We start from the raw sequence: 144,179 nt of genomic DNA, 5'->3' as shown, positions 1-144,179 counted from the left end.
GAGGCATCTAATTCTAAACCTAAGAGCTCATTTCTACATGTATAACACTATAGTTTATACATGCCTAGTCATGGTGGCCAATGCATTTATGCAGTGCAGTATGTACTGTACATTGTATAGGGCCTACTGTATAGCACCTATGGATAATCAACATTTTCTTTTATTTAAGATATATTTCACAAATATTCGTAAAACCCATAGTAGAGGAATAAAAGCGATATAGCTCTATGAAGCTGCTTGCTATTGTTGACCTCGTACCATCTAATATCCAAGAACCCCAGGACGATAAAATCTACTTTTTGGCTGAAAAAAGGCTATAAAAATTGAAAAATTTAGGAATAATTACCTTTTAACTCTACAAATAATGGTTTAAAAGTACTAATTACAGGAAAAACAAATTGCCTGCCCCCAAATACATATGAATAGACACCAAAACCAAAGAAAAGGACCACCAAATAAAGAAGTTGTGGCCAAAACTGTGATTTTGGCGGCCATTTTGGATTTTGGCCCGGCACACTTTTCTCGGACCCAAGACAAAAAATATTGTCATTTCATGTTGAGATACATTACAAGGAATAAAAAAAAACTGTTCCCATATTGAAATAACAAAAAAAGTATTTTTGACCCATGTATAGCCCACTCCTATTTTTATTATTACGATCCATAGGAGAAGGGGCATGCTATCATTTAGATTATTATTATTGTAATTAAAAAATTTCCTTCGTTTTTTATTTTCTTCTACTTCCTCCTCCTCTTCTTCCTCGAAATTATTCTTCTTTTTCTTCTTCTCCTCTTCTTCTTCCTCTTATTATTATTCTTAATCTTCCGCTTCTACTTTTTCCTCCTCTTATTCTCCTTCTCCTCCTTCTTCTTCTGCTTCTTTTTTTCTTATTGTTATTGTAATTATTATTATAATCATTATTAATATTACCATTATTATTATCATTATTATTATTATTATCATTATTATTGTTATTATTATTATTATTATTATTGTTAGTATTATTATTATTAAAAACAAAATAAAACGCACCCTTTCGGCACTTCCGGGGGGGGGGGGGGGGGTTGGACGAATCTTCGCGTTAATGTCAACACACCCTAACGCGACATCGCCCACCCTTTCGGCATAAGCCCCTCTATGATGCTGTTGGTAGGTCTTTACTGCGTCATTACTACGCTCGGTTTAGACGGCGCTTCCGCTACGCGGACTTTGGACTAGTATGTTGAAAGTCCACGTAGCGGAAAATTTGTTCTCGGAGATCATGTAGACTTTGCCACGTCAATAACAGTTCTCTCTACGCTCTCAGTACGCTGCAGCAGTTCCCACTGCGTCATGGCAAGCGAGAACTGCATGGACGTAGCGTTGGTGTAATGGGGGTATTAGAGAGGTTTACCAATCGCTCTTAAAGTTACTTTTAACTTACCAACAGCTTTATGAAACGGCCCCCTGGACTCTGGACTTGTAAAGGGCATATTTGCAATTTTTTTGTCAGCCCAAATTCTTAGGACTATCTCTCAGTCCTGATCCACCAATTTTCGACAAAGACCTCTCAGCTGTACATTGTGATTTTAATGGCATTTTAATAGATTTACTATGTTGTAGAATCTGTCTCTGTTGTAATTGCAAAAACTCGCATAAATGAAAAAGGAAAAAACAAGTTCATGAAGCTACGATCACCTTTTATGTAAAAAAAAAAAAAACATTGAGCTAAGGCCACCTCAAGTACAAGACCAAGACATTTTTTGACAATGATAATGTCCTTATAAATTGCAGAATGTGCATTCATTCCACATGGCGGATTTATTTCATTATCATTTTCAGCACGTTTCTAGGGGCCTGTCTCATTAAACTATAGCAACAAATTTGCAATTACTGATACTAAACTTGACATAGGAATAATGCGTTTGTTATTACGATCTACATGAAACATGATCGACCAAGTTATGGCTGTACTCATTCTGACATTGCCAATGGATGTGACAATTGCTTTATTTCAACTGAGTCGATAAGAATTCACTTTTACTCTACTCGTTTCAGACATTTCATAATTATTGATCATCAGCCTTTCATCAAATTGGCAATTACAGTTTTATCATTAATATCATTTTCATCTATTTTTGTGCTAATGAATTTTACCTTTCATTTTTGTACTAAAAACATAAATCCATAAGGAATACATCAAGGGGGTTGATAAAGCTAATCATCATTATTAAAGAGAAATTCCAGTAGTTGCAGTAAACACCGATTTCATGAGAAAGTCTGTTAAACAAGGCTTGATAATAATAATAGACAGTTCTTGTATAGCGCATAACACATTATAAATAACGTCTCTATGCGCTTCCAAAGGACTTGGATATTATTACCCTGGCTTTAGCCCCGCAGCCTTTTACAGCGCGGTGGCATTTCAAGGAATAAATTCCTGCCAGGTACCCATTCACCTCACCTGGGTTGAGTGCAGCACAATGTGGATAAATTTCTTGCTGAAGGAAACTACGCCATGGCTGGGATTTGAACCCACGACCCTCTGTTTCAAAGTCCGGAGACTAATCCACTGGGCCACAACGCTCCATTGATTGTCAGTATATCATCGAGGATCTAGATCTGGTACAGTTACATAAACTGAACTTTGTGAAATCTTGAAATCTACGCTGAAAAACGTTCACACTGAAGTTCACCAACACAGATAGGCACACGTGGGACAGTGTATAATTATCGCTGGAATAAAGACCCGACGGAAGTGACCGAATCCGTGCTTATTTTGCTTATTTCTCAGCAATTACACAATTTCTTCCAGAATCCTTTGGCACATATTTTTTATTCATGCAAACAGACACTTGGGTGGTCATTATATTAGAATCTGTAAAAAGTCATTTTGAGATCGTTACCAAAACTGGAATTTATCTTTAAGTTGCCGATTTACATATTTTAGTAATTAGATTACTTGATACAGATAGATAATCCTTGTTATGGTGGCAATTCAAATATGATCTACACAATACATAATTTCAGCTGAAATAACATTGTCACTAAAGAGCTGTATCAAAAAATACATTATTCTTTTTACCTGAACTCAATCTTCAATAGAAATTAATTCTCATGCTTGCTACTTTTCAACCTCTTTGCAATAACCCTAAAAAAACCTGGGATTTTTGAGATGTAGTGTGGACTGATCTCTTGAGAACCCTTCTGATCTCGGCTGCTATTGGCGCGACTGCATCAAAATTTGGCGCGTACATTTTTCGCATACATTCGTAATTCGGAAGCTTCGTCATTCCAAAGGTTCATATTTCCAAAGGTTCGTAATTCTGAAGGTTCGTTAGTCCGAAAACGAAATGATTAACGAACCTTATTTCGTTTTCGAACTAATGAACCTTCGGAACATCTAACCTTAATTTGTTTTCGCATTATCGAACCTTCGGAGTAATGAACTGTCGGAATAACACCACAATTGTTTGGATTGTACTTGTTTAGGTGTTCATTTCAGGGAACATTTGCCAAGAGTATTGTTTTGTTACCAATACTTGTTAAGGGTAGGGTTTCACTCGCCAATACTTGTTAAGGGGTGCATTTTCAGAATATGGAAATTACGTGTTTAGGGTGCTTTTCGAGACCCCATGGTCGCATGGTATCCACTCGTGAATGGAAGTGGCCCCCCCCCCCGGGGTTCGACCGACTCCACTCTTTACCAGATGTTGACTGTTCATTCAGCAAGGTCCAGTTTGATTAGAACACTTTTTATAAGCATGGCAAGAATAGCTAATATGGAAGCAAGTTTATATTGGTAGCTTTCATTTTCTCAAATTCCCATTTCTTTCGTGTTAAGTTCATATGTCTCCTTCTGTGTCATCTTCATCATATCCATGTTCAGATTTCTGCTAAATACTGAGTCATAGTTTGTATACAATAGTGCGAAAATATTTTCTTTATTTCCCTGGGTAAACATCTAAAAGCTATACAAGGCTAACAGGTTATTTGCAAATGGGGAAGGGATTGGGACTGGAGGGTACTGGGGTTCAACATTTTTATCCTAACTCTCAAATGAATGGTTGAAGTTTACCAGATTTGGTAGGATCTCTACCAGGATGGTTTCAGAGGTTGAATGATTATGCATGGAGCACATTATCCTCAAGATCATAAAGAAAATCATATTCCATTTTTTTTCACTGTTGAACATTTCTTTGCTTAAAGTTGAAAGTTTATTTTCCTTATACTTGCATTCTATCATTTAACAGTTGCAAGTCAAGTATTGTCCACCTCCTCCCCCTTCCTCTATGAGCTCTTTGGGATCATGTTCTCTTTCTTCTCCATCCTGTGCACAATCCTTTGATTTGTCTTGTGAACATTCCCTTCCTTCTGTCAGGCATTCAGTTTCTACGCAATCACTCTCCTATGCATGCATGTCTAATTCTCACTCATATTCCCCTTCTCTTTCACTTTCATCGACTCCTCAGGATCTGCCTCCCATAGCTCTTTCATCCAGCAATCCTTCCAGTGTCTTTCTACCTTCCTTTCATCAAGTAATTCCAGTCCCCCCTTCATTTTGCTGCTTGTAACTGTTTGTGTGGTTCTCTTAGTTTTTTTTTATTAGTTCTCCTCATTGTTCTTAGTTTCCACTTTCATTGTTAATCTTTCTCAGGGGCTTTGGGAGGGGGTGGGAAGACCAGGGAAAGTAATTAGCATGTGAGTACGTCTTCATCCCCCACCCCCTTGTAGGTTTCTGCATTAATTCCTTCATGTAGAGTGTTAATCTTTGATAGATATGGGTTTATCTTGGCATAATGTATTTTGAACCTTCCTTGAAGTCACTCTAACACTGGTTCAAAAGTAGGAAGTGCTAGAGGTACATGTGTTTATTAATGATTCACCCAGAGTGGTACCAGTTGGATTCAAGCAGGAAATTTATCTATATGATTGTTATTTTTCATGGTAAGAAATAAATTATGAAAATTTATGAGTCCCTGGCATTGTAAAACTTCCATGGGTGTTAGTTTGTGCTCACAGTTTGCAGGGATGACTGATGGTGAATATCCTCAGTCACAGAACATAGCAACTGAGTGGGGAAAGGGAGTACATGGAGGTTTAAACATGATAAGAGGGCTTTTTGTGTGTGTTTACTACATTAATTATTGATCTACCACTACTATTCATCAAATGAACTGCTTTCTTTTTCAAAAAATATCCAGGGTTTGTACATCCCCTTTATTTCAATTAATCTTTATGGAACTTGAACCTATTTAGAGTATAAACAATCCATTTTTATTTTGAGCAAGCAAACCAAAAAACTCTGACTTTTAGCTGTAAAAGAAACATTTTTTATGTCAAAGTGCACTCAAGCAATTTTAGATGTTTGACAGCTTCCTGGTCCCATTGTTAACTGTTGCAAGCCTCCCTATTTCAGATATTACAATCCAGGCAGGTAAGATAAGGGAATACACACTCAGTGATAAAGTTTTTGGTATTTATCTTCTCATCCCAATATTTTTGTTTTGTTTTGGTATGGTGGACGTCCCCTTCAAATATGTTATTAATTTACTCTCCTTTCCCTCTTAGAACCGTTTTCAATTTGAGCGGTTGAATAGACGTACATATGCTGAAACGTCATCTGATGAAAGTATCAAATCTGATTCATCACATCAATTACATCCAGACTACTATCCAAGTAACCACTATGCTGAAGACACCAATGAATCAGGGGTATATAATATTCATATCCAAAATGCCCTCTACTGTATACACACTTGGGTCAAACCTCGATAATGCTATGCTTGTGGCTAATCCACATCTGCATCCTGTTCATTAAGAGATCATATACACCCCCAAGGGTTCGGAGTTTAGATATCAAATTGTCATGCCATGTGCATATCTTTGGTTAAAGAGGAAACGCTTTGAATGAGTAAAACATGGAGTTCTTATAGTCCAGTAATGGTGCATAAATAGAACATGCTCTAATTGTTCAAGTAAATAGACCCCTAAATCTATATAATTAGGGAATATTTGACAGCCCCACTTCAAACTTGGTTTTTGTACGAACATAGGAGTAACAATGATCTGGTGGATTTGGGGTCATAAGGTCAAAGATCATGAGATACATGAATCATGTTCTTATAATTTCAGCAAGTATCTTAAGTTTTGGAAGTCGTCACATATTTTGTATAAATTGGCATAGCGTTCACCTGTAATATGGTAGGGACTACATATACACAGGGATAACTTTAGTCAGTGCTGTCCAACAAAATCACACAGTTAATCCTAAACATTACTGTCCAACAAAAGATACATAGGTAATTCATCAGTGCTGTCGAACGAAACTCACACATGTAAACCCCTCAAAAAAAGTTCTGCAACTCAAGTTTGAGTGCTAATAAATTTCTTAGTGTGCCATCATCATATGTAAAAGTGGTATCATTGGAAAGTATGATTATTCCTCTTTATGATCATGTGTCATTTGTAATGCTAGTGTTATCATGAAATACACAGACATGATAAATATGCAGCAATGTAAAAAATGAAATGTTGCAAATTCGTTGCCATGTCATGTTTGAGTTCTGCAACTCAAACTGCAAGTTTGAGTGCTAATAAATTTCTTAATGTGCCATCATCATGTGTAAAAATGATATCTTTAGAAAGCATGATTATTCTTCTTTACAATCGTGTGTCATTTGTAATGCTAGTGTTATCATAAAATACACAGACATGATAATACGCAGCAATGTTGGACATGAAATGTTGCAAAATGCGTCGTTTGCAATAGCAAATTTCCAATTGTTTCGAGGATGGATCGAGTGCATTCACTGTCACCTGCATGGTGGAAATTCTATAGAAATGGAGACTCTTGTTAGAAATCAATGCATTTTGCAACATTTCATTTCTGACTTTTCTCGATGTTCAGGGTGATTGCATATTCCGTGATTACATAATCACAGCAAATGGCATGTAATTGTAAAGAAGAATAATTCAGCTTTCCAATGATACCAGTTTCATCTTTTATACTTCATTAACCAAAAAGATTTCATCCCCAAAAATGAGTTGCAAAACTTTTTTTGAGGGGTTTATATATTTCATCAGTGCTGTCCTGTAATGTTGTGATTCGAAGACACCATAGCCTATGCTATGTGATTATGCTGAAAGTGGTCAGCTAGATTCACTGTACGTTTTAGACACGAATAAAGGAACGATGTGACTCGGTAATCATGGACTAAACTATCATTTATTAAGATGTCTTGCATCTTTACACTGGCGACGAGTGAGTTTTGAACTCATGCCTACATTAACTGTTAGTTTGTTCCCGAATTTCGATGGGTAAGCGCCTACAATGAACATTTTCGTCATCTCAAACTTTCGTTTTTCTGCACTGTCTCAGTTCCTGTGTGACACGTGTACGCGTGTGTGATGGAGTGCGAGCTTTACAACAGAGAAGTTTTATGAACGCTTTCCAGTACTCTGTTGATCTTCCTCGCCATTGCTTATCAGTCTTTACACGTTTGCTGTTGGGACTCTTTATCACTTCACAATCATGGCGACATCAATGCCCACGCTGGCCAATTTTGATGTCCACTCCGACCCTTCCTCGCTATTTTCTCGCTGGCAGAAATGGATTAGGAGGTTTGAAGGTGCTATGACAGGGTTTGGCATCACAGATGATGGCAGGAAGAAGGCGTTACTTCTACACTACGGGGGAGAAGACCTGGACGATGTCTTCCAGACTCTCAAACCCACTGACAACACATATACCAAGGCCAAAGAGGTGTTGGAAACGTACTTCCAACCAAAGCAGAACACCCTGTATGAAACAATAATTTTCAGAAGGGAACGTCAGCAGCAGGGAGAGAGCATTGATCAATACTGCACTCGGTTGAGAAAACTAGCAGAGCGATGCAATTTCACGGATGCCGAGCGGGAACTCAAAACCCAAATCATCGAGGGTTGCCTGTCCAGTCAGCTTCGGAGGAAGGCGCTGGAGAAAGATCGCGGGCTGGAAGAGATACTCGAACTAGCACGATCCATCTCACTATCGGAAACCCGCACAAAGGAGGTTGAGCATGTAGGACGTGCAGAAGCTAATCACCTCCGTACAGCTGCAGGAAAGCAGAAGCAGAGTCGCTCATGGGGCAAGGCCAAGCCCAAACCTACTCCTGATCATAAGCAACAATGCTATCACTGTGGCGGGAGCTATCCGCATGCCGAGAAGTGTCCTGCAAAAGGAATGACCTGCAACGCCTGCGGAAAACCCAATCATTTTGCAAAAGTCTGCAAATCTGCCGAGAAATCTACAAAAGACCAGAAAAAGAGGGTGAAAGGCGGAGGCAAGGCTAATGCGCTAACATCTGTAGAGGATGCAGAGGAGACCAGTGATAGTGACTATGTCTTCCAACTCTCTTCATCGGATACTGACCAGCCTCGAGCTACAGTTTGCGTAAACAACACTCCAGTTCAAGCTCTCATCGACTCGGGCGCAACTGTCAACGTCATGAGCAGAAAAACATACAATCTGCTATCTGACTGCCCGAAACTTAACAGGAATCGACACAAGGTGAAAATATTTTCCTATGGAAGCAATGAACCGCTGCCAACAATTGGCACATTCAAGTGCACGATCAGCTTCAAAGATAACACGACCACTGCTATTTTCCATGTCGTTGAAGGGGACAGCGACACCCTTCTGAGCTGCAATACGGGAATTGCACTTCGCATGATTGCACTTACATATGCGATTCCATCTGCCACTGATCTGGAGGACCAGTATGCCGATCTCTTCAAAGGACTCGGTAAGCTGAAAGGAACCACATGTACGCTGCATGTAGACCCAGATGTCCCTCCAGTTACTCACCAACATCGCCGCGTACCTTTTCATGTAAGGAAGCAGACAGAGAAAGAGCTTGATCGTCTCAAGAAGCTTGACATCATCGAGCCAGTACAAGGTGAGCCCACTCCCTGGGTATCACCCATCCAGGTTGTGAAAAAGCCTAACAGTGAGAATGGTATTCGGATCTGCGTTGACATGCGTGCCCCTAATCGTGCAATTAAGCGGGAAAGGCATGTCACACCTACCATTGATGACATTATCCAGAAGGTGAATGGCGCAAATATCTTCAGCAAACTGGATTTGAACGCAGGCTATCACCAGATAGAACTATCGGAGGAATCAAGACACCTGACAGTGTTTTCTACGCACGTCGGTCTTTTCCGATACAAAAGACTGAACTTTGGAGTAAACTCAGCTGCTGAGGTGTTTCAGCACATGATCCAGACTGCCCTGCAAGGACTTGATGGATGCCTGAATATCAGTGATGATATTCTGATCTACGCTAACACGCCAGAAGAGCATCATACGCGCCTACATGCCTGCCTACAACGACTGAGAGAATGCAACCTGACACTAGGCAGAAAGAAGTGTCAGTTTGGCAAGCGTGAGATCGAGTTCTTCGGACATGTTTTCTCCAGTGATGGTGTCTCACCTGATCCGCTGAAAGTCCAGGCCATCGCTTCTGCGCAAGACCCCACTAATGTGCAGGAAGTGCGGAGTCTTCTCGGACTTGTAACCTATTGTAGCAGATTTATCCCAAATCTGGCTACACTCTCCGCTCCACTTCGTGATCTCACAAAGGACAAGGTGAAGTGGGAATGGACTTCGCAACACAAGCGAGCAATGCAGGAGATTAGAAATAGCCTTTCGGAGGAATCCACAAATGCGTTCTTTGATCCCGAAAAGTCGACGCAGCTGATCGTCGACGCGAGTCCAGTAGGTCTTGGTGCGCTACTTGCACAGACAACCAAGGATGGAAAAACATCGGTGATCGCATTCGCGAGCAGATCCCTGACACCCGTTGAGCAACGCTATTCGCAGACGGAAAGAGAAGCTCTTTCCATCACATGGGCGATTCTTCACTTTCATCTCTACGTGTATGGCAGTAATTTCACGGTGATTACTGACCATCGTCCGCTCGTTAGTCTCTTCAATAACGCGAATAGTAAGCCACCAACGCGTATTGAGCGCTGGATCTTGAAGTTGCAGGAATATGAATTCTGTGTCACCTACGAGCCGGGCAAGACAAATCCGGCCGATTATCTCTCGCGACACCCGCTACCGTCCACGCGAACCACTAGCCGCGAGGAGAAGGCTGCTGAGCAGCATATCAATTTCATCAGTGCGCATGCGGTGCCAAAAATGATGTCTCTGCAAGACATCAAGGATGCAACCAAAGCTGATGAAAGTCTCAATCTATGCATGGAAGCGATCAAATCAGGCTCATGGGAAAAGGTTGTGAAAGAATCGCGTAATGATGAAATCGCTAGCCTGAAATCTGTAAAAGATGATCTCACAGTAAACGCGACCTCTGATCTCGTTCTACGCAATAATCGCATTGTGGTTCCAATGGTGCTAAGAGAGCGTATTGTTGATATCGCGCATGAAGGTCACCAGGGAGTTGTTAAGACGAAACAGCTCCTTCGAGAAAAGGTTTGGTTTCCTGGAATCGACCGCATAGTTGAAAGGAAAATCAAGCAGTGTATTCCTTGTCAAGCCACATCCGCGTCCAATCTTCGTGACCCAATTAATATGTCTGAGTTACCTTCCGGTCCATGGGTCAATGTGAGCATAGATTTCGCAGATCTGCCCAGCGGAGAGCATTTACTCGTCATCGTGGATGACCACAGCAGATATCCCGTTGTAGAAATCGTAACTTCCACGTCGGCGAAAGCGGTTATCCCGAAGCTAGATCGCGTGTTTGCCATGTTTGGAGTCCCAGAAGTTGTCAGAAGCGATAATGGACCTCCATACAATAGCATAGAATTTGCAAAATTCGCACATTATCTCGGATTCTCTCACAGGAAAATTACACCCCGCTGGCCGAGAGCCAATGGCGAAGTTGAACGCCTGATGCGTACCCTGAAGAAGGTCGTCCGCACAGCTGTCGCTGAGAGCAAATCGTGGAAACAGGAGTTATACCGGTTTCTTCGAAACTACAGAGCTACCCCGCATGCAACCACTAGCGAAGCACCAGCGACACTGATGTTTGGCCGTCCACTGCGTACGCGTCTCCCCGAAGTTCCGCGTCAAGTTGAAAATTCACGCGTTCGTGATCGCGACAGTCAGAATAAATCGCGAATGAAGCGAAACGCGGAGCGACACATGAAGATGCGCCAGACGCCACTCAAATGTGGTGACAAAGTCCTTGTCAAGCGTGATGGCTACGTTGACAAGTTCACCACCCCTTTTGACCCTAAGCCTTTTGTCGTTGTCAGCACCAAATGATCCATGATCACTGCACGTCGTGGAAAGCAAACAATAACTCGAAATGCTTCTTTCTTTAAGGTGCTAGATATGTCTCTAGTTGTGGATAACACTGACTCTGACTTTGACTGCTCTGACAATGAACAAGACAATGAGCAAATGCCTGACATTCCACGGAGAAATCCAATCCGTGAACGCAGACGCCCTAGGCGTTACGATGATTTTTTCTAGCCAAGAACAGGCCAAATGACAAAACAATAATCATTTGAACGGACAAGACAGTGATAATATCTTGCTTGATATTGTGTCATTTTATTTTCTTTATGTACATCATGATTTTTTTTTTGTTTTGAATGCTTTCAAACGATCACATGTATGTTTGATTCATGTAGTTTTTTTTTACACAGGATTTTGCTTTTGTTTTTAAAATTTGCATAACAAGAAAATTACAAACCACAAGGCTTACAGAATAATTATGCGAAATTTGATTATTGCCATATCTGTGTATTTTTTCTTTCTCAAAGGAATTCACTTATCATGGTGCATGTTACATTGGAAAAAAAAAATTCATAAGGCAGAATTTTCTTTCTCACAGTTTATTGTTTCTATCCTTCAGATTTTCCTCTTGATTCACACATAAGAAAGAGAAGGCAATGCATGTGCACCACGATATTTTTTGATTATGCAAAGAAAATCTTGAATTTGTTCCGTATACTGGTATCTTATTACAGGTTTATTCCTAATTGTTTAGGCAACATTGCTTTCCTTGTAAATAAGTTTTCAATGTGTCAACTATGATGTGTTTTTTTTCAAATGTATTCATGTATCCCACATATATTCGAGTCTGAAGGTTGGTACTGTCAAGATTGTGTTTGTTTACAAAATGCACTTCTTCACCCTTAAGAGGAGGAGGTGGATGTATGGAAATTATACAGCCAATTTTGTGAGATGACATTATGTATGAAGCCTGCTAATTTACAAATGTACAGTATGCATAATGTATCAGTAGTTGTAGTCAACTTGTTGATGTTTTGTTTTCTCTAGCTATAGGTCTTTATTGTTTTGAATTTGATATACATACCAGCCAAACGTGTAGTCAAACAAAACCTGAAACAAATATTTGTCTATTGATCAGTCAATAGCTCACAATTTTAATAATTAGAATACCAGACAGTATTTTAGATACCAGAGCTTGAAATCTCGAAGTAAACAATGTTTAGCCAATATCCATGACAACACTTGCCCAATGCAATTAAAATGTTATGTCTCATATTGTACCAGACAAAAGGTTAAGCTTTTATCTCTGAAAAAAGGGAGAGATGTAATGTTGTGATTCGAAGACACCATAGCCTATGCTATGTGATTATGCTGAAAGTGGTCAGCTAGATTCACTGTACGTTTTAGACACGAATAAAGGAACGATGTGACTCGGTAATCATGGACTAAACTATCATTTATTAAGATGTCTTGCATCTTTACATGTCCAACAAAAGTTACACAAGTAATTATGATCTAATCACTGCTGTCCAATAAAAGTCACACAATTAATCCTAAAGATTGCTCTCCTACAAAAGTCACACAGGTAATTCTATGGTGCTGTCCAACAAAAGTCACACAGATATTCAAATCAGTGCTGTCCAACAAAAGTCACACAAATAATTTTGTGGTGCTGTCCAACAAAAGTCACACGGGTAATCCTAATCAGTGGTGCCTTATGTCACTCCATGTCGGTAATTCTTATAAATACTAACAAAAATTACATGGGTACATCCAATCATGTGAAATTCTTATCAAAACTGTCCTATATAAGGAATGGATGAAAAACCAATACAAACTGTCCAACAAGAGTTGTACAGTAAATACCATTGGAAATCCCACAAAATGCAATTATTGTAAACACTTTTATTACTAGTTCTGTGACTTAAAACGAGTCCTATATTGACTTCACTCTTTACCAGAAGATGACTGTTCATTCACCAAGTTCCAGGGTTGAACACTTTCCATAAGTACATTACACCTTTTTGGGGATCTACAATTAGAAGCCATCATTATCAAAGTGAACTGTATCAGGTAATTAATTTTCTCTATTCTGTTACAGCCTATGGATACTGTTAGAGAAACATGCTGCTCTATCGATCAGAAGGCACCTGATGAGACTTCAGTCACGGTAAGCAATCAGTATTCCTTTTGGAAGACACATATGTAATTAGCCCATTCATGACATGAATTGTTTAAGGGTCAATTCTATAAATATCATTAAAACTATCCCATGAAAATAACACATGAAATACCAATCAGGTTTAATTAATGAATTTTAATTCCATGCATGTATTGTGCATGGTCTACCATGCACTGTACTGGATTATGTGCACAACAAATACTAAATTATCCCGAGTACTGTTTTATTTCATCGAGGCTGCAGGCCGTGGTGAAATAGACCTGCATGAGGGATAATTTAGTAATTGGAGTTCATATAGTCCAGTAATGGTGCATAAATAGAACATGCTCTAATTGTTCAAGTAAATAGACCCCCAGATCTATATAACTAGCAACCTCAGTCCATAAAGTTCAAACTCATAAATTCATTGTAATGTCACAAAGGCTGTCCAAATTGATGCGCAATGCACCACATCAAATGATCGCTGATGTGATTTGCTTCTTGCGCACTTAAGCATTATGGGATTTTGTACACAAATACATTTAGGCATGCAGAAATTGAAATTATGGTGCACGACTGTGCACTATCACAAATTTTTGTCTATCACGTGATGAGACTCTTACCAATCAGCACGTGTATTATACATGTTTACTATAATGATACAATCAATTCATACGCAGCTTTGTACATTATTGTCATTCTCTAACATACAATTTTTCTTGTGACCTGCTGCCAAGATCTGGAGGAGACCACACCCCCTCCCAGTTAGATACCCAATTAATTACATTTACATAAAATACTAATTTACAATGAGTTATTTAGAATCATTGCTTCGATATATCAAAACAATTAATAATAATAATAATAGCGGCATATTTACCGAGGGTAGCCACTTCAGTTCCGAAAACTGTTCTCCCAGCGGGCCCTGCTATTATTACCCCGGCTTTAGCACGGCTACCTTGATCGGGCGCTCGAGCATTCGAGGAATTTCTTCCTACCGGGTACCCATTCACCTCACCTGGGTCGAGTGCAGCAATTCTATGCTTGTATAATACATATTTTTTGTGTCGCCTGAATGTATGTTCATGCGGACACATACCGATTCAAATACTGTATGTCTGTCCGTCCGTCCATCCTTTAAAGTTTCAGTTAACCTTTTTATTAGCTCACCTGAGCCGAAGGCTCATGTGAGCTATTGCCGTCCATTTTTGTCCGTCGTGCGTTGTCCGTCGTCCGTAAACTTTTACATTTTCATCTTCTCCAGAACGGGTTATAGGATTACAACCAAACTTGGTAGGAATCAACTTTATGGGTGGGGGACCCAAAGTTATACAAATGGTACCCGTGGTCCCAAGGGGTCCCAGGAGCGGGGCCCCAAGGGGCAAAACACTGTAAATATCCAACATCTTCTCCAGATCTAGAAGCAGAGCAGTCAAGCTTTAGTGTGTGTAGATACCTTAATAAGCAAAGCATAAAAGTTGTTCATGGCAGATCCTGGGGTGGCCCCCTTGCTGGGTGTAAAAAGGGGGGGTGGGGAACTTCAAGAAAAGAGGGTATTTTTGTCTTCTGCTCCAGAATGGGTAATCAGATTTCAACCAATCTCGGTAGGAATCAACCTTACAGTTGAGGATCCAAAGTTGTTCAAATGGTACCCATGGCTCTGAGGTGGGCCAAAACATAGATTTTCAACATCTTCTTCTCCAGCTCTAGAAGCAGAAAAGTTGAGCTTTTGGGCTTTTTTTCTAATCAGACTTCAGAGAGCTTGCATTAAATGTGAATTTACCTTATGCTCAGGTGAGCGTAAAGCCCCCTGGGGCTCTTGTTGCAAATTGCTCCTGTTCAAAGAGGTTCACTTCAGTTATAACCAAACTTGGATAATAGGTTAATTAGAAACAACCAAGTTATGACACACTTTGAGGTCATATGACACTTTCAAAGGTCACAGGAAGGGGTCAAATGTCATGTGACAAGGTCAGTTAAGGTCAAATTATTAGTTATTTCGGTTAACCTTTATTTAAATTGCTGCTATTTGAAGAGGTTTGCTTCACTTGTAAGCAAACTTATATCATAGTTGTACTATGGGAACCTTGACACTATGACACATTTTGAGGTCACATGACAGAGTCAAAGGTCACATAACAATGTAATTTTAAATGTATATTACGAGATTAGGTGGCACACATGGTTTGAGAACCGTCTTGCTATTTGTTCTTACGTCACTAAATGTAAACCATGAAACAATATTGTGTTATTTGTTTCTGTTGGAAAGAAATTAACATAAATTTGAATTTAAATAATGTCTCTTCGGGAATAGCCACTTGTGTAAAATAAATGAAAATATATAAATGAACACAAGGTTTCTTCTTTTTTTTTCACAGGATTGTACCCAAACCTCTGGTTCAATTTCAATTCAATTCTTTTATTTCATTTCCATTCAAAACATAATACAAAGTAATATAAAACAATACAAATCAAATACAGTTTTACAGAAGGGCATTCTTACTTCGTAAAAAAAACAGTATAATATAGAGCATAAATGGATATGGTGGTATTGTCATCACAGAATCTTCTTCTCAACCTAACAAAAGGAAATGGGACAGAAGGCACTGTTGTCTGTATTGTAAAAAAATGGACCCAAAACTGCCGAGACATCTGGAAACACATCATTCCAATGAAGAAAAGGTAAAGGAAGCTCTAATGCATCCAAAATCTTCTAAAGAGAGGAGAAAAGCATTTGAAGAAATAAGGAAAGAAGGAGACTATGAGTACAACACCCAAGTATTAAAAGATGGGCAGGGCAGACTTTTGGTCTACAAACGACCAAAGTCTGATGCCAACGAAGATGCAGTGCAGTATCTTCCGTGCATTACCTGTAAGGGTTATTTCAAGAAGTCTAACCTGTGGAGGCATAAGAAAACCTGTATGAAATCCCAACCTCAATCACAGTCTTTTCACCATAGCCATCAAAAATCATCAACATCTCTTTTACCAGCAGTTGATCATGTTTCTGAACAACTGAAAACAGCCCTTGATGGTATGATCCCGGATAGTGTCACCCGACTGGTAAGGACAGATGACTTCATATGTAAATACGGTGATCATATTTTCGAACAAGCTGGATACCTACACAAATCCGCAAATTATGTTTCACAAAAAAATGCGGGAACTTGGGAGATTGTTGCAGGAGTGCAAGCTACATGATGTGAACAGTGAAAAGTTCAATGCATCAGTATATCTTATTGATCCAGGAAACTTTGATGATGTCATTAAAGGTGTGAAGAGACTTGCTGGATTCAATGTCAAAACAATGGAGTTTACTACGCCAACTCTAGCAAAGAAGGTTGGACACAGCCTGAGAGGCATGTCTGAGGTGTTGCATGCCATAGGAATAAAGAAAAGTGATCATACCATGCAGGGAACAGCAAAAGGTTTCCAGAACCTCTATGATGATCATGAGTGGTCGAAGAAAATTACTCGCCATGTTCTTCGCCAAATGAAGAAGACAAAGTGGCAGAAAGGAAAGAACATCCCATTCACTGAGGACACGGTAAAGCTTAATGAGACACTTGCAACAGATATGGAGGAAGCCAAGACCAATTTGCAGCAAGAGGTTAACATAGAAAATTGGAGGGGGCTTTGTGAAGTAACTTTTGCGCAAGCAATTGTATTCAATCGCAGGATGCCTGGAGACACTCAGCATCTAGAAGTACAGGATTTCAAGTCACAAATGAAGGAAGGAATCATGCAACATGATGAGATCTTCGCGAGTCTATCCCCAGCTGAGAAAATAGCAGCAAGTCGTCTGAATCTTGTTATGGTGCGCGGGAAAAGAGACAGGGGAGTTCCAATTCTACTGACAAAAGAAATGACAGAGTGTGTTAACATTCTGATTGAACAACGAGACAGAGTTGGTATCAATGAAGACAATCCATTTGTCTTCGCTTGCCTAGGCAATTCACTGAACCCCTTAAGGGGTCATGATTGTATCAGAAGATTTGCTTCAAGTTGTGGGGCAAAACATGAACTTTATTGGTCACAACATCCACGTCCATCGAGAGTATTATCGCTTGCCACAGGAAACAATTTTCCTAGCAAAAGTAAGCAAATTACTTCTTGCTGCCGAGAAGGGAAATCTTAGCACTGAACTCAGTGTGGACATGTCAGTGAAGGAGGACAACTTAGGGATTGGGAGTGACTGTGAAGCTGAGGTCAGTCATGAAGCCGAGGCTGACCTAGATGCTGAGGACAACCTACAAAGTGCAGATGACAGCATGAATGAAGATAATGATGATAAGAATAAAGAATGCTTGAATGAGAACCAAGGGGCATGTCCCAAGCCTGGTGGCGTCAAGCCTTTTGATAGAAAGAGAAAAAAATCTGTAGGAAAAAGTTCTAATAAGAGAGACATGTCTGTACTTTCTAAGCGTAAGAAATCAAACGGGAGAAAACCATGGTCTAAAGAGGAAGAAAAAGCAGTCTTCAGTCATCCAGATTGTTCCTCTGCAATTGCAAATATGTGTCCACCTTCGTTTGCGACTTGTGGTAGAATCAAAGATAAAAGCAATTGCTTGAAAGACAGATCAATTCAAATAAAATCAAAGATCTGGAATGCAATTTTGAAAGAAAAAAACAGAGACAAATGATGAGCAATGTGAGTAATTATAGTTGCTTAAAGTGATAAAATGTGAAAACTCCCTAATATGACAATTGTCATACCGGTTTTATATCTGTAACCCTAGTGAAGCCAGAACTTAACCATGAAATAGGGTAAAGAGGTATGTTTGGATAACCATCATCCTCATGGGGGCACAGATTTCTGCAAAAAGATAAGCCATATTACTGGCTTTTTGTGTAGAGCTGGTGTTGCTGTGTATTGATATATATACTTATATATTTATATATGTACGTAGTAATCAACCGAATGTGAATCTTTAACAGTACTTCAAGGGTGGCAGCTGTAGACAATGTATGTATCAGGGTTGAATAAAAACTAAAGTTCGTGATTTTTTATCGATAAATATTATATGCATTTAAATGACATTGTACATGTTAGACATTTTAGCTACATGTTTATTAAAGGGGAACTCTGGACCAAAAATTCTATGATTTGAATAAAGAGAGAAAAGTCAAACAAGCAAAATGCTAAATATTTCATCAAAATCGAATGAAAAATAAGGCAGTTATTGACTTTGTAAGTTTTTCATTTTTTCGATGAAACAGTTATATGCACATGATCATGAATATGCAATAAGTTCGCTGATGATGTCGCATCCCCACCTTTCCTTTTGTATTTTATTTTATGAAATCTTAATTTTTTCATTTTTTTCATACATGTATATGAAAAATATGTCCCTTGTAACAAAATAATTTACAGTAGTAATGATTGTACATGTTAAATGAGGTTTCATTCCCTTTATCATCTTCTGGAAGCAGAAAAATTGAATAGTTATATTTTCATATAATAAAATACAAAAGAAGAAGTGGAGATATGACATCATCAGCTCACTCATTACATATTCATGATGATGTGCATACAACTGTTTCCCAGGAATAATGCATAACTTTAAAATTCTATAACTTCCTTATTTTCCATCCGATTTAGATTGAATTTTTAGTGTTATGCTTGCTTAATTTTACTCTGTTTATTCAAATCATATTTTTTTTGGGCAGGAGTTCCCCTATAATGGTTCTTTCTTTCAAGATGAAAGTTTATTCTTTCTATCAAGATAATTTTTTTTCCTTAATGTGATATTTTGTGAAAAAATGTGAAATCATTGCATGCAAAGCCTCCTATTTTCTTGGATTAAGGATTACGCAGCTTTGCTTATCAATTCTCTTTAAAAGGTACAATATGCTGATAGTAGATGGAGTGCATGATTATTGTTTGTGTGGGAGTGAAATTCAAACAACAATTATTCAGTTTTATACCAAATATACATACTAAAAAATCATCTTCTTATAGCCTTCTTTCCACTAATGTGATTTACTACTAGTATATTTTGCTCTGTAAAGGCTGCCTTTATAATAAGCACTATTGAGACAGAAGTATCAAGCACTCCATGAATATAACAATTTTTCTTAGAATTTTTCTTAGAATAACAATATAATTGTTATTTCATTATTATCATCATCATCATCTTTGTTATTTTTATCAATTCTGTTTACTATTTACTACTACTTCTATTATAATTATATGTGCAAGATTGCGACTTCATATTTGCTTTACAAACACATGTAAAGATATATATAACCTGCATTCTAAAAGCATGGTAATGGTCTGTGGGAATACATGAATCATGCTGCGATGTAAGATGCCAATTACTCTGGCGGAAAAAGATGCGTACTTGGCATTATTAGGTCATGAAGTATTGACTTTGTTGATTTTAAATTAGCACATAAAAGATTATCAGGGATTTGTTAGTTTTAGTTATAGAATGTGTTTCAAAATATCTATTGCTCATTCAGTTAGATGCATTATTTGTGTTATCACCATTAATCATAAGTGGTCATTGTTTTAATTGCATCTTCTTTAATATTTGCTTCTGGGCCACATTAAAGTAATACAAATAATGATATGCATGCAAAATTATATACTGCTATCATTCTGACTATATACTGGATTCATACATCCTTATTCATTGATTGCTTTATTGTCACATGATAAGAAATGAATATCATAGTTCTCAGTATGGAACCCTTAATAGTACCTGAAGACTATTTCAGGATTCGTAATAGCATTTTCACGAAAAATGCATATTTGACTGATAATGTCAGTATGCCCATATAAGGTTATTGCATGATGATGTCATATTTTGCCCTTATACAGGCATTCCTACCCACTGCAGTCATATGTCTACATAAACTGTGTTGTGCACAAATTTAGTGCATTTTGCTTTGTACCGCTTAAGCGAGAGATGGACTAGGGTCTACCCTTTCATCAATTTTGATTTAAATTTGGATTATTCTAGGATATTATGTATTCATTTGGATGTTAACTCAATGAATCCATTATATAAAACAAATATATTATTTTCATTCAAAGCTCTGCAGTATAACTATGGTACTATGGTGACTGCAAAAGTAATATTTTCTTTGGGGCTGCGTCTCTTGGCAAGTCAGCCCATGGAGCCTATAGTTTTAACAAGAGCCTGTCATAAAAGTATATACCAGTATTTGTATGATAAGTTTATATTCCATTTTTTTTTTTTTTTTTATAAGTATCAGTGTAGACTTGTTGAGTTACATATACAGAGTTCATTATCACCACTATTAATTCATTGTTTATTATACGGGATGGCCCGAAAAGTACAGAACCAATACAAAGTTCTTGCAATAATACGACACCAATATCATGATGTGTTTGAAAGATATGGCTTATTTTATTTTCAAAATCTGCTACTTTAACGGTCGAATTCAAGAACCATAGAGAAAAATATTCAGCAAAAATAGTTTTCCACAACAATAGCTTTGTAGCGCATGCCTAATATTCGTTTGAATGAATTTGTGTCATTATTTAGAATAAGGCCGTGTGTATTGATTGATGAAATTCTTATAATACACCGACTTAAGAAGCACATTTGAAAATGGCATTGCCCTGTGAGCCATAACTTTGGAAGACATAGGCTAAAATGGATGATCTTGGTGTCATATAATTGGAAAAAGTGTTTTATTTTAAATGAATTCAGTGATTTTCTCTTATTATCATTTATCATCCAAATATTATGGATTATATTGGTTCCTTTCTTTCTGGGCCACCCAGTATATTAAGTCACTGCTGTTATAATTTAGAGCAGGTTTATTTAATAACATGTTTACTTGGTCCCGGGCTACCTAATTACAGTATACATTGTTTGTTGATCATTGTTTACATTACATGGGCTTAACGAGTGTTAAATCCCAAGATGATTTTTTTTCCGGGGGGGGGGGGGTTAGTAAGCAACTTTGCCTCTAGATCAATGTAAGGCTGAATGTCATTTCAAAGGGAATTTTTAATATTGTTATCTATGTTTAGTGTTTACATAAAGGCAGATTTGATGCCTCAAAGGAATTAATGTTGTTGTTATTGGATTTCTTGAGTTATATATGTATTTTTTTTCATTACATGGTCTCAATGTTTGTTTTCAAGATACTTTCTTGAACTAGTTGTGTTATAATTGTAAAGGTCTTGATGGTGTTCCATATAAGCTCTTTGTAAATTATGAGCAGCTTCACAGTGCATACCAGAAAAACAAACAAACAGAACTCTAAAGGTATTGTGCAGAAGCAATGGATCATATGATTTAAATAATGTTTTAAAAAGTAACATTTATCTTTTTTCAAATGATACGATAGGCTCACTTATTTATTCATGTATCTCTAAGCACTGAGCACTAAGATTTTGAAGAAAAAAAACAAAATCATTTGCTAAACTATCAGCTTTCCTACAAAATATTTTGTGAAAAAAAAATAAATCTATAACAAAAAACTTGTACTGAATCACTCAGTGCTAAAGCTAATATTTGAAAAATTATCTTTCGAATGGTATACAAATGACAACTGACACCTATTCATTGATTAGTATAGGGGTCTGGAAAAGGGTAACATCAAAGTCAATTGTGGGGTAAGACTTCCACACATAATCTTCATAGCTGTGTTAAAGCACCAAAGAGTGACGAATGTATCTTCCTTTTATTTATTTATTTTTTCACAAATACATTTTCAAAGCCATGGTACTTGGAGATGCATGCACCAATCTGTTTGCTTGATGTATCATTTAAAAAAGGATAAATCAAAATATATCTTGACAAAAATACATAGATTAGCCCATTGCTTCCAAAGAAGCCTTCTTTTTGGTGATCTAGCTGTTTTATTCTGGAACAGCAAATGAGCAGTATAGATGTATCTGGTTGCATATAAATACATAATAAAAAATAAACAAAGCCATATGATAGACCTACATGTGGTGCATGCTGTTCAGTTTAATATAACAAAATAGAACGCATTCTGTTATTGTTAATTATAGTGAACTGTTGAAAGTTTGCAGAGGATTAAAGAAAAGAAATATAATTTGTACATCACAGTACTCCCTGGTCGCATTTTGTGAAATTACAGTGACTGTTAATGATGATGATGATGGTGGTGGTGGTGTTGGTGATGATGATGATGATGATGTTTCAATTTGGATAACAATGATGACATTGATAATGGGTTTAATCAGGGAGGCGGGAGAGAATGCACAAAGTACTTCAGTTCAATTCAAAACAAATCAATTGAATTTTATGCAAAGGATGAACATTGTATTACAGCCCATTTTCACATAAAATACACAATGAATCATTGCACGTAATACATAAAACAAAATATGGAAAAAATGCATACATTGATTTTTTGAAATTGTTTAAAAGGCTTGAAAATATAATACAATTGTATTTGATGATAAAAGCTGCATACATAGTGTACAAAATGAAGGAGAGTGTGAATAGTAGAAAGGTAGATAATGATTCTTCTGCTTCTTTTTTCTTCTCTTTTTTTTCTTCCACTTCTTCGTTTTCTTTTTCTTCTGCTACTTCTTTCCGTTCTTCTTTTCTCCTCCTCCTCTTCCATTCCTCTGTCTTCATCCTTATTGCGGGGGGGATGCATTTTGCCCCCCCACATTCTTCATTGGGGGCAGTGCTTCTTCCCTCCTCCTTCCTTGTATATGGCTACAACTGTCAAATTACTACTCTGATATTTGACATAATCTTTTGCTCACGGAGTGCGACAAAAAAAAATGTTTAATGATCTTTTGAAAACCCTTCATCTTTTTCTTTCTTCGCACTTTTTTATAAAATATTTTTATTGTATCTTTTTAAGGGGGCACTTTTCAGTTGGGGAGGTTGTACTCTGCCCCCCCCCCCTTCCAGCGCCTATGTTAGCAAAGATTTCTTTAATCAAGTTTTATTTTTTGCAAACATAAAGTATGCACTGCCGCTAGTTGGCGCTCTTTGAAATAACATAAACACACACGTAAGGACAATCTGCGTGACCTGACTTTTTTAACCGACCCTTGTCGGACAGGACTGAAAATAGGTTAGTGTCCAACAAGGGTAGGCAAAAGACACGGTGTCCCACATTGGTATTCCATACGCGTAAGTGTGTGAGGGTGGGTGTGTGTGTGGGGGGAGTGTGTGTGTATAGTAACTTAAGTGAACCCGATCCCCCAAAATGATGATAATAATAATAACAATCAAACAATTTAAAAAAGAAGTGCGCATAGTTTTCTTTTACTATTTTCCCCAAACCATATCAATAAAGCATAAACCATACTGACGACTGAACTTTGTACCTCCTTCTCTGGCGAAAAGTTTGATAATGAATATTGGTATAATCCATGGTTGGATAAGTAATAAAAGACCGCCAAATTCTATTTATTATACCAAATTGTTAAAGAATTGGTACGGTCTGCAAATTTACAAAAGATAATCACCGTTTTCATGTTTTTATAGACAAAATCTGATGGTGCACTGCGAATAGTGCAATGATCAGTGTATTAACCACGATCAGTGGATGAGTTTATAACAAGCTGAATAGAATCAGACATCAAGTTGTCAACTCCACAGAGAAATAACACAACTATCTCCTTTATACACAAAAACCCACCACAAAGACACACTCTGAAACACATTACGGTGCGGTATAGGATAAACTTCCAGTAGTGTTGCCCCCGGAATTTCATGTATATACGGCTGTGCCACGTCTTTACCCTTAAGATAGGATGAAGCCCCCTCCCCCTCCAAAAAAAGGAGAGGCTTTCAGGAGTAACAGTCAGAGTATTCTCAACTTCCAATAGATACAAGAATAGAACAATTATGATAGAAAGGGGCATTAAAACCCGTGATTTAAAAATGATGAAATATCTACAAAGGAGTCAGTTGACATCCCTATCCATGGAACCAACGTGTGAATACTTACGAGACTTATGAAAATAAAAGGCACAACCATTAAAAAAGTGAAAGAACGTGAAGTGAATTACATTAAATCAATTTGGAATTCTACAGCATGCTACCCCATCCCCGCCCCTTTTCCTCGCGTCTCTTTCGTAGCCTCGTCAAGCGACTGTGACGTCACGATATGCGTTTATGGGATAGCGCGTCCATTCTTGATCATCTGCACTTCGCGTCCCAGCTGGCAGGTGACGCAATAGCCACAGAAGGTCATACAAACACAATCGTTCATCAGGTTGCCCTGTATATAGGGAGATATAACCCGGTGAATAGTCGTTTTTATCGCACTCTTCTTGCGCGCATAAAATCAATAGAGGAATTCAATATAAAATTATTTCTGATTTTCTCCCTTCAACGGGTTTTTTTACTTTGAAAACCAATTCCAATTATAATCATACAATATAAAATACACTCATTTGCATACAAATTGGAGAGAAACGAATATGAACAACATATAATTCATCACAATCGTTAGCACAATGCTCATATATAGCTTTAGGTTATTGAAGTCATTGTATGAGGAATGCACATTTAGTACTATCTCATAAATTTGAAGAGTTAAACATTAAAGGACTCTTAATACTATTTCAAGACGAAGAGAAAAAAGGAAGAAAAAAAGAGAAGAACATGTTATAAAATCGTCCTGAATTTCCGTATTACTTTATGGAAGTTTCAACTTCCATAAATATATATATACTGAAACCTCGTATGAACATTTGATGTCATTTCTAGTCTTAAATGGTATTCATCATTGCAGGGAATCTTACGTTATGGAATTCCAAAGCCACAAACAATACCTACCGATTTTTGAAGCCTTTTGAAAGTTTAATTCAATATCAAATCAAAGATTAACACACCACGATAGTATTAATACGTAGTCATTGTATTGGATCATGATTCCCTTTAAAACCTCCCGGAAAATAAAAGAAAGCGAAACCAAAAACAAATGAAAGAAGACTAACATACACAACCACCGAAGAAAACACCGACAAAAATAAATACACAAAAACCTACAAACCAAACAGAGACACTGATATCATAAACATCAAAGCCACAGGTGTATTGATTTTTTTTTGAGAAGGCACCCCCAAATAAAAGTAAATTCACATAGATTGTGGTTATTGATAGTAAGGGGCGGGAGGAATTCTATTGCATAAATAAATATTTTTAATTATTCTCTTTGGATTTCTGCGTGTAAATTCTAAGAAAACAATTTTTAGAATAAGCTTGTAGTCAGACAGGTGAAACTATATTTTCACTTACCTACTTGTCCTCGCTCACACCCGAATTTCTTCATGCTCCTGTTGTAAATGCCCCCCCCCCGTAGGTTAGTCTTTTTTTTGTCTCGGGGCTACCAGTTTTCTTTTAAATGTAATTTGTTATATGTTTATGTTTCTTGATTTGTGTTTTCAATCCTGTAGAAACTTTGTACTTTGTGATTTTGGATGATTTATTTCAATAAAAACATTCATGATTTATTTTTTGTAATTTCACACGGGAAGTTAGCAAAGAGCTTGAATTCGAAGATAACTTACAGTGATGTTGTGGCGTGAACGTACAACTGCACGCATAGAGATGAGAGCGGACGGGATGCACATAGGCACGCAGCAGGACTCATCCATATCAGCGGCCAGCATGCATGGATAACAGGGCACAAATGTCGCACACAGACCTACACAATATAACAGAGATCTCAAAGTCGTTAATCTTTTATCATCATGATTATTGATAAATCATATACTAGTGGGGTTTTTTTTCTCACCGTAGATAGCCTTAGCTGTGACGATATTACTACTTATTAATGAGATATTGACCTGTCCTTTTTACCATGCTAATTGTCCTTAGTAAGATGACCTTTGTTACAATTTTTATCGTCATTGTCATCATTATGGTAGGCCTAATTACAGACTACACGTCATGTATATTCACAAAAACGAATCGTAAAGCTAAAATAATTTGCGACAATCATTCAGTTCGTCAAATTGCTGATTGTGATCATTCTTGCGCTTATAATCAATGACAAGGTTTCTGGTGGGTGCTTCATAAAGCTGTTCGTAAGTTAAAAGCGACATTAAGAACGACTACTGATCCTTGTTGTGAATGGTATATTCATTGGCGATGGATCAACGCGTATAAGAAAGGTTTACGGGTCGTTCCTAAAGTCGCTCTTAACAGCTTTTATGAAAGAGGTGAGAAAAAAAACCCATGTAAAGAAATGTTACCTTATTCAAAGACTTCAAAATATGTGCTATTAAACGAAACTTTGGGGACTACAAAAATAACAAGTGGAACGCCTCTGGCAGTCTTGTCTGCATTACGCGATTCGGTATAGCAGCATTGCTTCCTCTGAAAAACACCTAATGAATAATTATTCACAGAAGAAACATTAATAAGATATTAAAATATTATGTCCATTGACGCAATATGACCTTTGACCATGATCATGTGACATAATAATTGTGCAAAACTATCATTCATACTTGATTACCCTTCAGACAAGTACCATAAACTTCCTAAGATGTGATGCCAATTCAACACATACTCCAAACACAGGCAGAGTTCATTGACCTTTATATCACCTTTGACCTTGGTGTGTTCCTGAAACACTAACAGGGTATTCAGGGATACACTGCTGCTCTTATGTCCAAGTTTTATGAAATAAATCCATAGACTTTTAAAGTTATGATGACAATGCCACAAATATCCCCAAGATTACCAAAATTTGTTGACCTTAAATGGCCTTTGACCTTGGTCATGTGACCAGAAACTCGCACATTATATTCAGGGATACATGGTTGATCTTATGCCCAAGTTTCATGAACTAGATTCATAAACTTTTAAAGTTACGATAACAATTCCTCAAATGACCCCAACATGGCCAAAGTCTGTTAACCTAAGTGACCTTTGTCCTTAGTCATGTGATGCAAAACTCAGGCAGGATATTTAGTCATACACCATTACCCTTATGTCTAAGTTTTAGGAACTAGGTTCATACACTTTTGAAGGTATGACAACATTTCAAAAACTCAACCTTGGTTAAGATTTTGATATTGATTCAATGACTACAAATGACCTTTGACCTTGATCATTTGACCTGAAACTCGGCAAGGATATCCAGTAATACGTCATGACCCCTATGTTCCAGTTTCATGAACTAGGTTTATATACTTTCTAAGTTATGATGACATTTCAAAAACTTTGAACCTTTGGAAAAAGCGGCGCCTATAATCTCGCTCTGCTATGCAGGCGAGACAAAAATCGTAGGAAGAGATTTTTTTTTTTTTTTTGGGGGGGGATGAGATTGACTTTCACCAACGACTTACAAATGGTCATATCATCACAGCATCTGCACATATCCGTAGTCCAGTCACGTGGTGGCCCGCGAGGCATCATGGGATTGCCAGTCACTTGAGTCACCTAGTTTGACGTAACAATAAATTCATGATTGATAATTATTCATTTGTTATTGTTTATTCTATCATTCATGGTAGGCAAATTCAAATTCAAGTATTGATATTGATTTATTTACTTCCATTGGTGGTTTTAAAGAAGCAAATATTATTCCGTCCTTTTTTTGGAGGGGAAAAAGGGGGAGGGGAGGAATCATTAAAAAAAATGATTGAAAAACAAGGCCGAATTGAGTAACTTAATGAAGCTCTATGCTTCATGCTCAGGAAATAATAATAATAAATAATAATAATGAGACTTGTAAAGCGCCAAATCCACTCTGTAGAGTGCTCAAGGCGCATAAAGAGCTAAGAGTTAAATAGCAAAGTTTTTAGAAGATTTTTGAAAGTTTCGACAGAGGTACATTTTTTTATGTCTTCAGGAAGGCTATTCCACAAAGTGGGGCATGCAAAAGCAAATGATCTTTCCCCCTAAGTTTTTGAAACTTTCGGAATGACAAGTAAGCCAGAGGTGGATGAGCGCAAAGATCTGCCTGTTCTGTAGTGATTGGTAAATGAAAGACTGTATTGTGGTGCTGATCCACGAATACTATGAAAGGCAAGTAACAAAATCTTAAAGATAATCCGGTTTTTTATAGGGAGCCAGTGCAGCGAATATAAGATAGGGGTGATATGTGAGCGTTTACTTGACAAAGTGACAATGCGAGCGGCTGCATTCTGGAGCTTCTGAAGCTTATGTAACTGAGCCTGCGGTAAATTAAACAAAAGGGCTTTACAAAAATCAAGGCGGGAGGAAATCAAGGCATGTACAGTCTTTTCGGTCGCGGACTTAGATAAATATTTAAATCCTAGATTACGAAGATGATACCGAACCGATTTGCAGATATGTGAAATTTGGGAAGACATCGTCATGTGTGAATCAAAATTTACTCCAAGATTACGGCAAGTTTGAGACAAATGAATTGTGTGGCCAGAAAAAGAAAAGGAATTGACATCAATTTTGTTGAGCTGCACTATAGAGCCAAACAAAAGAAATTCACACTTATCTAAGTTTAGTTTCAAGGAATGGGTTTGCATCCAGTCGTGAACATCAATCATACATAATTGAAGACGACGAATAGCAGTATCAGCTGATTTTGATTGATTGATTGAATGGTTTATTTATTTCAACACTCACTGAAAATCGCAGCCAAAGGCTGAATTACATTCAGTTGACATATGGTTTATATACAGACATTTTAAAAATATACAAATTGGAACAAAATAGCCAAATTTTAAAATTGTTCTACAAAATAATTATACATATATGAAATAAATTGAAATACTCAGCATATGAGAAGAAAGCCTCAGAGAAAGAATAAAGTACATAGGAAAACATGTTAGAACGAAAGACGGAATGAAAAAGAGGAAGACAGGGAGACAGGAACAAAGTTAATAAGTTTGGGTATTTAACAAACATGGAAAAAAAACCCCATCGGTAATAGTATTTATAATGCAACAAATGGAAAACAGAGGAAGAAACAAATTATATTGGAATACGTGTTTTAAGCCAGTGCAACTAACGTAATTCGGAAAATTTCAACGATAACGAAAAATAACATCTTGAAGTATGAAATTATCCAGGTAGGTATGATTTGTCATAAAGAAATTATTTTTTTTTCCAAAAAGGGCTATTTGGATTTAAAAAAGAGGTGCCTGAGTTGTTTACTTAATAAAGCATATAGAGAACAGAGTTCTTGAGTTCTTTAAAATAAGTGTTTGTATTTACCTATGTATAAATCAAAATAAACAAAATATGACTATCAAATGTACGTTACAATAGACAAAATCGGGAACATCCAGTTGACATAGTGGAAACATTAAGTTGGGTGTGGAAAATGATTAAAGATTATTCAATAGTTTAACAAGATATGGGATTGCACTGTCTCTTAATCTGTTTGTCCTGAATTTGGGTAGTGTGTATGGTCTAGAATGCCTTGTTGATCGAATATTCGAGTCTCTGGTTGGCAAGAGATGGCAGAAATGGGATGTTGGCTTCACCAGGTCCTTCGCGAATGAGAGAGACAATGCCTTACGTCGATCAGCAAGCGAAGGCAGTTTGAGAACAAAAAGTGCCTGCTCGTAAGATATATAGCTTTCACCTAATACAACTCGCAGGGCTCGCTTTTGTATCGACTCCAGTTTTCTTGCTTCCTCCTTGGTAATCCCGGCATTCCAAACGGGGGCCGCGTACTCTGTGACTGGTCTGACATAGCAGGTGTATATGGTGAGAAGATCAGAGGGTGGGAGGGCAAACTTCTTCAGGAGACGTAGCATGTAGAGTTTGCGGTTGGCACTTTTGAGAATTTCAGATATGTGTGTACTCCATTTTAGGTTACTTTGAATGTGCACACCCAAGAGCTTGACACATTCAGCCTGATGGAGTAATTCGTTTCCGACTCTGACTAATGGGGAAGGTGTTGGATTCCTTGTAAAACAAAACTCAACGGTTTGACATTTCTTTGGATTAAGGTTCATTTTGTTTGTGTGAGACCATTCACAGAGACGGTCGACTGCCGCTTGGATAGCAGGTTCTTGCTTTTTACCACGACACTCTATCAGTGACAGATCATCAACATACTTGTATACACAGACATTGGGAGAAATAGGCTCAAGATTATTACATGCATCGTTAATCATGGCCAGGAAAATAATCGGGCCTAGTTTGGTCCCCTGGGGGACACCTCCATTTGTTGAAGTCCAGTCAGAGAGTTGACGTCTATAGCGAACACGTTGTTGTCTGTTGCTGAGAAAATCACCAATCAGCTCCACTATACAAGGGCGAACATTCAGTTCAAGCAATTTACGAATTGCAAGACCATGATCCACGTGGTCGAAGGCCTTTGCAAAATCTGTCAGGACAAGAGTGGATGACGACTTCGGCTTATCTGCATTAGTGTAGATTTCATGCAAGAGACTGATGAGGCAGTGCGAAGTTGACATGCCACGTCGATTTCCAAACTGATGTCGATCAATGAAAGGCTTCATATCCTCAAGTGTCCACTTAGCTAGAAAACTCTCAGCCACTTTTGCAAAATGATCAGTGAGAGAAATTGGCCTGATGCTGTCTAATGTAGTAGGTGACGATTTCGGCACCGGTGTGATTGTGGCTTTCTTCCATACATCAGGGAATGTTCCACAAGAAAACGAACTGTTGATGATTGAGCAAATAGGCATGCTAAGTTCATAAGCGAATTTCTTGATGATGCGGGCATTTACTCCATCGGGTCCACCAGCTCGTGATTGATTTATCGCTTTTAGTTGCCTATAAACCTCCCATGGCTGTACAAGTGGTAGAGGGTGACGAGATGGTAAGTAGGAGGGTAGCAGTCGACGATCAAGAGGTTGCGGGTCAGCAGAATAGGAGGCAAAACATCCATTGATGCGCTGAGCAATCTCAAACTCATTGTCAGGTTCAACATCAGGTACAGTTATTGTTATTGGCTGGGGGTCATTTGACGTCATTTTACGGATCCCACGGTACCAGCAAGCCGGATCCTCCCTTTTCAAGTTCTGAATTCTATTTGAATAGAAAGACCGTTTTGCATCTTTAATTGCTCGTGAAAGCTGGTTTTTGTAGCGAGCAAAAGCGACCTTGTCCCCCTTCTTAAATGCTTTTTGTCTAGCATTTATTAGTGTTTTGATGTATGGTGTCATCCAGCATTTATCTGTGGGGTGGAGCTTAACTTTACGAAGAGGAAAGTATTTTTCCATGGCCGAATGCAGTGTAGCGTAGAATTGGGTGCACTGTTCAGAAACACAATCTTGGTTATAAACCTCGTCCCAATTATGATTAAGGATCCATTGTCCAAATGCCCTCACATCGCTATCTTTCATTGGGCGTGATGTTCTTAAGGATAGCTTATTTGTGTTGGGAACAAATTCATTGAAAGTCCAGTAAACGCTTGAGTGATCGCTTCGACCAAGAGGTGCGAGGATGTTCGGTTCATTGTATCTGCTATGTAAATTGGTAATGATCTTGTCCAGCGTCCGTTCACCTCTGGTTGGCTTGTTAACGACTTGGCGAAATTTGGCGTCACAAAGAAAGGGATTCAAGTCAAGCAAGTTAAAATCCCCCAAGAAAACGATACCTGCTTCTGGATGCTTTGTCATAATCTGATCTACTGCGAATTGCATATGTTCAATCAATTGAGTAGCAACTTCATTGTGTGGTTGTGGATAGTAGATCACTGCCACAAAGAGAGACGAAATACCTCGAGGTAAACGACGAGGTCGGCATTGAGTCCATATGACCTCAAGATGATCAGGGGGTTGAAATAAAGAGACAGGCTTAGGTTTGAGCTCTGGTTTCATATAACAGACCACCCCTCCTCCCGACCTATTACATCTAGGTTTTGGAAATGTCATAAAGCCTGGCAATGAAATGTACTCCAAGGGTGTATCTATCTTAAACCATGTCTCAGTGACGGCAATTATGTCGACATCAAGAATAGAAACAGTAGCATGCAATTCATCAAGTTTATGTTGTAAGGACTGGGCATTGCAAAGATAAAATGATGGTAAATGTGTTCCTAATGTACTGGTCCTATTAATATTAGCTAGATACCTTGGTCGTAGTTCGTAGCGTTTAGGGAATGGACGATTTCCAATAACAGTGCATATAGGACGTCGAACTCGACGACCTCCACGACATCCACGCTTACGTTTTCTTATCCTTGATATTCCTAATTCTTGGATTGTCGTTAGAATATCTTCATGAATAGGAACATTATTTGAGCGTAAGTGATATAATTCATCAGTACTATACATGTATACTGGCCTCCTGGGTACGTTATAGTCATGTTCAGTAAATAACAGCGGGGGTCGTTGGCCTTCCGAGCCGGCTACACTGGCGGGAGAGTTCAAAGGTACTATACAGTGAGCGATATGAGCAAGGTGAAAAATTAGACACAAACGAACTTGCATCGAAAGATCCATGTTTGCCCAAAGTAATACAAGACGTTAACAAAATATCACTCAAAACGTTAGAAAATTGTATAGTCACACAATTGCAGCTCAGTAAAAGACACAGTCATGATCCAAAACTATGAAATTAAAGGATGAAAACAGAACTCGAAGTGAGGTAAATGTCGCTGTTGAAGCGCCACCAACGCTGCTTGCTGAGTTGAGTCAAAAGAAATAATAAGTTGAATGTCGTCAGCGTAAATATGGTAGTCAATTCCGTGATGGAGCATCACTTGCCCCAATCCAATCATGTAAATTGAGAAAAGCGTCGGTCCGCCCACAGAGCCCTGCGGTACGCCATGGGTCAGAGGTGAAGCAGCTGATTGACAGCCATTTATAGATACAATCTGCGAATGGGAAGAACGATAGGATTCAAACCACTTGAATGCTTCACCTCTGACACCAAACGAACTTAAAATATTCAGCATAATAGTATGGTTTACTGTGTCGAAGGCGGAGGATAGATCGAGTAAGAGTAAAGCAGTCACACGCCCTCGGTCCATCTCTTGGAGGATATGATTTGAGGTGCTCACAAGAAGGGTTTCCACACTGTGGTGGGGTCTGTAAGCAGATTGAAATGGGTCGAACAGATTATTATCGAGAAAGTATTCAGCAAGACGAGAGAAAGCAACCCTTTCAAGGACTTTGAAGAGGAAGGGTAAGTTAGAAACCGGCCGGTAATTTTGGAGAGAATCGGGACCAAGAGAGGGTTTCTTTAACAGTGGTGTAACATGAGCGCATTTCAGAGAGGACGGGACATGCGACTGCTCTAAACTTAAGTTAACAAGGTAAGATAGAATAGGAGCGAACGTGGATGAACAATCCTTTAGTAACTTAGCAGGTATAGGATCCAATTGACATGACAAGTGATGTCAGAGCTGTACCACGGACAGTCCACATGGCTCTTTACCTTTCTAGTCCTTGGTGGGGCGTGAATGTTGAGAAGCTTCTCAAGCTCACTGTTGTAGCGAAGAACAGCGGTATCAACGTTGTCTGTAGAAGAAAGAGTGATGCTGCTATCAGCCACACTCTGGGCAAAAGTTGCTCTATCTATGTCTCGGATGTTGCGGGAGATAAATGTTGATCGAGTCCGACTGGGCTTGCTGAAACCAATCCTCCAAACAACTGCAGAGTGATCTGAGATGCCCGGAAGAACATTCGGTTTAGAACATAGAGATCGGTCATTTGAATCCCGCACTATTACAACATCAAGTAGGTGGCCTTTATCGTGGGTTGGAGAACTGACAAGCTGAGACATGGTGTGGCTACTGAGAAGTGTGTCAAACTTTTGCGTGTAAGATGAAGAGGCATTGTCGAGATGTATGTTCAAATCGCCGGTGATAATCAGTGGAGTAGGTCTGTACATGCTGCCGTCGAGAAAGTCTGAAAATTCTTCCAAAAATCTGGAAAAGCTCTGACCACTCGGTGGCCTGTAGATTACAGCGACGTCGATGCAACCGGAGTCACTGGAGAAGGTGCCACACATACATTCAAAACTGTCGTACTTATACGTAGGTTTAATGGTAACTTTTAGATTATCCTTATAGAGGAAGGCCACTCCGCCACCGCGCCCGGAGGCTCTAGGACAATGTTCGAATCTATAAGAACTTGGGCGAAGATCAGCTATTACTGCATCATCATCAGACGCTATCGTCATGTGATAAAACATTTCTATTCTTATCAAGGAAGTTGTAATGTAGGTGATTTTCTTCGTGTCTGCCCGAGTGCATGTTTGTGTGTGTAAAATATGCAGGTGTTTGTTACATTTATACCTTGGTCACATTTGCTCTACGGCGGCCGTAAGGCGAGTCGAAAACAGCCGTTTCAACATTTCTGTACCAGCTACACATAGGTGATTTGAATTAAAATCAATAAAACGACTGCTTTCGACTCGCCGTACGGCCGCCCTAGAGCAATTGTGACCAAGGTATTAATGAGGTGTGTGTGTTTACGCGGAGGTGCCGTGGTCGAGTGGTCTAAGGCGTGTGCCTACATTGTGACACAGAGTGGGGTTCGATCCCCTGCCAAGGGACCTATGCCCTTGAACAAGACATTGTGCTCTTTAACCCTAAATTTGAAATAAATGGACATATTCGAAGTATATAGCAGTGTGTGTTAGGGTGTGTGTGCGTGCGTGTGTGTGTGTGTAGTTATTGGGAAAGAAAATGACCATGTATTATGTTTGTGTGGGTGTGGATGTGGGTTTGTGTGGCTCTGTGAATTCATGAAGGTACTTAAATGAGTTCCATGATATTAGCTCCGGCGACGATCGCTCCACTCACTGATTGAATAACCAACTTCAACACTTGGTTTTACACCTACATGTATCCTAAAACTAAACCTAGCATAAAACGCTATTGCAACCCTAACTCTAACACTACAGCCCGGAGCAATTATTGCAGGAGCAAATGTCGTTTGATGTAGGTAGGTGTGTGTGCATTCTCGTTCGGAGGAAATGTTTCGAAGATAGGGAGCACATTATGCCTGTGTTAGGTTGATAATGAAGAATCAGGGCCCGGTCTTACAGAGTGTTACGATCGATCCGATCAACCGCAATTATGGAAATCCACCAGCGTCATAATTTTTTCTCCAGCAAATGTTCACAATGTCCTTCGTAAACAATGGGAAGCACACAGAATTTTCAAGAAAATAATGATCGTATGAATATACATCACATCACAACTAGAAAACATTTTGAACTTTTGTCCATATGGTTGATGGGATCAATCGCAACTCATTCTAAGACGCAGCCCTGGGCCCCGTCTTACAAAGAGTTATGATTGATCCAATCAATCGTAATCTATGGAAATCCATCAGTGCTATAATTTTTTTCTACAGAAAATTTCCAAAATGTCCTTTGTAAACAAAGGAGAACGCACCAAATTGTCAAGAAATCAATGAATTCATGGATGTACATTCATATCTGTTTCTGTTTGTGGCAACTCCCGTAGGAACTCGGCAGGACAGCATTTTTTGCTGGTAAATGCCAAGCTGGTATATAACCAATTACCTTGGAAACATTTTACGTCTAGGTTAATCAGCCATAGTGGCTGACATTATAGACGACAGATATCACTCTTGGGCCTTTTTATCAAAGAAAATCTAGAAAATATTTTGAACATGCATTTTATATGATCACCTTGCTGGCTTTTCATAGTTGCAATTGATCGGATCAATCGTAACTCATTCTAAGACGCGGCCCTGCGTGTTTAGGTATAAATTTGTAACAATACGCAATCTTTGAAGAAGTTGTTAAAAAAACATCTTGGGAGGCATTTGTGCAGATTAGTGAGGGAAAACGGATGTCTAGGTGTGTGTGGGTGAGTATGTGTTTAACCTTGTAGGTGACACGACGTTTGCTCCGCTCCGGCCTTTACTTCGTCTACGGGGGTTAGGGTTGCAATATGGTTTTATGTCAGGTTTAGGATAGGGTATACACTAAGAAATGTTTGAACCCTAATGAAGCACTTGTACCAACCTTCAGTGGCAAAAGGTGAAAAATGCACCTTTTATCATTAAATGCACCAAGAAATGCTTGCTCGAACCCTAGTAGGTGCAAATAAGAACCTGTTAAGGTGCATAGTACTTGAAATTAAAAAGGGTTCAAATTTGAACCTTTATTAAATTGTTCAATTTCGCACCCTATATCGGGTATAAATCCACCCTCAAATGAGCATAATCACACTCATTAGTATATAGTCCAGGATAGAAGAGGCGTAACCTTGTTTTTTTTTAAATATACAATATTTTTTTAAGGTTTCTTGTCAATTCGAGGGTGCTGATTCCGAATCTGAATGATGCCACTCGTGAAACCTTGAGCATTTTCCGCAACTTGGCAAAATCCAATATGGCCGCCAAAATATGCAAATTACCCATAAAAATCCTAAAATTGTCCGCACATTTGCTGCAAAATGCATGAAATTGTGTGGCAGGAGTAAGATACCCTCTGAAAAATTAATTTTTGACAAAATATTTATTTTCCTCATATTCAAAATGGCCGCCAAAGTCCATTGTATACTCTATTATGTACAATATAAAGAGGGAAAACTAGCTTTCGCAAAAGTGAGCACTAAACTGCAAAAAATCGCGATGTATGAACGAAATGATATATGAAAATCATTATTACTAACGAGATGTATCATTTATTATATCATAAATGGGAAGATTTCTGTATTTTGATATCTAAAATGGCCGCCACTGGCCCAAACAGTATTGCGTACAATGGCAATGGGGGCAAAAAAATTCACAAGAGTGATCACTAAAATGCATATTATTAAGATTACACGAGTGGAATACTGACTAAAAACATAAATGTTAACGAAATATATCATTAATATGCCATGTATTGTGATGAATGTTGTATTTTGATTTTCAAAATGGCTGCCAAAGGGCCTAAAAGTATTATGCACACAATGAGAAAGAGGGGCAAAGAAATCACAAGAGTGATCACTAAAATGCATATATATATGTGATAAATTGATAGGATACTGTTTAAAAACATATTTTTTAACGAAATATATCATTCAGGTTTAAAGTTTGTGTTAAATACTGTAGTTTTACTTTCAAAACGGCCGCCATAGACATTAACAGTATTATGCACAATGCAAAGTGAGTAGAATGAGTAGAATATTGTCCGAAAGCGTAATTTATATTAAGAGATATAATTTATTCTGCCAGTTAGGTGATGAATACTGTTATTGGAAAGTCAAAATGGCCGATACAGGCCCTTATGATATTATGCACAATGTTAATGGGAAAAAATTATTTCAACAGAATCTGGCTTTGCTTGGCCAAATGGTATGTATGAGTGAAATATCGTCTGAAAACACGATTTGTAACGAAATATATCATCTCTTATGTAATTTAGGTGATAAATACTGTATTTCAACATTCAAAATGGCTGCCATATGGCCTTTTTGTGAACATTATTTGTCTACACTCAAATTGTGTATTATACGATAAGGGCCTATGGTGGCCATTTTCAATTTAAAAATGCAGTGTTTATCACCTTAAATACACGACATTATGATATATATTGTTAGAAACCATGGTTTTAGACAACATTTTACTCTTGCATCAGAATTCATAATTATTGGCAATATTTAGAGTCAAACAAAGCCAAATTATGTCAAAAATATATGTCCAATGTTACAATGTACATAATACTTTCAGGACCTATGGCAGCCATTTTGGATTTCAAAGTACAGCATTTATTACCTCCACAACCATTACAACCAATATGTGATGTATTTAGTTAGTAATCATGTTTAAGACAATATTTCCACTTTTAATATCACAGTCATATGCATTTTATGATTCTCACTCTTGTGAAAATTAGTTTCTCCATTCGCATTGTACATAATAAATATAGGGATTATGGCGGCAATTTTGAATGTCAAAATACAGCATTTATCACATAAATGGCATATCAACAATGATGTTTTTAGTCAGTATTCCACTAGTTTATCTTAATTATATGCATTTTAGTGCTCACTCTTGTCACTTTTTTTGCCCCGGCCATTGCCCTTGTACATAATACACTTTATGCCACTGGTCGCCATTTTGAATGTTGAAATACAGTATTTATCACCTAAATTACATAACATTATGATATATTTTGTTATAAATCATGTTTTCACACGATATTTTACTCATACATCACCATCTAGCCGGCTCAGTGTAAAAATGGCAGAGGTAATAATGGAAGAGGTAAAAATGGCAGAGGTAATAATGGCTGAGGTAAAAATGGCAGAGGTAATAATGGCAGAGGTAAAATTGGCAGAGGTAATAATGGCAGATGTAAAAATGGCAGAGGTAATAATGGCAGGGGTAAAAGTAGCAGAGGTAAAAATGGCAGAGGTAATAATGGCAGAGGTAAAAAGGCAGAGGTCATAATGGGAAAGGTAAAAATGACAGCTCTAGGTAAAATATGGCCAGCCTCAAACCCCGATGCAATGAATTGTCAAAAAGCCCCCGCATGTACTTAGATTAAATTAGAAATGCATGTCACGGTTAGGCATTTCATCATATCATTATGTCTTTATTGGCCTAACAATGCTATTTACGAATTCGTTTGAGGTGTACCGTGAAGGCTTTTAAAAAAAATCAAACGACAAATATTTTTTCATTCAATTCATCAGGAGCAAAATGAAACTGCACTATTCTCATTCATCATTTTATAACATTACTTTTTGTCTAGCTGTTTTTTTATGTCTAAAGTTTTGCCAGGTTTACCGTTACAAAAAGGAGGAAGAGTAGACATAAGACAGGTGGAGAGACAGAGAGGGTTAGGGGTGGGAAAAGAACATAGCGGGAAAAGCTTAGACCTTGAAATTGTCACGAATGATTGTGGTTGAATATTATTAATATGATTTTTTTTCTTCTGTAAAACCTGTTTTTTAAATTATTTTTCTTCTGTAGAATCTACTGTTTTTTTCTAATAGTGTACCTCGGCCACTTTTACCTCTGATATTGTCATGTCTTCCATTTTTACCTCCTGTCATTTATGCCTCTGCTCTTTTATATCTGCTGTTCTTACCTCTGCCATTTTTACCTCTGCCATTATTACCTCTGCCATTTTTACCTCTGCCATTTTTACCTCTGCCATTATTACCTCTGCCATTATTACCTCTGCCATTTTTACCTCTGCCATTTTTACCTCTGCCATTTTTTACCTCTGCCATTATTACCTCTGCCATTTTTACTTCTGCCATTTACCTCAGTATCTACCATTTTTACCTCTGCCATCTTTACCTCTGCCATTATTACCTCTGCCATTTTTACCTGGCACCATCTGGCCAAGCAAAGCCAAATTCTGCTGAAATAATTTGTTCCCATTTACATTGTGCATAATATCGTAATGCCCTGTAGCCCCTGTAGCGGCCATTTTCACTTTCCAATAACAGTATTTATCACCTAACTGGCAGAATAAATGATATCTCTTAACTGCTTAATAGAAATTATACTTTCAGACAATATTTTACTCATAGATCACTAATACCTGCATTTATGGTGCTCACTCCTGTGAATATTGGTTTCCCACTTTGCATTGTGCATAATACTGTTAATGTCTCTGGCGGTCATTTTGAAAGTAAAAATACAATATTTAACACACACTTTAAACCTGAATGATTTTTAAACAGTATCTCATTAATTTATCACATATATGCATTTTAGTGATTACACTTGTGATTTCTTTGCCCCACTTTTTCATTGTGGATAAATACTTTTAGGGCCTTTGGCAGCCATTTTGAATATCAAAATACAGCATTCATCACATACATGACATATTAATAATATATTTCGTTAACAATTATGTTTTTAGTCAATATTCCACTCGTTTAATCTTAATAATAAGCATTTCTGTGATCACTCTTGTGAATTTTTTCGGCCCCCATTACCATTGTACGCAATACTGTTTGGGCCAGTGGCTGCCATTTTAGATAAAAAATACAGAAATGTTCCCATTTATGACATAATACATGATATATCTCGTTAGTAATGATGATTTGCATATATTACTCTGTTCATACATCGCAATTTTTTGCGGTTTAGTGCTCATTTTTGTGAAAATTGGTTTTCCCTATTTATATAGGCCTATATTGAACATAATAGAGTATACAATGGACTATGGCGGCCATTTTGAATATCAGGAAAATAAATATTTTGTCAACAATTATTTTTTTAAGAGTGTATATTACTCCTGCCACACGCTTTCATGCATTCCATAGCCAATGTGCGGACAATTTTAGGATTTTCATGGGTAATTTGCATATTTTGGCGGCCATATTGGATTTTGCCAATTTGCAGAAAATGCTCAAGGTTACACGAGTGGCATCATCCAGATTCGTAATCAGCACCCTCGAATTGACAAGAAACCATTAAAAAATAATGTATATATAAAAAAACAAGGTTTGGTCAAGTTTCTATCATGTCTATGGGGCCTAGTATCCTTCAGGTGCAGCTATTGTACCAACCCGGAGGGTTCAAATTTGATCCCCCGATTTCTTAGTGTGTATATAGCGTTAGATCCAGGGTTGAAGTGTGTGGAATTTACAGCGGAGCAATCGTCGCCGGAGCAAATGTCATGAACTAATTCGTAAAGATATATCAAGGTTATTGAAGTATATTACAGTGTGTCATTTTATTTAGTTTTGTGTTGTTCTGTGTGTCATCTTGTTCATTTTAATCTGTTCAGTAAGTCTCCGTAGGCAAATAGCAATCATTACGTCTCTCCCCACTCTCTCTTTCTCATCTTTTCTCTTACTTTAGCCTCAGGGAGGTTCACATAATACAAGCTATGCTTTTGAGTGAATCTCCTATTTTCAAAGATACTTTTTTCGACTTAGATTATATGTTATAATTTGTCTCCAAAATGTAACACATTTTGTAGATATCTTTATATGTTAATTATCGTTGATGTTGTTGAATATAATTATAATTACAATAATTTGTATCTTAACTATTAATGATTTGTATCATTATTCATGTTTTTTCTGTTGGAAATAAATCTGAATCTGAATTCCTATGCTCCCTTGATTTCCCCTATCAGGGGTTCGTTGCAGAAAGAGTTGCGCTTAAAAGGCGATCCCCAAAATCAATCGCAGGTCCCAAATGCACGCTGTTGATTGGTTGAAAATCAAGTTAGCCCTGATTTTTAGAGTTGCGATTGATTGTTACTCTTTCTGCAACGGGCACCAGGGGAGTGTTTCGTGAAAGGACTTGTCGGGCGTTTCATCCGACAAATCCTGTTAGTCGATTTGACATTTTCCGAACCTAGAAATGTTCTTTCCGATGAAGTTTTTTTCTTGATTCGTGTTCCTATGGGGTCCTAGAACAAATTCAGCTTGGTTGCCAAAAGTTGCCGTTTGGGCAATTTTGCTAATTTGCATAAATCCAAAATGGCCGCCAGATGCCATCTTGAAAACCTAACTTTTGAACCCCTGTTAACAAAATGATGAGTAATGACTCGTTTTAGGGGTTTAGAGATGTGTAGAACTGATTTCTGTAATCATTTTTGCAATATAAGGTCATCTTTAGGTCAAATCCAAGATGGCCGCCATATGCAATCTTGAAAAATTGACTTGTGTTCCCCTTGCCCCAGAATGACGAGTAATACCTCTATTTAGGGGTTTTGGGGTGTGCAGAATCCATTTCTGCTTTCTATTTTGCAATATAATGTCATCTTTAGGTCAAATCCAAGATGGCCGCCATATGACGCCATCTTGAAATATCAATTGTTGAACCCTTTGCCCCAGAATCATGAATAATAACTCTATTCATGAGTCATTAGGTATGTTGATTCAATTCATGTAGTTATTTTGCACAAAAGATAATCTTCAGATCAAATCCAAGATGGCCGCCAACCGCCATCTTGAAAAATTACTGTCTGAGGCTTATACGTGTTAGAACTAATGTAAAGGGATTTCAGTAAGAATACTCATTTCTTTTATTAATTCTCAAGTTCATTTCAACATTAATTGCTCAACTTAGAATGAATCCTCTTTAGGTTTGGGCTATCCATTTCGAGTGTATTTTTTTAAGGTCCATTCATACCTTTGTACTGAAGAGGCTTTTAGGGTCTTATTTCAATTTGAAAGTGTTTTATCAATATTATTTTTCTAAATCAATGTGTCCAATGATTGGTAGGCATCAGTTCGCCTTAAAAGACGATGGTGTAGCAGTAGGCCTTACATTTTCGAGAGTGACTATAGAGCTCCACTCTAGAGTGGCAGTCTCTAGAGCAAATTTTTACAGATGAAGGAGGATGGCGCTGAGACACGTTTATATAGAGATGCTGCCCTAGCCTTCCTCCTAGGCCTTTGGTCTGCCAATTTAGCATTCCGATTATTTTCTGACGTCTTGACCCCTGTACTTAGTAGCTCTCCATAGAATGGATGGCGACTATCTTCTACACCTTCATAAGTGTTAGTGTCTATGCCGGCAAGTTTTATGTCATATTTGCATGTGTCTTTAAAACGGAGGTGTGATCTATCGATGGGGTGAGACCAATCACACAGCTTACCTTACCTTGGCGAATCCAAGAAGGGATTCGCCAAGGTTTCACGGTGCAAACATGCCCCAACCACCTGAGGTGCCTTTGACTAAGGAGCGAGAATATAAGCTTTTGATGCCAGCACGTACGCTGAAGGGCCTCTGTATTTTTCACTTTGTCCTGCCATTTAACGTGCATGATACGTCCGATGCAGCTAACATGGAAGGTGTTTAGCCACTTTTCTTGGTCGGCGTACGTTTTCCAGGACATACTTCAGTGCAGGAGCTTGGTCATGACTGTGACAGATTTTACAACCCTGATGCTTATATGCTTGTCCTGTGAAAGGGGACAAGAGACATATAGTCGGTCCAAGGTAGGTGAGGAGTCCACCATAACCAGACGAGTGTGTGCTGTTGATATACATATCTGGAGGACAGTCGGTGTCTTGAGTCTATCAGGATTTCTGACTGTCTCAAAGTCTGATGGATGGTCCAAACCCCTTACATGCACAAGACAGGCAGCTGTTATGTATGACTAGGTCTTGTACTCCCACTTCTTGAGAGGCAGGGGCGACATCTTTTCCGTAAAACATTTCACGAATGAGAACAATCCTGACCGTGGAACAGTCTTGGGGAGCCTATCTTCTGCAGGAGGCTAAAGAGTGAACTCCTGCTGACCAAGTCAATGGCTCTTGTCAGGAGGAAAAGTCCAATAATAATTTTAAAGGAAGTTAATAATTAAATCAATTTTTTGAAAAAAAATACGGAGAAATCACTTTTTAATTCAAATAATACTTTAAAGTCATTTCACAGAATGTTTTTTACATTGTACAATTTGAATTTGAATATGGAAATAAATGAATTGAATTAAAAAAAAAAAAAAAAGGGATAAAAACTCCCGAAATCATAGCCCAAACCTTGAATGGTTTAATTCTAAAGTAAGCGGTTAATGACGAAATCTATCAACCATCTGACCATCTTAGACATGATTTGACCTCGAACTAAAAATGGAGTGATTAAAGGAAATGAATCATTCTCACTGAAATCCCCTTACATGAGCTCCAATACGTAACAACAACCTTATTAGGGACAGCACTTCTTCAAGGTTCAATAGTCTCGGAAGTATTTTTTTTTCTTAATATGGCGTTTAGTGGTCATGTTGGATTATTTTGACCTGGAGATGATCCTACATTGCAAAATTATGAACAGAAATTGAATAAACATACCAAATAACTCACGAAAAGAGGGATATTATTCATGATTCTGGGACAAAAACTTGAGAATTAATAAAAGAAATGAGTATCTTACTGAAATCCCTTTACATTAGTTCTAACACGTATAAGCCTCAGACAGTAATTTTTCAAGATGGCGGTTGGCGGCCATCTTGGATTTTATCTGAAGATTATCCTTTGTGCAAAATAACTACATGAATTGAATCAACATACCTAATGACTCATGAATAGAGTTATTATGCATGATTCTGGGGCAAAGGGTTCAAAAATTGATATTTCAAGATGGTGTCATATGGCGGCCATCTTGGATTTGACCTGAAGATGACATTATATTGCAAAATAGAAAGCAGAAATGGATTCTGCACACCCCAAAACCCCTAAGTAGAGGTATTACTCGTCATTCTGGGGCAAGGGGAACACAAGTCAATTTTTCAAGATTGCATATGGCGGCCATCTTGGATTTGACCTGAAGATGACCTTATAGGGCACACGAGTGTAATTCATCGGCGCGCAATGCATGCCGGACAGGCGTAAGTAAAGATCACATGACTTTGTTGATTAAAATAATTCATTAAAAATAGATCAAATGTTTGTATATCAAAAGAAAAACGATAGACATAATGCTATGTTCATAATCTTTCATAATCAAGGCGTTTGGGAAGGCTAGACTGCATTTTTGTATTTCATTTTAATCATTATTACCCACAATGCAGTTCTGGTTTTTCTGGCGATGAACTGGCCGAAATTATGGTTAGTCTTATTTCAGGCCATTTAACTTTTGATTGAGCTGGTCAAGTACCTGATTAACATATCAAGTCTTAATGCACTGTTAATTGTGACTAATGTCAGTGAATTAAAGCAAAATCTATCGAGGGATTGATTTTTAATGATTTTTTGATGAGCTATGATATAACACGTGAGTGAATGGGGGTCTGTATTACTCATGTGTGCCCTATATTGCAAAAATGATTACAGAAATCAGTTCTACACATCTCTAAACCCCTAAAACGAGTCATTACTCATCATTTTGTTAACAGGGGTTCAAAAGTTAGGTTTTCAAGATGGCATCTGGCGGCCATTTTGGATTTATGCAAATTAGCAAAATTGCCCAAACGGCAACTTTTGGCAACCAAGCTGAATTCGTTCTAGGACCCCTTAGGAACACGAATCAAGAAAAAAACTTCATCGGAAAGAACATTTCTAGGTTGGTGTATTGAGCCTATGAGACTGTCAAATCGACTATGTTCTATCCGACAGTTACCATTAGTAACAATGCCCTTCAGCCAATAGGGATCTAGGAAAGCTGTCAGACCTGACAATTTGTCGGACAAAAATGTAGATGAACGCTTCCGCAACCTCGCAATAACCAATCCTGACGTTGTCACAGGCCACTTTATTTTGGAGCGAATTCCCCTTGTTGTTTTTTCTGACCAATGTCCCCTTAATTTTTCAGTGAAAACCTTCCTTTTAAATTTATCAATTTTTTTTTGCCATTCCCTCTTTAAAAATCGCTCTTAGGCCCCTGTATCTCATCGAGATTTTAGAAATTACGACAAAGCACATAATTACCTCTGGTAACGATTACTTACATCAATGGAAATGAAAGTTCGACACATGCACATTCTCTTTTCATTGCTCTTTTCATACTCTTAATTGCTCCATGTATTGGCCCATTATTAAATGGCTATCGTGTACCGCGCTGCTTTGCAAATTAAATCTTAAAGGGAAAGTCTACCCTGGCAAAAAAAATTCATTGCCAAAGTAACAGTAGAATTGCGACGTCATCGTGCAGGAAACAAAATAATGAAATGTAATTTTCTCAAGCAATTGACAATAGTTTTTTATTCAACTTTATTTCAACAGACATATAATTTCACAATGGAATTATCACGACATGAACAATTATGAAATCAAAATTTATTCATTACATAACAAATGGGATAGCTGCTCATATTTGACGTCACAAATCATAAACTCAAAACTATGATAATTGTGTGTTAGTTTTTTATTGATTTTCGTCACAACCTTCACCAATATTTTATTCCCTTTTTTCTGGTACTTGTACAACAGACCTTTTTTCGGGTTATCTTCCCCTTTTATTACTTCTTTTGATAGAATTGGAACTAACTGTCAACATATCACGTTTGCCGTACAGCATAGGGTTCTTGCCATAAGCCCATGTGCATCCTTCATTGTCTCGATTCATATAACTTTCCTTTAAAACAATTCAAGATATAAAAAAGAAATCGCGTATAATGAATCACATGGGTATTTCATGTTCATTGAAGAAGTGAACTTGAATTTTTCCTGAAAAAAATGTTGTTGTACGGATGCCGCAAGACTCGTGAATATTATGAGTTACCATTCTAGTGAGCATCCCTCTTGATACCAGGGGCCCGTCTTACATAGCGTTACGATTAATCCGATCAATCGCAACTATGGACGGCCAGCAACGTCAAAATCTGTTATGCACGTTTGTTCAAAATATTTTCTAGCTGTGATGCATATTCACGCGTTCACTGTTCTCTTGAATATTTTTACTGCACCCTTCTTTGCATACAAAGGACATTGTGCAAAGTTTTCGTAGAAAAATTTATGACACTGATGGATTGATTTGATCAATCGTAATTCTTTGTAAGAGGGGGCCCTAGACGCACAATAGCTCAGTTGGTAGGGCGAGGGTTCAATACCCACTTTGTGCTAGTACCCTTTGGTTAGGCATTAATCCTAATTACCGGGTCCCCCAGAGAGTATGTAGGCTGTCGGTCCTGTAGTTGCTTACGTACATGTACAAGCATCCACGCCTTCTTAGCAATCAGGTAAAAACTACCACCACCACACAAAAAAAATATCACCACCACTAGAACTTTGAAAAAGTTTAGGACTTAAAGTACAAGTAATCAGCACCCTCGAATTGACAAGAAACCATTAAAAAATAATGTATATATAAAAAACAAGGTTTGGTCAAGTTTATATCATGTCTATGGGGCCTAGTATCCTTCAGGTGCAGCTATTGTACCAACCCGGAGGGTTCAAATTTGATCCCCCGATTTCTTAGTGTGTATATAGCGTTAGATCCAGGGTTGAAGTGTGTGGAATTTACAGCGGAGCAATCGTCGCCGGAGCAAATGTCATGAACTAATTCGTAAAGATATATCAAGGTTATTGAAGTATATTACAGTGTGTCATTTTTTGTTGTTCTGTGTGTCATCTTGTTCATTTTAATCTGTTCAGTAAGTCTCCGTAGGCAAATAGCAATCATTACGTCTCTCCCCACTCTCTCTTTCTCATCTTTTCTCTTACTTTAGCCTCAGGGAGGTTCACATAATACAAGCTATGCTTTTGAGTGAATCTCCTATTTTCAAAGATACTTTTTTTCGACTTAGATTATATGTTATAATTTGTCTCCAAAATGTAACACATTTTGTAGATATCTTTATATGTTAATTATCGTTGATGTTGTTGAATATAATTATAATTACAATGATTTGTATCTTAACTATTAATGATTTGTATCATTATTCATGTTTTTTCTGTTGGAAATAAATCTGAATCTGAATTCCTATGCTCCCTTGATTTCCCCTATCAGGGGTCCGTTGCAGAAAGAGTTGCGTTTAAAAGGCGATCCCCAAAATCAATCGCAGGTCCCAAATGCACGCTGTTGATTGGTTGAAAATCAAGTTAGCCCTGATTTTTAGAGTTGCGATTGATTGTAACTCTTTCTGCAACGGGCACCAGGGGAGTGTTTCGTGAAAGGACTTGTCGGGCGTTTCATCCGACAAATCCTGTTCTATCCGACAGTTACCATTAGTAACAGTGCCCTTCAGCCAATAGGGATCTAGGAAAGCTGTCAGACCTGACAATTTGTCGGACAAAAATGTAGATGAACGCTTCCGCAACCTCGCAATAACCAATCCTGACGTTGTCAAAGGCCACTTTATTTTGGAGCGAATTCCCCTTGTTGTTTTTTCTGACCAATGTCCCCTTAATTTTTCAGTGAAAACCTTCCTTTTAAATTTATCAATTTTTTTTTTTGCCATTCCCTCTTTAAAAATCGCTCTTAGGCCCCTGTATCTCATCGAGATTTTAGAAATTACGACAAAGCACATAATTACTCTGGTAACGATTACTTACATCAATGGAAATGAAAGTTCGACACATGCACATTCTCTTTTCATTGCTCTTTTCATACTCTTAATTGCTCCATGTATTGGCCCATTATTAAATGGCTATCGTGTACCGCGCTGCTTTGCAAATTAAATCTTAAAGGGAAAGTCTACCCTGGCAAAAAAAAATTCATTGCCAAAGTAACAGTAGAATTGCGACGTCATCGTGCAGGAAACAAAATAATGAAATGTAATTTTCTCAAGCAATTGACAATAGTTTTTTATTCAACTTTATTTCAACAGACATATAATTTCACAATGGAATTATCACGACATGAACAATTATGAAATCAAAATTTATTCATTACATAACAAATGGGATAGCTGCTCATATTTGACGTCACAAATCATAAACTTAAAACTATGATAATTGTGTGTTAGTTTTTTATTGATTTTCGTCACAACCTTCACCAATATTTTATTCCCTTTTTTCTGGTACTTGTACAACAGACCTTTTTTCGGGTTATCTTCCCCTTTTATTACTTCTTTTGATAGAATTGGAACTAACTGTCAACATATCACGTTTGCCGTACAGCATAGGGTTCTTGCCATAAGCCCATGTGCATCCTTCATTGTCTCGATTCATATAACTTTCCTTTAAAACAATTCAAGATATAAAAAAAGAAATCGCGTATAATGAATCACATGGGTATTTCATGTTCATTGAAGAAGTGAACTTGAATTTTTCCTGAAAAATGTTGTTGTACGGATGCCGCAAGACTCGTGAATATTATGAGTTACCATTCTAGTGAGCATCCCTCTTGATACCAGGGGCCCGTCTTACATAGCGTTACGATTAATCCGATCAATCGCAACTATGGACGGCCAGCAACGTCAAAATCTGTTATGCACGTTTGTTCAAAATATTTTCTAGCTGTGATGCATATTCACGCGTTCACTGTTCTCTTGAATATTTTTACTGCACCCTTCTTTGCATACAAAGGACATTGTGCAAAGTTTTCGTAGAAAAAAAGTTATGACACTGATGGATTGATTGGATCAATCGTAATTCTTTGTAAGAGGGGGCCCTAGACGCACAATAGCTCAGTTGGTAGGGCGAGGGTTCAATACCCACTTTGTGCTAGTACCCTTTGGTTAGGCATTAATCCTAATTACCGGGTCCCCCAGAGAGTATGTAGGCTGTCGGTCCTGTAGTTGCTTACGTACATGTACAAGCATCCACGCCTTCTTAGCAATCAGGTAAAAACTACCACCACCACACAAAAAAAAATATCACCACCACTAGAACTTTGAAAAAGTTTAGGACTTAAAGTACAAGTACAAAGTTAAAATTTCAAAGCTGTTGTTGCACTTTGAATGTAATAAAATCATCAGTGTGATAAGCGAACCCCCCCCCCAAAGAAGAAAAACAAAGAAGGAAACGATTGGGGGGGGGGTCAGGTATATAGCGAATGTATAGCCAAAGTGCTAAAAAGATGTGAGCAAGCAAATAAACATTTATGACCCTACAAAAGTCATTTTCTTTCCCTTTCGTTTTCTGTCTCCTCCCTCCCTTTCCTTTGCGTATTTTTTTTTTTTGTAGAGATTACTAGAAGCCCCCTATCACTAGATTATAACGGAAAATAAGATAAAAATATCATAATCTCCACATGATCCAGGGAGACTTCTTAGGTTATACCGTGTATATGTTATAAGCAATCTCTTTAGATGAAATCGGAATCAATTAAAATTTGCTTTCCTATCGAAATTAAAATCAAATTCGGTTAAATTTATTTCCCATATACCAAAAAACGAACACGTGATGTGTTGGAAGGATCGGTAATTTTCGAAATCATGATTTTCATTGAAAGAATACATTGAAGATTAAGTTTGAAAACGATATAATAGAACCTATCCTGAAGTGGTATTGGACGAGAATATATTTCGTCTTAGTTTTTAGAAAAAAAAGTAACCCCACAATTAAAATGGTTAAATCTGCTTTCATTGTGATAATGTGTGAATGCTGAAAAAACAGCAGTGCCAGCTGGGAGAACAGTTTTCGGAACTGAAGTGGCTACCCTGGGTAAATATGCCGTTATTACAATTATTATTATTGACATAATTTTGCACTTCCTTTAGTGTGACCTACATTGTATGTATTGATATGTTAAAGGCATAGGGTAATATCATAACGAATTTATTTGCAAAAAATACTGAAGAGTGATTTTTGTACAAAATAAAAACTTTCGTAGGGAAGGAAAGAAGGCACCAAGAGAGAAACAAAATGAAACGAGAAATTCGTGCAAACACTTTCAATACATTAGTGACTGAGGAGCGTTGTGGCTATTAAGTCTCCCAACTTTGAAACGGAGTGCCGTGGGTTCGAATCCCAACCATGGTGTATTTTCCTTTAGCAAGAAATAGATCCGGGCTCGACCCATGTGAGGTGAATGGGTACTCGGCCGGATTTATTCATTGAACGCTTAGGCGCCTACATGGGCATGATGGGTGCCTCTGTTACTTCCTCGGATATTATATGATACGGCTTATCGTATACCACTCATCACGCAAAGTGCGCTACATAACTTGACATATCATTATAATTTTTATTACTGCAAATTCGTGATCTATTTCATCTCCAGGGGAGAAAACTATAATACATGAAATGGGAAGAAATTAAGATGGCACTTCTTGGCTCCGTTGCACAAAGGTTAGTGATTAATCATACGCCTGGTTTTTACGATTAATTGTACATTGTAGCCAATGCATTCAATCTTTAAAAAAAATGCTCTACGATCATTGTTAAGCGTTGTGATACGGGCCCTTGGTCACATTATTTTTCACATTTCTGAAGCACCAATCAATGATTTTCGAGGGCGATTTTTTTTCCTGGGCTTTATTTTGATAGCAAATCAGAAAGGGGCCTTGCAAGCTTATGTTTTAAAGTCAACTCAATGTTTCCCTGTGCCATTAATAGCTTGCTTTGTGTAAATTCCCTTTATCTGCAGTTTTGTTGACAACGTAATGCGAGAATGGTGACCTTTATGTGGCATTAATGAAATAACCTTTAGGTATTGATATCCCCGTCTCATCATCTCTAACCGTTTTGCCACTTAGCATCATCCACCCCCTCCATTTCGTTTATTTCAGATCTCCATGGAAACGGGGTTGCCACGGATACCAGAGACTCTATTTACATTCAGGGATCTCGGTAATCATCGCATTTCGATTGTGGCGCAGTCACACCGCTGAGACGGACTCCAATCCGATCAAAGATATTACGCGATTTTCAATGCAATATCGATCGGTATAGTAAATCTTCTCTCAAATCTCATATTATTTTAATAAATTTAAACGGTTTTTTTACATAGTTTTCTTTGTGATAAAACCATCAAGAAATGGTGAATAATTTGATTCGAGGCTGTACCTTTTTTTCAATTAGACATAAAAATGTAAGCAAAAAGAATGTATATCAGACACTTTTACAACAAATTAAATTGATTTAGAATTTATTTATGACATTGTTTAACTTAATTTTTGTTAGGAATTGCCAAATGTAATCATAATATTTGTACGTTCAAATCAAACTTTGTAATTATGGTTAATTTGTTTCGATATCGCTTTTTTTATTTATGATCATGAATGTTATATTTTATTATGTTCAATTTTGTTTTATGAGAGAAAAGATTTAAAAAAAACACCTAAAAAAAATATCATCGATCGATGTAGAGTTAATTGGTTTTCATGGGCATGATAGTGTGTCTGGCATTACCCTCTATAGGCCTCGTCTTGCAAAGAATCACGAATGATCCGATCAACCACAACTACACTGTTAAAAAACCCTGATTTTACAGAAAAAAGGAAAGGAGATTTTTGCAAAAAGCAATAACAGAATCATTCTGCAAATTCATAAAACATGAATTTTTCTGCAATTTAACAGAACATGTCTGTTAAAACTGGGAAAAGGTCGTTTTATTAAAGAAAATTTGTAAGGTTCCATACACCAAATACCAATTTCTTGTAAGATCACGCAATGTGGTAAGATTACAGGTGTGCTCGAGACTCTGCTGCAGGAACTTCTTTTTTTAAACACAATATTTGATTAAGTAAATTTTCTAACAGTGTATGGAAAGCCAACAGCATCAACATATCATAAAATGTATGTTTATTCATGATACTTTCTGAATTAGGCTATCCATACATTAATCGTTTTCTTAAAATTCAGTGTGCTTTCTTTTTTATTAAGGGCACTGTGCAAATTTCCTTTGAAAAAAATAGGACATTCATGGATTGCCAGAAAGTCGGGATTGATCGGACCAAGTGCAACTCTTTGTAAGACGAGGCCCCGCACTCATCACTACTTTTATCACATTTAATAATACCTGCTTTTTCATGCCACTTATACAGAGGCCAAAAATAGTAATAAATAGTAAAATACATGATCTCCAGCCGCCAGCGGCACATATAAAGGGACGACAGCAGGACATTTTGATAGGGGGAGGGGGGGGGGGCATACGATCTCAGATGACGCCATATTTCTATATATATTTTGTTTACAAAGGAGGATGATATAAGTAGAATTATTCGACTTAACATTTCTTTTAATCATTTCCTCTTACATCTTAATTTTCCTTTCCACTCTATTCGTTTTTTCTTTTCTTTTACTACGTGACAAAATTACTGTGGATGCTTTCGCCCCCGCCCATTGCCCTTCCCTCTATGCAGGGGCAAAGGGGGCACGTGCCCCCCTTTTGAGAAGCAAATAAAAATTTGATCTGTAGAAATGCCATTAAAACCGAGGTGTGCCCCCTTTTTAGAAAATGAAGCCTTTTTGTGCCTATCAAAAATTTTCGGGTACGAAATATGCTTTATTCTAATTTGTGGTTAAAAACTTTTTTTTTTTGGGGGGGGGCTTATCAAAATTTTCCTCCGAAAATGTTGCCCCCTTTGGAAAATCCTGGATCCGCCCCTCCTGCATGGTATCAACCCGCATGAATCATCTCTGACGTAAATGAACCGTATTTCTCTGGTGGGTTTATGAAAAATATCAATAAATTAATTTTTCATTTGTTTAGTTATCCTGATAATTACCACTAAGAGGTTCTTGAGCAAATTGACTCTTAAAATCATAAATTTAGGACGGGAGCATTTTGATGACACGCTGTATGTTCTACCGCAAGTCTATTTTCTGTATTTTTGTAAAATTGTTCTACGCCTCATATATTCGCATGTTATATACATGAATAAAACAAGAGCTTTCTTTGTTGGTGAGCTGAAATGAAAATGGCCAATAATGTTAATTCACTTATTCATTTTCTCATAAAAAACACAGCAGTATTGGTATAAGTAAATTTTACGTGTTGCGATGTTTTCATTATTTTGAACCTCGTTAATATGTCATGTTTTTAAGTTCACTAGTGGCACTTTATAAGGGCGGTGGTATATTTCACTCAAAGTATGTTTATTCATTTCGATCATAGTTAACATGAATGCCGAAACTCCTGCAAACAAGCAAGAAGAAAGCGCATTTTTAAAGTGAATCCTGACTTAACGAAGAAAACTATTAATTTGAACATCAAGCTGAATGACTGTCTGGAATGGTTTGACCGCCGAGTTGGTTGGTTATCTATTGATTGGCCTTGATGGTAGGCCTGGTTGGTCAACCACGGGTTTTGAGCTTGAGGGAAATCCTGGTTGGTGAAGAACAGGTTGGGCTTGAGGAAAAGCATGGTTGTTAGACTAAAAGATATAAAAAAAAAATGAAACTAACCTGAATTACTGTCTGTGCTGCTGGCTGAACCGTCACAGCTGTTTGGTTGATCACCGTTTGTTGGCCTTGAGGATATGCCTGCATTTTGATCACTCACTCTCTATAGGTAATATAATTAAGATTTAGGTTAAACCTTTATAATACCTGAATATAATAATGATAATGATAATAATAATGATGATGATAATAATAATAATAAATAATAGTTATCGGCCTTGAGGATATGCCTGCTTTTTTATCACTCACTCTCTATAGATAGTATAATTAAGATTTAGGTTAGACCTTTATAATACCTGAATAAGATAATGATATAATAATAATGAGGATAATAATGATGATGATGATGATGATAATAATAATGATGATAATGATGAAAATAATAATAAACAATAGTTACATTAATGATAATGATGAAAATAAAAATACTAATAATAATGATAATAATAATAATAACAATAATAATAACATAAAATAAAAGTTATAATAATAAAAATGATGATAATGATAACTGATTCATTCATTCAGTTTTTTTTATCTGCAACCTGATTTTCTTCTTTATTTCTAAAATGAAAAGTAATCTCCCATCATTTGTGTTTTGGAGATAATCATACACACAATGAAAAGTGTGTAAAATTGTGTCGTTTAACGTCAGTTTCCATGGTAATGCCCAAATGATTCCTGAAGCATGTCGTATATAAAGTGTATTTCAAATTTTATATCATTATGTGACGTCACCATTAACTAAGGCCTAAGCGTGACTTCACGTCTGGTCACGCCATGCGTGAAGTCGTGTTTACCCTTCCTTGTTTGTCGAATTATACCTATTCATAAATTTAATTGGATTATCGTCATGCATGCATTGTTTAAAAAAAATCTGACTTTTTTAACAATGTGCCTAACATTCGTATGTACAATTCGATTTCAGATATACAATACAACGTCATTCTGCTTTAGCATAATGTGGTTGACTTTCTAATGATCGTCTTTAAATGTAATTTAATCCGTATACACTGCCATGCGAGCATTGTGTAAGGGGGGGGGGGGATCTTAGCAGAAACGTGCGTAACATTATGAAACAACTTATAAACATTTAAAATGTTCGCATTAATATGTTATATAATTCCAGCTATTAAATACACAGATTTTATTTCAACTTCAGCTCATGCAAATAAAAGAAATGAAGACTTCTATTTGGCTTACAGGAACGAGTCACTAGTCTTGATTAAAGTCGCATATGGATTATAAAGAAATTTTTACGTTTAATGAGGTTGTCTGACAAAGAATAAGCATCAATTTCAGTCATGCTAAATTGCAAAAAAGTGCCATAATTCTGATTGACGGGGTGACGAAATACATTTATCTTTTTGAATCGATTAATATAAGGATTAGGCCTGGGAGTAAACATCGATTAATCGAATGGTTCGATTGGCATGCCGCCAATCACCAATCGATTAGCAAAATTTACACTAATCGAATGTTCGGCAGATCCCGATTATGACATAATAATAATAATAATAATAATAACTTGAACTTATATAGCGCTTTTCATGAAATCATATCAAAGCGCTTTACATTGTAGAACATACAAAATATACAAATTAGAAATCATTAAACTAAGAGAGAAAAAAAAAAAAAAAAAATAATAATAATACTAATAATTCAAGGACACTGTAAATGGGGCGATGTTGGATATGCTTTCTTCATGAGGTACGTTTTTAAATTTGATCGAAATGAAGTGATATTTGAGATGGAACGAAGGGAAGCTGGAAGAGTGTTCCAAAGACGTGGGGCAGAGCTTGAAAAGGACCTATCACCAAAAATTTTAGTTTTTGCTTTTTTGACTGTTAAGAAATTTTGATTTGCAGAACGAAGGGACCTACTTGGAGTATATGCCTGGACCAATTCGGAGAGATATTTTGGAGCATGTCCATGAAGAGATTTGAATGTTAGGAGTAGAATTTTGAATTGTATACGGAATTTAATGGGGAGCCAGTGCAATTGTTTAAGAGTAGGGGTTACATGGTCATGTTTTTTAGTGAGGGAAACAAGAAGGGCTGCAGAGTTTTGAATTCTCTGCAGCTTAGAAATATCCTTTTCTGGAATTCCATGGAGCAGGCTATTGCAACTGTCAAGAAGTGAACTAATAAATGCATGAATGAGGACTTCAGTAGATGACTTTGAGAGATATTTTCGAATTTTACCAATTTTTCTTAGGGCGAAGGATGCTTTACGACATATGCTGTTGACATGGGGACGCATTGAAAAGTTTTTATCAAACAAAACACCTAAGTTAGTAACCGTTTTAGAGGGATGTATATGAACATTTGCAATTTTAATTGGAGGTAGCTCAGGGGTAAGTCTACGATGGGAGGAGATATGCAGGACTTCCATCTTATTATCGTTAAGGAGTAAATAGTTCACAGTCATCCAGGAACGAATGGCACCAAGACAATCTTCCAGTTTCTGCAACATTCGGAGAGCTTTTCCAGACTTGAATGAGATATATAATTGTGTGTCATCAGCATATATCATAGACGAGAAACCATAGGAATGAATAAGATCTTCCAACGGTGTCGTGTAGCATGTAAAGAGTATAGGCCCGATAACCGAACCTTGCGGCACCCCCCATTTAAGTAGAGTAGGATCAGATCGTGAGCCGTCAATGATCACCTGTTGATATCGTCCAGAGATGTAAGCGTCAAACCACTTTGCTGCAGTCCTAGAGACACCAAATCGTGTTTTCAGCCTGGAAAGAAGAACATCGTGATCAACTGTGTCGAAGGCTGATGTTAGGTCCAAAAGTATGAGGATAGCATCATCTCCGGTATCCAAAGCTTGTAGAATATCATCTTGAACACGAAGTAGCGCAGTTTCCACACTATGATCTTTTCGATACGCAGACTGTCGGGATGCGAGAAGGGAGTTAGCAGTAAAGTATTCAGTAAATTGATTTGAGACAACTCGTGCTATTACCTTACCCAAAAAAGGTAAATTTGAAATTGGTCTGTAGTTCCTTAAACTTTCTGCATCCAGTGACGATCTCTTTAGGGTGGGAATGACCAAAGCAGATTTGAGCGCCGAAGGGAAGACTCCGCATTCTAGTGAATCGTTGGTAATGTCCGTGATAGCCGGTACCAGGAACTCTAGACACTGGCTAAGAATTTGCGCTGGAAGAGGATCTAGGTCACATGATTTTATTTTATGTGACCTGATAATCTTTAGAACATCTGCTTGGGAAACTGGCGCAAACTTCTCAAGACGATGATCACAGGCTTCCCCCTCCACAACAATAGAAGAGGAAGAAAATGAAGATCTCAATTGTTGAATTTTACTGTCAAAAAACTTTGAGAACTTCTGGGCAATCTCAGCACTTGACTGATGTGATGGCAATGATTTATCAGGCTTTTCAGCAGTCATCTTGTCAATCACATGAAACAGTTGTTTGCTGTTGCTAGTGGATATAAGTTCTTGAAGATGCTGACGCTTAAAGTTATTGACAAGTTGGTAATATTCTCTCGTTGCTTTCTTCATGTCGTCAGATACAACTGTTGTAGATGAACGCTTGGTCTTTCTCCATCTCCTTTCCCTTGCACGAAGGTCTTGTTTGGCCTTGCGGATTGAGTCGTTGTACCAAGGAGCATAGGGACGCAATCTCACTTTCCTTTTCATGATTGGAGCGTGGCGATCGAGATTAGAAGCTAGAGAGTCATTAAAAACATGTACCTTCTGGTCAATTTCCATTTCCTCTAAGTTTGTAACTGCTTCGAAGGACTCGATGATATCTAACTTGAATTGATCAATGTCAAGTTCACGTAACATACGGGCATGAATGACATTAGATGTTGGCGATGGTCTCACAAAGGGGAGTGAAAAGATTATTGCAGAATGATCTGATGGCAAAGTCTGGGTAACCACAATGTCCCTAATTGAGTGATCATTATCCCTCATAATTACCAAATCAAGAGTGTGTCCTTTAATATGAGTTGGTTGGGATATACGCTGACTCAAACCCGCTGACTCGAGTAGATCTTTAAAATTCTTTGCATCTGCATTTGTGTCACTGTCAACAGGGATATTGAAATCACCCAAGATAACCACTTGATTCAGAAGCAAGTTAGCCGATTCAAGAAGTTCTGAGAACTCGATCAGAAAATGTCCAAATGACTGGCCACGCAAGCACGATGGTGGTCTATAGATTACAAACAAAGAGAGACTTCTCTGGCTACTCGTCTTTCTAGAGCTTACAGTCACCTCAAGGCATTCAAATGTGTCAAACACATGTGGCTCCTTTTTAGTAGAAAAAGAATTTCGCAACATTACACAGAGACCACCACCCCTCTTTCCTTTTCTGGGTAGTTTTAATAGCTTGAAATCCTGAAGTGTATTCTGTATGCCTGCTATTGTGGGAGAGTCTCTTCCATCCCCTCTGAGCCACGATTCTGTGACAACCAAGACGTCAAGGCGTTCCGAGATGATAAAGTCACAAACTTCAGTCTCTTTGTTCATCAAAGATCTAGCGTTCCAAAGTCCAATCTTTGTTGGAGAATTTTCATTTTCCTGGAGACTAGTGGTTTGTGGGATTTGCCTGAGATGCTGTGGTGGATGTTTGCTTTTGAAGGCAGATGCTCTCGATGTCCTAGAAGTAATGACCACGGGAATGTAAGTGTCCTTTGGCTCTGCAACTTCAACAGATCCAAGCATGGTCAAGGATGGATTCTGACGAGGCTTTCCTCCCCGCCTTTTACGACGAGTTCTCTTCTTCCGTTTCACTGATCTTCCTGTATCATGTTGCGAGATTCCAAGATCCAGTATAAGGTTTCTGACATTCATTGGAGGCTGTGCATGTGTCAAAATCCATGATGACTGATTAATAGACTTCATATATAGAGGATCATATCTATGCATAGCAGAAGGTATGTCAGACGTTCCAGTAATTATGATCTTAACACCAGATCCATCATGTTCTACTGGGCCAGGATTAGGACACACGTCACCACATTTCATTAGCTGTAGTTGAAAGGATGATGATGTGTTGACATAGTACGGGATAGGGAGTCCAGAGAACTTCATTAACACTTTGGGTGACTTGAATATACATTGGTATCCTTGTACATACATGTGTGTGTAATACATGACAGTTGAAAGTTTGGTACAGAGTGGCTGCATACTAGTACAATAAGATGAATAGATAGAAGATTAAGTAACTCCATTGTTCAATAGAAAATAAGCACAAACACTCAATGGAACAAGTTCAAAGGCTGGCTGATCATGAAGAATAGGGAGTCACAGTAGAGGCTTCTATGATGGCTGACTGTAGCAGGTTGGTGCTCACTCCATTACAAACTTGATGAAATTTGTCTTACACTTATAGAAAGAAAACAGCAACAAGGATCCATCCAAAAAATGGCTACAAAACTCCAGGTAGTTGGAATAACACACTGGTAACCACAAATTAACCAAAAATTGCCAATAACATAGATAAACAATGAAAAATTCAGAGAGCCAAAAAGAGAGCGCCTGTAAGGGCGCTCAATCTTTTTTGCAAAAAAAAAAAAAAAAAAAAAAAAAAAAACTTGGAGGGATGCATGCATAATACCAGAGTACCAGCGTGGATTTAGGAAAGATTTTTTTTCATTGGAACAATAAACTGAAAGTTTTAATCTCATTTCATGTAGTTTCTTTTGATATAAATATCATGGAGAAGGGGAAAGAAGGTCCTACTTTCATTTAATCTAAACATGTGACTTTGATGGAGATTTCTTCATGGGGGGGGGGGGGGTCACCATAAAGTAGGTCAACTATTGTGACTTAAAGGACGTGATTCCCGACGAACAATCGATTCATTCGATTATTTTTTCAGGAAGTAATCGAATGGTAAAAATGACAATCGTCCCAGGGCAAATAAGGATCATAATCGACTTGTCACCTTGGTCGACATGACCGTACAGCTTATCTCATCAAGTTGTCTCTTGAAAGAAAATGTTACACGTTGTCATGGTAACTTGGCAAGCTAAATTAATCGATTAGATGGCATGTATAACATACTCAGACACTGTATTAGGATGGGTATGTTCGTGAGTGTACGGCTTGGTGCGTGTATGTGTACAGACAATATTTATGTAGGCCCAGTTTATAAGCAGTTTTGCTTCTTTTGGGTCCTGGGGCGGTATTCTGAAAGCTCCATTAGCGGTCAATTAGCGCTAAATTAGCATTTTGGTATTCTGAAAAGTCACTTAAGTGCCCCTTTCCTTATTTGGCAGGGTTGCGCGTTGCGCGCACTTAAAATAGTAAAAGAGGAGATTCCAAGCCTTAAAATGGTAGGTCATTTGTCTATTGTTTTTGTGATTAAGTTATGAAAAATCATCTATAAATCTCGGTTTCGTTTTTTGTGGCATGCACTGTATATATACACATACAACAAGTCTCTTATACACCACTATCAACCTCCATGCACACTGCGATCATCCCAATCTAGTCTCTAATCCTGGGGCGACCAAACCTTTGCTCACGCATGACCAGCCCTGGAGAATTCACTACCACTGGAGCTGAAGAACTCAACCTAAAATTGTATTTGTTCACCAGCAGGTACTATACATGTAGGTTTGAAGACATTTGCAATTTACCCTTAGCTTAGTTGTACTTCTCTTAGTTCTCTTTACTTCTATGTTTTGCTCTCTTGAGCGCCTTGAACATTTAATCAAAATAAAAAAGACGCTACACTGTATGTATGTATCATATATTTATATATTTTTTTGGATATTCATATATATATATATATTTATAAATTTTTGTATATATGTACATTATGTATATGCGAGTAAGGACTGTTATTTTTTCGTTCACGAGAACGAAAAAAAAACAATAAATACAAACAAATACAAATGCAAATACAAGTACCTAACGTCTGATTTACAGAAGCTATTTCAACATTTTAAATCATTACTTATTCGCCAGCACCTCTTCCTAAGTCGCTTTCCGGCTATTCCGGAAGATATTGTACACCAATATCAAATACAATGGGACTTTCATCCTTTTTTCAATATTCATTATGCATTGCTTGTTGCTCAAATGCTTGACACGGGACGACAAAACGAACGCCGGCGTCTTAAATCGTTCACGGGCACATTAAATATCATACAGGTAAAAATATCACCATTCTCGCTTGAATTTTGTTGTTGTTGATTAATAAAAAAAAATTCTTCAGTACACCCTTTACCTTAGTAGTTAAATTCAAACTCAGGTGTCGTAAAATGAACATTTCGACATCATAATGTTACTTTATATAGTATTACTCACCTATCGACAAAGATGAATTTAGGAGCAGGAGTGGCTGTTTTATCTCCAAAGCGAAAGCGCAACTGGTAGGAATATGGCGGAAGTTTCATGTGCGACTGACTTCTTAGCTGTGCGCACGATTCTGAATTAAATATCAAATATCAAAATGGGCGTGGTTTGCCTTGTTTTGCCTTTCAGAGTTGTCGCGTAAAACGAGGACATGGAATGCGTTTGATCCATTCTATTGTATTTCGCCATCAGAAGAAAACACATTTTTTATATTGAAAATACCATGAATACAGCTAAGCAACTAATTTAAGGAATATCATTCCCCCGGTATTGTGAGTTAAGAATTATTTCTTTTCGTGTTAGAGCATTTACTCATAATATTTAAACTAATTAACAACGACATTTGGGTTTGCAGAGTTTATAGGTGTTATTACAACACCTATGGTTGTTACATTTACACTCTTTGGTGTTATGTTCAATCTCTAAGGTGTTATTTTAACACCTCAGTGTGTGGTCCTCTATCAACAAATGACATACCGTGTGACCACACTGAACACGATGTAAACACACTGTGAACACCATTGATGTAAGTTTTAACACCACAGTTTGTACAGTGCACTGCGAACACACTGCAACCACACCGTGAAGACACAGGGGACACACTATAAACACACAGTGAACACACCCTGAATACACGTTGAACATGCAGAATAAACTGAACACACTGTTAACATCGTACAGAGAATGTGAACACACTATGCGATACATGCTACTCCCTCCACCCCTGCCCGAGACATGATTACCATCACTAATGACCATAGCAAACGATTTCGAAGATGGATAGAGCAATGTTGGTCTGTTGGATATTAGAATAAGAAAATATGACCTTTATCCTCAATAAAATGAATAGATAAATAAATGAATAAAAACCCTGCAGGCCTATAGTCATACTATCGCAGAAAGTTTGTATTTTAATACTACATGTCTTCAAGCCTTTATAAATATATATATATATATGTATATATACACTTGGTGAATGCTATCCTTGTAAAGAAGAGTGCTCGATGTCTGTGATGAGGCAGAGCATGAAATAAAATAAACAAAGTTACACAGATAACGTGTGGTTCATCAGTACTTTATTGATTTGCTACTCGGAGTTTCACGCAGATGCGATCTTCAGGCAACAATAAAGGCTAGTGGCAATACCATTTGAACATTAACAATTCACTGAAAAAGCGCGCAGAGCGCGCAACCCCATTTCACGCATATGGAGCGCAAGGTACCATGGTAATTTAGCGCGCTGGGATGGTTCCACTGAGAAGAAAGAGAGAGAGAAAGAAAGAGCATTAGAGAGAGAAAGAAAGAGAAAGAAAAAGAAAGAGAGAGAGAGGGGGAGAGAAGAGAGGAAGAGAGAGAGCGCGGGGGGGGGGCATGAAGCGACAATGCACCAGTGAAACTGGGTTAGGCAAGAAGATGCAAAGCGATTACGAAAATTCTTTCTTGAAGTTGCACAAGTAAAACTTATTCTGATGACGGCATTTAGAAATGAGTTCCGGTCTCTTATTTAGGAGTGATTGCTTGTCAGCGTTCATTATGAGCAGCTTCTCAGATAAGCACAGGTCACACCTCTTAGACTCGTTGGTGTAAGGATGCGCACGTCGGGCAATCGACCACTTGATGGTGTAGGGTGTATCATGCCGTTTTAGATCCCAGATGAATTTTGATAGCTCCGTGCTGTGTTGATACCTCTCATGTCGGAAGGATAGGAGATGGTTGCTGTACCTCAACTTGAAGGGGGGCTCCGTAAGGCCGATGTAGACCATCGTTTTGCTTGGGCTAGTAACTTCGGCGTTGTAGATGATGTTAGTAGCCAAGCAGTTCCCTTGAAGCGGGCAGAGGTTCTTGTTCCGGCAGTTGCATGTTTTGCTGCTACTGGTTTTCTTGCCTTCTTCCATGTATAGCTTGTTATGGGCCTTGATGATGCTGGCAACGTTCGGCATGCAGCTGTAACTGACCTTGAGGGTATTCCTGTTGAATATGCGATTCAGTTTTGATTTCTTGGGGAAGTGCTTGTCCACAAGCTTCAAGAAGGTGCCACCGATGTTTGTAGAGACGTTCTTGCTGAATGGCGGGTTGAACCAAATAATATTCCTTTGCCTGTTTTTCCTTTTCCGCCTAGGACGATCATTCATGTAGGACAAACCTTCCGGGTACCCATTGGATTTCAGGGCATCATCGTAGATTGGGGTGGCTTTCCTGAAAGACTCTTCGTCGCAAGAGATGTCAGACAATCGTCTGCTTATTGAAGCTGGAAGGTTCTTGATGATCGATGGCGGATGGTTAGATTGACTGTGGATGTACATGGGCTGGTCATTTGGTTTCCGGTATGGGTAGTACCTCCCATTGTTCAGGTTGAATGTGACGTCAAGAAAGTTCGTGATCTTAAGATTGCAGCTGATGGTAATTCTGAGACCCATCTTCTGGAAGGTTTTCGTCATGTTCTTCCTGATGCGATCAGCTTCGCTACCCGAGATGTTCTTAAAGACCGCCAACCCATCGTCTCTGTAGAGGCCAATGTTATCCCTGCCGTAAACGTTTGACAGAGTATCAAGTATGTACAGACCCACCAGCTCACAGACCTCGGCGCCGTCAATGCGTGTCCATGCATGCCCTCACATATCACCGGCATTACACTACAATTGCAAACACATAAACTTGCTAAAAATCTACAAAATATTGGTAAAAGGTTAAGGCTGATATTTTATGGGGTAAATGTCGGGTATAAAAATGTATCATGAGCAGGTACTTACTGTAAATACAATACTGTTATAAAGGGTTGATTGACATTTTTCTCACTTTTCTTTTTTTTTTTTAGGGGGGGCTAATTTCGAATCAAATCTATGATCATGTTCTCTCTCATTATTAGCATTTATTGTTATTATATCGTTTTTTTTTTTTTTTTTGCTGCCTGTACCCAACCACTATGACCAAGGCCATGTTTTCATCGTTCACTTATTTCTCTCTCTCTCTTCCATATTGGTGGTTGCATTGGCTTGAATGGGGCTTTACTAAACTATACAGGGGGAGGGGTGTTTCACACAGATTTCAGCATGACTTCGAGTCGCACTTTAATGCCGACGCTTTAAACTGTTACCTGATGCGCAACACGCAATCTTATTGATTATGTACAAAGGAGTGAGCGTCCTCTTTGTATGATTTGGGGCCCGTTGCAGAAAGAGTTGCAATCAATTGCAACTCTAAAAATCATGCGCAACTTGATTTTCAACCAATCAACAGGGCGCATTTGGGACTTGCATTTGATTTTTTGACTTGCGTTTAAACGAAACTCTTTCTGCAACGGACCCCTGACCAATGCGGTCAAGCCCTTTTTATATCGCAGGTAACTAGTGCAAATTTAAGTCGCACGTAATTTTTTTTCTGTTCTTTATAGCAAATTAAAATAAATCACAATATTTACATATGATTATTAGGTGGTTTCAAATCACATAAACACAAGTTAGTTACACAAACATACAAAATAACAACCATAATAATAATAATATAAAAAAAACCTACCCGCCTATCCTCCCCCACACCCCCCCCCCCAAAAAAAATAAGAATGTGGCAAAGTGATGACTTAATATCAGTGTTATCTGAACAAATATAGGTGATTTGGTAAATAAAGTACACAAAACAAAATATAGAACCTCTGATCATGAAGTGGTTTCCCAACAAGTATTGATAGGATTAAAAAAAAAACAAGTCGTACTTAAATCTTTCTGAAACACCAACTGGTTTGGTTTATAACATATTTGATTGTATACAAGAAGGACAGAAACCTGTTTAATTTTCGTTTCCTTCGAAACCGAAAAGAGTGCATGTCCCTATTCAATTTCATTACTAGATTATATGAATACGCGTGCATTGCCTAAATGTTTTGGCCTAAAATGCCTAAACTAAAATGTGTTTATGGGACAATCTTACTTATTTTATATAACACTTTAATAAACTGTAATTCGATCGGTGTCCGATAAAAAACCGTATTTTTGTAGTGTGCGTATAAAATGGAATGGATAAAAAAGAAATCAGGATATGATCTTTGTCAGTAACTTTCTACTATTCAATGACTAAATATTTAAAGCAAGTGCTCAAACTGCAAAAAAAAAATCACTGATTCAGGAGCTGGATTTATTCTTAGATCCCAACTGCCGGAAAAATACCATGTTTTAATTCTAATGGGTATTGCTTTCAACGACCACGCTTTTAATGTAATGCTCGATGATACTCGAGTATATCACATTACTGACCCCGTACCGAAGTTGTAGATAGACTTGCCAAATTGTATTTAAAAAAAATCATGGATTTTCTTTTCAAATTTTAATAAACTATGGAAAAGCCATGTATGCTTGGTGTGATTGACTGGAAGTTAATTGGCAGACACAATACAATAAGCAATGTTGTCTTCCAAAGCCAGTACTGCATATGATTTTGTAGATAACATGTACAGTTGCACGAAAATGTCTCCGTGGCACGCTAAGGGTTGATAGTAGAAATTTACAAAGGTCAGGCGCGGATCCAGACGGGGGCCGAACCGGCCCCGGCCCCCCATATTTTTTGTCAATCTGCAGAAAAAAGTGTACTCTTTAACTTGATAGAAACTACGAACAGAAAGAAAAGAAAAAAAAGGTATTATACCCATGATGTGTAATTTACAGTCTCGTAACGGCCGGCCCGTCCCCGAAAGGAAACAAGAAAAAGGTGAAGGGAGCCCTTATAAAAATCGCCAATGGTATTTGAATGGTGCCGAATGGTAGTTGAATGGTAATCTGAATGGTAAATGGTACGCGAATGGTATTTAAGTGGTGTTTCAATGGTAAGTTCTTAATGGTAATTGGTAGTTTATTTAATGGTAAATGGTATACCATATACCGAATGGTGTTTCAGTGGTATGTGACTAATGATATGATTGGTATGATGAATGGTATACCATTTACCCAATGGTGTCTCAGTGGTATTCAATGGTGTCTCAGTGGTATGTGCTTGTAATGGTATGATTGGTATGATGAATAGGATACCATACATCCAATGGTGTCTCAGTGGTATACAATGGTGTCTCAGTGGTATTCATTGGTGTCTCAGTAGTATGTGCCTGTAATGGTATGATTGGTATGATCAATGGTATACCATACACCAATGGTGTCTCAGTGGTATACAATGGTGTCTCAGTAGTATATGCCTCTAATGGTATGACTGGTATAATGGATGGTATACCATGCACCAATGGTGTCTCAGTGGTATACAATGGTGTCTCAGTGGTATTCAATGGTGTCTCAGTAGTATGTGTCTTTGATGGTATGACTGCATGGTATACCATGATATACCCAATGGTGTCTCAGTGGTATACAATGGTGTCTCAGTGGTATTCAATGGTGTCTCAGTGGTATGTGCTTGTAATGGTATGATTGGTATGATGAATAGTATACCATACATCCAATGGTGTCTCAGTGGTATACAATGGTATCTCAGTGGTATTCAATAGTGTCTCAGTAGTATATGCCTCTAATGGTATGACCGGTATAATGAATGGTATACCATGCACCAATGGTGTCTTAGTGGTATACAATGGTGTCTCAGTGGTATTCAATGGTGTCTCAGTAGTATGTGTCTCTATAATGGTATGACTGGTATGATGAATTGTATACCATATACCCAATGGTGTCTCAGTGGTGTCAAATGGTGTCTGAGTAGTATGTGCCTCTAATGGTATGACTGCATGGTATACCATTATATACCCAATGGTGTCTCAGTGGTATACAATGGTGTCTCAGTGGTATTCAATGGTGTCTCAGTAGTATGTGCCTCTATAATGGTATGATTGGTATCAATATGGTGTCTTAGTAGTATGTGCCTAGTGGTATATAATATAATCATGTTGGATAATTGTAAAGCTATAGTGGCTTAGTGGTGTTTGCCTAATGAATGCCATTTGTGTTAATGCTGAATGATATGCCCAATTGCATTACCCATTAACATAATTCCGAAGATTTAAAGAAAATATATCAAAGATTAAAAGGTATTTAGAGTTAATTAAATATTTGACCTGTGACTTTTATGCGAGAAGCTTCCCCAAATCAAGTGTAATCGCTCATGTTTGTAAACATGGTCTCTTGCATTCTTTTAAATTGTCTTTGTCCTTATTAAGTAAAAGGTCTATATGTGTTTAAATATTATTGATCCAGTGGTTATGATACAGTATTATAAATTTGTTATATTTTACTATTGTACATAAATTTAAATCTGATGCAATGGGTGCATGCAAAAATAAAATCAATCGGTCAATGAAATCTTTTTTGATAAAAAGGGTTTTAATTTTCAATTAATTAGTTTTATTCTATTTTTATAATCATTTTGCTTGTTTATGGCCGCTTTTTATAAAAAGAACTATATATTTAGTGTTCCAAGAAGATATTTGCAATCAATCCCAAAATTCGATCAGATGCAAATTTACAGGTGATGATACATTAAATTTATCTAGAACATATCAATTTGGATTTTTTTGTGGATCAGTTGCAAGTTTGCAATGAAAAGTATGACTCTCATGATTTTGGAGTCTGAAATTGATTTGCGTTCGATTGCTTCGATTGCAAGTTTCTTGCAATGCCCCATATTTTGCTAAAAATGAATTCACTGTTGGTTGTCTTGGTCCCCAACCTCTATCAAATTCCCATCCGCAAACCCTGATTTGGTCTGTCTGCAACGTCAAAAGCCCCATCTGACCCATTTGTACGCTATTATAGCTGCTTCCAATCATGAATTATTTCACCCTTTTTTTACAAATGATATTTCCAAAATTCTAATTCTATTTTAGGCTCTAAATATTCTTTCCCACTTGTGGACGGCGTTTATAAAGAGGAGAGCTATTCTATAGGCCGGCATTACTTGATTGAAATGATTTATCCACATGGTCTTGCTCCCTCACCCCTATCAAATTTCCCTGCCGCAATACAGGGTATAGTACAATGTAACAGAAAAGAAATCTACTGAATGAAATCTCAATTTCAATCATTACAAAAGCAAATTAAAAGGGAAGAGGAGTGAGTAAAAAAAATATATATAAAGGGGAAAAAACAAGAAAAGAAAAAAGGCAAAGAAGAAAAGAAAGGTTAACAGAAAAGAAAAAAAGACAACGAAAATAAAAAAGAAAATAACATAGAGAACAGGAAAAAAAAGTGAAGGGATCGAAAACTTTTTTCATAGATTCCAAGATCCAAGGAAAACAGTGGCATGCACTCACGCCATCATGGTTTCCAACCCAGAACCAATCGAGAGGAAAAAGAAGACACCCCTGATTTGGTTTTAATTCACCCCCCACCCATATCGGGATGTGTATTTATCTTGGCGAAGAAGTCCCCTCCCCCCATATTTTGTCATAATTTATCCCCCCCATATGCTTTGGCGAGAGGGGCCGCTTGGCTGCTTGCCAGGTAGCTCTATTATACGTGTTGTTCTCGCACTACGCACGCGCGAACGTCTAACCGCCAAGTGCAATATTTGAATAAGAAAACTCGATCTACCGGTACTACCGTTTTGCTGTTGATAAGTCCGTCGATAATTCATCAAAAACTAAAGGAACACGGGTCAGATTCGGACAGCGACTTCAAAGTCATTTGTAGAAGGCTATAACAGTAAGTTCTATAACAATTTTCTTTGATTTATTTCTCAAATTGTCTCAAAATGTTAGATGTCGTTGTACTGCCACGACATGCACGACCACTGCACTGCCACCGTCACTGCCCCGTTGGCGCTGGCCGCTGCTCTACGGGCCGGGACGTGGCTTTGACGATAGGGAGTGCTTATGGTTTATGCTTTGTATTGGCAGAGTTAAGATCGGCGAGCATTGAATAGTAATTTGCTCATATTGCCTGATGTTTATTGTCAATGTTTTACAAAAACCATCTCTGAATACATTGAATTCGTGAATGAATGATTTGTTAATGCTAATGTCAAGACTGTCAAAGTTTTAATTGTGAATAAATAGACCGTTACTGCACACGTTAATTTACTGAAATTGAAAACTTGCCGACAAATATTGCTTTGAAATTAGGCCTATAATTTGTTGTTGTTGTTGTTGATAGATGTTGGTAAATGAGATAAAATGGAGGTGAAACATGGTAAGGGTCCTAAAGTTTAAAAAATGATAAAGGCTACGCAGGTCTATAACTTTGCTACACTGTACACACCACTCATTGCACATACTATTTCAATGGTAAAATGTGCACTTTGTGTGTGGAACTGTGACTGGACGGAGTGACAAACGATTCCTATTCAATTTTTCTACAGAGGCTGCAATAAATATGCAGAGAAAACTGGCGCTAATGCAGTTTTGCACTGGCCGATTACCAGCATACCTCATCACCAAAACTTGTTCCCAAATGTCATGACAGGTCTCTCAGTCACATTTCGATGTTAATATACCCACCGTTTTTCAAAATATTGGGAATGGCTGTATTTAGTCTTCGATCTCGACGTCGTTGATCTAATCCGTAGACATCACTTCGCGGATCTCTCGGATTCGCCGTAATATTTATATGGACTGAAGTTAGCAACCAAATCATGCTAACATGTGGGAAACAAACTGCCAGCATGCCGCATGCGAATCTTTTGATCGCATAACTTCGGTCCATATCAACATGACGGCGAATCCAAGCGATCCGCAATATTTTGAAAAATGGTGGGCATATTGTGTATTGATCTCAAAATGTGTGTAGACAATTCTGGTGGGGAGTTTTGCTTGAAGTTGCATGCACAACGAACAATTGTCCATAGACTGTGTACAACGGATAGATCGTCTCCGCACAGCGATTCGAAGACCGCTGATTGGTCAATAGCGCAGATCACGTCATGACCACGTGGTCCCAAAAATAATTCCTTTGGACTGCGTGCAGAAGTATCGATAACGATATCCGGTCATGTTGTGTACACGGTAAATGGTCTTGGTTCGTGATCGGATCGCTCCGGTATCGATCGAAAATTATCGAAACTGCAATTTCATGCATATTCACGCGACGCTCCAAAACCCGGAAGCCAATTGACTTTATGCACGTTGCGATAGACTCTACAAATTCCAAGGAACACGATGACATATAGACGCTAATTCGTAAGATTTTGACGGAAAAGCAAGAAGTATTCAAATTCGCTTACCTGTGCGGTATCGGTGAGAAAATAGATCCTCCGAGAATACCTTTCATAATTCATATAAAATATAGGAAAATTGAAATTCTAGGTCAATTTTGGTACGAGGTGATAGGGAATTGCACACTTGTTTTGGTGGAATTCTGTGTGGGGAAACAAAAGGCTTGCACTGCGCATGCTTACTATATTTTCATTCATAAATTGGTTCTCGGCAGTGGCTGGATGACGTCATGTAATAAGCAAAAATGTACACGACCGCTACGTTCACGCTCCGCTATCCGTTGTACACAATTGTTCACTGTGAGTTGGCTGGTGTGAAACTGCATTAGTGCCGGAGGGTATTCTTAGATCCTTTCATGGGGCTAGGCATATCAATTTTTAAAGTAAATTTTATCCTCTTTTAAAGTTAAGTTTGTCCTGTGATCACATTTTATTTGTTTTTATTTATTTACTGATCAAAACTTGCCTAAAAAACGTCTGGAGTTCATCCACTGGCATATGATTGTCCATGAACGGATCCATGATTTCTCAAAGGGGGTAGTGGGGCACATTTTCCCAAGGAAACTTTAAATAACAAGCAAACCAAAAAGGAGATCCTCTTGTATGAGACAATATTTTTAATATAAATATTTGCTGTAACTTTCGAAGGGGGGGGGGGAGAACACTTGTGTAAGAAAGCCACATTTTTATCAAACACATCAACTATTGCTCTCAAGGTGGGGGCACAGGTCAAATGTGCCCACTTGGATCTGCTTCTGCGATTGCCAATACCAGAAAAATGGAATTTATGTCATCGATTACCCTCTTGAAAATTGCTGCTCTAGAAATTTGATTTCAGATGACATAGCTATTACTAGTATAAAGCATGCACAGTTATAATACAGCCTTGTCTGAACTACGCTGAAATACTATCACATTTCCTTATTTTTATCCTAAATTCTGGGCTGGTAATCAGAGGTCTATGAAAAATATCTTTAACATTAAAGTTCTAAGATCATTATTTTTCTATTACTATATTAGTATTCTATTTTTGTTTGTATCTGCACATACATGCAGATTTTACAACACTTAAATTGATTTTATTTCATTTTCAAAGTTTGGACGACGGATACACTGGATGATAAGGTAGATGATCCAGCCTTATCTTGGAATGACACGACGGGTGTTGAACACAGAAAACGTACCGTGTACAAGAAACAATTGAAGTTTATGAAAGGTAGGTGTGTAAGAATTTTCTTCAGTAGAAAAAATGCAAAGCTTCATGAGATAAAACAGATTGTATTCCTGCAGTGGCATAGCTGAAAAAAAAACCTTGTCAGGAATGGTAAAAAAATCCTTAGAAAGGACAAATGTCATCCCTATTTAGAGGAGCACACGTCTTTTCTGACACCCCCCCCCAGAAAAAAATCAGTATGTTGGCTGAGGGGGGAAGGGTGGACACTTTTTCCCCAGGTATTCATTTGTTGTGGTATTTGTCATCATTGGGGCAACCTCCCATTATATAATAGGTTATTTTCTACCCATCTATGGTTAAACATAAATTTATTTATCATATTTTACAAAATGTTTTGTTGATATTTGTTAATTGGTATCATTCAATTGAATGGTAGAGTATACTGCAAATTTCTCAATATATAAAAAATATATGAACTTCTAAAGAAAGCTTACACACATGACAAGCATTCATATTTTGAACCCTTAGCTAATATACTGTCCTTTGCATTGTTTTCATCCAATATTTCTTATTACAGCTTCAAGGAATTAATCCTGCCGGGTACCCATTCACTTCATCTGGGTCTAGTGATGCACAGTGTGGATGAAATTCGGGCTGAAGGAAAACACACCATGGCTAGGACTCAAATTCACGACCCTCTGTTTGAAAGGTGAGAGTCAGAACCACTAGACCACGACGTTCCCAGCTGATGTCATATCCCCACTTGTTCTTTTGTATTTTATTACAAGAAGTCGCGCTAATTTACATTTTGTCCTCCGAGAACTATAAAAAATGGAGTGAAAATTTATTTCAAAGACATGTCCACCCTAACAAAAAAGTTGATTTGATTAAAAAGAGAAAAATCAAAGAAAGGTATGACATTTTTAAGTTTCGCTCAATTTCACTTAATAGTTACATGCACATCCAGGTCGGTATGCAAATGAGGGAACTGATGACATCACTCATTCACTTTTCTTTGTTTTTTAAATATGAAATATTATAATTTTCTCCTCATTGTCCTATGAAATAAAGTTTTATTTTTATTTTTTATTGTCAAATCTGTAAAAAAATTGAAATATTGTACAATTCAAACAATGAAAACCAAAACAAAAAGTGAGGGTCTTATTTTGCATCCGATTTAGATGAAATATTTTGCATGATGCTTGCCTGATTTTCTCTGTTGATTCAAAACAATCTTTTCTGTGGTGGACTAGACCTTTAATGTGAAGATATGCATTGCTGGAAATAATGATATGATACTTGGGACATATCATACACACATGTATGAAAATATGAAATAATTATTTCATTTTATAGAATAAGCCTAACAAATATTCCTGACAATCGTGTGTACATTGGGTTAATTTTTTACCAAAATGTTGTTAAATTTCAAATTCAATAACTTTGTTATCAGATTTTAATGAAATTTTCAGCATGATCCTTTTCTGATTCATTCTCTCCCTACCAAAATCTCCCCTTTTCTCATGCTTTCTTTCTATGGTCCCCTTCATTCTCCTTATAACTATGTTATATGTAAAGTGTAACCGGTCGTCCAACCAATTTGATTGAAGGGCTAGAGGCACTCGAGACTGAAAGCTATGTGATATAATTCAAAGTGTACATCAGACAAACAAAAAACACTGAAAATCTCATCCAAATTTGTTTAGGATTAACAAAGTTTTGACGAATTAAAGTTGTTATTTTTTGCTAAAACTGTTCTCTGCAAGTCCTCATGAATATACAAGATCACAATTTATATATTTTTTGTATTATATGAATTTAAATTTTGTCCAAGCTCGGTTGTAAAAAATTACGATTGACTACTGATTTACTGTGTAAGACAATATAACACAACAAAAATAGACAGAAAAGAAATAAGTGGGTATCTTGTATATATTATTTTCTATATACAGTGCGTCCCAAAAAGAACTATACACTTTTGAAATGGCTGCCAAATAAAAAATGTAGCACTTTGGGGAAAAAGACTTACATATATGGAAAGCCAATAAAGTCAACTTTCAAATGACACCAAAAAATTGGAAAACTATTCATACTTGAGCGAGCACTGACCACTGAAACAAAGGGTATGAAAATTAGGGTGGGCTGGAATTAGCCTTCCAATTTATGTCAGTTTTTGAGAGGCAAATCCTTTCGAACTTGCAAAGTTAAGGGCGTTGTGATAAATAAATGATCAACGTGACCAGTTTTGGTTGCTTAAGTAAATTTTTTTAGATTATTAAATTGAATTTTAATGCATGAGTGAACATAAATTACACTTTTTGGGCAGCATTTCAACTCTATCATTTGGAGCTCTTTTGGGGCATCATTTCAACTTTATCATGTGGACCTCAGCAATGTGTTCATGGGAGTCGGGAGAATAGGGGGTGCGATAGGACTTCAGTGGGAGAAGGTTGTTGATGGAATAAGGGTCAACGGAACATTCAGCCCCCGCCTCTTCCCTCTTTCCCGCCCTCCCCTCCTGTTGAGAGACTGATGGCTATTGTCATGTACGAGTGAAGTCCAGAGCAGAATGTTGATTTAATGATTGATTCTGAATTGGGGCATCAACTTTTTCCTATCAATCATTTAATCAACAATTTATTAGTCAATCAACTCATTCAATGTGCAATGTGATCAATCAAACATTCATTTTTTTCAGTAAATTACTTCATTAATCATCATAATCATAAAATTTCTTGGTAATCATTCAATAAAAAAACCTGACCATCAGCCACCGGTCACTTGGCCGTTAAGTTTTGAATAGGCTACAATCCAGGAAGTGACATAAAGTGGGGGGGGGGGCTGGGAAATGGAGGTGGAGACGGGAGGGTACATATGACTTTTAACTTGTAAAAGGACAAAAAGAAGAGGAATGCCCGGTTTTAACCAAGTCTTAGCATATCTCGCCCTCTTGCTTGTAACAGGTACCATCACATTACTCTGACTCTCACGAACACACTTCTGAGGTCCACAAGATGAATATGCTACACTAAACTTACAATTCCTGTTCACTCATGCATTACATTTCAATTTAGTAACTCAATGAAATTTGCCTAAGAAACCATAACTTATCTCACTCATAAATAGCATAACACCCTTAGCTTTGTAAGTTCCAAAGGACTAGCCTCTCAAAGAAAACTGTAAGGCTAATTCCTGCCCAGCCTAGCCAAGCTTAGTCTCTCAGGAGGAGAGAAGTTGGGGGAAGGGGTAGAGATGGAGGAAGGGGTTGCTAAATGTTCTGTTGACCTTTATCCCATCAATGTACTTCACCTACCTGAGTCATATTACCCCCTCTTCTCCTGAGTGTCATGAACACATTGTTGAGATCCACATGATAAAGACAAAATGCTGCACTAAAAATTGCAATTCATGATCACTCATGCATTAAATTTCAATTTAATAACGCATTAAATTTTCACAAACAACATACTGATCACATCTGATCTTTAATTCACCAAATAACCCTCAACTTTGCAAGTACCAAACATAAAAACCTGAAAGAAATTGGAAGGCTAATTCCGGCCCACCCTAATTTTCATACCCTTCGTTTCAGTGGTCAGTGCTCGCTCAAGCATGAATAGTTTTCCAACTTTTTGGTGTCATTTGAAAGTTGACTTTATTGGCTTTCCATGTCTATAAGTCTTTTCCCCCAGAGTGCTACATTTTTTATTTGGCAGCCATTTCAAAAGTGTATAGTTTTTTTTGGGACGCACTGTATTTTGCAAAAAAGGTCTCTATTTTTCTTCTGTTTTTTAGTGTTCCAAATTGAATAATTTTCTTTCCTTATTTTCATTATATTTTTTTTCTATGTGTGATATATTATTTATTTCTTAATGTATCATTATTGTATTTATGATAAACTTTTGGCGTGTTTCTACAGTAAATCATTAAAAACAGTTTATCTTTTCCGGACTTGAATAACCTTATCGTTCTTAAACCAACCTGTTTCTACAGACTGAATAATCTGATTAACTTGCATTTCGCGTCGCAAATACGGTGGAAATCGGAAAATTCAACCTATAACCTCACATTGCATTTTGGTATGTCAAAAATTGCATCTCGTTAGGAAAATTTTCAAAATTCATGGTAGATCTCACTCATTGTAGCAGGTACACGTTTCGCGATCAGCTGGCGAGATAAAAAACGGCCAGAATATATGTTTACTGTGAGATCGCACTCCTTGGTTCAAGCACTTAAGCCAGACACGTATGCTATTTTGCCCCGTGTTTTTACAGAAAAGTTAAACGGATTAACATGGCAATAACCACCTCTCAGAGAGATGGTTATGAGAAACCGTATTTTGCGCGATGCAATTTATCAATAAACCGCATCGCGTCTGTTTCTACAGGAAAGTTATCAGGGATTCTGGATACTTAGGCGGGTAATACCTTTTAACAATTCTATGTAGAAACATGCCATTGATATATCTTTTTAGGTGAAAAGAAAAAAGAGACCAATTTGGGAGTACTATTTTCCCCCCTTTTGGGGATATTTCATTTCTTCTAGGTGTGGTACCCTTTATTCATTTGGCCATGTGAAGGCTATCACACATTTTGAGTTTAATCTTCGAAATTTGGTGTTCATTAGTTTGTTGTCCAAACTCTGTCTTACATGTAAATTTGTTTATAGGAAGATTAACATAATATTTATGTGGAGTGCAATCACTGATCTCTTGTGGAGTCACACAGTCACATGTATTCATAATATGGTGCTTTTATGCCATACCTGTCAATACTCTTTTGTACTTGAACTTATTAGTAAAAAAATGTTTATTAATGTCGTTGAAAGCAATTACACACAACAAATTTAACATCAAGTTTATTGTATTACAAGTATCAGGTTTGTATGCAGAACAGTTGTTTTGCCAAGTACTCAATCCATGTAAAAAGCAATATGAGAGAACAGGTTTATTCTTGGAAATGTTAGCCTTCATTTGTTGTGTTTTTCAATCAAACTCTGTCTTGGTGCATGTTTACTTTTAGATAACAAGATTGACAGAGTATAGATATCAACGAGTAGCTAAGTCATATATATTAGTAACTTATGTGCTTTAATTATAAAGTCTATACTTGTGAATACTCTGTGCCATTTATGCTGTACTTAAACTTCTTATAGTAAAAACATTTTATTGACGTTCTTGAAATAAGTAACTGTTTTCATTTTTTTCTTGTGTATACTTATTCCATTATTAAGCCTACCACTAACCCCAGAGATATGCTGTTCACCAATGGTCTACCATTCACTGTACTTTATTGGCCTACTATACATTGCACATCGTTGTTCTACTGTCTACCATTCAGTGTAAACCATTGGTCTACCATTGAACTTGTGGTCTATAGTGTATGACCAATGGTGTTATTTGAATGGTTGACTAATAGTATAGTGTGTATGACAGTGTTGTATGGTAAATGTTAGGTCAATGGTGTACGGTGTATGGTAAGCCAATGGTGTATGGTAAGCCTATGGTGTACGGTGAATAGTAGTTCAATGGTGTATGGTAGGCCAATGGTGTACTGTAAATGGTAGGTCAATGGTATACGGTGTATGGTAGAATGGTGTAAAGTGAATGGTCAATCAATGGTGAATGGTGTGTGGTGTACGACGAATGGTAGTTGAATGGTGTATGGTGAGCGGTGAATGGTACGTGAATGGTGTACGACGAATGGTAGTTGAATGGTGTATGGTGAGCAGTGAATGGTACATGAATGGTGTACGGCGAATGGTACGCGAATGGTGTACGATGAATGGTGTACGATGAATGGTACGCGGATGGTGAATTGTACACGAATGGTGAATGGTACACGAATGGTGAATGGTACACGAATGGTGTATGTTGAATGGTAGGCGAATGGTGTATGGTGAATGGTGTAAGGTAATTGGTAGGCCAATGGTGTCCAGTGAATGGTGGCTGAATGGTAAATGGTAGGCCAGTGAATGGTGGCTGAATGGTGGTCAATGGTAAACCTGTCTATAGTGGCCATATGGTAGATCAATGGTGAATGGTGTTTGATCAATGGTATATGAATGGTAAATGGTGCTCATGAATATGGTAATAGTAAGGTCCGAATTATTTAAATTAGTTTGAATGGTATACCATTGAGGCTTGAATGGTATACCATTGGTGTATGGTGGGTGCTGTGCGAATGGTATTCCAATGGTATATCAATGGTGTATGATAAATGGTAGTCAATGGTATACCATTCAATTTTTTTTATAAGGGAGAATTGGAATATAGGCTTTACATTAAATTTATCGCTAGCGCTTCGCGCTCGTATTGCCTGTGTAATTAATCTCATTCAAGAGGAATTAAATGACACTTGATTTTATATCCAGTTCTGAAATCAATTTGCACACAATATTTTAGCTTGCACATCAAGCTTTCATTATTTTGTTTGATTTACACAAATTGTTAATGTATATCAAAATTTTAAGCTCGCGCTGCGCGCTCGCATTGTTTGATTTGTGAGATACCTATCCTCTTTGGAAATTCTTACCAATATTTGTCAAAATGCTCCTTTATCATGTCAGTATATCAAAAAATTAGGCTCGTACTTCGTGCTCGCATTTAATTGTTTAAGACACACAGCTTGTTCTTTATTTAAATAAAAACGCGTATAGACTGTCCAGTTTTCAGGTCGGAATATCAAAAATTTTGAGTTGGCACTCTCATTATTTAATTGGTGATACTTGTATCCTCTTCATTAATCACTAAAAACAGTCCTAATTGAGTCCCTTTTCACGTTTACTATAATAAGATTTCGGCTCGTGCTTCGCACTCGCATTGCTTTTAGTTGGATACTTATCTTGGTTCATGATTATAAAAACTGCTCAGAATCTTCAGTTTTAAGGACATAAAAAATAAAAAAAAAATTAGCACGCGCTTCGCGCTCGCATTATATATTAAGACCACATGAGATACCTTATATTGTTTATAGCAATTAAAACTATATACTTAAAACTTCAGTCTTTAGTTAGGACTACCCCTGAAAAAACAACAAAAAATCAGGTTATGGCGGCCAATCGAGAAAAATGCTGATGAAAATATTTTTCGTCCCCCCCCCCTATTGGCGAAAGCTGGATCCGCCCCTGAAGGTGTACATGTTATTTCATATATAATAGATTATAACCTGAGAGTCATTATCATCCCGAAGCTTCACAAAATTTAAAAATCAAAGAAAGAGTGTTTAATCCATGAATATTTTAGATGCCCCAGCTACTGGTTACTAATTTATTTTGTTCAACGACGACATAGTACATTTTTTTTGCCTATCCTAAATGTCTCTGAAAATGCCTATCCTAAATGTCTCTCAAGATAAATTGTAAAAAAAAAATACGAACTTGATAATATAGCCTTCTCAACCATGTCAGCGTTCGACATTATCATGCTTATAGTGAGCTGTATGCATGGATACTACTCCTTTGAACCGAATTCTAAGCTTTTTGCAAAGGGAAACTACTAGTGCATATTTTTTAGTAATATACATTGCATTATAGACTGATGTATGCCATTGATATGTTCCGGTGTATTATTTTCTGTGTGCCTGTCTGTGCCGGTGTGTTTTGTATAGGAAAAATGAAACCCTCCTGTATTATGCAAATATTTGTATTTTATTGACCGGTGGGAAAAAGGAAATTTAAGGGGAAAGATTGGACAATATTCGCTGCGATCTAGTGCATGTAGAATAATAATATAGGTTCACACATGATAAACAGTTCTAAATGTCAAGAAAGAATATAGAAAAATTGCCAAATTCGGTGTATTTTGTGTTCTACCCGTTTGGTCTAATTCCAGAATGATGCACTGAACCACTTTTGTCTGCAACCAATTTGTCGTATGATATTTTGGTCTCATTGCTAGTTGGTCTAATAACTCTATTTACTACTTCATCTAAGTCCCATTTAGGCTATACCCATTTCGTCCAGTATCCATTTCGTCTAACAACACTTAATCCATTGGCGCGTCCAAGAGAAGGCCGCATCCAACCCTTGCCCAGGGCCCTGGGAACGATTTTTGGATTTTGGTGCTGATGTCAATTTGACAAGAAGAGAAAACAGAATAGAAAAACCGTTTATCTCCAAAACGAAGGTTATGTTTGCATCGAAAAATTTAACAAGCAAAACCAAAAAAAAAAATAATAATAATAATAAAAGAAATAAAAGGTTTATCCAAAGAATGAAGAATATTATTGGTTTAACAGTTCTCCATTTTGTCACACCGATCAGATGCTGCCTAAGGAAAATACTACACGCGACACCCCCAGCACCCATGCCCTTGCCTCCTCGAGACCCATAGAAAAAAAAATATTAGTGGAAAAAGTCGCGCAAAAGCAAATGAAGACCTCTTTCATGTTTGGTAGTTCTTTGCTGAACAAACATGCCCTTTCAGAAAATTCTGGGTCCGCCCCTGACTTAGTCTTCATGACTACAGTGCGTCCCAAAAAAAAACTATACACTTTTGAAATGGCTGCCAAATAAAAAAATGTAGCATTTAGGGGAAAAAGACTTACATATATGGAAAGCCAATAAAGTCAACTTTCAAATGACACCAAAAAGTTGGAAAACTATTCATGCTTGAGCGAGCACTGCCCATTGAAACAAAGGGTATGAAAACTAGGGTGGGCTGGAATTAATTAGCCTTCCAATTTATGTCAGTTTTTTAGAACCAAATCCTTTCCGACTTGCAAAGTTAAGGGCGTTGTGACAAATTAATGATCAACCGTGACCAGTTTTGGTTGCTTAAGCAATTCTTTTAAATTATTAAATTGAACTTTGATGCATGAGTGAACATAAATTACACTTTGGGGGCAGCATTTCAACTTTATCATTTGGATCTCTTTTTGGGCAGCATTTCACCTTTATCATGTGGATCTCAGCAATGTGTTCATGGGAGTCGGGAGAATAGGGGGTGAGATAGGACTTAAGTGGGAGAAGGAGGTTGATGGAATAAGGGTCAACAGAACATTCAGCCCCCGCCCCCTTCCCTCTTTCCCGCCCTCCCATCCTGTTGAGAGACTGATGGCGATTGTTATGTACGCGTGTAGTCCAGAGCACAATGTTGATTTATTGATTAATTCTAAATTGGGGCATCAACTTTTTCCTATCATTTTAATCAACAATTTATCAGTAAATCAACTCATTCAATGGGCAATGTGATCAATCAAACATTCATTTTTTTTCAATAAATTACCTCATTAATCATCATAAACATTAAATTTCTTGGTAACCATTCAATAAAAAAAAACTGACCATCAGCCACCGGTCACTTGGTAGTTAAGTTTTTAATAGGCTACAATCCAGGAAGTGAGACAGAGAGGGGGGGCTGGGAAATGGAGGTGGAGGTTGAGAGGGGAGGGTGCATATGACTTTTAATTTGTAAAAGGACAAAACGAAGAGGAATGGCCTTTTAACCAAGTCTTAGCATATCTCACCCTCTTGCTTGTAACAGGTACCATCACATTACTCTGAATCTCACAAACATACTTCTGAGGTCCACAGGATGAATATGCTACACTGAAATTACAATTTCTGTTCACTCATGCATTAAAATTCAATTTAGTAATTCATGAAAATTGCCTGAAGAAACCATTACTTATCTTACTCATAAATAGCATAACACCCTTAGCTTTGTAAGTTCCAAAGGACTAACATTTCAAAAAAAAAAACTGTAAAGCTAATTCCTGTCCAGCATAGCCAAGCTTAGTCTCTCAGGAGGAGAGAAGTGGGGGGGGGGGGGTAGAGATGGAGGAGGGGTTGCTAATTGTTCTGTTGACCTTTTTCCAATCAACGTACTTTACCTACCTAAGTCATATTACCCCCCTCTTCTCCTGACTGTCGTGAACGCATTGTTGAGATCCACATAATAAAGACAAGATGCTGCACTAAAAAAATACCAATTCATGATCACCCATGCATTAAATTTCAATTTAATAACGAGTTAAATATTCACAAACAACAAACTGATCACATCTGATCTTTACCAAAAAAACCCAACTTTGCAAATATCAAAAAAAAAACCTGAAAGAAATTGGAAGGCTAATTCCGGCCCACCCTATTTTTCATACCCTTTGTTTCAGTGGGCAGTGCTCGCTCAAGCCTGAATAGTTTTCCAACCGTTTGGTGTCATTTGAAAGTTGACTTTATTGGCTTTCCATATCTATAAGTCTTTTCCTCCAAAGTGCTACAGTTTTTAATTGGCAGCCATTTCAAAAGTATATAGTTTTTTTTTGGGACGCACTGTAGATACTCTATTGAAATTGTAATTTGAAAATGTGAGACAATGAGTAGATGAAAGGAAACCAGACAAAAAAAGGAAACTAGACTAAGAAAACATTAAAACATGTGTTGTGAAGGACATACGACAAGCGCACCAAATTGATACTAGACCCGATCTGTTTAACAGTTGGTGTAATGAGCCAACATTCTTAGGGGGGGGGGGCGAGAGATGACGTAGGGGAAGGGGAATTTCGAAAGTGCGAGTGAGAGAAGCAAGCGAGGGAATTTTTAACTTCTTTGTGCAAATACTGAAATTTGTGATAGATTTTGACATACCTGTGCTAAAGAACACAGAGTGACCACATTGGGTGATTTCAAGTCTGGTGTTGGTGTTGAAATTTAGATTGTTTCCCCTAGCTCCAAAACCTATTCAGAGTTTGCAAAACCGATCCAGATCACATTATTGGCATCTCAACAACCAGTGAGTAGACTATTTGGGACCATCTTCATTTTATATTTGCTGTTATAATCGTGTAAAAATTGACCTAGCACCAACACCAAAAGGTCAAGACTGAACTTGAAATAACCCAGTATGTTCATGTGAAAATATTATTATTGAATTAGTACCTGCCGGTACCCATCTACCTCACCTGGGTCGAGCGCAGCACAGTGTGCATAAATTTCTTGAAGGACAACACGACCTGGCTAGGATTCGAGCCCACGACACTCCGGCATGATTGAAAGGCGAGTGTCAGAACCACTGGACCACGACGCACCCACCCACATTTCTCCCTTTGTGCATTAATTCGCTTAATATTCTTTTCTCCATTAATTTTCTTGGTCGTGAATCCTTGGGGGGGGGGCATGGTCCCTAGACCCCCCCCCCTCCCCCCAATTTTTTACGCCAGTATGTTTAGCCCATGTCAGATTATATGAAAAGTAGACCAAAAGCTTGTATACCGAGTGAGTATAAAACAAGAGAGTGTCTAGAGAAGGCATAAGAGGGGGGGGGGGGGGGGTTACGGATAGAATACCGGCGGAGGGCAAAGATGTATCCACAAATTATTACCAACATCTATCACATCATATTTCCAACTGAACAGAAATATTCATTAATATCAAACTAGGCATTCAAAAAATTTTCATTTTCCCTTAACAAAAACTTCAACTTACCAAAATATAATTTTTTTATAAGGGTCCATTAATTTGGAATGAATTACCAATTACAATAAGACAGAGTCCAACGCTGATAACTTTTAAAACAAAAATGAAATCTTTACTATTACATAGGTACCTCTAAAATGTAACAGTTTGATATTTTTAATAAGAAATGTATGTGTGTGTGTCCCTGTATAAAATTCCATTGATGGACAAAATGCCTATACACACCAACGCTTGCTGGACAATTGCAGTTGTGGGACGTCCCACAAAGGATTTTTCCAAGAAAATTTTCTGAAATGGTAGGGCACGAATTATGAACATGCATGCGCAGTTATAGAAATGTCCCACATTGGTACGCTATGTGAGATTTTCTGCGTTTATGTTAAAGTCAGAGTTATTGATAACTCTGGTTAAATTGAAATAGCGCCACCTTGAGCCCGTGGATTGCTTGGTGTCCAACAACTGTCAAATTTTTTTCGTTCCGAGATCCAAATCAAGCATACAGATTTGGGACGGGCGTGGCGCGCGGATTCGAGACAGCGCGCACCGCGCTCGGGCCCGCCCATAGAGATGTATATATCTCTATGGGCCGGCCGGCCGGTATCGCACGCGCACGTGTTGCGCGATCTATTTGCGACTTACCTGGCTGCAGACTGGTTTTAGTGGATTCCCAGCAATTAAAGGGGAAGTTCACCCTGAAGAAAACTTTGTTGTAAAAATAGCAGAAAAAATAGTAAAAAATATTGGTGAAGGTTTGAGGAAAATCCGTTAAAGAGTAAGAAAGTTATAAGAGTTCAAAGTTTTGGATTTGTGACGTCATAAACGAGCAGCTGCCCCATGTGTTATGTAATATAAAATGCATGAATTTCAAATTTTGCATGGTTCCTGATGACTTAATTTTGTTTTCTATTCATGATCGGGTGTGAAATAATTTGTCCATTGATATACAAAAGGTACAGTGAAAACCATTTTCAATTTTCTGAGAAAATGACATTTTATTGATTTTTTACCATTCGCTATGTAGGAATGCTGCTGGCATATGACGTCACAAATCAAATAATTGAAATTCTAATAACTTTTTAATTATTTAATGAATTTTTCTCAAACCTTCGGCAATATTTTTTATTATTTTTTCTGCTATTTTTACAATAAAGTTTTTGTCAGGGTGAACTTCCCCTTTAAGCTAGTAGACCCTAGTATTATTCTGGTAAGTTTTTATGTGTTGTTGTTTTCAGGCATTAGAAAAGACGAATAATATGCTTAAGTTACAGACGATGTTGAGGTGGGAGGGGGATTGATAGCATTGTCACTCTCTTTTCTTAGTCTTATTTGTCCCTACCCCGTTTTCCATCTTCATTCAGTCCCACGTGCCGTTTTGCATGACACGTCGAAGTACGTACTAGTACTAGTAAGGCTGGGCCTAGCCCTAGGGGCACTCAAGGCAAGGGAACATTGCCATTGCTTCATGTACAGAAAAAAGTTTGCAGAGTATTCACACTTTCAAGCACCATTGTACAAAATCCACAGATATTTCATCAAAATTTTCACTTTAGATAGAAAATTTGTGATATCTAGATCTAGGAAGTCTAGTTCTAGGTCCCCCCCTAATTCTAAATTGCAATAAGACTTTAGGAGGTCTAAGAATAGGGGTCTAACTCTAAGTATAACCAATTTCACTCAAAAAAGTATAGATAGGGCCGGGCTGGGGCAGGCCTAGATACGTTATATCACTCGCACGGACCCTTTAAAAAAGGTCTAGGCCTTGGCCTAGATCTTACCTTTACCAGTTAGTTAAGGCTAAGGCCTAGGATATCCAATCTTAGTCTTGTAGACTTGTGAAGTTGTGTACAATATGCTCGACTGGTATTCACCTTGATTTTTTTTAAATTGTGTTATTGGGTAGGTCTAGGTTTCTAGATCTACTTTGCCAGGATGGAGTGTCGAGATACTCAATTTTCAGTTCCTACAATTACAAATAATGGTACCACCATGTCCATGGCACAATGGTTTCACTTTTTAAAATTTTTCTTCCTCCAATTTAAAAAGAAATGATTTTGGGGTATTTGTTCCATGAATTGCAGGAGGGCAGAATTTGCTAATGAGCAAATGAAATTCTTATGAAATTCGCTAAAAAATTATGGAGGTTTGTGGAATTTTGTCAGTTCTAGAGGGTGCATCTGTGATTTGTAATTTTAAGCTTTAGGCCTAGCCCTAGTAGATCTATGTAGAGTCTAGTCTAAGTATAGGGGCTAGCCTTTACTAGTCTAGCTTGTCTGACGGCAGAATCCAAGTCCAAGTAGGTTTTTCAGAATGTGTAAATTGAGTATGAACATAAATTGCTTCAAAGGAGTTAAAGCTCAGTCATATTACCAGAATGCATAGGCATTGATTGAGCTTTGTCAAATAATTTCTTTTCCAATTTATCCTTCTCGAGACACCATAGAATAATGTTGGAGTACGCTATAGAACTAGTCTATAATACAGTGAAACCTGTCTATAGTGGCCACCAAGGGAAGCACAAAATGTGACCTTTATTGACAGGTAGCTGCTATAGACAGGTTCTTATACACAAATCTGCCTCCATGGGAATCAATTTTAGTGGCAACTATAGGCAGGTGGCTGCTATAGACAGGAGGCCACTACCACAGGTTAACTTTGACTGTATATGGGAAAACTGGCAGAAGATATTGGTTAGATTTTTTCAGCTTTTTTTTCATTTTTATAATGAGAATATAATTAATTTACTAAGGGTTTATAAGACCAATAGTTCCAGATATAAATAACTAGAGAGACCACAAATATATTTCACTGATCTCGTCACCACCGCCTACAGCTTTACGAGGCTATATCATTATCTCGTATACTGGATGAGTGGACTACTGTAGTATATGGTAGTTTTAGGAAAGTCCTTTTAATCATGTTGATTGTTCATTGTACATGTATCCTTGTTAATTAAAATAAAAATGAATGGACAGTGATAGAGTGGATGTAGGGAAAAGATGGAACCAATTAAACTTTAATGAACTGCTGTACAAGTGAGCGATTATTCCCCTTTTTAATGATGATGCCAAAATAGGTGACTGCCATTTACTTTGCACTATGAAAAATTGTCTGATCATGCTCATGTATGCATGTGTATTGGCTGCCAAACCAAAACATGAATATGATTACAATTTTTAAAGAATACATGTTTAATTTGATGATAATGATGATTTAATAACATTTCTTCAGCCCCTTTTCTAAAAGGGTTCAGAGTGCATTGTAAAGATGGGAATAAATCTGTAAGTAGAAATCTAATCAACATATTGATATGCAGACATTCTTTCGATTGTTAGTAATATGAGAGAGGCCTTGTTATGAACTGTTAAATTCTAATTGCTTGTTAAGAAACCATTCGTGCCTGATCCGGTAAGGGTATAAAAAACAATAAGAATTCAGAAAAAAAGGTACATGTTTCTGGAATTAAAAGATAGAAATCATGTTAAAAGGTGTATTTCTAGAGTTTATCAGTCGCATTTGGGATATTCTTTCCCCCTATGATTATGATCTGAATTTTCTTGTGACCTAGAATTTCTTGATAAAAGTATGCTTTTAAAAAGGGGACACTAGTTTAAAGTGTAAAATGAATTAATGAAGCAAGGTATGTGAATAGAATATAAATTTGAGGAAGTGATAAAACACATTTAGGGGTGCTTTTGAAAATCTTTGGTCAGCTTCTGTATAGTTGAGTAGCCCCCGGGGTTTGCTAAGGCAATTTTTTTTAACAATAAATATTAAAGTTGAAGCCTTAAAAACAACTTCACAAAAATGCCATCTTCTAAAGATATGAACTCACCAGTTTTCCGACTTGTAGTTTACTATCATAAATCCTATTGAAGCATTTCCCATCTTTCTTCTTTAGTGGTGCCACATGGAAACCTCTTGAAACAACCCCTATTTGATGATTAATGTTGCTACACTTCTCAACTACAGTTCTTATAAAAGTCAGGCAAACCCTGTTAGTCATGATCTAATGAGCACTGCTTTCAAGTTCAGAGGCAGCCATGCTCTGATTTTCATGTAATGATATTTTAAACAAGTTTTTTTTATTGTTATTTTGCGCCATATGAAGGCATGCAACACTAGCTTTATATTGACTGCCAAAAATGTCAAATGACAAGTGTACCTCATTTTCATGTATGAGTTAGCACAAGGTTAAAATGACCACAACTACAGATTCCTCATCTTTGCAAGGCTAATTTGATCTAGTGCAGAAGAAAAAGTTTTGAAAGAGTGCTTGTAACTATTGCAGTTAATTTTTACAATTATTCGAACTACTTGATATAATTTTTTTAAGGGAAAGTTAGGTCTTCAATGAGAATATGAGACAGGAATAGCTACATTGTATGATATTGACCAAATTCAAATGAATTAAGGGTCGCATGTCATAAGGTGGTCCAATTTTGCGAACAGGGTAAAAATGGTCAAAAATTTTATTTTTTGATATGTTATAGCTATTACCATTCTCTAAATAATGAAAAAGTTTGGTCTCGAATACCTTTATTTTTCCTTAAAATGACTAATTAACAGCTAATTATTACATAGACGTCAATGTAAATGCGAATTTTGAAATGTGTTTTTCTCAAATTGGACCTGCTGCTCATAAAATGGTGTCAAAAGTTAATGCAACGTTGAATCACCCTAGTATTTGCAGTTATAATCTTTAAACATCAATAATTAAATCTGTACCAAAAATCAAATAATTATCTATTATTGTATGCATATTAATTATACTAATTGATTAACAGTATTTAATTTCACATTTTTGCCCCCAAAATACATGTCACTGTATTTATATGCTTGGCAAAAAGACAATATCATGGGTAGAAATGTTTGTTGCAATGATACACAACATTTGTACTAAAAATTAAGATTACAAATTAGATAATTAACCAAATCTCTCCGGTTTACTAATTGATTAAGTTGCAGATCAGAGCTGACATACACATGTATTCCATTGCTGCATATTTTCAAAATTGTCAAATTTTTATGACATTCAGTTGTTCCTGCTTTAAAACGCCCAAAAATATGAGGATAACAGTCATATTACATATTATAGTAAGTTGTTAATTAGGTTTAATTAATATTTTATCATTAACCACATCCACCGGCTCCGCCACCCCTGTTACTTCAAACTTAATGTGCTATAGTTTTTGTTCCTGATATTGTATTGATCTAATTCATAGTAATATATTTAGCCTATACTTCTAGCTTCAAAATGAGATATTACTCAATAAATTTGGTCAAGATGCTGTGATGTAGCAACAATTTATCCATGGCACCGTGTGGAAAATTGTTCATACGCCACCCTTTTTGCATACCCAACTTATGAAATGCGACCTAATATGGATTACCATTATAAATCTTCTTCTGGAGTTTATCAGTTTCAGTTTTTCATAGAAATCACAACCTTTTACATCGAAATGAGCAGGAAAAAAGTAGTTTAAGGTGAAGGATAGGTTGAGGTAGATTTATTTAACCGAGACTTACTTAATAAAAATGGGCACATATCTTAAAGAGGTCTAAGTTATAACAGGATCTTATTTCAATATTTGTATGCCTCCGCCAAGAAAGTCGCCCAGTGTGTTATGATTGGGGGGATGTAATTGGGTCAAAGGCATTGCGGTCAGGTCATTATTTTAAATATGGGAATTCAATTATTACTTAACCCGTTGGCTTCAGGATATGGGTGGTCCCTGTACAAAGTGTATAGGGATTAAAAGAATTCCATAAAGGGTTTAGAGAAATGTAACCAATCAACTTCACGTGAGGTGTTAGGTCAATGATCATGGAGGTCGTTATGCCACTGAAAATATTGTGGTTTTTTTATTACATACATTCTTGTAATTTTCAAAGTTGTTATGCAGGTAAACAGTTCACATATTTGATTATTTTTGGGCAAAACAATTGTGGTAATTTCAAACAATGATTGAGATTTGTACAGTTATTGATCGTGCACTCAGCGGAGGCATGATTTTCGACCACGCATAGTCGAAATCCATCTATTATTTTTTTTTTTATAATTGTTACTTTACATGTAGGCTGACACCTTTAAATACTGTGATTGATACTGACATGAGATGCCTGTAATAAACGAAGGTGACACTTTTGTAATAGAGATTGATGGCTTTCTCAATGCTTTGATGGTAATCATTGAGGGGTATCGACTTGGCATCATATCAAGGGAAGAGCTCGTCCATCTTTTGGTCGACCTCCTTTTTCAGTCCTGAGAACTGCAGTCGCGTATAGATAGCAGGTATCTAGGTTCACTTCAACTGTTTCTACAAGAAAATTGTCTATTAGGCAACCATGCAGCTCACTGCTGCTCACATATTGTTATTGTCAGAACTCGGAATCTTTCTTCTTCTCCCCTTCTTTTTCTCCTTTTCTTTCTTCTCCTCTCCTCCCACTCCTCCTTTTCATCCTCCTCTTCCTCCTCCTTTTCTCCTCTTCCTGGACTTGGATTGGAAGTGCATGTTTTGGGGTTGTGGAACGATTTTAAGCTTTAATGTAATGATTATAGTTATGGGATCCAATTTGGACAGGTAACAGTTGAACAAAACTAATAAGAATAACATGTGTGTCTTTTGTTAGACAGCACTGAATATAAGATTATATCCGTGACTTTTGTTAGACAGCACTGATTATAATGTGAATTTTCTGTGACAGCATGGAATTGCCTGTGTGACTTTTCTTTGACAGCACTGATTTTAATTTTACTTGTGCCATTTTTTATTACTGAATAGATAAATATGACCTACATGTAGTCAAGAAGAGAAAAGTGAGTATACAGGCATAAATGTATGATCATATTTCTATGTATTTTTATTTGTTTATATCTTTTACACAGATATGCCAAGAGAAAGAAGAGGACGTTTAGACTATGTAAACGAATACATCAGAAAAAAATTGTGATCCACCATATATTATAGAGCAGTTTATTAACAAGGAGAAAGGTAAAAATTTCAATGTATGGAACTTTCAAGAGCTAAAGTGGATAGTAGTATTTAAGACAATTTGAGACTGTTTTAAAACTTGAATGTGGGAAAATTCTATGTATACAGAAAATCAAATTTTATTTTCTGAAAAAAAAAATTATTTAATATGCTTGTCAGTGATCTACCTGTTAGCTCTCCTTCTATAGCAAAGCACCATATGATAATATCTTAATGATTCAGTTTTATTGCACATGTGGGTTTTCACAATAGGCAATTGCAGCACTTTACATCAGCATGATTTGTCCTATCTAAAATGAAAAAAGAAGCTTTTTCAGATGAGTTAATGAAATTTCGTCATAAGATAACTTGAATGCTCACCCTGGTCAACGGTTATAAAATGCCACTATATAACTCAAGGTATATGAAACAGGAATATGAGTGCCATCACTTGTGCTCTTGAATCTGATCATGGATGTTCTTAATATTGGCACACTGAACCTAGAAGTTCCATTGAAATGCAAAAGAATATCATACTTTCGGATCACTTCAATGAATTGCTATTGAATTTTTGTTTAAAGTTGGGATTTTTCCTCTTACACAGTAAAAACGCTGTTTAAGATTTTATACAACGCTGTTTACTATATGAACCTTACTGTAGTTGTTTAACAGTTTAAACAATCATGTTTAATTTACTGAAGATTAGATATTGAAAATTAAACTTTGTTGTTTAAAATTTAAACACTTGTTTAAACAATTAATGTAAGGTTCATATAGTAATCAGCATTGTATAAAAAATTAAACAGCGTTTTTACTGTGTAGTTCCTATGTGGACCTTGAGTCATTCCTGGGAGCAAGAGAGAGGCAATAACATCTTATACTTTAGTTTGTTTTAGTATTGTAATCTTGATACTATAAACATTTAATTCTAGGGCGTGGAGTAATTGCCGTGGAGGACATCAAACCTGGACAGTTTTTGGCTCAATATGGTGGTGAGTTTCTTACAGGAGACGAGGGAAGGAAAAGAGAGGACTCGGAGGAGTGTGAGGACAGTGTCTTCCAATTTTTTTTCGCATGGGGAGGAAAAAAAATTTGGTAAGTACATACAGATAGTTTTCAGGAGATGAGGGAAGGAATAGAGGGTGGTTCATATCACATTTGCTTCTATAAACCGGGTCTTAATCATGTTCCACCTGCCGGGATTAAAAAATAATAATAATAAATGTAAAATAAAACCTGATGTATGGTAGAGCACGTTACCTTTAAATGTCCTTTTAATTTGTCCACGTAACATCTAAATTGATATAATAGTTTCATTGATTCATAGGCTGTGATATTTTATAAGAACAATTATTTTAGTAGAATGAGTCACTGTGAATGATTATAACTTTATTTGTGAGTCTTACTCATTGAAGTACCTTTACCCTTCCCTTGTCACCAGAATTTAAATTTAATGAAAGTTCTTAAAGCCATAGTATTCCAAGTACCCCAAAATAGCTCCATGCCTTCATCTCAGTCATGAACTTCCAATATTTCCAGTAAGCGCTACGTGGCCACCTGGATTCCTGAAGCGATCTCTGAATACAGCATTCTTATCTTGTAGTCTTAGAATAAATACCTTTTTGAGTGACTGCACATTATTCAGCATTCCTTACAACATGCTAACTATAAAATTATTTCAAGACAGCAAAGTAATAATTTTTCCCTCTCAAGTCTCATTATTTTTTTTTTCAATTCTGAAACCAATTATAATGTATATGCTGATCTTTCAAAATTAACTCTTGTGTACTTATCCATATTTGGGTCTTTAGTATGGAATACCATTCATTGAAAGTAAAATAATATGAATAATTTTTATATGATAAATCTTTGAATATTTAGATCCTGCGAAAATACTTAAATTCCAAGAAGACCTGATTGTATTATTTATAAGTTCATTTTGTCTTATATTGATGATTCAGTATTGATGCTACTGAAGAGCCCACCAGTGGGCCCAACCTCTGCTGACTGGTGAATCATGGTGAGAAATGTGAGAGAAATAGTAGAATGAAGGTGATTACTGTGGATAATAAGCCTCTTCTCTGTTTGTTTAGCACGAGGTGAGTGACTTTAATTCATATTTCATGTTGATTTTGGTTGTTAAAGAGTGTGGTGATTAGATTTAGGCGACAAATTACAGTTAAAACGAATGAATCATAGATACGTTCAATTTTGATTTTTTTTAATGTATGGTGATTAGATTTAGGTGATAAATTACAGTTAAAACGAATGTATTATATATGTGTTCAATTTTGATTTTTTTTTTAAATATATTTTTGCACATTACAATATTTTGTACAATCTGATCATGTAGATGAAGAAGGGAAGAGTCTATGTATGCACTGTAGCACTGGTAAATTTGAATTTGGCCATACATGTGTTTTGAACTTGCCACCAAAAAGAGAAAATTTGTTACAATTTTCCAAATTTTGTCCTGTCCTATAATTTCAAAGAGGAAATTCATGAGGAACTTAAATATTGTGAGAAACTGAAGGTCAGATAAAAGATTTGAGAGGTACAGAAGATCAAAATCAAGTATTTGAAGTCTTCATAAGCCAAATATTTTCACTCATAATATTTTACCATCTCACCTTTATTTCTTCAATCATTCTTTAAGCCCTTGGAATGTTTCTTTTCAGAAATTGTATACTTTTGTAGGGATAGAAATAATATTTTTGTATTCTGGGCAATTTTATGTACACAATGTACACAATGTCATTTTTTTAAAAGTTCCCTAGGTAAAACAGTATTCAAATAAAGGCAATATCCTATTTAAAAAATACTTAGTAAATAAATGAACAAAAGTTATGGCCTCTTAAATTCTGACAGATACCAAATTTTTAGATTTAAGTGGTGTAATGCAGTACCAATATGGCAAGTTCAAAACACATGCACATTTGAAAAATTATCTCAGTTAACCCTTTAGCCCTAAACCAGGCTCGGCTCTGTAGCCAAAGGGGTGGGTTGATTCAACCCCACTAAGATCTTTACCGAAAATTTGCACATACTTTACATGTGGCATAATCTACCTAACTGTAAAAAGAAAAAAAAATCAATAATTAAAGGAAAATGAAACCATTGGAACAAGAGAGCTTGTGTGAAAACAGAAAAATCAACAAAAGTTTGAGAAAAATCAGACAAATAATGAGAAAGTTGTGAGCATTTGAATATTGCGATCACTAATGCTATGGAGATAGCAAATTGGCAATGTGACAAAGATGTGTGATGTCACTTGTGAACAACTCTCCCCATTACTTTAGTATATATTTCACTTGAATCGCTTCTTTTATCACATCTATCCATAGATCATGTGTTCTTTCTACATGAGGGCATGTAATACATATTTTTTAAGAATACATCATAGATAGAGAGTTTGTATCATCATAAGAAAAGGCAAAAAGAGACATTTTGAGGGTATTTCATAGTCCACCAAAGGAAAAGTTGTTCATCAGTGACATCACACATCCTTGTCGCATTGCCAATGGGAGGATCTCCACAGCATTAGTGATTGCAATATTCAAATGCTCATAACTTGCTCATTATTTGTCCGATTTCTCTCAAACTTTCTTTTTTCTTATTCTTTGATTTTTCTGTTTCTACACAAGCCTATTTGTTCCAAAGGTTTAATTCCCCTTTAAACTTTTTTGTGTATTTTATATTTATGCTAATTTAAGTATAAAGTTATATTTTTGGTTATTATTCAGAGAATGAATCTTTTAGAATCCTAATTTTTCATGTGAAAACATTTTGTAGCATTTAAAAACAATGTACTTGAAAAAGGGAAATCTCCTATAAAACTTAATTTCTTATGTACAGGTATTTTATTTTTATTTTTTAAAAGAAATATCCATTTCTTTGTTTTGGTCAGTTTTTTATTGTTTAAGTATTTATAAGAGTGTATTACTTTTCATATGATTTAAACATTTTAAATTTGTATCAAAACAGACCTATTACAGTGGGAACTGAAGTGCTATATGATTATGGATTGAAAACGGATGAAATGCCTTGGAAGAGGGTATGTGTTTTCAAATAAATCTTAAAAAGATATTTGCATGTGTACATACATTCACTTTTAAATGGTTAAGGCTTGTGTATACTTAAAATGAGTTCCAGTGACTTCACTATTTACCAGAAGCTGACTGTTCATTCAGCTTATGTAATAAACTTTTCATACACTTTGGGGCTATACTGTCAGGAAGCCACCATCAATATATCAAATTAAACTGTATCATGTAATTAGGCTTTTTTCTTCTCTTATAGCCTAGGGATACTGTTAGAGAAACATGCAGCTCCAGTGAAAAGGAAGAGGTACCCCATGTGACTACAGTCCCGGTAAGCAATCAGTATTCCTTCATTCCTTCGTAATGGGTAAAATTGCAAGAAGTTGGAAAATCTGTGATGGTTGTACAAATTGTGACTTCGTCAGGGTGCCACATGTAGTTAACCATTTCATCATGCGAGGACTAATGGGCTATAAAGTACCATGAAAACTGTGCAAGCAAAGTAACACAGGTACTACCAATAGAAAACTGTCCACAAGAGTAACACAGATACTACAAATCAAAACTGTCCCACAAAAGTAACACAGATACATGTACTACAAATCAAAACTGTCCCACAAAAGTAACGCAGATACTACAAATCAAAACTGTCCCACAAAAGTAACACAGGCACTTCAAATCAAAACTGTCCCACAAAAGTAACACAGGTTCTACAAATCAAAACTGTCCCACAAGAGTAACATATTACAAATGAAAACTGTCCCACAAATGTAACACATGTACTACAAATCAAAACTGTCCCACAAGAGTAACAAAGATACTACAAATCAAAACTGTCCCACAAGAGTAACACAAGTACTACAAACCAAAACTGTGCCGCAAGAGAAACAAAGATAAATGACTATTTGGCAGGGTTCTGTTTAGAACACTTTTAATATGAGTGGGCTATACATGGGTCAAAAATACTTTTTTTTGTAATTTCAATATGGGAACAGTTTTTTTTTATTCCTTGTAATCTATCTCAACATGAAATGACAATATTTTTTGTCTTGGGTCCGAGAAAAAGTGTGCTGGGCCAAAATCCAAAATGGCCGCCAAAACCACCCAAAACCACAGTTTTGGCCACAACTTCTTTATTTGGTGGTCTTTTTCTTTGGTTTTGGTGTCTAATCATATGCATTTGGGGGCAGGCAATTTGTTTTTCCTATAATTAGTACTTTAAGCCATTATTTGTAGAGAGAGTTAAAAGGTAATTATACCCAAATTTTTCAATTTTTATAGCCTTTTTTCAGCCAAAAAGTAGATTTTATCGTCCTGGGGTTCTTGATTATCAGATGGTACGAGGTCAACAATAGCAAGCAGCTTCATAGAGCTATATCGCTTTTATTCCTCTATGGGTTTTACGGATATTTGTGAAATATATTTTAAAAATATAAAAAAATGTTAATTATCCATAGGGGCAATACAGTATACTGATACAATGTACTGTACATACTGCACTGCATAAATGCATTGGCCACCATGACAAGGCATGTATAAACTATAGTGTTATACATGTAGAAATGAGCTCTTAGGTTTAGAATTAGATGCCTCAGAAATTGAAGATATGTTTTGTCTCAGAAACTGAGGACATGTTTTGTCAAATATGCTAATTCAGAGGGGAAGGACAAAAGGTAATTAATCCCACATCATGGCATTTACACTGTAGATTTTCTGGGTCCCGTTGCATAAAAATTTACCATTATGTTAACTTAATGGTAACTTACATGGAATCATTGGTTCTGATTGTCTGTTGATCAACGTTACCATGATTACATAGTTACCTGACCCCATAAACTTAGGCCAGTTAGACACCACAACCAGGTAAAAAAAGCCTCCAAATGAAGAAGATTGGTAGATATGTGATAGATATGTGATGTACGTATATACATGTGATATTTTAGGTGCAATTTATGTTGCTGGTTTCATCATGTACATCAGCTGGCAAGCAATCAAATTCACAATTCACAATCTAGTTTTAAACCTTAAGACTTGATTCTATGACACTATAGTTTATATACAGGCCTTGTCATATGTCATGGTGGCCAATGCATGGAAATATGCAGTGCATTATGTACAGTAACAGTACATTGTATACTGTATTGCCCCTATGGATAATTAACATTTTTTTTATTTAATAAGATATATTTCACAAATATCCGTAAAACCCATAGTAGAGGAATAAAGTAATATAGCTCTATGAAGCTGCTTGCTATTGTTGACCTCGTACCATCTAATATCCATGAACTCCAGGACGATAAAACTTACATTTGGCTGAAAAAAGGCTATAAAAATTGAAAAATTTAGGTATTATTACCTTTTAACTCTACAAATAATGGTTTAAAAGTGCTAATTATAGGCAAAACAAATTGCCTGCCCCCTAAAACATATGAATAGACACCAAAACCAGAGAAACAGACCACCAAATAAAGAAGTTGTGGCCAAAACTGTTATTTTGGGGGGTTTGGGCGGCCATTTTGGATTTTGGCCCGGCACACTTTTTTCTCGGACCCGAGACAAAAAATATTGTCATTTCATGTTGAGATAAGGTAAAAGGAACACAAAAAAACTGTTCCCACAGTAAAACCAAAAATCACCCATTTATAGCCCACTCCTACTAGGAGTGGGCTATACATGGGTCAAAAATACTTTTTTTGTAATTTCAATATGGGAACAGTTTTTTTTTATTCCTTGTAATGTATCTCAACATGAAATGACATTATTTTTTGTCTTGGGTCCGAGAAAGTGTGCCGGGCCAAAATCCAAAATGGCCGCCAAAACCACCCAAAATCACAGTTTTGGCCACAACTTCTTTATTTGGTGGTCTTTTTCTCTGGTTTTGGTGTCTTTTCATATATATTTGGGGGCAGGCAATATGTTTTTCCGAAAATTTGTACTTTTAAACCATTATTTGTAGAGTTAAAAGGTAATTATACCTAAATTTTTCAATTTTTATAGCCTTTTTTCAGCCAAAAAGTAGATTTTATCGTCCTGGGGTTCTTGGATATTAGATGGTACGAGGTCAACAATAGCAAGCAGCTTCATAGAGCTATATTGCTTTTATTCCTGTACTGTGGGTTTTACGGATATTTGTTAAATATATCTTAAATAACGAAAAATGTTAATTATCCATAGGGGCTATACAGTATACATGCACAATGTACTGTACATACTGCACTGCATAAATGCATTGGCCATCATGACAAGGCATGTATAAACTAGTGTTATACATGTAGAAATGAGCTCCTAGGTTAAGAATTAGATGCCTCAGAAATTGAAGATATGTTTTGTCTCAGAAACTGAGGACATTTTTGTCAAATATGCTAATTCCGGGGGTGGAGAAAGGTAACTAACCCCACATCATGGCATTTACACTGTAGATATTCTGGGCCCCATTGCATAAAAATTTACCATTATGTTAACTTAATGGTAACTTACATGACAGTATCCTTGGTTCTGATTGGCTGTTGATCAACATTACCATGATTATATAGTTACCTGACCCCATAAACATAGGTCAGTTAGACACCACAACCAGGTAAAAAAGCCTCCAAATGAAGAAGATATGGCTACATGTAGATATGTGATGTACGTATATGATATGTGATATTTTATGTGCAATTTACGTTGTTGGTTTCATCATGTATCAGCTGACAAGCAATTAATCTCACAATTTACAATCTAATTTTAAACCTTAGGAGCTTATTTCTATGACACTATAGTTTATATACAGTCCTTGTCATATGTCATGCTGGTCAATGCATGGAAATATGCAGTGTAGTATGTACAGTAACAGTACATTCTATACTGTATTGCCCCTATGGATAATTAACATTTTTTTTATTTAATAAGATATATTTCACAAATATCCGTAAAACCCATAGTAGAGGAATAAAGTAATATAGCTCTATGAAGCTGCTTGCTATTGTTGACCTCGTACCATCTAATATCCATGAACTCCAGGACGATAAAACTTACATTTGGCTGAAAAAAGGCTATAAAAATTGAAAAATTTAGGTATTATTACCTTTTAACTCTACAAATAATGGTTTAAAAGTGCTAATTATAGGAAAAACAAATTGCCTGCCCCCTAAAACATATGAATAGACACCAAAACCAGAGAAACAGACCACCAAATAAAGAAGTTGTGGCCAAAACTGTTATTTTGGGGGGTTTGGGCGGCCATTTTGGATTTTGGCCCGGCACACTTTTTTCTCGGACCCGAGACAAAAAATATTGTCATTTCATGTTGAGATAAGGTAAAAGGAACACAAAAAAACTGTTCCCACAGTAAAACCAAAAATCACCCATTTATAGCCCACTCCTATTTGAAATGTCATAACTTTCTTATTTTACATCCAATTTTGATGAAATTTTCAGTGTTATGCTTGTTAAATTTTTCTCTTTTTATTCAAATCAAGTTTTTGTTGGGGTGGACTTGTCCTTTAAGTAATCTGTCCATTGTACAAATGAAAAGGACATTTATTATTTGGTTTATAGGACACCTAAAAATAGATTCTTTTTGATATGAAATTTGTGCATTTTGATGCAAGGTATACTCATGCAGTGCAAGCTCAGTTTGTCGATTATCGCGTACATAAAAAAATATGCGCTGCAAACACGAGTGCCGCCTGCATTCTGGGTGCGCGCATGCAGTAGACAGAATTGTATGGATCTAAAATTGCAAGGTTGATGACGTCATTGGAAAATGGGCTGAATGATCGATATCGACCAACCCCTCAAATGACAAGAATCCATCTAGGTGTCACATAAATTACAATAATTTGGGGAAATCATTAATTTTTAGAACAATCACATTCACATAATGGCGTACAGAATTTAAATAGATAATTCTTGGCATCTGGGGCTTTAAAGGTCAAGTCCACCTCAGAAAAATGTTGATTTGAATCAATAGAGAAAAATCAGACAAGCACAATGCTGAAAATTTCATCAAAATCGGATGTAAAATAAGAAAGTTATGACATTTCAAACTTTCGCTTATTTTCAACAAAATAGTTATATGAACGAGCCAGTTACATCCAAATGAGAGAGTCGATGATGTCACTCACTCACTATTTCTTTAGTTTTTTATTGTTTGAATTATACAAAATTTCAATTTTTAAGAATTTGACGATTAGGACCTCCTTACCTAAAGCACAAAATGTTAAAATAATGGAATTCCATGTGTTCAGGGAGGAATGAAACGTCATTTCATATGACAATGACGAGAAAATAAAAATATTTCATATTATAAAATACAAAAGAAATAGTGAGTGATGTCATCAACTCTCTCATTTGGATGTAACTGGCTCGTTCATATTAACTATTTTATTGAAAATAAGCGAAAATTTAAAATTCCATAACTTTCTTATTTTACATCCGATTTTGATGAAATTTTCAGTGTTATGCTTGTTAAATTTTTCTCTTTTTATTCAAATCAAGTTTTTGTTGGGGTGGACTTGTCCTTTAAGTAATCTGTCCATTGTACGAATGAAAAGGACATTTATTATTTGGTTTATAGGACACCTAAAAATAGATTCTTTTTCATATGAAATTTGTGCATTTTGATGCAAGGTATACTCATGCAATGCAAGCTCAGTTTGTCGATTATCGCGTACATAAAAAATATGCGCTGCAAACACGAGTGCCGCCTGCATTCTGGGTGCACGCATGCAATAGACATAATTGTATGGATCTAAAATTGCACGGTTGATGACGTCATTGTAAAATGGGCTGAATGATCGATATCCACCAACCCATCAAATGACAAGAATCCATCTAGGTGTCACATAAATAACAATAATTTGGGGAAATCATTAATTTTTAGAACAATCACATTTACATAATGGCGTACAGAATTTGAATAGATAATTCTTGGCATCTGGGGCTTTAAAGGTCAAGTCCACCTCAGAAAAATGTTGATTTGAATCAATAGAGAAAAATCAGACAAACTTTCGCTTATTTTCAACAAAATAGTTATATGAACGAGCCAGTTACATCCAAATGAGAGAGTCGATGATGTCACTCACTCACTATTTCTTTAGTTTTCTTATTATTTGAATTATACAAAATTTCAATTTTTAAGAATTTGACGATTAGGACCTCCTTGCCTGAAGCACAAAATGTTAAAATAATGGAATTCCATGTGTTCAGGGAGGAATGAAACGTCATTTCACATGACAATGACGAGAAAATAAAAATATTTCATATTTCATATTATAAAATACAAAAGAAATAGTGAGTGATGTCATCAACTCTCTCATTTGGATGTAACTGGCTCGTTCATATAACTATTTTGTTGAAAATAAGCGAAACTTTAAAATTCCATAACTTTCTTATTTTACATCCGATTTTGATGAAATTTTCAGTGTTATGCTTGTTGAATTTTTCTCTTTTTATTCAAATCAAGTTTTTGTTGGGGTGGACTTGTCCTTTAAGAATTGCATACATGTAACTACTTTCCAAGGTATCTGGTTCAGAACTCGTCTAAAAGATCATCAACATTATCTGTCTCTCTCTGGCTCTTCTCTCGTGATGGAGTTTTCCTGAGAGAGGGCGCCCTTGACGTTGACGGCGTACGGGAGGTTGAAGGTGTCCTGAAAAGAAAGTTGAACAAGAATCTCAGGTTAAGGCTAAGATTCTGAATTTAAGTAAAATCAGCTCACTTCAATTTAAACACATTTAGTTCGATTTCATTTCAATTTATTTTTTAAACATTTCTTTTTATAGTGTAAATGAAGAAAATATCAGACCAACACAATTACAGTAAATCATAAGTTTACAATCCCATGTCATCCTAATTTTTTCATGATAAAAATGTGGCTAAAAATAATTTGATTTCTTGTTCAGACCTCCCTACCTTAAAGATTTTGCTATCAAGCACTAAATATCAATGACCAATCAAGATCCTTGTTGCATGCTCAATTTGTTACAAACGAAGAGAAGGAACCAATCAGAGTGGCTTTTTCATATTTGCCATACACCACAGAAGATTCAAGAGAGATATACCGAAGGTCCCTTTTGCTTCTTTTAACCCTAAATAGACTGGGCTATTTCGATGCCTAAGAAGACTGGGGGGCTGATTCAGCCCCCCTTATGATCTTGATCGCGACAACATTTGGCATGCACGTTACCCATGGCATAATCTACAAAGCTACACAATCAAATTCTGTGAAAAATATCATTGCTAATTAATTATGCTAATTTATGCATAAAATCAAAATTTTGCTTTAATTAACTAAATAATGCCCCTAACATGCTAATTTTTGGTACACAAACACTTTATATGAATCTGATCAAATGTATTTTTTAAAAATTCAAGATCACATTTATTTCTTATGTATTTTATTGTTTTGTAAAATTTCTTACGTATTTCTTAGTTTTTCGACTTTCTGTTTTTTTATTGTTTTTCCGATGGAAATTGTCAGGGACTTTATTTGGACCATGAATAAGATGGAATTAATTGATTTGAATCAGTAAAAGGAAAAATAATGATACATTTATGAATTTTGGCTAAAAACTCTATTTGCATTGGATTTGTACACAAATTCACATTTTTGTGCAATTTCGGGTCTGCATGCACTTACAAAATGTTGCGTAATTTCGGAACTGCGTACCCGGGAACTGCAAATTTGGTCTCAAGTCATTGAGCGACACGGTAAAAAAAATCGCGCAGTGGAATTATCCCAAAAAATTACGAGGGGGCTTGAATCAGCCCCCCCCCCCCCATCTTTTTAGGGTTATTTTTACAGTGCTTTATAGAATCATATACTGTTCTTTAATTCGTGATAAAGGACCAAACTTGTGGAATAATTCACCTGGTATTTCAAAATTGTCTGTTAAATTCTCATCATTGAAACAAAACCAACTATCTACAATAAGGTTAAGATATAATTCCAACTGCCTATCTAAGGGGGGGGGGGGTGATAATACGTTCGTGTCTTTTATTTTTTTGGCCACTATTCTATTTTTAGTAAATTAAGAGGCTTTTATAGGAGGAAATTATAATTTGTTTAACAAATTTTCGGTATTACTCCTATTTGTTTAAGATCAGTGTGCTCGATCTGTAATGAAAATCATAAGATCAGTATGCTCGATCTGTATGAAAATCATAAATCATAAGTCAGAAAAAATTGGAACCAGTGGGATTTCTATTCTATTCTATTTTTGTTTTTAATCGTACCATAATGTAGTAATCAAGGCTTTGACAGGTAAATGGCCTTTCTGACTTCCTACATCCACTACATTCTATTTCCATTTCTTTTATATTTCTTCCATTTTTTATCGCTTATACTGTGATTTAAATTATTTTACTCCTTTGTTGTTGTATCATATTATACTTGTATATGTGTTAACCCTAAATCTCTCCGGGTATTTTGATTCTTGTCATTACCAGGGGAGGGGGCATTATGGCCCCCCTTAAGATCTTAGCCGCGGATTGCGCGATCACAACAAAAATTTGCATGATGGTAGAGAATGACGTACTCTACGCAGTTGCATTGATTAATTTCACTGAATTCATATATTTTTATTTTATATGGATTAATTATGCTAATTCATTCATGAAATCATACTTTTTGCTCTGATTCACTAAATAAAGCTCCTAGAATGCTATTTTTGGGTGAAAATATTCTTTACAGCATTCCTAACAATTGTGAATGAAAGAATTCTGGTACCAAAAACCGATTTCTATTGTATTTTATTGTTTCTTTAATTTCTTATGTATTATCTTTGTTTTTTTCCCCTTTTTTTTGTTTTTTATTGTTTTATCGATGAAAATCGTTCCATACTTAATTCTGATCATAAACAAGGCAAAATTGATTAAGTTTAATCAGTAAAAGTAGAAATAATAGAAGGAATGTCTTACCCTCCTGAAGGCACTCTTGGAATGGAAGTTTTCTGGCTACTAGCAGTCTTCCTCGATGTGGGCTCCCGTTTTCTTCTCCTGCAAGATAATTTGAAGAATTAAGTTTTGAAGTACGAGCTTTATAAGTATATGCCATCAGTTTATTTTTTAAGGATATGTTTTTGATAGGCTCTTCTGACAAAAAATGTGTGATAACATCACTCTTTATCATTCATACTTGTATGGGTCTCTTACCTCCTTTCTCCATTGGTTTTTTGTTGTTGTATGAGTAACTATTAATTCCTTTTGATTGTACTGCAATACATGTTCATTTATATTCCTTCAATGATGTTTGTTAAATGTTCAATATTTTGAAAGTCACCCTGTGGAAGTATCTACAGTGTGAAAATATCTTCACACTGTTTTATTTGACCATTTCAACAGTGTGCATAATATTCTCACATAGTATGTGAACACACTGTGGAGGTATTTACAGTGTGAAAATATCTTCAAACTTTTGAATTTGAGCATTTCAACAGTGTGAATAATATTTGTACACAATCAATTATGTGAACGCACTGTGAACAGTCATACTGTGGAGGTGTCCACAGTATGAAAATATCTTCACATTGTTATATTTGACCATTTTAACAGTGTGCATAATATTCTCACATAGTATGTGAACACACTGTGAACAGTCACCATGTAGAGGTGTCCACAGTGTGAAAATATTTTTACACTGTTATTTTTTAGCATTTCAACCGTGTCAATAGTATTTGTACACAGTCAAATATGTGAACAAACTGTGAATAGTCATACTGTGGAAGTGTCCACAGTATGAAAATATCTTCACACTGTTATTTTTTAGCATTTCAACCGTGTCAATAGTATTTGTACACAGTCAAATATGTGAACAAACTGTGAATAGTCATACTGTGGAGGTGACTACAGTGTGAAAATATCTTCACACTGTTGAATTTGAGCATTTCAACAGTGTGAATAACATTTGTATAGTCACATATGAGCGAACTGTGAATAGTCATACTGTGGAGGTGTCCACAGTATGAAAATATCTTCACACTGTTAATTTGACCATTTCAACAGTGTGCATACTATTCACACATAGTATGTGAACACACTGTGAACGGTCACCCTGTGGAGGTATCTACAGTGTGAAAACATTTTCACACTGTTGAATTTGAACATTTCAACAGTGTGCATAATATTTGTACACAGTCACATATATGAGCGAACTGTGAATAGTCATACTGTGGAGGTGTCTACAGTGTGAAAACATCTTCACACTGTTGAATTTGAGCATTTCAACAGTGTGCATAATATTCTCACATACATGTAGTCTGTGAACACACTGAACAGTCACCTTGTGGAGGTGTCCACAGTGTGAAAATATCTTCACTGTTGAATTTGAGCATTTCAACAGTGTGCATAATATTTCACACAGTCCATATTTGAACATACTGTGATCAAAGTGTGTGACACTGTTCTTTCCAGCAGCCCCCCCTCCCCCATTGTCTTATTAAAATAAAGACAATTCACCTTGTTGTGGTAGCTTCTTCCGGTTGCTCATCATCAAACATACTCGAATCGTCCCTTTGTTTGGTTTTGCTTTGCGTCAGAGCTGCCGTCCTCTTCTTCCTCTTACGAAATGATTCCTCTCTCTAAAACAGCAACACAAAAAATTTCATATTTTATTGTTCGAAATTAAAATCTGAAATATGAATACTCTGAAAATCCATTAAGCCCAATTGATTGCGGGTCAGGCTGCCACTGAGCCACCCCTGATTGACGTTGCTCTGTCCCTTGAATCGATGAACGCCAAACAGGGTAGCAGCAACTCCCATTCCAATTGAGCCAAACAGCACTACCAGTTTGAATTTATCAAAGGGTCTTATTTTATTACACATTTTTTTTTTTTTTTTTTTTTTGGGGGGGGGGAATTATTACTATTAAAAAAGCCCAACACCTCCTCCCCTCCCTCCTTATGATTTCCTGAGTAGTGAAAAAAAGAGGGGGGGGGGTGGGCGGTGGTGGGAGAAAATTAAAAGTGCCTAAAATGAGAGATAGTGACCCTGTAACTCTATGGAGGTCCATCAGTGTCATAATTTTTTTCTACAGGAATTTGCAAAATGTCCTTTGTAAACAAAGGAGAACACATTAAATTGTCAAGAAATCGATTGATTTATGGATATACATTTATATCTCAAATTTATTTTGAACAAACATCCATTTTACATGTTGACGTTGCTGGCCGTCCATAGTTGCGATTGACCAGATCAATCGTAACTCTTTGTAAGATGGGCCCCTGGTATCCATTTAACATGCACCTGGGTGGAGAGTGTCAAAGTGTGGATTGGTGCTACCCTTGCATGCCTTTAGAAATAAGAAAAATCCTTTATTTCTTTTTTTTCAATTCAATTTCAGTTTCACTTTATTTGCTCATAAAAATCCATACAAAAACACTACATATACAAAGTATCATATTAAAAAAATACAACAACAACAACAAACAGAGACTGAAGTAAACTTTGGATGGAATATGAGAGGAACAGCAAGAAAGGAACAAGCGTTGTGATTAGCTGACCCTATAACATAATAATTATACAAAGACTGTGCCTATAATGCCTGCATGAAATTTATTCAAACTAACTTTATAACAATTCAAAATAAATTGCCTTGATTTTTTTTTACTTAAAAACATTAAACAAAACTGATTGCTTGATATCTACAGAAATTCCAGAGTTGTGGACCTTGAAATAAAATTGAGTTTCCAGAGATGCCAAGTTCAAAGACTAGCTATGCGTGAGATTTTCTGTGAATCTGAGTGAGATCACAGTCATTGTGTACAATGTATATGGGGATAGGCTGTGATAGTTGCGTGAGACAGAGATTTGAGAGGATGAACACGAGTCCAAAATGCTTGAGTCTCATGCATAATGCGTCAGACTTGGTAGCTCTGAGTTTCTGAAACAGGTAAATATATATTTACCTGTCTTTCTTCATCAGTATCATCATCCTCCATATCCATAGCTTCATCCCCTTCTTCCTTCAATCCTTCCTTCCTCTCTTCATCTCGGGGGTTTGATCCCTCATCACCGTTATCAATCTGAACACTCTCAACTATGGATTGAAATAATAATGACAGATATATATACATTTGTTTATCTATTTATTTATTCCTTTACTTATTCATTCATTCACTTATTCAATTATCTATGTATTATTTATCCATTTTGTTATTTATGTCTATTTGTGTACTTTTTTTCACTTATTGCTTTATTCATTTATTTACTTAAAGGACAAGTCCACCCCAACAAAAACTTGATTTGAAAAAAAAGAGAAAAATTCAGCAAGCATAACAATGAAAATTTCAGCAAAATCAGATGTACAATAAGAAATTTATGGCATTTTAAAGTTTTGCTTATTTTCAACAAAATAGTTATATGAACGAGCCAGTTACATCCAAATGAGAGAGTTGATGACATCACTCACTCACTATTTCTTTTGTATTTTATTATATGAAAAATGAAATATTTTTATTTTCTCATCATTGTCATGTGAAATGAAGTTTCATTCCTCCCTGAACACGTGGAATTCCATTTTTAACATTTTGTGCTTCAGGCAAGGAGGCTCTAATCGTCAAATTCGTAAAAATATGAAAAATTGTATAATTCAAACAATAAAAAACAAAAGAAATAGTGAGTGACATCATCATCTCTCTCATTTAGATTTAACTGGCTCGTTCATATAACTATTTTATTGAAAATAAGCGAAACTTTGAAATGTCATAACTTTTTATTTTACATCAGATTTCAATGAAATTTTCAGCATTGTGCTTGTCTGATTTTTCTCTATTGATTCAAATCAACATTTTTCTGAGGTGGACTTGACCTTTAATTACCGGTATTCATTTATTTTTCCCTCTATCTATCTATATATCTATCTGTCTATCTATCTATCTGTCTATCTATCTATTTATATACCTATCCATCTTTCTGTTCATGCACTTAATATTCATTGATGTATCTATTTATTTATTTACTAATTTTTATTCATTCATTTCTTTATTCATGTATTTATTCATTTATTAATTTGTGCATGTTCACAATATCACAAAATGTAGACAATACAAGAGATTAGGCAAAAAATATGTGAAAGTTCATAACATTTTGTTTATTTTGCATAATTCATATGCTTCATCTGTTTTACTCATTGATTCTCTGACTTTGGTACATATTCTTTTTTTTTTAGTTCTGTGATTCTTGTAATTGATGTTAATGTTGTATTGAACATATTTAGAAAAAACACTTTGTTTTATATATATAAAAAAGAACTTACCAGAGGGTCTATCCTTTAGCTCCCGTATCTTGGCTTTCTTTTCATTCAATATAACAGCAAACTGACGATGAAGAAAAGGATGGAAGTGAAAGTTAGTAGGCCTATTGCTCATTTTAAAGTTACCAATGATGGAATCGCATGGGATTCTCGTTATTTTCAAACAGGCAATAGCTTTACTCAGAATATTCCAGTGGAAGGCACATGTCTGAGCAGCCAACCTTAGTTGTGACAAATTCCTATTCATTTTTTTCTTTCTATCCTTTTTTCAAGCCTAAAATCCCAGTTTTCTTTAAAATTTTGAAAACACACCATGCTCATCATTCATAGAAGTCTCACAGATCTTATTTCCAGGGGAAAAATTCTATCAGTGTCACTTTCCCCTTAAAAATCCTACTTACATGTATTAACAACTGTGACATGTACATGCATATACGCTTTTATTCCTAGGTTTGTCTATTCCGATTTTTTTTTTTTTTTACTCCAAAATATGTGAAATAAATATAAGCATCAAAGCGCATCAAAAATATGATCTAATCAATCACATTTTGGGGGTTTCACCCCCTGAAACTAAGAGTTTTTTTTGAAAAGGGGGTCCTAATTACCTTTCCATAAAGGTCACTTTCAATCTGTTCCTTCTGTACTACACATTTGTCAAGTCTCTGTAAGTTAAGAAAATATAAATAATTAATATCATTCTTAATCACAAATGATTCCTAGTATACTGACATGATAAAGGTTTTGGATGTACTGTGTCTCTGAAAGTTTATCAGGGGTGCGAGACTTCTATTTTTTCTCTCTTTTAAAAAAAATTGAGGATATCTTCAGCTTTTCGTTCAACTTGTACAAACAGCAGACTGTAACCTTTGCAATTTCAGCTTTTTTTTCCATTAGCAGTCACCCCAACCCATGTTCATTCATTTTGTCATCTTCTCATTATCACACATGCACTATCAAATGTGGATGTGCCCGGATATTAGGCCTACCGGATATTATTATATTCCAAAGACTGAATTTACCCAAATTCTCTTAAAGTTGTAGACGAATCAAGCTATGAAAATATATCAGACAATGTGAAACTTTAGCAGTCCTGCCAACCTCTGAGAATGAAAAACTGTATTCTGTGATAAAAAAAAACTGTATCTCGTAATAAAATGCCTGGCGCACTAGCTCATCGCGGCGCACAACCTAAAATGCGCACTGCTCTTCCAGATGAAAAAAAATGATTGAAAAAAAGTAACCTGAAATAACATTGATCTAATAACCATATTGGTGTAAGTTTTATGAAATAGAGACAGAAAGATGATTTTTCTCAATAAATTACGATTTTGTAAAAAAAAAACGTATAAAAAATAACGTACTGCTGTATTTTGGTTGCAAAAACGTACTTAATACCAACCAAAATACAGCAGTACGTTATTTTTTATACGTTTTTTTTATAGTCAAACAACCCGCATCTCTCTTATGATATTCTTTCTTCTCTCTTCCTTTTCTTCCTCTTTCCTTCTTTTTTTCACTTCTTGAATAATAAGGTGGTGGCCCCCCCCCCCCCCCTCTAACCTGAGCAAACAACTTCAGAGGTCCGTGCCACCAAGGAGTTACCAACTCCTTGGTGCCACAAAGTCTAGCTTAATCGTATGCATGACCTTCACAATGAACTGTACATTGTGGTCAATGCAAACAATCGTAAAAAAAAATGCTCTGCAATCATTGCTAAGCTTTGTGTTACGGGCCGCTGTATCCTGTAAAACAAAGCTTAATAGCAATGAATAGCAAATATGAAAGTACACTTCCGATTGGTTACTGCTCAGTATTTTAAACCAAATGCGTGTGTAACATTGACATTGATTGGTCAGTCCATCTAGCAATGGATCGCTTATCTTTGCGTCGAGGAGCCCAGATTGAAAATTCATACAGATAGGCATTTTCAATGCACGAATCTGACAAATTGAAATAAATCAAAATCAGTAGAATCCAACCTTTTTTTATAAATACACATTTATTTCCGATGCTGAAAACGTGTCAAAGTTAGTCATCCTCTTAAGACTATCCTTTGCACTGTTCATACCTGCGTTTTATTTTCTTGAAAAAAAATACATTAGAATACTAGTATTGAAAGAGGTGCGCCACAGAGTCGCTTTTATTAATTTTTTTTTCAAATCTTCGCTCATTTATTTCAATAAATTTCTGTGAAAAGACGTAGGGTCTCACGATTCATAAAGTAGTTATGTAATGCTACATAGCATCTACATGCATATTGCTTAGGTAAACATATTGAAATCAAGAAAGTATTTTAGATGTGTAATTAACAGCTTATAGGTGAGATTAATCCTAATTCAACCAAATATATGAGTTCCCAAGAGATCTCACATCAGAAGTCATCTGTGCAATAATATTTTAAGAAATATGTCCATAAAGAGTTCATTTTTCACATTTTTGAATAAAAGACAACAATGACATTACATTTTATAAGGAAATCACAAAACATCTCAATACAAAGCAGAGTAAAAAAATATTAATATACAAATACTTTGACCCGAAAAGAACCTCATAAATTATTATAAAAGATAATACAAAAATATATAATTTGAAATACATATGTACATGTAGAATGTGGGTGGGAACAATAATGGAATTCAAATAAATATCATAAATGCATATATTCTACATTTAATTTGAGTTTTTTTTTCAGACAATGCAGATTGATGAAAACACTCAATCACATTCTGTTTTCTAAAACGTTAGTATTCCCATTCCTTCTATATACTGTATGTGTACATGTACAGTATACTTTTTTTCATTTAACCCTAGAATGGCAGTGGGGGGGGGGGGTTGAATCAACCCCTCAACATTTTCTGCGATCATTCTGCTTTACTTAGTGAATTAGAGCAGAAAGTATGATATAAAATGAAATCTCATTATTTTGGAAAATTTTACCATACAGCCTTGTAGATTACATCACACACTACCAGCGTGCAAATTTTTGCAGCGCTCTTGCGATCGGCGGCCGAGATCTCAGGAGGGGGGGGGGTTGAATCAATCCCCCCCCCCCGTCCACAGAACAGCCACCAAAGCCCGGCCTAGTTTTTAGGCTAAATAGAAGTGGTGAATTTCTGTTTTCAAAATGAGACCCTTGCAAGTTTACACCCCTAACCCTAGTGGTCATAAACTCATCAATTATATATACATGTAATAAGCTTGTATTACTTGTTTATTAGTAAAATGTATTACCTGACAACATATCGTTGCATGCACCACGAACCGTCCTCTCTGCGCATTTCGATGCGAAAGTTACTTTGGCAGAAAATGCATTTAAAGAAAAGTCTTTTTTAAACCAGCAATAAGTGCACCTACAAGGAGAGCAAAATATTTACCAGTGTCTTCGTTTCAAAGTTTCATACCGTATCTTTATATTTTCTTGAAGTTAATTACTCACGCCACAGTGGGCAACGTAACAGAGAGGACGGTTCGTGGAATAGATACAGTGCGCTTAACTTACGCATCGAAGTGCGCAGAGAGGACGGTTCGTGGTGCGTGCGACGATATGCATGTAAAGAAAATGTCTGTATCAAATGCATCTTAATATTATCATACAGTGTATAGAGCACCAAAGTGATGACGTCAACAAACTTTTTTTTTGCATTTCAGTTTTTTTTATACCATAATTTGGTAGAGCATGATGAAAAATCCCCACTTTCAAAATTGGGTGGGAATCTATCCACGGAGGCCTCAGAAATGACCTCATGAATACAGAGCTACCAAGTCTCACGCATTATGCGTGAGACTCAAGCATTTTGGACTCTTGTTCATCCCCTCAAATCTCTGTCTCACGCAACTATCACAGCCTATCCCCATATACATTGTACACAATGTCGGTGATCTCACTCAGATTCACAGAAAATCTCATGCACAACTGGTCTTTGAACTTGGCATCTCTGTGAATACATACATGTAGCCCCATTGTAGTCAATGAGTGGTTCTTAACATTAATAACCAGGCCAATAATACATGGGCTTCAATGAGGGTAATTATGTATTCGTGAGGTCATATCTTGGGGCGCCATGGACCGATTCCCACCAGATTTGGGTTGTGGGGGTTTTTCATCATGCTCTATCAAAATATAGTCTCAAAAATGCTCACAAGCAAAAAGGGAACTTCAGTACTCTACAAGATGCCTTTTTTTAGGGGGGGGGGGCTGTGTAACTACATGTACATGAATGCATTAAAAGTTCTGTCTCTATTTGTTGTTTATATGACATTGACTTACCACATATATATAAATGTACATGCATAATTATGCAAGTGAAAGTTGTTTTATTAGTAAAATATATTTCCTAAAATCATATTCATGTGCATGAGCATGACTTGGCAGGTATCAAAAGGTTTTGAAAACAGCTACAGTGTGATACCTTTATCTGGCAGTGTAAACTATCAGGACCCCATCTTACAAAGAGTTACAATTGATCCTATCAATCGTAACTCTATGGAAATCCATCAGTGTCAACATTTTTTCTACAGAAAATTTGCAATATTTTTTTGTAAACACAGAGAAGCGCTGGTAATTTTGAAGAAAACATTGAATGCATAAATATATATCATAGAAAATACTTTGAACAACATGCGTAATAGATGTTGACGTTGCTGGCTGTCCATAGTTGTGATTGGTTGGATCAATCACAAATTTTTGTAAGACGGGGCCCTGATCTCCTTGAAGTTCAGCCTCTATTTAATATCAGTCACAGTGCGCCAAAATGACGCCTGTTACCATGGTTAAATACGCTATTTCATTCATGCGTTCACTGTTTGAAGAGTGGACTCATTATTCGAAACAGTAGACTCATGAATAAAATAGCGTGGATAACCATGGCAACAGGGGTCAATTTGGCGCACTGCGACAATAGGGCGCATCCGCGTTGGACACTATTTAAAATATGCGGTAAAATAAGCGCAATTTATGCAGGATATCTGAATAAACTATGGACTCAACCGTGGGTTTTCAAAACCATGTTTGTGAATTCGGGCCATTATGTCTCCGGTTAAGAGATAATACATCAGTCCTTATTTGTACCCTGGGCCCTTTTGCATACAAGTTTAATAGTAACTTTGCCATCCAATGATAACTACCATTGTATCGCTGATCAACTGCCATTCAAAATCAAGGGTTCCATGCACCGGTGTGTCGGCTCAGTTGGTAGAGCGTCAGCCTCACAACCGTGAGGTTGGGTGTTCAAACCTCAGCCGCGTCAGACCAAATGACATTAAATGATGGGAGTTGCTGCTATACTGCTCGGTGTTCAATGATTGAAGGGATAAAGCCTCGTTGATCTGGCACTGCACAGTGGCTGCCGGGCTCACGATCAATTGGACGAAGGGAATTTTCGGAGTATTTCATTCCATGTTTATTTCGAACAATAAATTATGAATTTTCATCATATATGGCGAAGTCATTCTTTAATGCAACAAAACCCAACGATGTAAAATTCACATGTCTCTGTTTGCTTATAACTGTAATCTTACTCTATCTTTTCCCTGAGTCAGTAAACAAAAAACCTAGATCGAAATTCTTTCTTATTGGAAAGAATAAAATGAGAGGAGCAGTTTATAACACAGTTTTCCTCAAAATAGGTTAAAAAATAAGAGAGTTATGGAAGTTTGAATAGTCTGAGCACTGTACTTATAATAGGGATCCTCAAATTGGCAACAATGCTTGAATATTGCAGAGTTTATACACAATCCTCAATAATTTTTTGTTTGTAGATCGATTTTTCACGTTTTCCCATTTATCTACACTTACTTCTGATTATCTCCTACAGGCCTTGCCATATATTGGATATGAATTACACTTCCCCATGACACATGTTGCGCCAAGGAGGGAGCAAGACAATGAGGTAAATATAACAATTGGTGTATAAAGCAAATGGAGAGTTTTCCACAAAACAGTCATTTTGAGGGATGTTTGCCACTTTGAGGATATTCCCCATAGAAATAACAAGACATTTCATTTCAAACTTACATACATGTACATGTAACTCTTGTATGACTGATTTGATGAAACTTGTAGTAAAGTGCTCCTCTCATATTACTGTTTCCAATAAGATTGATTCTCACAATGGCTTTTGGTTTCCTTTAAGTACACACCCTTAACAATGTCCTTCTAGCCACATGGCTCCAGGCCGAAATACCGTCCTTTACGGTATCTGCAGCTTCACTGTGCGGTCGGCTTTCTTCGGCCTCTCTGGTTCGAAGGGTTAAGTACCGCCATCATCAACGCCTGATTTTGGTTGACTTGTTGCTGCATGATCTGTTGCTGCTGAAGAAGCTGTTGCTGCATCATTTGCTGCTGCTCTTGATACTGCTGTTGTTGCATTTGAAACTGTTGCTGCAACCGTTGCTGCTGCTTCTGAAACTGCTGCTGCTGGTGCATCTGCTGTTCCTGCAGGATCTCAAACCTCCGGTCCTTCCTGCGTTCTTCCTGTCTCCTGGTTATTTCTTCTTCCCTTTCCCACTGTTCTTCTTTCCTCCATGGTTTCTTTTTTAATCTCTTTGGCATGACGTTGTACTTTCCACGTTTTTTGGTCGTCCTTTGCGTCGATGTCGTGCTCACTTCCGTCACTTCATCATGGGGTCTGCAGAGGAAAAATAATATTTTTTTTCTTTGAGAACATAGATAATAATAATAACATTGGATTGGTATAGCGCAAGTATCCACCTTGCTAGGTGCACAAGGCACTCCTATATTACCCCGGCTAAACTATTCTAACGATTCTGGTGTGCACAGCTTTTTGAGGAATTACTTCCTGCTAGTACCCATTTACCTCGCCTGGGTTGAGTGCAGCACAATGCGAGAAAATTTCTTGCTGAAGGAAAACACGCCATGGTAATGTCAATAGAAGAGAAGTAAATACATGTACATTTAACAGACAAAGGATCAGGAACCATACATGTACAAAATTTGAAATTCATGCATTTTATATAACATAACACATGGGGCAGCTGCTCGTTTATGACGTCACAAATCCAACACTTTGAAGTCCAATAACTTTCTTACTCTTTAATGGATTTTCCTCAAACATTCACCAATATTTTCTACTATTTTTTCCGCCATTTTTACAACAAAGTTTTCTTCAGGGTGAACTACCCCTTTAAATTACAAGTTTACAATGCCCAAGTACTCGGTTCCCGAGTATGATTTTACATTTAATGCATTAATCAGCATAATTAGTTAATAAAAATAGATTGTATTGGTTTTGGTACAACAAATGAATTTTTGAGATTATGCCGCGGGTGAAAAGAGTGCAAATTTCTATTAAGATTGTGAAATCAAAAACCCGAGATCTGAGGGGCGAGCCAATGGACCCCCCCCTGGATATACAATTTAAAAATAGCCTGGGCTATTATAAGAGTTAAAGATAAATGCCAGTTGTGGCAACGATCTCAAAATGAGTTCGAACAGAATCCAATAAAAGGACCGCCTAATTGTTTGGATGTATGAATAAAAAATATGTGCCAAATAGATAAATGAGCAAAATAAGCAAAGAATCCCATAAATGTTGGGTATTTTTCCAAGCAATATTCATACACTGTCATACATATGCCTTTTTGTGATAGTGATCATCAGAATTATAGGTTTTCTGCTAAAATTTCATGACTTCAAAGAGATAAGTTTATTTCAATGTACATGTACCAGATATAGATATATAACAATGTCATGGCAATAGACCTTGATTTTAAAGACTTTCTCATGAAATAATTGTTTGCTGCAACTACTTTCTATTCCCTTTATGGTTAAATTTCTTCATAAACAATAATCCCTACCTCCTTTCTTCGTGTGGGTTGCTGGACACCATCTCCCACAACTCTGAAGTATCCATCGTCTGAGCCGGTACCTGCTCCTCCTCCTCCATGTCCTTCGACAGACGCTCTCTCTCATCCTCTAGTTGGATGAACGTCTCCACGCTCTGACGGATCGTCCGCTCCTCCTCTGTCTCCTCCACCTCAATCCACCCCTCCATCTTCTCCTTCATAGATTTCTCCCTCTGTCTCTCCATCATCCATTTGGTCCTGTCTCTGACGGCCCTCTTGTCAACCTTGTGGCCTCTGATCCGCATGGCTCTCGCGACTTCCTCCCAGGCGTTGCCACGATCCTTCGTTTTGGCCCTGTGCTGGAAGGGCTGGGTCAAGACGACCTCCCGGACGAGGTGCAAATCGGCTTCAGTTTTCCACGCCATACTAGACGGTTAGCAAAAAATAAGAAATAAAACAAATGATGCATGTACTTGTTAATGAATTTCAGAACCAAAAATACATCAATAAATGCATGGCTTTTGCAATTTCCTCCCAGGCGTTGCCACATTCCTTTCATTTGAACCCTATGCTGGAAGGGCTGGGTCAAGACGACCTTGCGGACGAGATAAAGGTCTGCATGATTTACATGCCGTACTAGAGGGTGAGCAAAAATGATCCATGTTCTTGTTAACCCTAAATAGACTGGGCTATTTAGATGCCTAAGAAGAGGGGGGGGGGCTGATTCAGCCTCCCCCCCCTTAAGATCTCGGCCGTCGATCACACAATTTTTTTTCAGGCATATACTGGTAGGGCTTGGATAGGACGACCTCAACCATGCAATGGAAAAATAAATGCACTGTCGCCATGCAAATGATAAATATAATTAGCATGCAGCACAAAATGGATCAACTTAAAAAATTCAATGGCTTTCAATGGCTTTCAACCAATCAAAGTGCAAGAATCTAGTTTATATGAGTTGTATAAATCCCAATGGTCCACCTACCGATTAGAATGCCTTTGAATTAGTTTCTTAGGAGCTGTACTTGGGCTGGGAGCTGTGCTTAGGCGTGGAACTGTTCTTAGGCCTGGAACTGAACTTGGGCCTGGAACTGAACTTGGGCCTGGAACTGTGCTAGGGCCTGGAAATGAGCTTAGGTCTGGAACTGTGCTAAGCACTGGAACTGTACTTGGGCCTGGAACTGTGCTTTGGCCTGGAACTGCACTTAGGCCTGGAGCTGTACTTATATTTCGAACTATGGTTAGCCCTGGAACTGTGCTTGGGCCTGGAACTGTACGTGGGCCTTGTACTGTGCTCAGGTCTGGTACTGTGCTCAAGTCTGGCATTGTGCTAAGGACAGGAACTGAGGTTAGGACTGGAACTGGACTTGGGCTTGGACTTGGAGCTGGCTCTGGCTTTATTTCTAGAGGCTGCATATGAAAAAGTGAAATTAAACAATGAAGTTTCTGATGCAAAATAGCATAAGGTTAAACCAACTTAGATTGTATAGGATAACATGTGTCAAGGGAATTATGGGATCCAGGACAGAGGGGTATTAAGGGGAAAGGAAAAGCGGAAAGGAAAAGGGGACATGGCAAAGGGAGGGGGGAAATGGGAAAAATGAAAGGGGAGGGGGAGGAGGGAAGGAAAATGGCAAAGCGAAGGGGGAAGGGCAAAGGGAGGAGGGGAAAAGGGGAATGAGAAAGGGTAACGTAGAAGAGGCAATTGGGACCTCAGTGGAATTGGGAAGGAGTAGAGGAAGAAGAAAGGGGCAAGCAAAGGGGGGATGAAAGGGGAAATAATATTAGGGGAATGGGAAAGGAAACAAAGAAGGTAAAATGTGAAATAGAGAAGGGAAAGAAGAAGGGGAAGATGGGGAAGATTAAAGGAAGAAATGCAAAGGGAGACTAGGTTAAATGGAGAAGAGCAGAATGAAAGGGGCAATGGAGAATGGGAAGTGCAAACAAAAAAAAAGGGGAAATGGGAAATTTGGAAGAGTAGAGAGCAAAGAGGAGTGGAAAAGGAAAAACAGAAGGGGCAGTAGGGAGGGAGAAATGGGAAGGGGGGAATGGGGAGGGAAAGGGATTAGGAGAAGGGGCAGGGACAAAGGGGAATGGAAAAGGAGCAAGGAGAATGTGAAAAGGGGAGGGGGAATGAGGGATATTAAAGAGGGGAAGGGGTGAAGAGAATGGGGAAGGGGAATGAAGAAGGGAACAGGTGAAAGAAAAGGAGGAGTAAGGAAGGGAAAAGAGAGAAGGGCAAATATATAGGGTTATGTGGAAAGAGGAAGAAGAAAGGGAGAAGGAGAAAGGATAAAGGGGGAAATGGGAGAGAGAAAGGGTTAGGGGATTCAGGAAGGGGGGAGAAAAGAGGTATGACGAGAAAAGGGGGATGGGAAACAGAGAAGCAGGTGGAAAACGAGGGAAGGAGAGTAAGAGTAGGAATACACGCTTGCTTGCAATGCATTATGGGAATGAAAATCTGGTTCAAGAAGAGAGTGGCACAATCAAAGCAGGAACAGTCCCATTGTAAATGGTCATATTTTGCTGAATATTACTCTCATATAATCGCCATAAAGTTTACAGAAATTCAGTATACAATAAAGTCGAAAAAAAAAATGGGCAGACGCAAGACCTAAAAGGTGGTTTAAGTACCACCTTGTCCAATTACCCTCTTGTCTTCTATTAAATTGATCCTTTGGTCCAATTCTCATTAAAGATAAATACCAGTTGTTTTAACAATCTCATATTAAGTTTGAACAGGATCCGATAAAATGACCACCCAAGTGTTTGTAAGTATAAAAAAAAAAAAAGTACCAAATTGATCTGGAAACAAATGTGTAATTACTGAGAAATGAGAAAAAATAAGCAAAGTTCCATCAAATGTTGGGTATTTTTTCCAAGCAATATTAATACACTGTCCCACATATGCCTTTTTGGGTTAGTTATCATCAGAATAATCGGTTTTCAGCTAAGATTGTTATGATTTCACAAAGATAAGTTGATTTCAATGTACCTGATCTAGATCTATGATAAATTGGTAGTAAAACCTGGATTAAAATGCTTTCTCATGAAATAATTTTCTGCAATTACTTTTATTTTTCAGTCTACATATCATGTTCTATTGGTCTAAATGGCCCATCAATTTCCCCTGGTTGGCAAAAAAGGACGGGGACATAAAAAATGTGAATAAATTCAAGCAAATCACAAAACACTACTAAGTATAAAAGTTGCGCATTAAAACTGAGAAGTACTCACCTACAGGAATGTGCTTGAGATTTGCCATTAAGTCCAATGCCATCTGGTCCAATGTCTACATCGTCTATTAAACATCATTTGGTCTATTAGCGGTTTGTCTATCTGTGATTCAGCTGACGACCAATGGTCAAACTATGAACTTTTTTTCCACTGATTATATCATCCAATAACCACTTTATAGTCCACAACCAATAATAACAATAATAAAGGTATATTTACCCAGGGTAGCCACTTCATTTCCGAAAACTGTTCTCCCAGCGGGCCTTGGTATCATTATTACCCGGCTAAGCTAGGCTACCTATTCGGTGCACACAGCTTTTTGAGGAATTACTTCCTGCTGGTACCCATTTACTTCACCTGGGTCAAGTGGAGCACAATCTGGATAAATTTCTTGCCAAAGGAAATTACGCCATGGCTGGGATTTAAACCCACGACCGGCGACCCTCTGTTCCACAGTCCAGAGACTAATCAACTGGGCCATGATGCTCCATGACCAATGCATGACTCACCCCCTGAACACCATTTCCCCCAATTTACACATGAACTTTAAACATTAGATCTAGATTGCACTTGGTCTTGATTGCTTGGTCCATAAACCATTTCGGCTTCATTAAATTCTGTCCAATACCCACATGGTCTAATTACCACTTTGTCCAATAACCAGAATGTCTGAGATCACTGATTTGGTCATTTGGACTAAATGTACATGTATTATAAATGTTATGCGCAATTGGTCACATTAACAAATTCATTTCCCTAGCCCGAGCTACACTGTACACAGTCACAGAGTAGCTAAAATTTCAGTGAAAAAATGCTCATTAAGACAATTTCATGCCTACTGTAACTGTACTAGCCAGTATCACTGGTGTATACAAAGTTGCTGCGTCCATTCAGAAAAACGGCGATTCCATAATATGATCAACTTTTTTGTACGTCCACCCCCATTTTGCTCATATCTCACTTCACTTCATAAACTGACCAGATCTTAGTCATTTGAGAGCATTACAGACCGTCAAAAGAACGAGAAATCAGAGACAGAAAATTTCAGGAAGGTCTCACATATAGGGGGCCAAACGTACATATTTTATGGAATAGCCCAGAATGAAAATTGGGAGTAATGTATATTCACGACCTGCCAAAAAATCCCCCCCCCCCTTCCCGGTCTGGACGGCTCTCCCCTTTCCATGTAGTTATCCAAATTTCCTAATAGACCAAACAGCAATTGAATATCCACTTTGCTTGGCATATAAATTATGTAACTCCCTCTCGTTTTTTGTCTGAAATTCCTTTCGTCGTTCTATTTTCCTATCAAAGAGTTTAGATACCTTCTTTGTGGTAACACTATGTATAAATACCATAAACTATTATTAACATCATCATCTACTGGGGCTGGTTTCATTAAACTTGCAGTAATAACAAATTTGCAATAACAGTTAAAAGCTATTGAATTCATTCAATCTGATTGGCTGGTGGTGAATTAGGGAATGAGCATATGTTTATGAAACAGGACCCAGATGACTGGACCAAATGTTAAATAGACCAAGTAGTAATTGGACCGTTTGATCATTAGACCAAAATATTGCAGTCCATGTACATTAGTCTAGGAGCCAGGGGGCTTTATTCAGAATTTTTGGTGGGGAAGGTTTGACAAGCTTATCCGGGGTAAAATTGTGCGCTGATTCCAAAAATGCCACTCTTATTGACCATACTCACGCCATTTTGGTCATTTTGGCCAAAACTGACCATTTTGACCACTCTTTGGAAAATGGTCCCTTAACAGACTGCTTTTGTAGCCACATGCAATTAAAAGGGTCTATCTTAAGTAAAAATGCACACAGATTCCAGATAAAGTGCTTTCATTTGCCAAATCACAATAGCAGTGGTCATTTTGGCCATAATTTGGCCAAAAATGAAAATTTTCATGATTTTTTGGCCGAAATGTGTTACAAATATTGATCAGAGCTACGACTGGATGTTTTTAGAAATCCACATTTATTTTCAAAATGTGCGCTGGATCATAACCATCAACCTCATGTAATTTATTCCGTCAGTTTTGACCTATGAGGGTCATTTTGGGTACTTTAGACATAACTGACCATTCGCGCAATTTGCATTATTAACTGTTCAAATAGGCAGGAAATTGAGGTCTTCAGCATGTTTTTTCTTCTTCCCTTATATAATGAGAATTCATTTAAATGTCCTTCATGTGTAAAATTTTATGCTGATTCCAAATATATCAGTCTAAATGACCCTATTTAACAGTTTAAGGTCATTTTGGCCACTTATGACCCTTAAAGTGACCAATGACATCAGTTCAATTATCCAAAAATACTTTGAATGTTACCAGAATCGTTACAAGGGCATACTGTGACACCTAACATTGGTGTATTAATCCTTGAAATTGAACATCTCAAAAGTATTTTGACCTCATGCAATTTATTCCATCAGTTTTGACCTATGAGGGTTACTTGGCGTACTTTAGCCACAACTGACCATTCACGCAGTTTTGCATATCATAAACTGCACATAGACAGGAATTTCAGGCCTTCAGCGTGTTTTATCTTCTTCCCAATTTAAAATGCAAATGCGTTCAAAAATCCATCTTGTGTAGAATTTTATGCAGATTCCAAATATATCAGTCTTATTGACCCTATTCAATAGCTTATGGTTATTTTGGCCACTTATGGCCCTTAAAATGACCAATGACATCAGATCATTTTACCCCTAAATACTTCGAACGTTACCAGAATCGTTACAAGGGTGTGTTGCGACACCTAACATTGGGGTGTGTTAATCCTTTAAATTGAACATCTCAAAATTATTTTGACCTCATTCCATCAGTTTTGACCTATGAGGGTCATTTTGGGTACTTTAGACATAACTGACCATTCGCACATAGGCAGGAATTTGAGGTCTTCAGTGTGTTTTATCTTCTTCCCTTATAAAATGGGAATACATTTAAATGTCCATCTTGTATAGAATATTATGCTGATTCTAAATATATCAGTCTTAATGACCCCATTGAACACCTAATGGTCATTTTGGCCACTTATGGCCATAAAAATGACCAATAACATCAGTTCAATTTATCCAAAATACATCAATGTTACCAGAATCGTTACCAGGATGTGCTGTGACATCGAACATTGGTGTATTAATCCTTTAAAATGAACATTTCAAAAGTATTTTGACCTCATGTAATTTATAGTTAATTTGTAGTTTTGACTTTTGACCATTTTGGGTAACTGACCATTCGTGCAATTTTGCATAATAACTGTGCAAATCAGCAGGAATTTGAGGTCTTCAGTGTGCTTTATCTTCCTCCTTTATAAAATGGGAATGATGCATATGTCGTTCTTGTGTAGAATTTCATGCTGATTCCCAATATGTCAGTCTTAATGACCCCATTTAACAGATTATGGTCATTTGGCCACTGTTTGGCCCCAAATGACCAATACCATCTGTTCAATACTTCAATTTATCCAAAAATACTTTGAATGTTACTATAATCGTTACAAGGGTGTGCTGTGACACCTAACACTGGTGTATTAATCTTTTAAATTGAGTGTCCCAAAAATATTTTTGACAACCTTGGTCATTTTGGCCAGATTGTCCCCTGCCCAATGTGTATACTAAATTAGCCTAGATAGTGAACATAGTAAGGAGACAATTCAGGATTGTGTTAATATTAGCATCAATTATTGTTAAATTGGAAAAGTTTGAAAGCTTTGGGGTGAAAATCAATGCAATGATTCCATATAAATCAGTATTATTGGCCGAACTATTGGACTTTGTGGTAATTTTGATCACCTTTCCTCGATAATTTCTCGTGACCACACATTATTTGATTTAAAAAGAGCTCGAATGTTGCTTAATATTATTTTCAGCTTGAGCTACTACACCAATAATCAAGAGTTTAATGAATGTGATAAAAACCTTTACATCAAGTACACATAAGGTTGTTTGACCATGCACTTTGGTCATTTTCATGACACATTAACATTAACCATTTTGTAATTCATGGAAACGAATTCAAGAATGATGTTAGATAAGACATATTACAAAAACTTTCTGCACCAGATTAATACAATGATTTAGAATATATCAGTCTTAATGACTACTTAGTGGTCATTTTGGTCCCTACAATTAGCAATGACAATTACATGTATCAAAAGTATTCCAATGTTCTTGCTCTAAATTTTTGTAAGATTTTTTGTATCAATCATAATCAATGACAAATTATTTAATTCAATATGATATTACTAATAGTACATAATCAAAATGTGACCACTTTGGCCACTTTGACCGTTTATCCAATGTGTGAATTTTGAAATAAACATGACTTAGCAGCAATTGTAGGTCTATGAACATGATGAAATGCGTAATCCCTTTTCATGGGAAATATTAAAGGCTCACCTTGAGTAAAAATTGTGCCAAATATCATGTGACTGTCTACTGTGGCCCCTTTGTCACTGTATGTTCCTAAATAGCCAGAATTATTTTCCTTCTTTAAAGTCAAATTGTACTGAGAATCATTACAAAGCAAAATAGGTCACAGTGAAGTTCACAAAGAGTTTTGACTATCATTCATTTTTACAATCTTTGTTTTTTTCTTGTACAGTGATTCACAAAGCTCATATTGGCATGATTGGTGAGCAGCAAACTTACCCTTAATTCTTTTTGAAGACGTACTGGGTAATAAAATACATTCTCTATATGAAATTATTTTCTGTGCCGAATTTTGGTCACTCTAACAATTTAGGGCAAGTTTTCCACTTTCAACTTTACCAATCATGCCAATGTGAGGTTTGTGAAACATTACACAAAATGGCAAAGGTAATAAAAATGCACCATGGTTAAATCTATTCGTGAAATCCACTTTGACCAATAGCTTTGTAATGACGCACCTTTGAGTTCAGGATTAGTGCCTTCCTCTAGAATAAAGTTATCTGTATAATTTAAATAAGAAAGGAGGGAATGATGTTATGGCTACTCAATGACCACACGATGACCAAATGGTGAGGTATTTGGCACAATTTTTTTACTCAAGGTGAGCTTTTAATATTTCCAATCGAAAGGGATTGAACACATTTCCACAATTGCTCCTGTCATGTTTATTTACAAAAGTCATACATGCGATAGATAGTCAAAATGGCCAAATATTATTGGTTTCAAAATTTTGATAATGTGCTATTAGTCATATCATATTAAAATCAATAATTGATATAATACATCTTATTAACAATACTGAGCGACAACAACATTTGAATCCTCTTTGATACATGCAAATGTGATTGGTCATTGTCGGGACCAAAAGCGACCAAAATGACCACTAGCTCATAAATGGTCATTCAGACTAATATATTTGGAATCATTAATCTACATTAATCTAGAAAAGTGTCTTAAAATAACATGTAAATGATGCTAAAATGTCTCATTCCTGAATTTACTGCCCCATATATGTGAGGTTTCCATAAACATTTACTGTGTGGTCAAGGTGGCTAAAATCATGTAAATGACCACAGTGCAATGGTCAAACAACCTTATGTGTGCACGATGTAAAGGATTTTATCACAATTATCGACACTCTTCACCGATTATTGGTAGCTCATGCTGATAATGATACTGACCAGCATTTGAGCCCTTTTTGACTCATCAAAGCATGCAAGCTCTCTCTCTTAGCTGATCTCTCCACTATTTGGAGATTCCTAGGGTCCATGGTCACTGGTCAATATTGAGGGAAACGTGGTCAAAATTACCACAGGGTCCAAAAGTTATGGTCTGTGTGGAATAATTTCATTGACTTCCACCAAGAAGCTTTCAAACTTCCCCATTTAACAATAATTGATGCTAATATTAATGCAATCCAAAATTTCTCCTCACCATGTTCGATATCACCATTAACATACACAATGAGCAGGGCTGGCCGGGGGGTCAAGGTGGCCAAAATGACCAAGGTAGTCAACTTTGGGGATGCTCAATTTTAAGGATTCATTCACCAGTGTTGGGTATTACAGCACACCCTTGTCATGCTTGTTAAGATTCTGGTAACATTCGAAGTATTTCTGGATAAATTGAACTGATGTTATTGGCCATTTTAAGGGCAATAACTGGCCCAAATAACCTAAAGCTGTGAAATAGGGTCATTAAGACTGATATATTTGGAATCAGCATCACATTTTACATAAGATGAACTTTTGAATGCATTTCCATTTTATATGGGAAGAAGATAAAACACGCTGAAGACCTAAAATTCCTGTCTATGAGCAGTTTATTATATGCAAAACTGCGTGAATGGTCAGTTGTGGCTAAAGTACGCCAAGTAACCCTCATAGGTCAAAACTGATGGAACAAATTGCATGAGGTCAAAATACTTTTGAGATGTTTAATTTCAAGGATTAATACACCAATGTTAGGTGTCACAGTATGCCCTTGTAACGATTCTGGTAACATTCAAAGTATTTGTTGATAAATTGAACTGATGTCATTGGTCATTTTAAGGGTCATAAGTGGCCAAAATGACCTTAAACTGTTAAATTGGGTCATTTAGACTGATATATTTGGAATCAGCATCACATTTTACATAAGATGAACTTTTGCATGCATTTTCATTTTATATGGGAAGAAGATAAAACACGCTGAAGACCTGAAATTCCTGTCTATGTGCAGTTTATGATATGCAAAACTGCGTGAATGGTCAGTTGTGGCTAAAGTACGCCAAGTAACCCTCATAGGTCAAAACTGATGGAATAAATTGCATGAGGTCAAAATACTTTTGAGATGTTCATTTTCAAGGATTAATACACCAATGTTAGGTGTCACAGTATGCCCTTGTAACGATTCTGGTAACATTCAAAGTATTTTTGGATAATTGAACTGATGTCATTGGTCATTTTAAGGGTCATAAGTGGCCAAAATGACCTTAAACTGTTAAATAGGGTCATTTCGACGGATATATTTGGAATCAGCATAAAATTTTACACATGAAGGACATTTAAATGCATTCTCATTTTATAAGGGAAGAAGAAAAAACATGCTGAAGACCTCAATTTCTTGCCTATTTGAACAGTTAATAATGCAAATTGCGCGAATGGTCAGTTGTCTAAAGTACCCAAAATGACCCTCATAGGTCAAAACTGACGGAATAAATTACATGAGGTTGATGGTTATGATCCAGCGCACATTTTGAAAATAAATGTGGATTTCTAAAAACATCCAGTCGTAGCTCTGACCAATATTTGTAACACATTTCGGCCAAAAAATCATGAAAATTTTCATTTTTGGCCAAATTATGGCCAAAATGACCACTGCTATTGTGATTTGGCAAATGAAAGCACTTTATCTGGAATCTGTGAGCATTTTTACTTTAGATAGACCCTTTTAATTGCATGTGGCTACAAAAGCAGTCTGTTAAGGGACCATTTTCCAAAGAGTGGTCAAAATGGTCAGTTTTGGCCAAAATTTGGCCAAAATGACCAAAATGGCGTGAGTACGGTCAATAAGAGTGGCATTTTTGGAATCAGCGCACAATTTTACCCCGGATAAGCTTGTCAAACCTTCCCCACCAAAAATTCTGAATAAAGCCCCCTGGCTCCTAGACTACATGTAGTATAAAGATGGATACAGACCAAAATGTGTGGCCACTGGACGAAATGGTTTAGGGCTGAATGAATGTTATTGGACCAAATAGCTTGCAGAATAAATATTAATAGACCACATACCAATCAGGCATGATGGGGTTAAACAAAATGCTCATAGACCAACATGTAAATGGTTATTCGACTAAAACAGTGGATGGGTGATATTGGACAAACTGGTAATAGACCAAATTATATTGGATGGTTTGGGCATTAGACCACATGGCATTGGACCAAACAGCTCAATAAACCATTTATTTTTTTTACTCTACTTTGGTGCAAGTAGCAAAAATTTTCAATATGAATACAATGTATTGATTATCTTTAACCTAACGGTATATCTGTCCGAATGTTACCAGCTGATTTCCAACAATGATAAACGCTGAAGATAAATGATTCCATGACATTTGCTCTGGCGACAACTGCCCCGCTCTAAATTCCACAGAGTAAACCAATGGCCAACTTCAATACTGGGTTTGATACTATACCCTACCTCAACCTAAACATATATGTAAAACATGTATAAAACCCTTCTGCAACTTTTTGCCCTTAACCCTACATCTTAGATAAAATGAAGACAGGAGCAATTGTCGCAGAAGCAAATGTCCTTTCACAGGATGAACGTGTATCATCTGTCCCATTGTTCTTAACACTATTAAAACCAAACATGCATGAAGAACTCCACCCTTAACTTTTATTAGTATATATTTCACTTTAATTGCCACTTTTATTCATGTATTCTTTCTATAGGAGGGCATGTAATAGAGAGTTTTAAAGAATACCCCATGGATATTAAGAATTTGTATCACCATATTAAAGCAAAAAGAGACATTTTTGGGGTATCTGGTAGTCAATCAAAGGGAAAGTTGTTCACAATTGACAGAACACATGCACATGTACCTTGTTGTATTGCCAAAAGGAGGATCTCCATAGCATTAGTGATTGAAATTTTCAAATGCTCATAACTTTCTCATTATTTGTCTGATTTTTCTCAAACTTTCGTTGAGCTGGGTTTTTTTATTTTTCTGTTTAGACAAAAGCCTATTTATTCCAGAGGTTTCATTCCCCTTTAAATATCAAGCACATTCAAAAAAAGAATACACGCACAGCGGTTCATACTCTTTCAAAGAATGCGTCACATTACAACCAAAAGCTCTGATGCCTCTATGCATTTAAGTGATAAATGTAGATCTTCACTTTTATGAAATTATCAGTCTCCTGCACAGGAGTTTTTTGTCCATTTATACGTTTCCACACTTTGCCCGTATTCTGAAGTCGGGTTTAATTCAAACTCAGGTTTTAAGTTGTGGTTTAACTATGGAAAGCCGGTTGTTACATAAATCTCTAACAGTAGAGGGTCAATGTATCAGCTCATTTGACTCCCAAAACCACATTAACTGCCTGGGAAGGATAAGTATGACAGTTGTCTTCACCATTAGAGAATTAGTAAAGAGCACAGTAAACATGAGAAGCAATCACTGTAAACAAAATTTTGCAACGTTTGGCTTCCCATAATTTTAGCACAGAGCTGGACCATGGTCTAAGTTAAACCCGACTTCAGAATATGGGCCTTTGCCTCTTCAAGAAGACTATCTGGCATTGACAAAGACATCTTCCTTTCTCTTCCTGTCAGCACCTCAAACTGATAAAATTAACACTGCCAGGACATGGAGAATTAAGCATTGCTCAGCTTACATACGGGACAATTATAATCCACGCTAAACTACCACCACCACCACAGCCTTTGCCCTGTCAATATCAGACACAGAAGTAGACATACCTTCAGAGCTTGTGTCCTTTCATTGGAAATACGATCCTTCTCCGATTCCAGCCGATAGATGGAGTCCTTCAAATCCGTGATCGTTTGGATGGAATGCAGAAGAATGTCCTTGATGGCCTCAGGCGGTGAGCTGACGGCCTCCAGCATGACCTTACCAATTTGAAACTGTTCAATGAAATCAATTTCATATTATCAATAAGGCATTTAATGCCAAATTGGTTTATATAAAACCTACATGTATTGCATAGGAAACATTTTGCATTAACCTGTCTGCCAAGGTGGCTGAGTTCAGACGGTACTGCCAACCTCTGGGAATGAAAACGTGTTTTCTGTGATAAAAAAAAGTGTATTTTTCCCCCAAAAAAATGTATTTCATAATAAAATGTGTGGTGTGCACGCTGAAGCTGCATGCAAGCTAAATTGCCCACTGCTCTTGCAGATCAAAAAAAAAAAACATTGAAACGTTGAGTATATCCCACCCTGGTTTTAACTAGTTTTAACAAAATGATTGAAAAAAAAAGTTACCTGAAATTACATTGATCCATTAACCAAATTTGTGTACGTTTTATGAAATAGAGACATATAGAGATGATTTTTCTCTAATTACGATTTTGTATTGAAAAAAAAAAGCTTAAAGGTACACAGTGAGGGAGAGAGCTCAACCCTGCAATGGATATATAAAAAAGAATCTCCTCTTTCATCTGGCACTACTTAGATTATTCCGCATTCACACATGAGTGAGCAAAAACAATTCAAAGAAAGGATGCCAAAATCTCATTTGGCGGGGTGAATCTAAATTTCAAAAAGAAAGTCACATGACTAAAAAGTTCAGTAGATCTGCTCTTTTATTTGATACCTTAATCACAAAAAATGGTAAAGAAGTAAAAAAGTTATGATCCCTCGAAACAATCCTTGTATTTCCATAATTTCATTAAAATAAACGCGTTTTCACCAGTTTCCCACAGAAGCAATCGCACGGTAACAACAGAGTTCATGCATGGGTGATCGTCAAGAAACGGAGCGTCGAGTGAGTTTGTAAAACCTCTTCATTTTATGAAATTATTGAAATTCAAGCCTTATTTCAAATAACCAGAACTTTATTATTCCATAACCATTTTCTGTAATTGAGGTATCAAAATAAAGAGCAGAAATTGAACTTTTTAAAAATGTGGTTTTCTTTTAAAAACCAAGATACGGCCGCCAAGTGACTTTTTGGAATCCCCTTTTCGAATTGTCTTTGCTCACTCATGCGTGAATGAGAAATAATTTAAGTAATTCCAGATAAAAGAGGAGATTCTAAGCTTTAAAATGGTAGGTCATTTGTCTATTGTATTTGTGATTAAGTTATGATAAATCATCAATAAATCTCTGTTTCGTTTTTTGTGGGGCGCACTGTACGTTTTCAGATATCTACTATAAATACTACAGAGAATACATTGACCTATGGTTGTATTTGTATAGAGAAACTGTTTTGAGAGGAAAAAGTAACTGTTTTGCTAGTACTTTGTAACATGATTATTGCGGTTTACATACATTGAGTAATCAATTAGCATGTTATCATTAAAGAGAGCCTAAATTACTAGACTACACTAGCATTATGGGTAAGGAAACTGGCTAGGTATGAGTAGTTGAGGACTCGAGATGGCGCTGTTGGTTCGTATCTCCTTTAATGAGTGATCATAGATGAACATGATAAAACTCAAATCAATTTTTATCAATTAGCTGGACAATCAATCGATAGCTTCATGTTACGAGCCCCAGTGGCATTTTCAATATTACCTTCACAGATGAAACGACTTTCTTCCAAGACAGCTCAACGTTGTTTTTCAATGATATGATCTGATTTTAAAAGAACAATGAAATAAAATGTATGAAATTGAAAGAAAAACAAAATACTAAAAAAAATAAATTGCAATTTACACTTATTGGAAAACTATCATCATTGGTACGTATTCATGGTAAAACTATATGATTACAAAGCCTTCTATTAGGAGTGGGCTATACATGGGTCAAACATACTTTTTTTGTAATTTCAATATGGGAACAGTTTTTTTTTATTCCTTGTAATGTATCTCAACATGTAAAGACTATATTTTTTCTCTCGGGTTCGAGAAAAAAGTGTGCCGGGCCAAAATCCAAAATGGCCGCCAAAACCCCCCAAAAGCACAGTTTTGGCCACAATTTCTTTATTTGGTGGTCTTTTTCTTTGGTTTTGGTGTCTATTCATAAGTGTTTGTGGGTAGGCAATTTGTTTTTTGTATAATTAGTACCTTTAAACCATTCTTTGTTCTGTTAGAAGGTAATTATACCTAAATTTTCCTATTTTTATAGCCTTTTTTCAGCCAAAAAGCACGTTTTATCGTCCTGGGGTTCTACGATATTAGATGGTAGGTCAACAATAGGAAGCAGCTTCATAGAGCTATATCGCTTTTATTCATTTACTATGAGTTTTACGGATATTTGTGAAATATATCTTATTAAATAAAAAAAAATGCTAATTGTCCATAGGGGCTATACAGTATACAATGTACTGTACATACTGCACTGCATAAATTAATTGGCCAGCATGACAAGGCCTGTATAAACTATAGTGTTACATGTACATTTGTAGAAATGAGTTCTTAGGTTTAGAATTAGATGCCTCAGATATTGAAGATATAAACATGTATGTTTTGTCTCAGAAACTGAGGATATATGTTTTGTCAAATATTCTAATTCAGGGGGCGGAGAAGGTAATTAACCCCACACACATAATGGCATTTACACTGTAGCTATTCTGGGCCCTGTTGCATAAAAATTTACCATTATGTTAACTTAACTTAATGGTAACTTGCATGAAATCCTTGGTTCTGATCTGATTGGCTGTTGATCAAAGTTACCATGATAGTTACCTGACCCCATACACATCTATAGGCCAGTTACCGGGTAGTCACCACTGGTAAAAAAAGCCTCCAAATAAAGACGATATGGCTAGATATACATATATGATATATTTTCATATGCAATTAACATTGCTGGTTTCATCATGTATATCAGCTGACAAGCAATCAAATTCACAATCTAATTTTAAACCTTAGGAGCTTATTTCTAATGTATGACACTATAGTTAAAGGCCTTGTCATATGTCATGGTGGTCAATGCATGGATATACATGTACATGTATATGTAGTGCAGTATGTACAGTAACAGTACATTGTATACTGTATAGCCCCTATGGATGATTAACGCTTTTTTATTTAAGATGTATTTCACATATATCCTTAAAACCCATAGTAAAGGAATAAAAGCAATATAGCTCTATGAAGCTGCTTCCTATTGTTGACCTTGTACCATCTAATATCGTAGAACCCCAGGACGATAAAACCTGCTTTTTGGCTGAAGAAAGGCTATAAAAATGAAAAATTTAGGTATATTTACCTTTTAACTCTACAAATAATGGTTTAAAAGTGCTAATTATAGGAAAAACAAACTGCCTGCCCCCAAACACATATGAAGAGACACCAAAACCAAAGAAAAAGACCACCAAATAGATAAGTTGTGGCCAAAACTGTGATTTTGAGGGTTTGGCGGCCATTTTGGATTTTGGCCTGGCACACTTTTTTCTTGGACCCTAGACAAAAAATATTGTCATTTCATGTTGAGATAAGGTAAAAGGAACACAAAAAAACTGTTCCCACAGTAAAACCAAAAATCACCCATTTATAGCCCACTCCTAATTGTATATAAACAAAAATTCTTTCAAATAAAGTCAATTGTTTATTGAGCTGGTGAGAAAGATGACATTATTTTGTATGCTTTTGGATTTCATTTTCTTTTTTTTGTATTTAGGGAGAATGCCCATAAACCACTGTATTTCAATCTTGTCTGAAAAAAATTGCTCAATAAGCTGTAATAAATCTCTTCTAATCTCCCACCCCCCTCCCATTCCCCCCTTGTTACTTTGTTCATAAACATTTGCTACAGCTCAAAGGGTTAATTTCAACAAGTGTTTACACACACTGTATGGTTCTTTCGATCAGGTTGGGGCCACATACATGTAAATCATCAAAAGAGATGATAAATTAAGATGTGGCTAAGTTTTGATATGCCAATATAAACAAGGTCTCATACAAAAATCCAGGTTTGAGTGTGATTATTTTTTTTCTTTAATGGAATCATTGCAATTCATATTTCTTGTTGTTGTTTTTTATTACCAACGCTACATGGACATATTTCCCTTGCAGACATACAGTATGTGAGACACATTTGTTGTTTTTATCAAGTTCTGGTATACATGTTTATCAGCAAAAAAATTACCCTATACCAGGTAGAATGACCCATATGAAATCAACGAGAACAAATAAATGGGTACCTGGCAGGTATTTATTCCTTGCAATGCTTCCATGCGGTAAAAGGCATCAGAACTAGAGCCAAGTAATTTAATCAAAGTTCTTTGGAAGTGCACAGGGATGTTCATGTTATATTATAATTTTATATGCTCTCTACAAGAATTTTATTATTTTAAAGGGGAATCCAACCCAAATAAAAACTTGTTTTTATAAGAAAAAGAAAAATCAGACAAGTTGATAGGTGAAGGTTTGAATATTGGACAAACAACAAGAAAGTTATGAACTTTTAAGTTGTAAATATTGGTGATCACTTTACCCATGGAGACTTCAAATTGGCCGCATATGTGATGTCATAGCACTGTAAGGCAAGGACTACTCTTCCATGGACTCCAATACATATTATGGCTAAATTGTCAATTTTCCCAAAAGTTTTATTTCAAATTATATTTTTCTTTCATGAGGACATAAAACAATATACTACCTGGGTTATATTTAGATTACTGCCCCGGGGGAATGGGTACTTAGGAGAAAACCACAAATCCCCGATAATAAAGTACATGGCCTATGGGAAAGTTGTCCTTGCCCCTTGTCAATAATGATGATTTAATTACCCAGTTGCCAATTTGGAATCTACAAAGTATTAGTGATTTCAATTTTAAAGTAGCTATAACTTTCTTACTGCCTGGCCAATTTCTTTCAAACTTTCACCATTCTGTTTAATTTATTTTTCTCCTTCCCAACACAACTGTTTAAGGCCAAGGCTGGATTCCCCTTTAATTATTATTACTATCATCATTATTATCATTCTTTTATCATTATTATTATTAGTATTATTATTTAAATGATCTTAATCATCATTATTATCATCATCATTATCATCATGATTATCACCTCCATCATCATCATCATTATTATTCTATTATTATTATCATTATTATTATTACTTATAGTATCATGACTATTATCAAGGTGTACATAACTCACCACTCACCTGGTATTCAAAATTTATTACACCCATGTTTTGTCGGGTCATCATCATCATAATTATTATCATCATCCCAAACATCATTCCCATCATCATCATCATTATTATTACTAATTAGAAATGTTCATATTATTATTAATATCAATAATATTATTATTAATATCATTAGTAGTAGCAGTAATGGTAATATTAGTAGAAGTAGTAGTAGCAGGGCGCGACAAACCCGCTTGCCCGCTTGCCCGGGGCGCGCGTTTCCGTTTTACACCCTGGCGAAGGCATTTTCCGGAAAAGTAGCCAAAAAGCGACTACTGAAGAGTCTACACACGTCGCTGGTTGCATGCAGCGTGCGACACAGGCGAGTCCACCACCGCATGCAATTTGCACAGTTACTGATCAGAGCACAGAGTTCCTCGGCACTTCATGTACAGAGAGAGCGGCAGTCAGGAGTGAAATCCGAACATGCTTTTGCAGTCGCGTTGTTTATGATAGTTTTTTTTCTAAAAATAAATTATTAACTAAATGAATAGAATGACAGACAAAATCAAAATAAACAGATACTTATAATGGAAAGACAAATTGAAGTTTGATGGATTGATACACTTAGAAGCTGCCGAAAGATAGATATAGAAGACTGATAAATAGATAGAGACAAGATAGACAGATAGATAGATAGATAGAAATAGAGAGAGAGAGAGAGAGGTGGATAGATAGATAGAAAGAGAGAGAGAAAGAGGGAGAGATGGATGGATAGATAGATAAATAGAGAGAGGGGGAGAGACAGAGAGGTCGATATATAGAGGGTGAGGGGGAGAGAGAGAAGGATAGATAGATATATATATATATATACAGAGAGAGAGAGAGAGAGAGATGTAGATAGAAATATGGACGGACAAAGAGAAAGAGAGAAAAAAGACAGATGCTATAGAGAAGGAGAGAGGGAGAGAATTTGATAGACAGATAGATAGATGTTATATAGATAGAAAGATAAAGAATGAGAGAGACAGAGAAGATAGACAAATTAACAGATAGATAGATATATAGATAGAGAGAAACAGAGAAAGACAGACAGATGGATAGATAGAGATAGATAGATGATAGATAGATAAAGAGGGAGAGAGACAAAGAATATTAACAAATTAACAGATAGATAAGTTAAAAAAATAGATAGATAAATAGATAGAGAGAATAAGAGAAAGATAGACAGGTGGATAGATAGATAGAGAGAGATATTAAATAGATAATTAAAGAATGAGAGAGACAGAGAAGATTATTAACAAATTAACAGATAGATAGATACTCTAGTTAAAAAATAGATAAATAGATAGAGAGAAATAGAGACAGACAGATGGATAGATAGATAGATGGATAGAGAGATAGATAGAGAATTTGAGAGATAGATGTCAGATAGATCAAGAATGAGAGAGAAGAGCGACAAATTAACAGATAGATACTGTAGTTACATAGGTAGGTAGAGAGAGAGAAATAGAGAAAGACAGACAGATGGATGGATAGAGAGAGATAGAGAATTTGAGATAGATAGATGTTAGATAAAGAATGAGAGAGACAGAGAAGATTATTAGAAAGATAGATACTGCAGTTACATAGATAGATAGAGATAGAATTTGAGTGATAGATATATAGACAGATAGAGAGAAAGACAGACATCAGCAAATCGGCAACTGAGGCAAATGATCAAGGCAAACATTCGTATTGAACCTGGAAAGTATAAGCTCAGCTGCATCTGCGGATAACTTCGGTGCGGACTTTGGATAGCGCGCCCAGCTGATAATGTAAACAAATGTAGACGTAGACTCTTCACTAGTCGCTTTTTGGCTACTTTTCCGGAAAATGCCTTCGCCAGGGTGTAAAACGGAAACGCGCGCCCGGGGCAAGTGAAAATGACGTGCGGGCAAGCACCTCTCAAAGTCAATTGCCCGATCGGGCAAGTGGTTGTTGCGTCTTTTTTTTCTGTACCGTACCTCGTTCTTCCATAAATCATCCAAAATCCACACTCAAAATCATGAATCAGCCTTAAAAAATAGCGAGTAGTGCAGTTTCAAATTCCGAAATTGCGTTATTTTTTCTGTACCACGTATTTCCATACATGGTACCAGGTATGAAAAAATCAACGCAATGGCCGGGAAACAGTTGAATGTAGTATAGGGGTCCGTTATGACTACCACCATGTGCAATTTCTAATGCACATTTTCCCCCTTCTGATATCACAATTCTGTGATGAAATAATTAGAATTACACAGGAAATAAATCACAGAGTCTAGTAACCTCGCATTGGTGAGTTGTCATGTCATTCGGCTTTGCTTTTCAAAACGGCCTATTAAACATCCAAAATAACTTGCCGTATTTGTTAATTATTATTTAAAATTCATTTGTTTCCCTTTTTGAGGGGATGAGGTAAATATCAGACAATAAATCATCAAACAAAGCTTCATCTATTTTACAAGGCCGGTGGGAGGCTCACACACGTGCGCATACTAGCTAGCCAGTCTGAGCTCTGTTTCTCTGCCAGAGCTCTGGGGGACAATTCGCTCAGTAAAGGCCTCAATGATGGTGATTTTCTGTTTCAGACAGAGTTTACATTTCGGGTATATTATTCAAAACTTCCAATAAAGTTTGATGATTTCTTCATTGTCATGTATATTTAAGTTATTAATGAATACATTCTCACCAAATTTAGACTCCCCCATAGAGAAATGCAATTTTCGTAGAAGTCTGCGTTTTCAAAGAACTTCAGGAAAAGTTAGGGTATGTGGGCCTTTATTACATGGCCGAGTACAGGTTATTGTACTGGAATAGGCGAAGTAGAAATTAGATATTGAATTCATTTATATCAAAGTTCAACTCACAGTCACACACACGCACACACACAGACACACACCCAAGATTCTAAGCATAGTGAAAAAAAATACTTAAAATCATACAATATTAAACAATGTTAATAATTCATTAATAAGTGAACAGGTATTCCTCAAAATAGAAAACAAAAGTAGCATGTAAAAACATGTAGATAAAATTATTGACCGAGTGGAACATCATAAAATGATGAAGAAAAGACTTGATGGTTTCCAAATGATTTTTTTTTTAATCAAGGAAATATGGAAAATAAATGATCATTTCATGGATTTAAAGATGCAAAATGTGAAATTTTAGCCACTCCACTTTTGATGATAAAATAATTTTTTCCGAGTCAATAAAGAGCTGAACATTTTTCACTGGCTTTCTTTATAGTTTCCAACTACGGTAAGTGAAAGCAATTCTAAGGAAATATGTTACGCAGGTAGCCATTTCATGGATTTTAAGATGCAAAATATGAAATTTTAGCAACTTTTGTTGAAGGTTTTTTTTTTAACCTTAAATAGTCATAAAATATTGATTTTTTTTCTCCAAAATAAACGTAAAGACTCAGGCTACGTTGCTGAAAATATCCTTTTCAATGTGTGTTCTTTTATACTGGACATGATTCTCAATTGTTATTTAGTATACCTTAATAAAAATAAGAGTAGTGCCGTCATAATGAAAAAATTATTTAAAAAATTGGGCAGTTTTTTCTATCGGGCAAGCAAATTTTTTCATCACTTGCCCAACAGGGCAAGTGACGAAAAAAATTTTTGTAGAGGCCTGAGTAGTAGTAGTAGTAGTAGAAGTAGTAGTAGTAGTAGTAGTAGTAGTAGTAGTAGTAGAAGTAGTAGTAGTAGTAGTAGAAGTAGTAGTAGTAGTAGTAGTAGTAGTAGTAGTAGTAGTAGTAGTAGAAGTAGAAGAAGTAGAAGAAGTAGAAGTAGCAGTAGTAGTAGTAGTAGTAGTAGTAGAAGTAGTAGTAGTAGTAGTAGTAGTAGTAGTAGTAGTAGTAGTAGTAGTAGTAGTAGTAGTAGTAGTAGTAGTAGTAGTAGTAGTAGTAGTAGTAGTAGTAGTAGAAGTAGTAGTAGTAGTAGTAGAAGAAGTAGAAGTAGAAGTAGAAGTAGAAGTAGAAGTAGAAGTAGAAGTAGAAGTAGTAGTAGTAGTAGTAGTAGTAGTAGTAGTAGTAGTAGAAGTAGTAGTAGTAGTAGTAGTAGTAGTAGTAGTAGTAGTAGTAGTAGTAGTAGTAGTAGTAGTAGTAGTAGTAGTAGTAGTAGTAGTAGCAGCAGTAGTTGTAAGAGTATTTATTCATTATTATTATCTATTATTGTTACAAATATGATAACAATGAATGGTAATGCCCAATCACTCACCTGATATTCAAAACTGATTGCACCCATGTTTTGTCGGGTCAGCCCTTTACGGGTCAGATCAATCAGCTCCTGTTCGTCTAGGTCAATGCGCTTTGCATTTTCTTTTATGTCTCCAACTACACAGTGTACAAAAAAAATGTAAGTGTAATTTATTTATCTCAAAGGCAGGTTGCTACATGCATGTAAGCACTTGCCCGATTGCCCGGGGCAAGTAAAAGTTAGAGACAGTGAAGTGTTTTGAAGAAAATACCAAAACTACTTGCCCAAATTGGGCAAGCAAAATTCTCACAGTAGAATAACCAAAATTAGGGTCGATATGATATGATATTGACCCTAATTTTGGTCATGGCAGGCAAGATAAAATCACTTTTGAAAAAAAAATGCAATAACAAGGTAGATCAGTTCATGTCAAAAGAGAGATAAGGGTCAATGGTGTATAAAACCGCAAAATTTTCTTTTGAAGAGGTAAAACTTTTTATTGGAGTAGATGGGAGAGTAGACCTTGCTTTATATCAGTGTGACATCACAAAGGTGGCTAATTTGAAGTCTCCATGCGTACAGAGTTTACCCATTTTTACAACTTGTGAAAATTCATAACTTTCTCATCGTTTGTCAAATTTTGTCAAAACTTTCACCCAATTCTTGTCTGATTTTCCTTCTTCCAATAAAAATAAAATTTCATTTGGGTTGGATTCCTGTTCAAGGCCTTCAAGATGTCAGGTGGGTGTTTCATAAAGCTGTTCGTAAGTTAAGAACGACTGGTGATCCTTTCTTGTGGTAAATGATATGTTCACTGATGATGGTTAAGCACGTAAGAAAGGATCACCAGTCATTCTTAAAGTTGCTCTTAACTTACGAACAGCTTTATGAAACGGCCCCCAGGTCTATATGGCTCCACTTACACGTTCCTGTCCATGCTTTCAGTGAACTTCCTTCAATAAGCGTCACACCAATGCTAAAGTCTTGATTCCTTGAGGCTGGAGGGATGCTCGTGCTCAAGAAGTATACCTCGTTCCCGACGTTAATGTTGCACAATGATTTCTCCATATCTGCTCCTACATTTAATGTAAAAGAAAAGAAATAGAAAAGTGAAGAATTTTCATCCAATAACTAACAGATGACGAAGCTATAACATCAATAATATTGATATAAACTGTAAACTTTTCAGAGTTGCTACATAACTTTTTAGAAGCACTTGCCCAGTCAGGCAAGTAAATTTTCAAATACTTGCCCCAAAATCTATTTTACTTGCCCGAAAAAAAATCCTTGAAAAAAGTACAATCTCTTCAAAAGAAAATTTTGCGGTTTTATAAACCATTGACCTTTTTTCTCTTTTTTGACATGATCTGAGTGATAGACCTGCCATGACCACAATACACATCATATCGACCCTAATTTTCGTGATTATACTGAGAGAATTTTGTTTGCCTAATTCGGGCAAGTAATTTTGGTCTCTACTTCAAGACACTTGCCCGACACTAACTCTAACTTGCCCCGGGCAATCGGGCCAGTGCTTACATTTGTAAGTAGCACCCTGCTTTTGCAAATTCTGCAGTGATTTTCTTGTTAACCCAATACATTGCAAACAAACTGGCCTATTGCCTACATGTGGCAGGCTACTAGCTCGGCATGGAGGACAGCAGATTCTCAATGGTGCAAACAACCTCACATGATAAACAGTTTTTCCACCAAAATATTCACGAAATCGGCAGGAAATTTTTTATAAATATCTTATGGATTCTCAGATTACTGATTTGGTGATGTAATCGAAGGAACAAGTTGTTGAGTTTTCATAACTAGATCTAGTTGATTGAGCTTTTGATTTGAGACAGTTTGTTGTGATCAATGTGAACTTGTGATGGGATGAGAGATGCATATGTGTGATGTCATGTTTCACCTAATTTTTAAGTTTGACAATGTTTCACTTTGATATTTTATTCATTTCTAAAACATTTTAGTTTTCTAAAGTTTGAAAAATATATTCAAAAAATCAAGATATCATTAAGATTTTTGTTAGATTAGATTTTTTGTTTGCTTGAAGTTTGAACTTTTTTTCTCTTATTCCTTTTTTTTCTCTTTTTTCTACCCTTCTTTCGCCATCCTTCTGTCTTTCCTGCTGGTCTTTTTACTTGTTCTGTTTATCTTTTTCATATCCTTCTTTCCTTCTTTCCTGATCCTTTCTTTCTCTGTTCATCGTTGTTTCTTTTCTTATTTCTCTTTCCTTCTTTTTTAAATTTCCTTTTTCATTTCCTTAATTTTTCTTTCCTTATACTTTTCTTTGCTTCCTTCTCCCTTCCTTTCATTTTTCTTTTTGTTCTTTCTCTCTTTCCATTTTATATTCTTATTCTCTCCTCCCTCTCTTTCATCCATCTTTCTTTCATTCTTTTCTTTTTCCTCTAAATTTGCCCCTATTCTTTCTTTCCCTTCCTTTCTTCCTTCCTGTTTTCTTTCTTTCAGAGAATGAAGGAAACAATTTTCTTTCCTTCATTCATTTTTTTTCCTTTTTTTAGTAAATTTCCTTTTTCCTTTCTTCTTTATTTCTTCTTTCACACATCTCATCTTCCTTTCTTTGTTCATTTCAAAGAACGATGGAATCCTTTTTTCTTTCTTTTATTCTTTCTTTCATCCTTTTATTCTAAATTTCTTTTTTCAAAGTCCCTTTTCTTTCCCTCCTTCATCTTTGATTTTTTACAAGTCTAAGTAGCCTTTAATGTTGTATTTGTTTGTATCAAGACCTGACCCCGTTGATCCGCTCGTGCAGCGTGCTTTGTCGATTGTGCCCTAATTTTGTAAAATCTAGTCACCCTGACCAGAGAGGTAGGGAGAGTGGGGGTTAATTCAATTGCAGCACCTGCATAGTCATAGACAGGGGAGGGATATTTAACAATTATCTTACACTTACAGTGTGAATATGCTGGGATGAATTGGGTGAAGTTAGCGACCTCTTTTGTCATGTTTGTGTGCAAAATAGCCATACCATTTAAGGTTAGTAATACTAAATACAGGGGCAAAAGTCTTGGGACCTCAATAAAGTTGAAAAAAGCTGCCAGAGTAATCAGACTTTGAAGCACCATTGTACAATAATTTTAGTGTGGCTGCGAGTGCAGTGACTGAGAGAGCAAAGTTACGTTTAGATCTACACCTTACGCAAAAATAAGTACGTGGGACACAGTAACACTCAGACACCGAGTTTATCGACTCTAAAACTAAAAGTTCACTGATTTATGTAACCATTCCACTGGCACTGCATACGGAAAATAATGGCGACCATCATTCCAATATCTTATAATATCCAAATTCAAAGGCAAAGATATAATTGGAAACTGTGCTTACCAGCACTGCAACAGCAACGAACCGTTCGTCCCCATCAAAAGTTGCGTCGTCGCTGTGTGGTCTTAGACGGTCGACTCGAACACACATGCTATCGCTAGCCTACACACATAATATGAGGCGGACGGCCGGCCGGCCGAAGCTAGGTAGCTCAGCTTCTTCTTCTTCTTCTTATATTGGTTTGAGTGGCGATTAGTCATATTTGACTATTGTCGCCATTTACTCTATTAATAAAAATCTCACTTCTCACATAATAAAATTATTACCAATAATTATACATATGTGAAATATTTTTCATGTGCATCCTTCTAATATGAAAAAGGGATGATTATGGTACAGTTTGCCGTAACTCTAATCAAAATGGCATATAAACAAATCTTCGCCAAAAACAAACCGCTAGCTTCAGCTCAGTTCCAACTAGTTGCGCTTGCCCTGTCCTTTCAAGATGCAATCATACCAGTCAGCACGGTACATTGTGCCGATTTTTCGGACGTAATTGCCTAGGTCACCCATGCATAGACGAGGGGGCGCTAGTGTACCTGTGCTTACAGATGGGTTAAACATTAAAATAATTTATTTCTTCTTTTTTAAACAACAACAACAAGGCGAAAACACTTGTGGGCTTTGTTAGTTATATGTGCAGAACATATTGTATATATTATATCATACATTATTATATATATATATATATATTTTTTTCTTTTCACATTAGACTTGTACAATCATATCCTTTCATATTTCTTAATAAACAATACAATATAAAAAATAGTACATCACTCCTTACTAAAACGTTTCGTTCTTGAAACGAAACGTAAAAGTGCTTTCTGTATCCCTGGATCATCTTTTTTTAAATACTCCATTATTTGTCCAGGCTGTGATTCATTCAAATCTACAAGGAGCATTGATCTTTCAATTATATATTTTGGACAATGTAAAAGATAATGTCTGACAGTTTCTACCTCACGACATGTATCACAAAACCCTGTTTGATGGATCCCTAATCTATGTAGATCTTGGTTAAGACCAGCGACTCCAAAACGAAGACGATGGAGTACAGTTTCCTGTCTCCCTAGATTGCATTTATATGAGGGTAACACTGATGGTTGCAACTCTTTCAGTGCTGAGTTAGTTTTATTCCATCTTTCTTGCCAAACTATCTTACAACTTTTTGAAATAAGTTGCATAATCTCTGATAATGTTATTTGATTATGAATTTCTATTTTGTTTGATAAAGCTTTTTTTGCGCAGGAGTCTGCTATTTCATTTCCTTTTATTCCACAGTGACCAGGGATCCACTCTAGGTATATATCTAAACCTTTATATTTGAGTCTTGTAGTAATAGTCAGAATTTCTGTGATAATAGGATCGTCTGTCCGATTCTGTAAAGATAAAAGTGCACTTAATGAATCACTGAAAATAACAACACCTGTATATATATCTAAATATTCTATCCATTCCAGTGCAAGAATAATCGCAATCAATTCCGCCCTGTAGGAGGAGGTGAAATTAGATAACCTTTTGCCTTGGTAAAAAGAAAAATAAGGTACGTAGAAAGCGGCTGAACTAATTCCCTTTTCAGGAGCTTTGGATCCATCAGTGTATATATGGAGTTGGTGTGACCATTTTGTATGTATCAATTCCAAACTCAGTTGTTGCAATTGTATTGGATGGTCCGATTTCTTAATTTGTGAACTTAATTCAGTAGATATAACTGGTGGACAAAATAACCAAGGGGGAAAGGCTGGAGAAATAATATTTTCAATACTAATTTCTTTTCCTATCTTGGATTGAAGCCTATAACCAAACGGTTTACTAACGTTCTTACCTTTAAGATAATCGAACTGCCAACATGGTTTGATACGTGTTATTAATGGGTGATTACTATGTCTTTCTATATTTTGTCTGTACTTGCTTGATAACATTTGCCTTCTTAAATCTAAAGGAGGTTCTCCCATTTCCACCTGCAGAGAAACTAGCGATGTCAACGGCAGCCCGCCAGCACATATTCTGAGTGCTTGATATTGCACCGAGTCTAACAACTTTTTTGTAGTTACTGGAGCACTATCATAAGCTTGACAACCATAATCAAAAATTGATCTAATAATTGCCCTGTAAACCATGAGTAAGGACTTAGATGAACTTCCCCATTTAGTTCCTGTTAAACTTCGCAATATATTTAGTTTCCTTTTACTTCTTGAAACTACGTTCTCTATATGGGGAAGCCAAGACAATTTACTATCAAATATCATTCCTAGGAAACGGTGATTATTTTTATAAGTGAGTATACTCCCTTCAAACTTGACTGTTGGAGGTGTAACGTTTGTAAGCTTAGTGAAAAATACCGGAACAGTCTTCTCAATAGAAAAATTGAATCCCCAGTCTTTAAACCAGGTACATAATATATCTAGATAAGTTTGTATCCTTAATCTAATATTCTCTACATTTTTTCCAGAAAACCATATTGCACAATCATCAGCATATATGGATATTGTCACTTCAGGATCAATTGGAATATCTCTCATCATGACATTATATAAAAGGGGGCTCAGAACACTCCCCTGGGGGAGTCCGTTATGGATTTGGAATGTTCTGGATTCAGTATTTGTAACTCTTACCTGAAAGGTACGTTCTGTTAGATAATTTTCTAAAAATTGTAACATATTTCCTCCTATACCACATTGAGCTAGTTTGTACAGTAATCCATCAATCCAAAGACTGTCATAAGCCTTTTCGACATCCAAAAATACTGCAAGAGTGTGCTCACTGCAATTGATAGATTTTTGAATGTCATTTTCTAATAAAACAATATTGTCAGTTGTACTACGACCTTTTCTAAAACCGCTGATGAAATTAGGCAATAAGTTATTTTTATCTATGTACCACTGCAATCTATTTTTTATCATACGCTCTATAACTTTGGCAAAACAAGATGTAAGTGATATTGGTCTGTAAGAGATAACGTTTTTTGAGTCCTTACCAGATTTCAAGATTGGCACTAAAATTGAGTGTTTTAGAGAACTCGGGATATCCCCGGATTCCCATATTCTATTAATAATGTTCAACATAATTTCTTTTGTGTTTTTTGGCATATTTTCGTATACAATGTATGGAATATTATCTTTTCCTGGAGCAGCAAATTTAGTAGATTTAACTGCTTTCTCAAATTCATTCATCGAGAACGGTTCATTAATGACATGTTCATTTTGGTAGAAAGAGTTTTGTACTTCCTTGGTTAATGTTTTATTGAAATCTTGTTTTTTGTGTCCTAAGGATTGGAAAAAAGTTCCAAAAATCTCTACTCTCTCTGGTAAGGACGTAATGGCTTTACCTTTCTCAATCAAAATAGGCATATTTTGTGATTTTTTGACAGGTACGCCATTCAAACGTTTTATACATGACCATATCTTTGTCTCTGGCATGAATCTGTCTAGTCTTCTACAATCATACAGAAGAAGTCTGTTTTAAAAAAGGGGAATAACAATCTTATTACACAGCAAAAACTGTGGTGTTAACCGGTGTACGTAGAGGACCACACCAGTTATTTTACACCGGTATTAAATTGGTGGTGTTAGTTCTACACCTATATAGATGTTATTTCAACACATTTTGTTGTTACATTTACGCTCTTTGGTGTTATGTTTAATCTCTAGGGTGTAATTGTAACACCTCAGGGTGTGGTCC

General features: G+C 36.6%; 3 protein-coding genes and 1 long non-coding RNA gene across 5 annotated transcripts; 2 read left to right on the top strand and 2 right to left on the bottom strand.

Moving 5' to 3' along the window:
• The first annotated feature begins 7,514 nt into the window (after nucleotides 1-7,514).
• Nucleotides 7,515-11,252, top strand: LOC121417698 (uncharacterized protein K02A2.6-like). Its single transcript, XM_041611432.1, has one exon. The coding sequence runs from the start codon at nucleotides 7,515-7,517 to the stop codon at nucleotides 11,250-11,252; it is 3,738 nt and encodes a 1,245-aa protein (XP_041467366.1).
• An 11,506-nt stretch (nucleotides 11,253-22,758) lies between these two features.
• LOC121417342 (cornifelin homolog) lies at nucleotides 22,759-61,265 on the bottom strand. The gene is made up of 5 exons (XM_041611017.1): nucleotides 61,159-61,265; nucleotides 53,863-53,960; nucleotides 27,674-27,767; nucleotides 25,886-26,022; nucleotides 22,759-24,591 (listed from the first exon to the last, which is right to left on the bottom strand). Exons 2-5 carry the CDS (start codon nucleotides 53,944-53,946, stop codon nucleotides 24,484-24,486), a joined length of 423 nt encoding a protein of 140 aa, XP_041466951.1. The 5' UTR covers nucleotides 53,947-53,960; nucleotides 61,159-61,265; the 3' UTR covers nucleotides 22,759-24,483.
• A 7,300-nt stretch (nucleotides 61,266-68,565) lies between these two features.
• On the top strand, nucleotides 68,566-72,105 carry LOC121416592. The gene is made up of 3 exons (XR_005970209.1): nucleotides 68,566-68,831; nucleotides 71,435-71,554; nucleotides 72,090-72,105. It is a non-coding gene; the product is annotated as an uncharacterized LOC121416592 (long non-coding RNA).
• Nucleotides 72,106-99,393: 27,288 nt separating this feature from the next.
• LOC121417341 (DNA repair protein XRCC4-like) lies at nucleotides 99,394-140,609 on the bottom strand. Of its 2 annotated transcripts, XM_041611016.1 has the most exons (12): nucleotides 140,502-140,609; nucleotides 138,071-138,223; nucleotides 137,169-137,284; nucleotides 129,412-129,471; nucleotides 127,633-127,797; nucleotides 107,781-107,837; nucleotides 107,179-107,239; nucleotides 105,830-105,960; nucleotides 104,380-104,501; nucleotides 102,844-102,921; nucleotides 100,409-100,573; nucleotides 99,394-99,864 (listed from the first exon to the last, which is right to left on the bottom strand). In XM_041611016.1, the coding sequence occupies exons 2-11, from the start codon at nucleotides 138,213-138,215 to the stop codon at nucleotides 100,453-100,455; spliced, it is 1,056 nt and encodes a 351-aa protein (XP_041466950.1). In that variant the 5' UTR covers nucleotides 138,216-138,223; nucleotides 140,502-140,609; the 3' UTR covers nucleotides 99,394-99,864; nucleotides 100,409-100,452. The 2 variants fall into 2 exon arrangements, with proteins under 2 accessions (XP_041466950.1, XP_041466949.1); XM_041611015.1 differs by lacking the exons at nucleotides 99,394-99,864; nucleotides 100,409-100,573; nucleotides 102,844-102,921; ... (2 more) ...; nucleotides 107,179-107,239; nucleotides 107,781-107,837 and adding exons at nucleotides 113,206-113,801; nucleotides 114,991-115,404; nucleotides 115,964-116,388.
• Nucleotides 140,610-144,179: the final 3,570 nt, after the last annotated feature.

The sequence above is a fragment of the Lytechinus variegatus genome, chromosome 6 (assembly GCF_018143015.1).
Source record: "Lytechinus variegatus isolate NC3 chromosome 6, Lvar_3.0, whole genome shotgun sequence".
Taxonomy (NCBI): domain Eukaryota; kingdom Metazoa; phylum Echinodermata; class Echinoidea; order Temnopleuroida; family Toxopneustidae; genus Lytechinus; species Lytechinus variegatus.
Note: the sequence above shows the minus strand (reverse complement) of the source record. Positions and strands in the feature narration are given on the sequence as shown.

Excerpts from the sequence above, each read along its gene's own strand:
- LOC121417342 (XM_041611017.1), bottom strand. The coding sequence starts at position 53,946 with ATGCAGGCATATCCTCAAGGCCAACAAACGGTGATCAACCAAACAGCT. Across the intron at positions 27,768-53,862 it reads CAGCACAGACAGTAATTCAG|GTGACTCAAGTGACTGGCAA; the intron begins GTTAGTTTCATT and ends ACGTCAAACTAG. Across the intron at positions 26,023-27,673 it reads CTGTGATGATATGACCATTT|GTCTGTGTGCGACATTTGTG; the intron begins GTAAGTCGTTGG and ends TATATTGTGTAG.
- LOC121417698 (XM_041611432.1), top strand. The coding sequence starts at position 7,515 with ATGGCGACATCAATGCCCACGCTGGCCAATTTTGATGTCCACTCCGAC.
- LOC121417341 (XM_041611015.1), bottom strand. The coding sequence starts at position 138,215 with ATGGAGAAATCATTGTGCAACATTAACGTCGGGAACGAGGTATACTTC. Across the intron at positions 116,389-127,632 it reads AAAGGACACAAGCTCTGAAG|CCTCTAGAAATAAAGCCAGA; the intron begins GTATGTCTACTT and ends TTTCATATGCAG. Across the intron at positions 115,405-115,963 it reads ATTCAAAGGCATTCTAATCG|TATGGCGTGGAAAACTGAAG; the intron begins GTAGGTGGACCA and ends CTAACCGTCTAG.